Consider the following 117,091-nt stretch of genomic DNA (forward strand, 5'->3'; position numbering starts at 1 on the left):
ACACGGTTTGTTTGGGAGGCTACCTAGTACTTCTAGGGCCCCCTCCAGAAAAGTTAGAATACCAGGATGATTAAGAAAAACCCCCAAGAGCCCCAAAACAAATGAAAAATGTAGTTTGCGTGCTCTTTTTCCAAGGCAATTTTCACACTAAAAAACACAAGAAAAAACAGGAAAAATCACAGAATTTTCTCACAAATCTCTTCACTGGCCAATTCTTTAATAATTTGTAATGAACTTACTGCGGAAATTCACTTACTTCCGTGCAAAATTACGTGAAAAACATCAAGAGAAATGTCCTAAAGGGCACTGTCCGCCATCTTCTATTTGACAACTGAACCATCTTGGTGCATTTCTTCGAGCAAAGCAAGCACTTTTTCAAGACATTTTCCTGAGGATTTTTCACGGACAATATAAAAAATAAATAGTCACAAATGCTTCCAAAACTCTCCAATTTTCTTTTCTAATTCTTTAATCACCGATTTTCCACGTCATTTTCATAATTTTCCACGAATTCTAAAATGTTGCAAATGTCGCTGGTGACCCATATTTAGCCCATTTTTACTATCAAATCACGACTTTTAATCAATTCTATGTCAGTAAACTAATTCTAAAAACTATTTTCTTTATGTTTACACCAATTTTTATTGGAATTTCATTAATTGAACCTCATAAATTGGCTTTAAAAAGCAATCTCGGCGACGTTTTTTTTCAAATCCTGGCGACGACCACTACAAAAGCAGAAAAACGACTTTTTCCTTTAGTGGTGGTTCCTCTGGCTATACACCGGTGAGTCTCGGGAAATCTCCCCTAGTAGTTCATGCTTGAGATAAATTTTCTCCACCCTCTGTGCAATTCTCCATGTGTGCTCTAACTAAAACAGATAGTCTGGAAGACTTTCTATTTTATTTCGAAACGTTTCAAACGTCAATCACACAGTGTTTTACAATCAAAGAATTTGCTTTGGCTATATGGACCCGAGTGAGTCCGACAGCCTTACATAAAACAGAAGAAGAAGAAGAAAGAATTTGCTAAAGAGTGGTAAAGTTAATATTTATGCCTGATGACGAACACTTCTTCATAAGGAAGAGGAGATGAGGCACCCATTTTCTATATCAAAACCGTCTTACCGCAGGATTTTATTCCAATATTGTTGGTAAATTAAAAAATATCCTAAGTTTTTATTTTTCTATAAATCAACTTTATTCTATTTAACTATTTCTTTATTTCTATTTTTAATGATGTCTAGTTAACAATTCGACCATATTAAGAAGATTAAACGATACATTCAGAAGAGAGATCGATACCGTGTCCCTATTTCACCTGCTTTTCGACTTTTGAGAATTTGAAAATAGATCACGAGAAAATCATCTCTTGAAAAACAAAAAAAAAAATTATTTAAAATCGCTTAAAATGTCAAAATATTTTAAGAACATAAACAAATACAGTAGACTCTCTCTCAATCGGGAATATGGGGCAAAATGTCATCCGGCTTAGCGATAGAATTGAGCGTCAAAGCCTTTGTAAATTCCACAAAAAGCGGTCAATTATAAAGGATCACGATAAAATAGGAAGAACTACAGCGAATTTGAGCGAATTAGCTTCATAATTAAACGTGAAAATTGTCAAAAAAATTTGACGCCCGATTGAAAAAGAGCCGATTGAGTGAGAGTCTACTGTAGAGCTTTCGAAGAGGGAGATTTTAAGCGCCAAAAGATAGGCAAAAATGCACCGGTATAAAGCTCAGTGGGGAACTTTTGTGTCAAAATGGCGATTTCGAAACAAAATCCCCCCGTTTAGATGCTTCCTTTTGATGCATTTCTTCGAGCAAAGCAATCACTTTTTCAAGACATTTTCCCGAGGATTTTCCACGAACAATTCAAAAGATAAATAGTCACAAATGCTTCCAAAACTCATCAATTTTCTATTCCAATTTGCAAATCACCGATATTCCACGTGAGTTTCATAATTTTCTACGAATTATGAAATGCTGCAAAAGTCGCTGGGCGACCCATATTTAACTTATTTTTGCTATCAAATCACGTCTTTTAACCAATTCTTTGTCACTAAACTAATTACAAAAACTATTTTCTTTATGTTAACACTAATTTATATTGAAATTTCATTAATTAAACTTCACAAATCGACTTTAAAAAGCAATCTCGGCGACGTTTTTTTCAAATGCTGGCGACTACCACTACAAAAGCAGGAAAACGACTTTTTCCTTAAATGCTGGTTTCTCTGGCTATACTGACAGCGCCCTCTGCAAGTGCAAGAAACTGCTCGAACGCGTTCATATTTTGAATTTCAAATTGATTTTGCGTTGGTGGGAAGTGTTCATTTTTGTGAAATATGGTTTTGCTTCTCTAGCCATCGAAAATCACTGAATCAAGCCTAAGTTTTTCAGAAGCAATAGGGTAAGTGTGCCAAATTCCGGCCAGCTTGCAATTTCGGCCACTTTTTATTCTCAAATTTCCATGAATTTTTAGTTTTTACATACTCTAGAGATTATACAATGCAAAAGAATAACAAAAAATGTGGCTTCGACAAACGAGATGACGTGAAAAAGTCATTGGAAGAATTCCTGAAGGGCAAGGAACTATGAGAATGAAGGTGGCCGAAATAGGGCACCAAAGCTAAGTCTGCAAAATAAGTAAATAAGTGCGATAAACTCTCTACAAGGTTCTAAGCAACACTCCTTAAGTAAAAAGAATTAAAAAAAAAATCAATTTCTACTAAAGATATTACATTTCAAACTTTAGACTTTGGCGCTTGCATGCAACTATGCCGAAATTTAGCACACTTACCCTAATAAAGTAGCAATTTTTCTGTAAGCAAATAAATTCAAATTTCACTAGAGAATTTAAATGATGGTTATTCATAAATGAAAATTAAATTTTTAATTTTTATTGGCTGCAGGTTTTAAATATACAATAAAGTTCACATTTTTTCATTCTGTAGAAATAATATTTCTCATTTGTCTAATTGTTGTAACAAGTTTAGGATCACATCCAGCACTTAAATTCAAGTAGTTTTCCGAAGGAGCCCGCAAAAGTATTGAGACTTGTTGCATTTGTGAACCCAATTTCAATCCCAACTCATCAAGAACACTACCCAAATATTCGATATCTGTTGCAAGTTGTTTTGCTGTTGTATTGCTTAAATTTCCAATTTTATAAATATTCTCCATGTACAAAGCGCAACACTCTTCGGCTATTAGGGTTAATAGAACGTCTCCACTTGTGAGTGTCTGGGAATATTTCTCATCAGCAGTCATAAGAGACAGCCTCAATGCATCAGATGGTGAAAGGAGAAAAGGTTCCAAATGCTGGGGTAATGTCATTAAATATTGACCTACTTGTGTAATATATTCTTGAGGTGCAAAACTATAGTCAGGCAGATCAGGACTGGTGCTACTTGTCTCTGTTGGTTCAATATTCTTCAAATGTATTTCAATAGGAGCAAAAACTGATGCTAGTGTTGTGTCATGTATTTCTGTACAAATTGGCTTCACAACTTCAATCAATCCAGAAAATATTGACCAGGAATTTGAGTCATTGCCACCCAGATTTTGTCTTTCATGAATTAAATTTTTAAACTTCTTGATTTCAGTAACATCCGCCTTGCGTAAAACTTTATACTGAAATGAAGATGATTCCTGACGACATACTTGTTCATATGAAGTCAAAATTTTCGTGATAACTTCTTCTTCAAAAGTTGTAAGTTGAAGCATAAAATCACCCAAATATTCCAGAAGAGTTGTGCAAATTTGGATAAAATTCACGTTTGGGGTATTTCTAGTTGCATCTAATTGCTTTTGGGCTTTCTTGTATTTATTCAAATACTCTCTGAAGAATTGCTAAAAAAAATAAATTAGAATAAATTCTTAATTCCCTAGAAAAATCTTAAAGTCTAGATCTAGTCATATCGCTCACTCTCATAGGCAATTGTAAAAACATATTTAGCAACAAATATTATTGTGCGCTTGATAATAGTTTCGTCTTAATCTCCATTATAAAGTAGGAACCATTAGTTTATTATGGTACTCATTTCTAATGAAAGAGGCTTTAATAAACTATAGTAATTGTTTTTAAAAATAAAGTTTTTGCTTGTTTTACAACGGCATCTACATACTTTGTGTTACGGATTATCGATTATCGTAATTTAATGTTAGTCACGATCACTCAATATGCTTTCATAGCCTCAAAAATCTTATAGAGCCTCTAACGAGAAAGTTCTATATTTGCTCTATATTTGAAAATTAATTATCAAGACACTAAATATTAATTGACATTATACTAAAATTTTGTTATTTTTTAAATAATTGAAATAAATTTGAGTTTATTACACTCAGTGGTCCTATTTTATTTTCCGAACACATTATCACTATTGACGTACTATATGTCAAAATAGAAATCTCTAATGGCCAAAAAAACACGTATTCGACGTATTGATTTCACTTGAACATTTCTACATCAAAATTATTTCAATGCATTATTGGAATAAAAAATTACAAAAGGTAATAAGTAGGCTTATCAAAGGTGGTCTTATTATTTTGGCCACCACTGTATACTGTTTATTACCTAATGTATGTTTAAGAAAACAAGTGAAAAAATATATAGTGCCTCATCACAATCACATTTGACCATTTTATGTATAACTTTTCGTGAGTTTGCATAAAATTTGGCAATTAACGATGCAGATAATTCATTCAGGCAGTATCTCTGGACGATTTCCCACCTTTAACCCTTTTGTAATTTGCAATATTTAACCTAAATTATAAATTATCCAAAACACAGATTATTTCTTGGTATTTATCATCAGTCTTATAATAGGGGAAGGTTTTGCACCTTCGTAATGTTGCAGCTTCGTAAAAGTTGATTTTTTTCCAAGTTACTAAATGAATTTCATCCATGGACATATAATCTAGAAGCTAGTCCTACATCTACCATTTCCTGACAAACTTGGAAGCCTAAGCCTTTTTTCCTGGGTCCAAAAGGCAAAAATAAAAAATGGGCCTAAAATCGTAATTTTGATGTGTTTATGCATTTTTGCACACTGCAAGTGTCTTTTCGAAAAAGCAACTATTTCAAGTTATAGAAGGCTTTTATTAGGGTTAATATTTGCCGTGAAAATCTTTTGCTCGAAGGACGTCGTTTTTTTGAGTGGAGGAAAATTCATAAAAATTACCACCCTTGCAGCTCAGGAAAATTGAATTTTGCAGATTCGTAAAAACATCTGTCAAAATTATTGACCACCGAATTTGAAAATTCCTCACTGTTTTGGGTCACACACACACTGCGCATGCCGCTCGGGATATTTGACTTAACAGAGATTCCACTGAATAAATTCACAAGAAAATTTTGGGATATTAAACAATTTTCACTAAAATCTCGAAGGAAAACACGCACTTCCCCATCAAAATGAGACTTCATCAGATGTTTTTATTTCACTTCTGTCAAATTAAACATAAGCCTGAATTTGTTTATGGTAGGTGTGATTCTTTCATTGCCCATGCGGTGCGTTAGAATTTTTCATCCAATTTACTTTGTTTTCAAGCGGAATTTTTCACATTTTACTTTAAAATAATCACTGGTAATTCTAAGAATCACTGATGTTCAAAAAATGTTCTGTAAGACAGATTCGAGACGTTAGAGAAAAAACAAGGATTACAATAGATGTGATTACTACTTTCTGATTTGTGCAGTGTTGAAACTATACTGCTTATGGTAGATGTGACTCTTTAATTGCCACTTCGATGTATTTTGAGTATTTCTCATTCAATTTTCCTTGTTTTAAAGTGGAACTTCCCACATTTCACTTTAAATTGGTGGCTGGTCATTTTTGAAATTAATTACGTCCGAAATATGTTCTGTAAGACTGTTTGGAGGTGTTAGAGAAAATCTGAGAATTACATTAGGTGTGATTAAGAGAGAATCATACCTAACCAAGCTCTTAACTGACTGTCAGAATGCAGGGAAAAAATGGTTTTCCGAGTGTCAAAAAACATGTGTTAGAAAAATAGCGATGGAAGCAAGAAATTGTTTATTTTCCATCAGTGCGGGTGCAAAAGGATCACATGGATCACTTTCTCCTCCGTGGAGCACTGAAGGAGCATGGAGAGGATCATTTTGTCTTCCTATGGACAAAAATGTTCCGCGATGTACGAAAAAGTACTTTTCTGTTCGAAAAAGTCCATTGGTGCACCGAAAAGAGGGGAAAAAGTCCATCGATACCTACGATAGAAGGAAAATTTTGTCCATAGTACAAAAAATTTTACTGTGGGAGGGGAAAGTCCATCGGCCCAAGGCATTTGACACCTCAGATTTGCAGTAAATTTTTGTACAACCCCTCTGACCATTGTACTTTTTGGCCAAATTTTTGCATTGTGAGCAAACTATAAACTCAATAATTATGATTTTGGTATCAATGCACTCGTGAAGAGTCATAGTTTCATCGTGCACATTTATTTTTTCCCTCCAGGGGACCCCTCGTGATTTCGTACAAAAAAGTCCATGTACATTCCTATGGGATCAGTGTAAGTAGTGATGCCCAAATTTTTGTGTCCGGTGTAATGTTTTCGGGAAAAATGAGGTCTACAGAAGTGGAAAAAAGTGGTACGAAGCTGAGTTAATCAGAGCACATTCGTAAAAATGCCGCTACATTTTCATTTTCCTGTAGAGGAAAATCCAAGGACTTCCAGGAATTTTGTGAGGCAGAATTTTGAACCCAATAAGTAAGAGATTTTTTTGATATAGTGATATAATTGATTCGGTGTGTGTGGTATTCAGTAAAAAATCTTAAATCTTGGACTCCTTTTTTAATACGAACCTTGAAAACCTTCCCCTACATATATTTACCATTGACAACTTTAGAAATGTACAAATATACTATTTCCATCTCAAATGACATAAACTCAAAATATAACCGGTTTGCATTAAGTTGGTTACATGTTTTGACCATTTTGAAGTACTTTTTTTAAATGAAGAAACAAACTTTTGATGAATGAAAAATGATCGACTTTTGGAAAACAATTATTTTTGATATGAAATAAAATTAATTTTTTTTTGAAAACTATAGATAAGATCTATGGATTACAGGGAACTTATTTGAAAAAGTAATTTTTTATCATTTGTCTTCTCAAACATACATTAGGTAACAAAATTTTGACACCCACTGTAGGATACACTTTTTATCACTTCTCTGGTATTTGAGATATAAAATTGGAATATCTATTCTCATAGGAAAAGCAAATAAACATAATATTATACGTTTATTTTTTTTTAGTTTTAATATTTCGACGAAACTGCCACCAAGTGGTAATGCCGTTAAATCTATTTAAATCTTTATTAATTCTACTTGGAGTTGGGTTTAATTGAAACCTATGAAATAATCGTTATGATAAATCAAATATACTTACATTTAATACTGTAACAAGGGGTCCGATAGCACAATTCTGGGTAATAGATTCACATCTTTCTAAGGCATTTGAAGCCATTTTAAAAATTTTCGCATTGCTGTTACCCAAACAACGTACGGTTTCAACAGCCACAACTTGATTTTCCAATCCAAGAGTAACCAGATAGTTTGAAAGGAAGTTCTGTTCAAGTGCCCCATATTTAATGATGAAAACTTGAAAGTAATCATAAATACTCTTTGAAAGAGTTGCAAGTTTATCTTTTGGGAGCGATAATCCACTATTTTGTATATACTTTTCCATTGAAGATCCAAAAAATTGATTGGCCATTGAAAATTCAGATAGTGCTTCCAATTTTTCACTCTGTGCCTTCATTAAATTTGAAACTATAGCTTCTCGACTAGGCTGAAGAGTAGTCAGAACGTCTGAGATCAACGAGACAGTTTCTATCAGACCATCATTTGGTCCAAATACTTGTGTGCACCATTTTACTTGTTTTTGGAAATGCTCTAGAAGAAGATGATAGAATTCTCTAAGAAAACGTATATCCGTTGAATTGTCCACCAAATCTACAATCTCTTGCCACTGATTCTGAAGACGAGTCTTTTGCACGGTCCTGTAGTATTGCTTTAATTGGGTTAGACGTCCCATTTTCATAAACAATTCTACATATTTGATGGCATCAGTGGCGTTTCCAATAGAGAAACATTTAACCACTTGAGGACTTGCCAAAGCTTCCAACTTATTCTTTGCATCTTCAACATGCATTTCTCGTTCACTTTGTCCAGGTAAACCAACTTGAGCAGCCAAAGATTTTTGGAGAATATTTAGTTTTTCACAACTTCCAACTAGATCGTTACCTTCAAGTAAATCTTCCAATTCAGAAGTAAGCCTTCCCCAACCATCACATTCCTGTAAACCTCGTTTTGCTGTTTGCAGTTTTATTTTAAGTGTATCTAACCGCTCGAGACTGGACATACAGCTTCCGGTATCCTTTTGCAATTGGGCAATTTCAATCTGCATGTCATGCATCTGCTTCTGAAGTGTTAAAGCCTCACGCCTTAAATTATCCACATCCTTCATGATGTTTGGAATATTTCCGATAATTTGTTGACTGGTATCCTCAAGTACACAATTCACATCACGAACGTATATTTGGAGTTGGTCCACAAACAATGATACGAACGTCTTAATAAAATAAGAAATAGTTGTACGAAATTCTATGTAAGGTCTAAGAAAATAAATTTAAAAAAAAACGGTAACAAATCTTACTTCCTTACTGCATTCTGTCCCTTTTCCAGAGAACGTTGTATTAATGTAATCGATTGCATTAAAATTTTCTTCATCAAAAAATTCCATCTTTAGCGATTTTTTTATTTTATTACTTCAGAATAGGAATGACACGCGTCTAATGAAATCCAATATGGAAGACACCGTGAGTACATGAAAAAAATTGACGTATGTATGTCAGATGGTATGTCAAAAAACTACTAGAAAAAGTTTTTAAAAAAATCTATATGTGCAAACAAAATAATTTTCCTAACAAATAAATCAATAAAAAATAATAAATGAAATAAAAACATTCATATTTTAGGTTCGCAGCAAATTATTGCTCTCACTAGCAGCTGGAGCTGGAGTATTGGGGTTTTTGAAATTGTGAAATTAACGGTCACTTCTGAAAAGCTGTTAAAACTCTCAGATTTCAATTCAATACAGTTCATTTTCCTTTCAAATTCAATAATTTATTCCAAGTAAAGCTCATGAATCCTGAATTTGTGAGTTTTTTGCTTTGAAACTGCACAATTTCTAAAGAAGCTCATCTGAGAAATGGTGAACCGAATCCCCCAATCCTTCACAAAAAAACGTCACATATGCACCGGAATTCTAAATTTTAACAATAGAAGAAGTTCTAGAACCCTTTAAACTACTTTTAAGAACGCAATTTACAACATAAAACCTCAAATCACTTCATTCTATCAGAAAAACAAAATGAAAACAAAGAAATTCAGCAAATTTGACATTTAGGAGGTGTGAGTCTAAAACCCTTCTGCGGCGGCTCTCACAATTATATTTTTGTCAGTCGGATAAACAATGAAATATTTCCATATTAGGTGAGATTCTTAATAATCTCACCTAATATTTTTTGTTAAATCTTACTTCAAAAATGATTTTAGATGCTTTAATTGCGTGTTTAACTCCAAATATATCGCAATTGGCATATATAAATGTATTTTCACTTAAGAAATTTTATTGTTTTCGAAAGTTTTTAATTTTGATTTAATTATAGGCGCAAACTTTGCAAAATGTGTTCTCATGAAGGAGAGTTTGATAATATATGTCAAAAAACAATTCCATGTTTTATTTTGCAGCCACAATTTTGTATTTTATAATTTGAAAATTCATATTATTAGTAATATGTAACAGTTTTAAACAAATTTAATAATTCTAATGATAAAAAGTGGATTCTAATGTCCCGCTCCCCACAGCGATATCACCTATTTTATTACCAGTTCCGGATTGTAGAGTGCCACACTGCCGGATCAATTTCACGATCTCGGCATAACTCGCATTTGGATTTTTGAGATACTTCTCAACTTTTAATTTTCATATGGGCTCCATGTTTTTGCAATTACTCTGTCAAAAATCAATATTTTTTAATAAGGATATGACCAAAAGAAAGCTGGGGTGGAATGATAACTTTTGGACACTATCGAATCGATAGTAACGATAAACCTATATCCTCTTGGATGACTTTTCCCGGATGGTTGGGGCATTCATTGCGAGATTCTTAAAAGAATGAGACTGTCGATAAACGTCTATATTAGTTACAGGAAGTGCAGCTATCGTTTAAAATTTCCGGAATCGACAGTCGATAGTATCGAAAATAAGTTATAATGTCACCCCTGATTAAATTATGTTGAAACGACACCGAAGAAAGAAAACAAAATCCAGAGCCTACTACAACTGACTATGTCTGGTCAAAATTTTTCATTTACACGCTTTGCCTTAATAAAAAAATTCTTTTTCTGATAAGTAACCTAAACAATCAAAAGGATTTTCATATTTTCAGCGTCACAAAATAGCATACACACAGGCGTATTTCAAAAATTATTTGACTAATTGGTCCCCAAAAGCAGGCAAAAATACATAATTGTGTGTGCATAATCCCAAGACTCCCTGTAAAATTAACTTTGGTCAGTAAAAAATAGAAAATAATAAGCAAAAAATAAAAGGCAGTGATAATCCTAGGTCAGCTCATTAATTTGTGATTCATACATTGCAAATTCTGATTGTGGGCCAAAAGTTGATCGTTTTTCATCCGCCAAAAGTTTCATCTAAAATTTGAATAAAATGATCAAATGAGTGCAACCATTCCCTAACCAGTATAAAATAATATTAAAAAAAAAATAATATAAAATATATATACAAAGGTGCAACTACGTTTTTTCAATCCGGTTACATTTTGATGTTATGTCATTTGCGAGGCAAGTGAGAAAATCGACTTTAAAGTTTCCTCATGAAGTTTTGTTCACTTTCAAGTGAAGTTTCGCTCATCTCGAGCATAATGAGATGCGAAGTATGAGGCCTATATCTCCCATAGTTTCAGAGGAAAATTGATTTTAAAGTTCTTCAAATATTTTAATGTATTTCTCATCGAGTTTTCCTCATTTTCAAGTGAAAATTTCCGCATTACAAGCCTAAATGAGACTCTATGAGATTTCTATCTCTCGGATGACTTTCTCTTTTTGTGATTTTCAAATAGTGTAGGGAAAATTTCATGGAAATTTTCGAAATTTGCAAAATATTATGAAATTTTCATGAAAATATCTTTAAAATTTGAAATTGATTTTAGTCTGTTTGTTAGTTTTTAAATAAGACAAGTTAAACAAAAAAATCCAGAATTTCTGACAGATTTTTATGTTGTCACATTTTATTTTTTGCCGATCTCTTTTTAATTTTTAACTGATCAACTCGAGTATTTATACTGCTCATTTTTAATTTTTTATTTACCGTATTTTATTTTATATTGCTAATTTTTAAATTTTTGGTGACCACTTTTTAATTTTTTATTGGTCATTATTTCAAATACTTCTACTGATCATTTTTAATTTTTTTGTCATTTAGGTTTTATTTTTTTCTCCAAATTTTTAATTTTTTCTTAATCACTTTTAAACTTTTTACTGCCTAAATTGAATATTTTTACTGGTCATTCTTAATATTTTATTTGACTCGTTTTTAATTTTTTTCTCATCAATTTTTAATTTTTTTCTGATCATGTTTAATTTTTTACTAATCACATTTTTTTTTTTTAATTTTTACTGCCCTTTTTACTTTCTTACTACCTTTTATTTTAACTTTTTGCTGTCTTATTTAATTTTGTAATGACCATTTTTATTATTTTTTCTGACCATTTAGAATTTTTTGCTAAGCAGATTTTTATTTTCTACTGCTCGTTTATGCAATGCCGTAGAGAAATCGTATTATAATACGTTAAAATATAACAGAATTTAATTACAATGCATTGAAAATAATTTTTATTGAAAAAGACGGCGCAATTTAGCTTTGCCGCCGCCAAAAATGTTTCGACTCACACCACTCAAATTGACAAATGTCGTTAGAATTCAAAAACCAGAAGACAGAGACACAACATATCGTGTTGTCACTCTCTAGTGTACTGAGCACACATTCTTATTTCGTTACACCATGATCTATCTCTGTCTTTCAAACAACAAGTGGTTTCCACCAGAGGCTAAAAACCTTTTTTATTGAATGTGTGTTTCATATAGGTTTCATACGTGTTTCGGTGTTTCATGAAAATATTTTCATGGTCTGTGGGAACATTGTTTGTTCACTAATGCCTAGCCTATTATATATTTTATAGGCAGGGTATCCTGATAGGGTCGATTATTTTCATATTTAAAAAAAATATATATTAGCATATTTCACGGAAGCCATGGAAGAATTTAATATTTACTAGATAAATAAATAGGATTGGAGAGTGTCTGGTGCTGTGTCTTCGAAATCTTTGTATCAGCCTCATAGAACCCCCTATCGGGATTGTAAAATTCTCCACCTTACAAAACCCAGTGGTCTTTGACCACCGATGAGGACACGGAGTTAAATACACGGCCGAAAAAGTGAAGTTTTTGATAAAACTATTGGATTCAAGACTCCACTTGTGGTGCCGCTTCCGGATGAAGCTTCCCTTCGAAAGCTTCACTGCAGTTGAACGACATTTTTCCCCACGATTTACGTAAAATTTAGGATTTTGTCGAAGAAGAACGAACAATTGATTCCCGGACAGGTCCCGGAAAGCACTTTGGGACAATTTCTTAAGAAAATTTAGATTTAAACTCTAGATCTAGAGACTAATAAATATGGGAATATAATAGTAGTACTCACGGTTTCTTGCTTATTGACTGGTTCTCAAGAAAGTTCCGGGGAATGGCGGTGTTCTTCAGGAACTTCCTGACGCCACCGGCGGGAAGAAAGTCAGCTTTTTCGAAGTGTCTTCCACAGATTCTTTTGTCGTTCACTTTTGTCTCGTCCAGATGCTGCCCACTACAGTTCCTGGATGTGGCGTATCCAATCTTGACGCCTCGTGGGATCTAGTCGAAAACTAAAATTAAATAAAAAGTGGAAAACAGCGTCATTCGAGTTGCTCAGTTTTCTCCGTTTTCTCTCGATAGAATTTATGCTTGCCAGTGAAAGGAAACCCCGCACTGTCTCGTGTGGTCCAAAGGCGACACCTCTCCACCATACATCTCTCCCCAATTGAATGTTTAAAAATGTTTTTAATTGTCTTTGTAATCGCTTTTTCACCTGCACTTTTCACTTGATAATCACAATGCCCGTTCTCTAATCCGGATCGCCGTAATCCGGACGAGTTCTTGACGGTTACATTTAAAATAATTTTGAGAGCATGTATGTATGTGTGTTCAGCAATGAAAATTAATTATCCTGTGATGTTTTTGTTTAATAAATGAAGTATAATAGCATAGAATTCTCTAATTACGTCTTTTTAATCTTCTTTAAAACTTTTATACTAATTCATCTACAAAAAAATCTTGTATTATATTTTCGAGACGTTGAACAAATTCAAAAAATCCATCCGGATTACGAAGCGGACATCTGTCATTTTGTCTCCCAATCATCCGGATTACAAAGCGAGCACTGCACTCCTTCACTGAGAAAAAAAAGAGGGTGCGATTAACATTTTTTCCTCATAACATTAACACTTTTTAGGTGTAAAAATATATCAACATTTTTTAATGTTAATTTTACACCTTTTTAAGGGTAAAATGGGTAAAATTAACATGAAAAATGGATAACTATAACCCCTAATACACCTATAAAGAGTATTATTTACACCGATTTCGGATCAATACTGCAGGGTAAAATTAACATTTCCGGAATGTTATTTTAACTTTTTCGAATTTCTCTCAGTGTTGCAACCAACGAACATCCAACACCTTTTTATATGGGATTCTCATTCCAATTCCCTTCTATAGAATTCTGTGTATAGAACATATGGGTATTCTGTAAATTCTGTATTCTGTATAAATATTCTGTAAACATTCTGTAAAATAAAATCAACAATAAAAGGAATATTGAAACTTAAGAAGTTAATAAAATGACGCAAAATATTTTGTATAAACCTTTTTTCGCAAATATAAAGAAAATAAACGATGTAGGCACCCACATACAATCCCCTTATAAAGCTAAAGGGTTAATTTTACTGAGCTTCCTCAAGCTTCAACGTATTTAATTTAAAAGAACGAAGCTTTCATTCAATGTGAATAAATACCCAATAGATGGCAGTGCTGTGTACACATGCATCCATCTCATTCATACAATTCTCAAAAATGTTAATTTGTCAGAATATTTTGGTGAAGAAATTCTTGCATTTTTCGCAGGTTTATCTTGTATCCTCTCGTTCATCCCTTTTGTCGAGGTCTTCTTCTTCTTTTGCAAGTAAGTTGAGAAGAAATCATTTTATTTTTTAGTCAATTTAAAATGTAAAAAAAAACAAATATCTGTTCAGTTTCACCGGCACGACTTTTGCTATCTCACTCACACCGTGGTTGCTTTGATCCGTCGATTCGACTTCCGGACGTCGTTAGTGTTCCGTCAGTCGTCGAAGTGAGCGGTGGGATTTTTCGCGGTGTCCGGCAGAGTGTGTCCAGAGTCTCATTTTCGCGTCGACAATTTACGTGCAGTTGCAGCCCCAAGAGTGCAAATCACGTGCCAACAATGTCAAGGAGTAAGGAATTTAAGCGACTGCCCACCCATGTGGTGCCCATCCACTACGATTTGGAGCTGAAGCCGGATTTGGAAAAGTTCGTCTTTACGGGCAAGACAAATGTCAAAATTCAGGTGAGGAAAATTCCCTGACTTTGTTATCTTGCTGCACTATACATTAGTTGGCCTGTGAAGGAGGCTCTATTGAAGAGAGGGAAGGGTAATTGTGGCTGTATGAGTGGGTTTTATCTGCCTCTCAATCTGTCGGCCCATTTTTCGGGCCAATCCCGTTAGTCTTGTGCCTTTGTCCCACACCTCTCATCTCAGTCAGCTGCGACAGAGACTGTGAGATCCTCAGGCATCAGCGTCCCACCAAGTCACTCAAAGTCCCGGTGCATTTATCAATGAGGGACTTTTTAAATCTTCTATTGTTCCCACGGAGCACACTGACACACTCACGCACCGTTTCACATCCGCACCTGGAGTCGCACACTCCATGCAAAAGATGCGTATGAAAATATCTTCCGGCGGATCCATTCCATACTATTCTATGTCGATTTAGAAAAATTAGAAATATGTCAAAAGAAAATCTGGAGAATTCAGGAAAAACTAATATAGATAATACATTTCTGCAGATAACAAGCACAAATTTTCTGTGTCATTAATTAATATGGCTCCGGCACACCTTTTAGATCAGTCAAATTTCATGAAATCAAAATTCGCGTCCCTTTTTCATAAGATTTGCAAAAGTCTATGCCACTATTTGAAACTCAAAATTGGTTTGAAATAAATTTAATTTGGTGTAATGTTCTAAAAAAGAAGAGTGCGAAAGGGTAGGGTAGGATACACCGGTGGCAGTCAAAATCCCGAACGCCAAAATCTCGAAAGCCAAAATCCCGAACGCCAAAATCCCGAACGCCAAAATCCCGAAAAGGCCAAAACCCCGAATTTTCAAAATCCTGAAAGGGATGAAATTATATGGAGGAAAATGTTTAGAATAATTTCCTAAGACATAGAAGATTTCCCTTTGCCTCCAGCAAGCGCGGGTGTAATCGTGGGAGTAGCTGTGATACTTTTAAGAATTCGGGATTTTGGCCCATTCAGGATTTTGTCTTTCGGGATTTTGGCGTTCAGGATTTTGACCGGGACCCGGATAGACATATGCAAAACTTTTAAGAAAGAAAAGGGATGTTAATTTCAAATTTATGAAATTTCCCTGATATAAATGGTGTGCCGGCCGGATCCATTAGATTCATCTGCCAAGTTTTTACATTTATTTCTTTAATAATCGGGGAAATGCTGATCGACCTTCCCCCTTCAGTTGTAGGTAAATTCTATTAAAAAAAAAATTATTCCATATTCTTTATTAAAAATAAAACTTATGGCTCCGGCACACGTTTTAGATCAAGAAAATTTTATGGAATCAAAATTCGCATCCTTTTCTTTCTCACGCGCTTTGCATATGTCCATCTCAATTTTTCCCACTCCAAATTTGAGCTAAATTGAATTTGGAGTGATGTTTAAAAGAAGAGTGAGAAAAAATGAGATAGACATATGCGAAGTGTGTAAGAAAGAAAGGGATGTGAATTTCGACTTCATGAAATTTTCCTAATCTAAAAGGTGTGCCGGAACCATTACAAGCGAATTTGTAAGTTTACAGATACGATATACTAAAATTTCATCGAATTCGATTAACGAACATTGAAGAAATTATCATGGTTAAATTATTTTCGATTATGGCTTACAATTATTATCTACAATAAAATGGAAAGGTTTTGACTTTAGCTACAACATACTAAAATTCTAACGTAATTGAAAATAGGGATTTGGAGATATTCTATATGAACTTTTCAATAGTCAATTTTTGAAGTCTTGTTTTTACCGCCTCTAGAGCGGTGGCTATATGAAGTTTCGCTGTTCTGTAAAGTTATCGTATTTAACTAGAGACCTTTTCAAATCACTATTACAGAATTAAGGTCTTGCAATAAGAAACGGAGCTATAGCCGTTTATCTATTCATTTTTTGTGCACCTATACTTCAGGTCAATTAAAATTTTAAACCGATCCATGTCATAGAGCCAGAAGGGAGTTATTTATTATTGTGAAATTATTGTGAAAACAAAATTTGTGAATGTTCCAAAATTGAGGAAGGGAGGGGGCGGATGTGGCATTACCAATTTTGATAATGCACCCATTATTGAGGCCATTTACACCGCCGCGTTGGATTGAGATTGGATTGTCCCAAAATCGGTTTTTGGGACAATTCAGTCAGAATCTAATACGACAGTCTAAATGACCTCAATGAAATCGTTTAGATTGCGGCCTTAGATTAAGACTTAATTATCCGAAATCCGATTTTGGAACAGTTCAATCCCAATCTAATCCGGCGGTGTAAATAGCCTCATTATTGTCTATAGGGTGAATTAAGCTAATTCAAATCCTGCTCCAAATGGAAATTTTTCGCTACTCCAAATGGAAACGTCATTATTTTGATGATAAATAAAGTACTAAATTACTATATTTTTATATATTTTCTATACCACAGTTTCATTACTTAGTTAATTTTGCTCCAAATAAACCGAAAATCCATTCATATTCACAAATTTTAATTTGTTAATTTCTCAGAAAAATTAAAAGTGTAGATTTTCACCATCGAATTTTTCATCGATCGACCATGTTTTCCAATGAAAAACACAATGAGGTGACTTTTGTTTATTCGTTTCGTTTAACATTTATGTCATATTTCTGGATAATTTTAGTTAAAATTAGTGCTAATCTTTATTGTTAACAGTACGTGAACGTTTTCAAATGAAATGATTACTTATTTCGTGAACAAAAAGTTTTTTCTGAAGTGTCTGCAAATGCTTCAATAGGAAACCCCGGAAATATGATTTTTTTTGGAGAGATTTTCTTATTGTCTCAGATGGGAAAGGAGAAAAGACCAGGAATAAGAACAAATCCTGCACTCAGGAGCAACTCAACAAGGTTTTGGAAGCTTTTCGTCGCGGTTTCACGTATACACTGTTTGTCTCCAATTAGAAATTTTCCCTTGTCTCCATTTGGATTAATTTGTCTCCAATAGAAGCATTTTGCACTCGTGTATTTTTCTTGCATTTAAAAAGTTTTCAAATTATATCTAAAGAATTTTTACTAAACAGTAACATTCTAAAAGAGTCAAGAAGCAAATTTATGTAATTCTCTTCAGAAAAAATATGAACTTAAAGTGTTGAATCTTCAGCCAAAGTTAAAGCGTCTGGAAATGGTTTTGAATTAGGACATTTACCCTATGCAATACAATATTCCGCTCAGAAATTCGATTTTTTGCAAGCAAGATGCATTACAATTTATTCATATTCTGATATTGTTTTATTATTTTCGAAGTGTAAGTATACTTGGTGGAATTAAGTTCAAGAAGTTCATTGTATGCCATTTTTATGTTTCATATCAAAAAAGTCAGAATAATGTTTAATGATCAGAAGTGGATTCGAACCCGGGACATTTGAATCAAAGACCCATTGCGTGGCCAATTTTTCTTTTTTCCCTCAATTTGTGTGTACATTTCTTTATTTGAAAAAAAAAAGAATGCTTTGTCAAACAAGAACCAACTATGTAATTTTTTGTAATAACTTTTTTGGTTTTAAAAAATATTATACAAATATTGTTGAATATTACGTCGTAATATTTAATAATTGTAAAATCTGAATACATCTATTCGTAACTTATCACAAAGATCCATATCTATATTGCATTTGGGCTGTCATTGCCGTTTTGTTCGGGCCGTTGTTGCAAAACGGAATTTTGTTCGGATCGGGTCGAACCAATTTTATTCATTTCTTTTGTTTTAGCAGATTATTTGCCCAAGTCCAAGACGTTTTCACAATTCTAATTGTGCTCAAAGTGTAACGTAATCGTATATAAATTAGAATTCTAAACAAAAATAATACAGAGATTTCTACAAGATCAAGTATTATTTTTTTTTGTGAAAACGAGTTTCATTATGTTGATGTATTTTATGACTGAAATTCACAAATGATATACTACACATTATCAGTGAAACACGATGTTTATCCATGCAGAATATCAATGAAGTGGAGAACCATATGAGTCTGTCTCTGCTTTTTCCGAAGAGCTCATCACTCTGTCTCGAATAGAGTTCAACAACCGTTCAAAATGCTTGTGCTATAATTCACATGGGCATTGCGATAATACCTTTTTTACTCATCACAATTTTACGGAGGAACGGCGAGTTAACGGCTGCAAATGTGCTTCGAGTTTCGTGTATGAATGGGTCTCACTAACCCAGTGACTTAGTGTCTCGCTCAAGAGGTGCTTCAGTGTTACCACGAGAGTCCCGTTTGATTGCTTATACGATGCTTTTTGAACTCTTTCGCAACACACTACCCGGCTGCACAGATTGTTCCTTTTCCGAAATAACGTACAAACAGCATTTTAACCTATTTTCGTACAGTAAAAAAAATATTTTTTACATCTTTTTTTTTGAAAAATATATAATTTTAGATAGTAATTGAAGACATGTTGCAAAAGATATTTGTTTTTAAAACGATGAATAATAAAAAAATTGGGGTGACTATCCAACCTTCATGGTTGATACATGTTTCATTTATACCTTAAACATCTCTGATAGTAAAATATAAAACAGACAACAGACCAAACTATATAACTTTAAAAAAAATGGAGAATTGAAATAAAAATTATTGAAAATATTTCTTGATAAGATTTTATAGGGAGAAAAATACAAAACTATTGGGAAATAACATTTTTTTTTGTTGTGGGGTCACCGAAAATCGGAAGTCGATATCTTCTACCATTTAAACTACAGTACAGATCGGTTAACAAAAGTTGAAAAAACAACAGTTTATATACAGCTCTCTAACGAAGTTCTAAGAAAGTCAATCAATTAATGCTTCTCACAAACATTTTGTTACATTTTACGTAGGTCTAAAGCAATTCTTTTGTTTTTATAAATATGAAAAATACGTTTTTCTTTGGCTAAGTTTATAACTCCGCAACACAATTTTCATAGCCTGTATCGCCTGAATGAACTACAATCCATTTGAACCCTCAATTTCTAAAGTGATAGAATAGAACCTACTTACGCTCTATAATGCAATTAAACCGGATTTCGAATCCTTTTGAAGTCACCAGAAACCTTCCGTCATTAAAGGTCTTTGAATTGCGTGTACTTCACTGTACTGACTTTACTTAATTCCATAGACGTTGGGACTAACAACCCCTAACTGTAAAAGAAGAATTTATAGTTCGTACAAATCTGGATCGATCGAAAGCCTAGTTCACCTATGGGATGTTGTTTGGATTTATTATTGTATCAATTGCCAATATAATACACATTTTCTACAAATTAGCAATGCATTTGATGCAACCTTGGTCACTTGGGTAGAAATTGCAAATTAAGTGCCCGCGGCTCTTTGTGGCGATCATATGCTTTCCATCGAAAAGAATGGAAATTCTACACGTTTTCTGGTGTATGCGGAATGGTTTGTAATGCATTCTTTTGGTGAAATAGCATGCAAAATGAATAAAATAGAAACACTTTCGTCGACATTTGCTAGTGAGACGCACAGATCGCTATTCCATGCTGTGGCAAGTTGTTAGTGGGTGTGGAAATTACATTCTCTCAATCAACTTTCACGATCTTGCTGACAAATTCCAGCTCATGCCATATGTGGTGTGCTTTTCATCACATTTTGCAAATTGTATGTTGGAGAATTTATTTTGCAATTTACTTGTACAAAAAATGATATTGTTTTTTTTTAGCAATAAAATTGAGAATGATAGTTTTCTTTATTAAATTTTCTTATTCACTGTATGTTACGTAATTAAATACACCAAATAGATTTAGTAAATGTTCTTGTTTGTTTTTAAAATCTTCTTTATGAGAGCATTATACACAGATTGATATAATTACAAGTGACTAACAACCAATGGGAAGAAGTGCAATGAAAACATAGTCTATTATTATCTTATCAGTTGCATTGTTCTCAGAAATGATAATGGTGATATTAATAAGACTTGTGGGTTAGCTTTGACTTATTGTTGATTGCGAGGAATATGAAATATGAGAAGCTCAGAGCAAAAAAAAACGCTATTTTAATAGGGAAATGCATACGACTTAAGAGTTTTTTGCTCTGAGCCCCTCATATCATTTTCAAAATTTTCTTCTAAATGTCATGTAAAATGTTTAGTTAATTCAAGTTATATTGAATTCGAAATATTTATTTTATTAACCCTTTAACGACGAGACATTTTTTACGGATTGAAAATCAACAATAAAAATTAAACTCAGAAACAGATTCAATTATAAGTCTTATGCCCTAGGCACACTTGCGACTTAAGCTGAGAGACGACTTAGTGAAAAATGATGGAAATGTAGTTTAACCATTATTTCTAATATATTTACGCTAAGCCGTCTCTCGGCTAATTCTTAGGTCTATCAAGGCCCTTACATCTAACCTTGGAATGTCCAACAGAGTCTTAGGTGAATTTTGTGCTCCTATGAACGATAGGGACAGAAATAGCCCAAAAATTTAAGTAATTCTTCTGACAATACCAATAAATAATATTTTTCGCTTTAATGAAAAATATTACGTATGAGTATTGTAGTTTTAAATATTTACTACATAGTAAATAGCTAGAGACTTGCAAAAAATATTCTAGATTCCTTCAACTTTCTACTTTACATATGTACAGACATAAGAAAAAATAACTTTAGGTAGTCAGGTGACACCGGTGTTCATGCCCAGTTAGAACACATTTTGCAAGAAATTTGCTAAATTTTTAATAATTCCGCGAGATTTTTGATTATGAATGACTCTGAAGTCTGAAAAATTTGTCATAGGCCTTAAAATGTTCTATAAATCACTTATCTGTTATGCAGTAGGATCTCCAAAGCCAGAAGAAAGAGTTGTAGGGAAAGGGCTCGTGAAGAAACTCTCATACAGTCTTATTAAAAATCTGTATGAAGTCATATAAACAGGAGATTTCTTGGCACAATAATTTCTTTCGAATGGCTTTGCAGGAACTTAGCAAATTGCTTCCGATACTGGAGCTTCACTCCCGTACTAGTTTATCACTAAATCATTGTACTAATTTTTGGCCACAAATAATATTAATTACGAGTAAATAAATTTCGTAAGAACAATTTTCTTCAAAAGACCACTTGTTTAACTGCAATAAAATTGAAATTAATGAGCAATTTTAACATTTTAATTTGCTGAATTCAAATTAATTTGAGCAACCACATTTATGCTATTTTAACATATTTAAACAGGTATTTGTGGACCAAGTATTTGTTTATATTAATAAATAAGTGAAAATCTATCAATTTAATTGGTTTTTAATGCAACATAACGCATAGGATTAATTTATCTGAAAATTAAATTGAATTTTCAAATTGAAAAGATTCTAATGTGCTAGCACGGTTAAATCCTCTAATTCCTTATCAGGCAAGATTTTTGAGAAAATTGTTGTTTCGGATTAGATATTAAGGGAAAATAATCCATTAGATTTTGAAAAGTCAACAAAATTGTTTGTTGTTTAGATTTTTGAGGCCTTCGGTAACTCGGCTAAATCTCTAGTCTGAAGACCGTTTATCCTGCTCTAGTCCTAGTGTGTCTCATTCAGCTCGCTCCAGAAACGTGTAGCATAGGTCGTTGTCGAAAAGTCCGTCCTATCGAAGACTCCTTTCGAGTTTTCGTAACAATCTTGCTTTTGAGGGGGGGGGGGGTTGTTGGCCACTCGTCTAACCCTATCTGGAAAGACCAGATCCCATGTTCATTAGCTAAAAGTATTTTCTAAAAGCAAAGGATAATTTTCTGTTTTGAGAAATTATCCCAGACGATATCCTAGGCATAATTTCGTCCCTTTCAGGACTTGGCCATTCAAGATTTTCGCTTTCGGGATTTTGGCTTTCAGTTTTTGGCCGGCTTCCATAAATTTACATACTTTTAATCATTATAAATTTCACAAAAAAAAACTCTGAATGATAAAGAATTACGATAAAATTAAGAGAATCATAGCAAATGTGAAAATTACTTGTTTCAAAACGAAAACTTAACTCAAAGATAAAAATTGTCAAGAAGTATTTTTTTTAAATGCAGTCCGATTGATAAAGAGCCGTTTACTGTAGGATACCAACCCTTTCTTTGTAAACATCTAACTTCATTTTGAAGTAGTATCGCTCATTAGTCATAAGGTCACCGTTCTTTACCACTAATTCATCAAGATCCCTGTATGAAAATTTTGTCTTTGTAATTGCTTCTATTAACTATTCAATTGAATAATCACTGGAATGAAAAAAGAAATAGTGTCCATAGGAATAAACAAGAAAAAAAGTGAGAATATTAAGAGAAAAAAGAGCTTTATAAATTGTCGGTGATGCGAAGAGATGAAGAGTATGAGAAAAGGCAACAACCGAAAAATCTCCAAAAAAAAAAAAGCAAAGGAATACCTATACTCTTTCCAAAATAATAAAAAAAAAGAAACAAGATCCATTTGAAAACGCAATCTTCCCGGAATTTACTACTTAATTTCGTGAGTTTGTGTTTGTCGGTGATAAATTATGTAAGAAAAAAAAGTTAATTCCTTCTGAAATAATCTTTGATTACAGAGGAGTTCTTTCTTCTGCCCTGAAATATTAGCTACTGGTTTTCAGTATAATTCCCTCTGGCTTCCTTTGTAAAAAAAAAGAAATGTTATATTCAAATGCAGACTATAAGAAAGTTCTTGTGATTGAAAATTTCTCTTTCAACTTTTCTAATGCTGCCACTCTTCTTTGATGAGGAATGTTACCTTGGAAATAACCTTGATATTCAGCGGATTCTAAAGTGGCAATTAAAAAGTGTGGTTCTCACATTGTGATAGATACAGCAAAAAAAAAGTTTATATTTACAAGATTAAAGTCTTTTGCGCAATTCAACACGGGTGTCTCGCGTCGTAGCATTCATGAGTGTTATAAAATGCTTTAGATTTGTCTCGACATCTTTTCTCAATTACCTTTTCCCAGGTGAAACAGTCGACGGACAAAATTGTGCTAAATGCTCTGGATGTGGCAATAAAAAAGGCCACAGTCCAAGTTAATGGAGGCCCTGTTAAAACAGCCAAAGATATCACATTCTCCGTGGATCAGGAGACTGCTACACTTCTATTTGACTCACCACTTCCCCTTGGTGATGGTCTGCTCTATATGGAATTCTCTGGAGAGCTCAATGATAAAATGAAGGGTTTCTACCGTAGCAAGTATTTTACTCCGAGTGGAAAGGAACGCTACGCTGGAGTTACGCAGTTTGAAGCAACAGACGCTCGCAGATGTTGGCCGTGCTGGGATGAACCTGCCATCAAAGCCACTTTTGATATCACCCTCAATGTACCAGCAGACAGAGTAGCTTTGTCCAATATGCCAGTCATTAGTGAGAAGATCCAGGAAGATGGATGGAAAACTGTCAAATATCAAACGTCACCCATCATGTCCACATATTTAGTAAGTATTATGTCCAGCGCACAATAACTTTTGTTTTGTAAACATGTTTTTGACATTTCCTATGAAAGTGAATGAAATCTCGATCTAGTCATCTCGCTCACTCTCACAGGAAATTTTAAAAACATGTTTACAAACAAAAGTTATTGTGCTTTGGCCATTATACTTTCTTAAGGACATTTTCTAGTTGGTAAAATTTTTCTTTTCTCTCCACTACCTTGCTTTGTTTCACAGGTAGCCGTTGTAGTGGGTGAGTTTGATTTTGTAGAGGGTACCAGTGAAGATGGTGTCCTTGTGCGTGTCTATACTCCAGTGGGCAAGAAGGAACAGGGTCTATTTGCCCTGGAAGTAGCCACCAAAGTTTTACCATACTACAAAGACTACTTCCAAATAGCTTATCCCCTTCCAAAGATGGATCTTATTGCCATATCGGATTTCTCAGCTGGAGCCATGGAGAACTTTGGTCTGGTAACATACCGTGAGACCTTTGTTCTTGTGGATCCCCAAAATACTTCCCTTATTCGCAAACAATCCATTGCCCTAACTGTGGGACATGAAATAGCCCATCAGTGGTTTGGGAATCTCGTAACAATGGATTGGTGGACATATTTGTGGCTCAATGAGGGATATGCTTCCTTTGTGGAGTTCCTATGTGTCGATCATATCTTTCCAAAGTATGACATTTGGACACAATTTGTCACTGATATGTATACGAGAGCTCTGGAATTGGATTGTCTCAAGAATTCCCATCCAATTGAGGTGACTGTAGGACATCCCTCAGAGATTGATGAGATTTTCGATGAGATCAGTTACAACAAAGGAGCTAGTGTTATTCGTATGTTGCATCACTACATTGGAGACGATGACTTTAGGCGTGGGATGAATATCTACCTCACGAGACATCAGTATAAAAACACACGATCAGAGGATTTATGGATGGCTCTTGAAGAGGTACGTAATTTTATTTTTATATTCAATTAGGGTAAGTGTGTCAAATTCCGGCCAGCTTGCAATTCCGGCCACCTTTTTTTGTTCCTCTAATTTCCATGAATTTCAAGTTTTTACTTACTCTAAAGATTATACAATGCAAAAGAATAACAAAAAATCTAGCTTCGACAAGCGAGATGACGCGATAAAAAAACATAGGAAGAATTCCCGAAGGGCAAGGAACTATGAGAATTTAGTAGGTGGCCGAAATATGCCACCAAAGCTATGTCTACATTTTTATTAATTTTAAAATGTATTAAGAATGATTTTAGAGTAAATAAAGACAATAAATTGTCTACAAGGTTCCAAGCAACACGCTTTAAGAAAAAGGAATAAAAAAATCAATTTGTATTAAAAGTATTACATTTCAAACTTGAAACTTTGCCACTTGCATGCAACTATGCCGAAATTTGGCACACTTACCCTAACTGGTTCATGTATCATCTAAAAACCATCCCAAGTTCAAATAGAGGAAATAGAAATAAAAATTTCTATAAAAGTTAAATTACTGATACTTTAGCTGTCCATTAATCAACGAAAAGAAAGGAAAACGTTCCTCTGAAGAGTGCTGATCATGTTAATTTAAAGAAGGGGATCGATCACCAAAAGAATCTAAAAAAACAGTAATTTAACCGGTAAATCAATTCTGGTACTACACCGATTCGTTACCGAGATTTGGAAAATTATATTGAGAAAAAGAGGGTAACATTAACTCTTTTTTCGTCACAATAATTACACGTTTTCAGTTTAATTTTCATTCACAAGGGTAATTATAAGCCCTACACTGAGAAAAAACGGGGGTGCGATTAACTTTGTTTCCTCATAACTTTAACATTTTATAGGTGTAAAAATATATCAACATTTTTTAATGTTAATTTTACACCTTTTTAAGGGTAAAATTAACATGAAAAAGGGTAACTGTAACTCCTAATACACCTAAAAAGCATAATATTTACACCGATTTCGGATCAATACTGCAGGGTAATATAAACATTTCCAAAATGTTATTTTAACTTTTTCGGATTACTCTCAGTGTAATAAGTCTAAATAGGTAATATTTCCACCAATTTTGAATCATAATCGTAACTGCTTAAGGGTAAAATTTACATTACTGGAATGTAATTAAAATTTTCAGGTAGCACGGGAATATGAGCTCTCTAATAATACCTAAGGTTATTTCTACACTCAGTCCCGGGACTATGCACATTTTCAGGACCGAAAAACGCCCGACATTATGCATCAAGAAAATTTGCATACCCGCAGGGGCTTTCTTTTGAATAAATCGCCCGTAGAACGAATTTTGCGCGGAGTAAAAGTAGTTAAAAGCAAAGATTCAACTGTTTAAAAAAAATGTATCAACAAAACAGTAGGTACTTTTGACCAGAATTCTTCAATAAATCGATAGAATATTCAAAAATTTTATCTTAATAAAAGAACTTAAAGTTTTATTCTGAAAAATAAGCATAGTGTTTTCAAATTTCCCGCGTCACAAAATAGTATACATTTAGGCGTATTTAAAAAATGATTTCATAAATTCACTCCCAAAAGTAGGCAAACTTGCATAATTGTACAGTGCCCGCTTTGTAATCCGGGTGATTGGGAGACAATATGACAGATATCCGCTTCTTTAATCCGGATGGATTTTTTGAATTTGTTCAACGTGAAAAAAAAATGCATACACTTAGGGCCCAAATTATTTGGGCAGAATTCCATCTCCGCCAAGAGGTAAAATTACCTTGATATTTTACTTGAAAAAGAGCTTTCCTGGAAAGGTTATCTTGAAAGCCGTATTAACGCGACTATAAGATCATTTTTCAGCTGTACACAGAGAAAAAAGGAGTGGCAAAGCGTCTCAGACTTTGCAAAGTCTGGGACGAGATTCTGCGATTCTTTACCCCCAAAATTCAACTCACAATCGAATTTTCACGCATTCCGAGTTGCACGCATTTCGAGGTCATCTGTAAAGAATCTCAGCTACCATAAGCTTATCTGGGCTTATCACTGGTTATTTTCTATTTAAATAGTCTGAGTGGGGAAGACCAACAAAAGAAAAAATATTTCACTGAAATCGGTTAATAAACATAAGTGATAGAGTCCGGTCCATATGGGTATAGTAAGGATCTGGGTACAGTGGGTTTGGGGTAAAGACGGATGGGACCTATTATTAGAAAGATCGTGCTCTCAGATACAATATATGCTAAAATTTCATCGAAATCCCTTTATAAATACAGAAAATGCAGTCCGGTCAAGACATTTTTGATTATAGCTCGGGTCAGCGAACATCAAGGGAGGAGTGCGACCCACCGTTGGAAAGGTCTCGACTCCAGCTACAACATATTAAGATTTAAAGAAAAAGTTTCGTCTAGTTTTCAAAATATTCGAAATCGATTAATCGAAAATCGATTTTTCGATTAATCGGACCTTCGATTAAATCGGATAAAATTGGGGTGTCACAAGGGTTGTAGTGCTCCACGAGAGCTTTCCAAAAGACCAATTTTTTTGCATTCCGATAATTAGAGCCATAGATATGACCATTCAAAAATTCAATTTTTGACCCCTCTAGCTCAGGTCAGGGGGGTCGGATGGGGTGAAGTTTGGTATCGATCGAAAGCTCTTAGGCCCAGCTATAACATACTAAAATTTGAGATCGATCGATGCCATAGGGGCTGAGTTATCGAAAAATAAATTGGGGTGTTCCAAAATGTCGATAGGGGGGTGGGGGGGGGTGGATTTGACATAATCAACTTCTAGCAGCCCAATGACTTTTAACCTTTGCCGAAAACCGCTTGTCGATATCTCTTTCCGTTCTCTCTCCAGAAGTCGAAATGTAACGGACGGAACGGGACGGGACGTCCACGAAAATCGATTTTTGGCGCACATGATTTTCGTGATCTATGAGTGTCAAAATGTGTACATCCAAAATTTGGGCCCGATGTGACGAGGTCGGATTTCACCTGTGACCACAAAAGCTGAGATTGTAAAGAATCTCAGCTAAAACCACTTAAGAAAAAATATAGGGGAAACTGGGGCACCACCAAACACGGGGTACCACCAAACACAGCGATTTTTTAATCGGATATTCGACATTAGGAGAAAAGATTTATAGAAATTTATAGGCATTATAGGGATGCTTGTCCACTGAAGAAATGGCTGAGATTGTCCAAGTAATTGAGAAATAAAAATTAATGTTTGGTGCTACCCCATGTTTGGTGGTGCCCCAGTTTCCCCTACCAAATTTTTGTACGGAAAATATATGAGAATGCTCTGCCCTGTAAAGTACCACTAATTGGTTTATCTTTCTGTAACATTTTATTTTTATTCGTCTGAAAGTATGTTACCGGGGTTACCGGATTAGAGTTCAAAAGACAAGAGATATCGACTACCGGGATCGGTGACCCCCCCGGTGATATTAATATTATCTCGAGGCGTTTTCTTTCCTTTTTATCTAAGCTAGTATAGGATATAATTAACATTCTGAATCGTGCAAGGAAACTCCGATATTATTACTCTTTTTTTAAGTTGAAATCTTGAACTAATCTAGCCTAAACTCAATAATGTTTCGTTTTGCCAGGCAAGTAAAAAGCCCGTGGGCGCTGTAATGTCCACGTGGGTGAAGCAAATGGGATTTCCAGTGGTAAGTGTAAAGTCTCGTCAGGAAGGTACTAAGCGCATCTTGACGCTGCGTCAAGAGAAATTCACAGCTGATGGAAAGAAGGCTGATGGTGGCATCCTCTGGATGATCCCAATAATGGTCTCATGTGCCAAGAGGCCTCATCATGTGGCAGAGAGTTTTGTGTTGGATAAGTCTGAGACAGAAGTCACGTTGGAGGATGTAGATGCCAAAGATTGGGTTAAGGTTAATCCTGGTACAATTGGATACTATCGCACAAAGTACCCACCTGAGATGCTGGAAGCCTTTATTCCATCCATTAAGAGTATGACACTGCCACCGTTGGATCGACTGGGACTCTTGGATGACCTATTTGCCATGGTACAGGCGGGGCATACACCAACAGCAGAGGCTCTGAAATTGATGGATGCTTATCGGAATGAAGACAACTACACCGTGTGGTCGTGTATTTCAAACTGTTTGGCCAAATTGCAATTATTGCTATCGCATACAGATCTCGATGAGATGTTCAATGCTTATGGGGTAGGGGATTTTGAATTAAATGTGGAATCATAATTTAAAGATGTTGTAATGACCATTGAATAATTTTCCAGGTGAGATTATACCAACCGGTGGCTGATAAACTTGGCTGGGATGCAAAACCCGGTGAAAGTCACTTGGATACTTTACTCAGGAGTTTAGTACTCAATCGTTTAGTGGCATTTAACTGTCCAAGTGTCATGGAAGAGGCTAAGAAGCGCTTCCAACTTCATACAAGTGGCCAATGTGTTCTCCCAGCTGATCTCAGGAGTGCGTGCTACAGGGCTGTTCTTCAGGATGGTGATGCCAGTACCTATGAGGAAATGCTCAAATTGTACCGTGCAACAGATCTGCATGAGGAAAAGGACCGAATTTCTCGGGCTTTAGGTGTGGTTAAGGATGTTGACATCTTGCGGCAAGTAGTGCAGTTTGCCATGTCGGATGAAGTGAGGGCCCAGGACTCGATCTTTGTGATTGTGGCTGTGGCAATGAATCCCAAAGGTCGTGAGATGACATGGAGTTTCTTCCGTGAAAACTGGAGGGTGCTGTTGGATCAGTATGAGGGGGGCTTTCTGCTGTCGCGCCTCGTGAAGTATCTCACGGAGAACTTTGCGACGGAGGAAAAGGCCAAAGAGGTTGAGGCATTTTTCAAGGAACACCAATTTCCGGGTACTGAAAGGACTGTGTCACAGTCTGTGGAAACTATTAGGCTCAATGCCGCATGGTTGCAGAGGGATCTGGCAACAACAACGGAATTCCTCAAGAAATACTAGGAAATCGTATATATTAGCATTTTGAGAAGAAAATTTAACCACATTTTAATACTCCCGGTCTTTGGGAAACCAATTTTTTAATTATATTTTTGCAATACGTAAAACCACAGAATTGAAACCATTTTTTTTTGTTTGTTAATTTCTTAAAGAGTAGTTAGTACTGCACCCTTTCCCCCCGTTTGCTATTATAGGAAAGTACAAAATATAGAGTTGCCATAATTGTTGCTTTTTTTTGTGAAGATTTTTTTTTCTAATGAGAGTGCTTTAAAAATTCTTTCATAGATGTGAACCAGTTTAAATGTATTCAATTGGGGAATAAATGTGTATTTTCTCAAAATTGGGATAATATAAATCTTGAAAATTTATTAATAATCGAATGCGAAGCGAATTGTTAAGCTTGACGAAGTAAAATTAAGGCAATTCGATGACAAGCATAGTAGGCGTCTCCAAAATCAGGAAATTTTTCTGAGCAAATCGCAGTAATCTCGGATTCCTTTGTCGCTAAAGCCGTCATTTTTTTTTCATTTCTATTAAAAAGTTTTATTTCAAGATTACAGTAATTCATGTCGTGTAAAACTTAATTCTAATGTGGTTTCTTCTTGCGTTCAAACCTTTGCAAATTTTTCCATTATGGGGTTTTTGTAAATTTGTCCGGAGATCCTTTCCAACGCGACTTTGGCTTTTTATATGATTTCCTAAAAAGATCCCATGTCTTATGTCGGAGATGCCTCCATGTTAACGCCTTCATCCTCAATGCAGAATACCAAATTCGTCGAAGCTATGGATGCATCTTCAAGACGCCTAGAAATGTCAGAAAATTGGTAAGCTTTTCATCTCTTCTTTTGTACAAATTTAATCTGAATGCATGCACAAAACTTACCTCAGACTATTTGGAGCTTAGTAGAATTCTTAATTTCCACGCCATAATATTCTGGTCTAGAGAAAACAATTTCTGGAACTCTAAATTTCTGCAGAAAAAGTTCCAATGTTTTCTGCACGCCGCCTCAGCACGAAATAAATGAAAAAAGCTGAAATATGACGCTTGCCATGCCGGCTTGTGCAATTGTCTGAAGTTTGCCGCATATGGTAACTCCATGAAAAAACTGTTATACAAAAGCGATATATTTGATCGACATTACTTTCAAATTAAAAAGAAAACGTTGAACCGTGTGTTCAGCAGTGAAAATGAATTAATCTTGCGAAGTTTTTGTTTAATAAATGAAGTATAGTAACATAGAATTCTCTAATTAGGTATGTCTTTTTAATCTTATTTAAAACTTATATACTAATTCTACAAAAAAATCTTGTATTTCGTTTTCGAGACGTTAAACAAATTAAAAAAATCAATCCGGATTAAGCGGACATCTGTCACATTGTCTCCCAGTCATCCGTAGGGTAGAGTCAGCCCTTTTGGCCATGTATGCACTTTTGGCCACCTCTAAAGTAAAATCACATTGTAAGGCATTTATGAGTTTATTTGGAACAGGAAAATGGCTATTATTTCGTGACCTCTAATCTAACGAATAAAAAGAAAGAAATTCTCGACAAAGTAAAAAATCACTAAAAAAAAACATTGGATTCTTAAGAAACTTGTTAATGTTAAGAGAAATTGTTTTGCATTATTTCATATTTTTGATGAAAATATTTGACGTTATTTAATGAAAGTCCATTTCTTAATTAACTAAATTTTATTGTGATATCATCCTTAAGAAGATTTTCTAACAAATTAAATGAAAATCGGATGTGGCTTTAAGAGCTTACTTTTTTTCGGCTGTGTAAGTACTTTTGGCCATTCATTTTCCCAGGCATTTTACACGTGGAGCACCTCGCGGATTTCAGTAAAAACAATCGTGACTTTTGACTGATTTTTACATCAAATAGAAAATGTGCAAAAAGTCGTTTAACCCTCTAAATTGAAGTACAAAGAAGAACACAGTACAAATTTAAAAAAAGCGTTAAAGAGCCTATCTTGATGACAAATTTTGATATAACTATATTAGAAAGCGGGCACTCAATGGATCAAGTGGTAGGGCACTCGCTCTATGATGCAAGTGTCCCGGGTTCGAATCCCTTTTAGGTCACCAGGAATTTTTCTGGCATTAAAGGTGTTCGGATTGCATCCAGTGAGCTTCACTGCACTTGATTCCACGGGCATGGGACTAACAACCTCATGAAGAAATCCCCTTGCGGGAAGGCCTTGTTTCCTCATGGGATATTGTGCCAGCATTATTATTATTATTATTATTATTATATTAGAAAGCAATTTTTTCGTTCACCGCTATCCCAGTGTTGAATATCAACCTACATAGCAAAGTAGAATTACATATTTTATCGGATCAATCAACAACAGTAAAAAATCAAAATATAAAAAAAAAGAAAATAAAAGACAAATTTATCAAAATTATAAATTTATTGAAGTAATAAATTTCAATTGATAAAAGAAATTAAACTGTAACAGTGCTAGTTGATACCGCAGAAATTTTATTTGTTTCATGACTCAGCATATGAGTATCCAAGAGGATCTTTTCCATAAATGTATTAGAACAGATAGAACAATTAAAAGTCAACACTCTATGGATTGGCGAATGCCGTTCCAAAGCTGCTTTTGTATTAAAACCTTCCTTGCAAATGGAACACTTAAACGGTTTGTATTTCTTGTGAAGGACCACATGTCTCGCGAGACCAGGTTTATCGACATATCTTTTGGGACAATGAGCACACAGAAATTTTTTATCATTTGTGTGGTAAGATTTTATGTGGCGCTTATAAGCAGCTTTCTTTTTTATATTTTTGCCGCAATATGTGCACTCGTGGTATGAAACTTTTGTTCCTAAATCCTCCACATTCATGATTTTCGATTCATCAAGTTCAACGCATTTTTTACTTCGTTTATGATTTTTTAGTCCATTGTATGATAAGTAAACCTTTCCGCAAATGTCGCATTGATAAGTTTGGGCGACCACATGTATTTTAACATGATCTTTCAGGATATCTAAGTCCGTGAACTCCTCCTTGCAAATATTACAAAAAAGTAGACCTGTTTTTTAAAGAAAAATAGTTTAAAAAATCAAATCAATGAATTTAGAAAAAAAATATAATTCCTTAATTACCTGTGAGTTCTACCGGAAGACCTCGATGTTCTTTATAAATATGATTTTTGCAATATACATTTGTTGGAAATACTTTTGGACAATAAAGGCATCTTAGAGATTGATTATCATTTGAATGGACCAATTTATGGTTCTTCAGATTATACACTCTTTTGTATTTTTTGCCGCAAATTTCGCATTCAAATGATCTTTTTGTGGAGTGAGTGTATAGATGTGCATCCAAATAGTATTTGTGTCGAAAGCTCTTCGAACAAAATGAGCATTTAAATATTTTCTGGTTTTTGTATATCTTCAAATGCACTTCAAAAATATGTTTTTTCAGTGCAATTTTGCTGTAATATTTATTTTGGCAAAGAGCGCATTCGTAGGCCTTTTCTGCTGGATGTGATTTCCCGTGTTCCTTTAAATCATCTAGATTTTGGTATACTTTCTTACAGATTGTACATGTGAGGGGTGGGTCTGTAATGTAACAAAAAATATGCACAAAATTAGCCATTTGTTTTTGCTTTCTTGAAGCTCTAAACTTAATGCTCAACTCACAATAACCTTTGTTTTGTAAATATGTTTTTGAAATTTCAATGAGAGTGAGTGAGATCTAGATCTAGTCATCTTGCTCATTCTCATGGGAAATTTTGAAAACATATTTACAAACAAAAGTTATTGTGCGCTGGTCATAATGCCCAGCGCACAATAACTTTTGTTTGTAAACATGTTTTCAAAATTTTCAATAGGAATGAGGGAGATGGCTAGATCTAGATCTCACTCACTCTCATTAAAATTTCAAAAATATGTTTACTAAACAAAAGTTATTGTGCGTTGGTCATAATTTACCATCTAGACCAGGGAGTCCTCTGTGATGAATGTTTGAATGGCTGATTAAGTAGTCTTTGGTGGTAAAGTTTTTGTAACAATAAAGGCACTTTACAAGCCTTGATTGATTTGCCTTATTCTGTTGGGCTAGCCTTTCATCTTTGCTGTGTCTAGCTAAATGTTTTTCATAGTCATATTTTCTCTTGTATAATGTTCCACAAATTGGGCAATTAGAGGGCTTGAAATTTTCTCTGTGATGTAAAATAAAACAAAAAAGCTAGAATGAACCAATTGAAGTGGATAATAGATATCTTGATCTTACTTTTGGTCATGAACTCGCTGGAAATGACTTTTTACTGAAGACAAATTCGGGAATTTCAGACCACATTCGCCACATTGGTAGTGATGCCTCATCATATCACATGGTTCAGCAACAGATTGTGCATTTATTGTAACGTTCCTGGTGTTTAACAAAATGTGTAAATGTTGAATTCTAGAGATTAGTAATTTAGAAATAACTAGATCTATCACTCTACCTACAATTCAAGTATAACTGGTATAACAAGAAGAAAGTGGGAAACTTTCATGGAACTCATTTTTTTTTACAATTCTACTCATCTAGACTGATCATAGTAATCCAATTAGGATTCAATACGAATTAATGTCCTATACAGGCTCTTCCGCAAGAGAATCTTACCGTGTAATACGGGCTTTAAAATAGATGTTTAACTCAGTTCCCAAAGGTCGTGAATTTTGAAGGAAAAAGCAACTGAAGTGGTTTTTCAAAATCTAATATAGATTTTATTTCCTTTAATAAACCTACCTACCTACCATCCTAAATGAAAATTTATATTTTTGTCTTATTAAGAAGTTTTATAACAGTTAAACCATATGAATAAACCTTAGGACTATAAAGATCGTATAAGAGCCTGTACAATCCTGAGGATAAGAGATGGAAAATTAGTATGCAGCATGCAGTGTAAACTTTCGCTTATAATATCAGAGAAATTAAACGTTATGTGTAGAAGCTGTTGCTGACTATCAGAACTTAGTATCTAATCTAACTAAATTGCTCGAAAAATTCTAAAAACTGTAAGAAAGACATTCTGCATTTAGTTAATCCATTGACTAAAGTCGTTATTCTAATATTCCCAATAGTTTAAAAATATAATTATTTTTTTAATTATTCATATTGAGAAAAATTAGGTGTTTTATACAGTAGACTCTCTCAAATTCGGGCATATGGGACCAAATGTCAGCCGAATTAGACAGAAATTCGGGCGACAAACTTTTTGAAATGCAACGATTTTTTATTCATGTGCATACAGATATTGAGTTTACACAGTCATATATAACGTAAATTGCATGAAAATCCTTCAATAATGCAAAATAACATCAAAACTAAGAGAAACCATAACAAATTTGAGCATATTTGATTCATTTGATAATCATAATCAAACTTGAAAAATGACAACAAATTTTTTTCAAATGTAACCGCAGCCCGAATTAAAAAGTAGCCCGATCTTAAAAGAGCCGAATTTGCGAGAGTCTACTGCAAATGCTGACAACATAGCTTAACTGTGTTATCACACTTGCACATTAAAATTTTAATATGATTCACATTAATTGTCGCTGGTGAGAGTCCAAATGTGTAATTTGTGTATTTGAATCATTTTATATTCAAAATTTGATCTATTTGTTGATAAAAAGGTAGACTTGCCCCGCAAAATTTGATGCAAATTGATTTATAACATTAATGCGAAAAATTAATACGATTTTCTCTTTAATTTTTTAATGTGAAAAATATTTATGCTTTAGGTAAATTTAAACTTATTTTTGCAGGCCAAGTCTACTTCTTTATCAATAAATAGAAAAACCCCAAATATTAAGTGACTCAAAACACAAATAACATATTTGGATGCTCATACAAGCGACAATTAATGTGAATCACATTAAAATTTTAATGTGTAAGTGTGATAACGCCGTAACGTTGACATGTCATAAAAAAAAGATATTTTGAAAAGCCAATGTTAATTAATTGTTAGATTAACTTACTCAAGGTCCTGATTTTCCTTTTTAATGGACGAAGGCACCGAAGACGCTGAAGGCACTATATCATCCTGTTGTACACAGTACTCTTCTTTCACAATACTGTAGTCAATAAAATTATTTTCCATCTCTGTTTTGATAACTTTTTCTACTCTTTCTTTTAAATAATTATCCATTATGACGTTTAGAATATGTTTTAGGCCTTAAAATTTCGTCTGATTATTTGTACAAAATCACGCTGGTTTTGTTTATGATTTCTTTTTTTTTATTTAGTTGTCACTTGTCACTTGTTGAATTCCACACAGGAGTGAAGTTAGTCATATTCTTTTTAAAATGTGCGAAAAAAACGTCTTGAGTCTAAGAAGGTCTAGAAGCCCATTGTCTTTATGATTTCGCTTAGTATACCTGTCCTGAGATGCCTGAGATCTTGCGTCATCGTACAGCACAAGGATCACTGCTAAAGCTCATTCTTCATTCTTAATAACGTCCTGTTTCTTTTGATCTACTGCTCATACTATCTCCCTTCAGATCTGTAAGGTTTTTTCCATAACGCTTCAAAAGATTACATAGAATTTTCAACAATTCCCAATCATATTACATTTTACATTCACATTTATTGATAAAGCAGTAGGGCATGCCCTCTTATACAGGAATAGTGTACATAATAAAAGAAGAAAAACAATAAGAAAAAAACAAATGAACAACATAAAATACAACGAAAAAGAAAAGGCAGATCTTAGATACTCCCAATCAGTGACGCAAAACGACTCAAAAGCTCCCGCTTGAGAGTTCGTGGGAGTTCATTCCAAAAAATGACTCCCCCAACGAATAAAGAGCAATGCAGGATGCGACCCACCGATCTCGGAATGAGCAGACACGAAGACCTCTCGGACGGCCCGCGCTCAATCAACCCCGCAAGATATGCCGGTCGACCTGTCCATAACAGTCGACAGATAAACTCAACAGCCCGAAACTGAAAGTGGTCCAGCAATGCCCGTCCCAAAATCTTGGCGGCCCAAGAGGAGACATGATCAAGACGGCCAAGACCAAATACATACCTCGCAAGAGCATTAAATGCTCTATTCAACATTTTTAAAGTTTTGTCAGTTGCAAAAAAAAGTTCCGCTCCGTACATGAAATGTAGGGTGAAAGGAACGTCTATTGACACTTTAAGAACTCGTGTCAGCACCTATTGACACCCTACTCTGTACCATTTGGGATACGAAATTTTAACATCTCTGTTTATAGTAAAAGGTATATTACAGAAAAAACGTTATATTACTTATATTTTACAAGATATGTTCAAAAATTTTCAACATTTTGACAAAAGTGTCAATAGGGGTTCCCTGTCGAACAGACGTTCATCCGACCCTAGAACGAGCAAAGCTCTCACCAAAAGTAGGCGAGTCTCAGTAGGGGTAAAGGACTGGAGTCGACGCAAAGTCCGAAGACCATAATAAACCTTCCTACACACCTCAGAGAAATAATTATATTACATTAGTTATGATGACTATTTTGAAATAGTTAGGATGACTAAACCACATTAGTAAAAGTTCTTCTTATTTTAGTTAAATAAACTAAATATGAATAGTATAATTATGGGAACTCTACTGCAATGCCATCCTTATTCATATTCCACTTATTTTCAACGAATTACGTGTATACAAGAGGAAACTCAGAGGTTTCGCAATTCAATTCTTGGGCCTCGCAAAGCAATTTTTGTGTTTCTCGGGTTTCGAGATGCAAAAAGTATGTTTCTCGAGTTTCGCGATGAAATTCTTAAGTTTCTGGGGTTTCTCAAAGCATTTCTCGGATAATTGTCAAGGGTTTCTTAATATGAGTTATCCTTTGCATGTATAAGAACTATAGCGATACAGGGAAACTGGTGCATAATATCATGGACATCGGACACAATATTTCATTTAAAAGAATTCTGTAATCTTTCATAACCATATTTATTGTAAATTTTAGGTATACACTTTTTTGACGAAGGTTCTTCTCGTGCAGCGTAGTCTAAGTTCTGATTTTCTTTTGTAAGGTGTTTAATGATTGTATTGCTGCAGTTTATGCTAAAAAAACACCAATTTCATTTCTTAAGGGTCCAAGTTGAATGGCATTTTAAAATAAATAAATACATCAGTGGTGGACATCAGGCGGACCAAGGATCTCATTCCTTTTCATAGCACGAGGAGTCTTAATTAAAACGCTGTATTGCATGTTTGATGGATAATGTAAAGATTCCTCAAACATTCAGGATATTCCATGGTATGGACTTATTTGGTATTTTTGTGTTTTAGTCAGGTGCTTTAATTTTCTTGGAAGATAAAAACATGTTATTGAAAGACTTGTGTAGAAATATGTTATTCGCATACGGTAATTGTACCCTCAATTGCACCTATGAACTCATAAATTCAGTTATAGAAGTGAGACATTGCTATTTACGTCTTTTCCTTCCTCTGTGCTCACCTTCCAATTTTCCATCTATAGACTTAATTATAATTGTTCTGATGAATTTATTAGTAAGGTCAAAAGTCTTTAAGAAAAATTTTTTACACACTTTAAATGTCGTACCATCTATGATTAACTTGTACTGAACCAAGCTTTTACGTTTACGATCTGGAAGTTTTGCGATATCCATAAGATTGTGGATGTACTGCCTTTGTGTGAGTAAATTTCCAAATGCCCAGAATTTTTTAAATAGTTCCTGACGAATATCTTCAGATATCCTATCATGACATTTTAAACGACATTTTGTACATGGTGGCTGCAACTTCCGGCTTGGTATGAGTTTTCCTGTGCGATTTATGTATTCCAGCCCAAAATTTCTTTTCCTCTTACGATTATTGGCTGTCCACTCATCTTTTGCTGCAGGACGTTTTCGTCCTTTTCGTACTTTAAAAGCAGATTTATTCCCATGATTTGTATTTATCTCATCATTAAATTCTGCTTTTGAGGATTCACTCAATGTTAAATCATCTCTTTGATTTATTGTACAAGACTCTTCGGAGGACTGTTCATCTGTATCATTTGAATCAATTTCTTCTTTATAATTTCTAAAGTGAGCCAAAGGATCACAATCAACATTATTCGTATCAAACTCTGTGTAGCTTTCAGATTTTATTAAATGATTCTCACTGTTCCTGAAAATTAATAAAACAAACATTAGGACTTTTTAATAATAAAAAAAAACAGGGATGAAATGAAAATTTCACTTTTTTAAGACAAGTTCACTTGCTTCAACTATAGTATCTGCTTAACAATTTTTCAATATTTTTTTTTTCAAATTGCAATCGTTTTTTTCTTGCAGTATAATGCAAAATAAAGGATAATGAACTAATAAAAGCCTGAGATTTTTTATAGGTAACCCTAGAACGCTTACAATTCGGAATTCGCAGTTCTTGACTTTTTAAATAGGGGATTTCAAGATACGAGGCACCAAGAGGTGACTTGACGAATAACATCCAAGAGAAACCCTTGTCAATTGTCTGAGAAACACTTTACGAAATTGGAAACTTTATATTCGTTTTCTTCCTCCAGCATAAAACTGCTCAAATCATATCTATCTGGCAGAACTCAATCAGTTAAAATTGACGATATTATTTCGTCCCCTTTACTTCTTTCCAGGGGAATTGGTCAGGGTTCGGTACTTGGACCACTTCTTTTTTCTATATTATGTTAACGATCTCTCCTCAGCTTTAGTTAATCATAGTTTCCACTTATATGCTGACGACTTGCAAATTTATCTTTTTGAAGATATTAGGGCTCTTGAGAAATGTTTTGTTGATGCAAATAACATCCTGAATTCCGTTTCACGATGGGCGTCTTCTAACGATCTTCTTCTTAACCCGAAGAAGTCACAGGTTATGATTGTGTCAAGTAATCGGCTTCGTCCTTCCCCAATCCCCATTTTTCTCAATATGGTGAGGAAATTCCCTGCGTCCATAATGTCAGGAATCTTGGAATAATTTTCAATGATACCCTGACTTGGGATGATCACACTTCTTACATTTGTAAAAGAGTGAACTTCTCCCTTTTCACCCTTCGTAGACATCGTTTCTACACTCCTCAGAGTGTCCGGCTTTTTTTAGTGCGAGCTCTGCTCATTCCTTTATTTTCCTATGGTGCTGAACTGTTCTTTTCATGTGATAAAGCTTCTTTAAGACGTCTCCAAGTTGCATTCAACAACTGCTTACGTTATATTTTCAATCTTCGTCCTTATGATCATATCTCTCCTGTTGCTAATTCTATCTTAGGGTAATCCTTACCACGCTTTCTGGAGTCACGACCACGAGCCGTCGAATTCATTTGCCGTATTTTATTAACTTATAAACAACCTGAGTATTTAACCGAGTTTCTCGTGCCTGGCTCATCCACCAGGTCTTTCTGTCTCGTCGTGCCCAGATCGTTGAGCCGCACTCACCACAATTCACTTTTTGTATTAGGTGTATCTCTCTGGAATGAATTACCCAGAGAGGGAAAACGGCGATTGATCCAAGCCTTTGTAACGTCTTGACTGCTTTTTTTCTTGACTTTGGTTGTTTTCTTTCTCTTCTTTTCACTTCTGTTAAACTGTACTCCTTCCCTGGCTTATACAACCTGAGAAGGAGCATTTCTACCGTTTGGCTCTGGAGTAGGTTGGTCACCAACGCTGAGACGGCGGTGGACGCAAATAATTTCCTGCCTGTAATGTTGCCTCTAAAGGTGTCTACACATTGGAAGCAATTTTCGTCAAAAATTGCGTTTTTGACAGAAATTTGACGTTTCCCCCTACAACGCTGCAGGGAATTTCCTTCAAAAAAGCAATTTTTGACAAAAAAAAATTCTCTCAATGTGTAGAGGCCATAAGAAACACATAGTTTCAATAGATTATCATTAAAATAAAAATAAATAAATAAAATAAACCGGAGAAACCCAAAAACTGCATCGCGAAACCCGAGAAACCCAATTTTTGCATCGTGAAACCGTGAAAAACCAGAAATTCTTTTTAGAAAAAACAGGAATGAGAATGAGTTAACTCTTGTGAAACATGGTAATTTTGAAAATATATTTTTTTCTGTTTTTGGCGTCTTTATCGGTTAAATCACGAAACGCGAAGTTGTAATGTTCTCAAGACTTGTAGAATTTTACAAAAACTTTCTGTGGATACATTTATGATCAAATTCTGAGAATTAAAGTGAGAGATATGTTTGTGTCCATTATAATATTCAATCGATTTTTAACTAAATTGAATCTTTGACTAAAAAGTTTCCATATTTGTTGCATGCCACACTCTCTCACTCTATTTTTCTTGGTATATTTCCAGAGCAAGTTCTACGATAGTTTTTTAAATTTTCAAGTAGGGTCGGAGGAACGTCTGTTCGACAGGGGACCCCTATAGACACTTTTGTCAAAATGTTGAAAATTATTTAATGTATCTAGTAAAATATAAGTAAAATAACGTTTTATCTGTAATATACCTTTAACTATAAACAGAGATGTTCAAATTTCATATCCCAAATGGTACAGAGTAGGGTGTCAATAGGTGCTGACACGAGTTCTTAAAGTGTCAATAGACGTTCCTTTCACCCTAGTTTTATAAAAGATCTAGAATAACCGGTTAATAGGTCTCACTATTCGACTTTTTTGCAAAAATGTGATGAAATGGAATGAAAATAATTTAATTATATACAATTTTTATTTTAATTCATTTTCTTATACTATTTTATAATGATATTATTATTCTCATTTTCACAATAATTTAATTTGTTTTAGTTTGTTATTTACATCATCTTTTATTTTACGATTTTAATAATTTGTCCAAATTTCCATTTTTGTGATTTTTTAATCAAACAACGAAAACTTATTTTAATAGACGCACTTTTGTTGTTTTCTTGATATTTAATTCTTTTCTTTTACTATTTTTTTTAATTTTGTTCGCAACGCTGTCAGAATTGTACATATTATCAAAAAAGTAGTAAATAGAGGTTTCCGAGACGTTAATTGTATTTAAGAAAAAAGTTCGACAGACTTGATATTTCTCATTGTTCCTTTCAAAGTAATATTGAAAAGTGTACGTGCGCCTTGAAAGCTTAACAGTTTTACGTTTGTTATTTTTTTCCTTCTTCGTGATGAATTCAGCGAAAAAGAATTTCTTTTCAATATTACTGAGATTCCAAAATTTCTGAAAGATCACATCTCGTTCCTCTTCACTGAAGATTGACGTACAGCGCCTTCTACACTTTGTGTAGCAAGGTTCCTTTTTAGATTTCTGAGGAATTAATTTTCCAGCTCTGTTGATATAAGGAAGTCCTTTTTCTCGAGACTTCACTCTTATATTTTGAGCCCACTTTTCGGGATCTCCTTTCTTTTTGCGTCCAGGCGTTTTCGTTTTAGTGTCATTACCTAAGTCAAGAGGGAAGATTTACAATCAAATTCAATATGAAAAATTAACTATCTTTCGCACCATTTTTTGGTGAAAATACTTCGTCATCCATAATCCTACAACTGCTGTTATGTTCCGCAAGAGGGTCCAATTTATTGTATTGAGTCTCATCCACTTGCCACATATTCTCACTTTTTATCCTGCGAAAATGAAACATCAACCCATTAAGACTGGGTCAAAAATCCGCTGATTCTTTTTAATATCTTTTATAAGATATTTAGATATATTCTTATGGCGATAAATCCGAAAATAAAGAAAAACTTTGCGAAAACTATCAGATTTTTAAGTATTTCAGAGAATTTTTTCACGTTTTTGTAGTTTAGACACGATGAATTTGTTAAACTCCAGGGAGATTATAATATTACATAATAAAAAGCCAAACCTTTAGAAAGGGTTGTATAGATTCAAAAGTTATTAGTACCAATAATTTTTTTTAATTATTGCAGATACGATAGTTGATTATTCAAATAACATGTCAAAAGCGAATAGTTTTAATGGCAATAGAATCAGTCTACAAGGGGCGTATCTCTCTTACTACAAATCTAACTAAAAAATATAATTTGTGTTACATATTTTTGTAAATATTTTTAAAAAAAATATATTATTCAGAAAGACATACATTAAAAAGTCAAACAGGGAGATACGCCCCTGTAAAATGGAGTGAATATAAATGACATAATGTACATACTTTTCATGATCTCCACATTTCAAAGTATCTGTTAAATCAGACGCAGCTTCGTATTTTAATGTAGAAAAACTGGATTTAGAAAAATAAATCTTAGATATATAAAAGATATTAGAAATTTATAATTATATTATCTTACTCAGGCTCTTCTGTTATTTGGAACGTTACTGTATCTTCTTGGACACAGTATTCCTCTTTTACAATGTTGCAATCAACAAACGTGTCATCAGGTTCCTCCTTAATATATTCCTCTTTTATTACAACATCCATTTTAATGCAAAATATTCCTGGAAACTTAAAATCCTAATTTTATTAGCACAAAATCATGTAAGTTTTGTTTTCTATTTTGACGTAAAATTACACGGTATGAAGTTAGTTATGTACCTTTCAAATATTAACGTTACATTACCTCTATTATAACACGACTCAACAAAAAAAATCATAGAATTTATAATTCATTCGGATAGGTCCTCGTGCGTTTATAAAAGAAAAAAAAAACACAAGAGCTTTTCCCAAATGTATTACATAAACGCGTAATAATCCCAAAATCAGTGTTAATAGCCACATTGAATTAATCAAAATAGATTAAGTAAACAACAATTGAATATTCACTTTTGCTTGTAAACACTAAAATTCTAGAAGTGATACAAAGACGCCAATCGAAAGACCAAAAATTATTCACTAAATTTGGATTATAGTAGGGTAAATTAAGCTAATTCAAAACCTGCTCCAAATGGAAATTTTTCGCTACTCCAAATGGAAACGTCATTGTTTTCATGATAAATACAATACTAATTATATTATATTTATATATTTTCTATACCACAGTTTCATTATTTATTTAATTTTGCTCCAAATAAAGCGAAAATCCATTCATATTCACATATTTTAATTTGTTAATTTCTCAGAAAAATGAAAAGTGTACCTTTTCACCATCGAATTTTTCATCGATCGACCATGTTTTCCAATGAAAAACACAATGAGGTGACTGTTGTTTATTCGTTTTGTTTAACATTTATGTCATATTTCTGGATAATTTGGATAAAGGGTTTGTCTGAAGTGTCTGCAAATGCTTCAATAGGAAATCCCGGAAATATGATTTTTTTTTGGAGGTTTTCTTATTGTTTTAGATGGGAAAGGAGAAAAGACCAGGAATAACAACAAATCCTGCACTCAAGACGAGCAACTCAACAAGGTTTTGGAAGCCTTTCGTCGCGGTTTCACTTACACTGTTTGTCCCCAATTAGAAACTTTTCCTTGTCTCCATTTGGATTAATTTGTTTCCAATAGAAGCATTTTGCGCTCGCGTATTTTCTTGTATTTAAGAATTTTTTAAATTATATCTAAAGAATTTTCACTAAACAGTATAACATTCTAGAAGAGTCAAGGAGCAAATTTATGTAATTGTCTTCAGAAAAAATATGAACTTAATGTGTTGAATCTTCTGTCAAAGTTAAAGCGTCTGGAAATGGTTTTGAATTAGGACATTTACCCTACATTGTTACGTTTGATATCAACGTGTCAAAACATCAATCAATAGATTTTAATAAATTCCCAAAAATTACTGATCACACCATAGTCCTAGGACTAACGCAAAGGGGTGATTCCAGTCGAAAAACCAAAAATCTTTCTTGTTTGTAGAAATAAAATGAAAAATATTTCATTACATCTTTTTTTATTTGTATCTGTTGGTATCTCCAGTTAATGCAAATTTGAAACATGAATTTATTTGTCTTGACCATGATATCTCTTTAAATGCTTATCCAAGTACCACCTTTGCGTAAATTTTCCTTTACACAAGGTACAATGCAAGAGTTCCTTTTTGGTATGATTTCTGTGAGTCCTCATGTGGTCCCTGAGACGAGCAGTAGAAGTGCATTTCTTATCGCATACTTCGCAGGCGAAAAGAGGTCTGTTAACATGAACTACCTTGTGTAGTGTTAGTTGCTGCTTTTGCTTAAATCCCCTGTAACATACAGGACATCGCAAGAGATCTTTGTCATATATTTCAATTGCATGCACAACACGTTTATGTTCTGCAAGTGATTCTTTGTTAAAATAGTTCTTCTCGCAAAATTCACACTTTAAATTCGCGGACGCTTCATTTTCAGTCGTATCTTGATCGCACGTATTGTTTAAGTTACAATCTGATACATCGGCTAAAAAGAAATAAAAAAAAAACATTTAATAAAAAATAAAAATATTTCATTTAGAACACATTATTACTGTGTTATCACACTTGCACATTAAAATTTTAATATGATTCACATTAATTGTCGCTGGTGAGAGTCCAAATGCGTAATTTGTGTGTTTGAATCATTTTATATTCAAAATTTGATCTTTGTTGATAAAAAGGTAGACTTGGCCCGCAAAATTTCATATAAATTGATTTATAGCATTAATGCGAAAAATTAATGCGTTTTTCACTTTAATTTTTTAATGTGAAAAATATTTATGCCTTAGGTAAATTTAAACTTATTTTTGCAGGTCAAGTCCACTTCTTTATCAATAAATAGAAAAACCCCAAATATTAAGTGACTCAAAGACACAAATAACATAAATATTTGGACGCTCACAAGCGACAATTAATGTAAATCACATTAAAATTTTAATGTGAAGTGTGATAACGCCGTTATGTACTTTCCAAAATTTTATATTTACCTGCACTAGATGAATAGTGATGCGATCTGCTCATGTGAGTGTTTAAAACACTTGTGCTTTTGTAAGTCCTAGGACAAAAAATGCATTTGTAGGTTGGAAGGAGCATTTGGTTGGCGTGCTTTTTCTCATGACGTTCGAGAAATTTCTGTGTTTTAAATGCTCTTTTACATTTCTGGCAAATATAGTTCTTTTCTCTGCTGTGAACGTGTGCATGTATACGGAGATATGAGCGATGTGTGAATTTCTTGTCGCATTTATCACACTTGTAATAATTTTCGTTCGTGCTATGAAATGTTTCTTGATGGCGTTGGCAACTGAATTTTGATGAAAATAACTTTCCACAAACTGGACATTCTTCTTCATTATCTTCATTATCGAGTTTTCTGTAATAAATAAATGTATTCTGTGATTATATATAGTAAAATGTAACAACTTCATATATTACTTCTCGTGAATTCGTCTTATATGATTATATTTCATATGTAACCTCAAACTACCCTTCTTTTTAAAGTTTGTGCAACAGATACAACAGAAAAATCTATTCTCATGATGAGAGTGAGTTTTGATATGTTTATCTAAATGCCATTCGCTGATTATCTTTTTTTGGCAAATTGGGCATTGGTGTTTCTTATTTAGTGGAACCTTCGTACTTGGTTCTGCTTCTTTGTTCATCGGATTCTCAAATTGTATCGCTTCTTCAGATACATTCAAAGCTTTGGGGGGTTCTCTGAAAATAAATACTGTATAAGTGTCATTTGCTTAAAAGAAATCTGGAGCTTTTTTTTTAGCTTACTCTGGCTCTTTTTTAATATAAATCAAAGAGTTTTCATTCATAATGTACTCCTCTTTGACAACACAATCTATTAGTTGCTCTTCGATTTTTGTCTCCATATTTTTCAATTGGTTTGATTTTAAAAGTATTAACTCTGATACAATGGATGTTTTATTCTCAATAAAAACCACGTCTATTAAATAAAAAATAGTAATAATGCCCAGATAAGCTTATAGAGCTGAAATTTTTTTCAGGGAAACTCAGAGTGATTGTAAATATAGGATATCAGGATTTCGATTATTTTGAATTTTGAGGATATATAATTACTTTGAAAAGAACTTCTCTTTGTAGTATACAATAGAAAGGATGTATCAGAAATACAAAATTCTACAAATGTGTCGATACAAATTTATATACAATAAATTTAAACAATATATTGACTTTGTTGACTTCAAGATTGGGTGGGACTAGTTTTGACAGCTATATACATTCCACACATTCCATTCCACGGCATTTCAGCATGAAGTTGTCTTCACTTTTTACATCTTACACAAATCACAAAGATGAATTTCTTTTATAGTATGGTTTCATACAATAGTAAATGGCAAAAATGTAAAAATTGTGAAAAAATGTGCTCAAATTAATCTTATAAGTAGGAATTCTTTAAATTATTATCATTAAGAACAATTAATAAACACAGTATAACTCAAATTGAAGGCAATAGTTGATTCAATCGCGTAATATTGAAGTATACACCCAAATATGCTATGTGTTGGTACACAGTTTTTTCGGAACGAATACCATAGCCTAAACTAGACCTCAGACTTTAATTATATTTTGCATAATGATGTCTTATTAGATCCACTTTTGATAAGTCAAAACCATATTTTGATGAGAAGCATAGTTTTTAAACTACATGCCCTAACGTTTAAAAAAGTAGCACTTTTCTATACACTGAGAAAAAAACAGGGGTGCGATTAACTTTTTTTCCTCATATCTTTAACACTTTTTAGGTGTAAAAGTATATCAACATTTTATAATGTTAATTTTACACCTTTTTAAGGGTAAAAATAACAAGAAAAGGGTAACTTTAACCCCTAATACACCTAAAAAGGGTAATATTTACACAGATTTCGGATCAATACTGCAGGGTAAAATTAACATTTCCGAAATGTTATTTTAACTTTTTCGGATTTCTCTCACTCTCAGTGTAAGAATAAGCGAGATGGAGGAGTGAAACAAAAAATGGCTTCAACTCCGAAGCCCCATCGCCAGGCCCTGTTAGCATAGCAAATGTTAACAAGTCAGGACCGCACACAGAATGAATTTAACCCATTCCTTACTATGGTATTGTACATCATACGCAAATTGAGTGATTTTAGATGATTTATTTCTGAGAAATTGCTATCCGAATTGCTGTCGGGAATGGATTTTTAGTTACTTTAGTCCTTCAATTACTTGGGAAAAATAGTCCGACAGCGATGGAAATACATTTCGTTGTTCTTTTCTCGCTTCGCGGAAGGTCATGCAAAATTTTTGCTCAAAATGGCGAACGGAAAATTTGACATCCCGACAAATTTGTTAGAATTGGCGTCTTTCCTCTTTCTTGATTTGAATTCTAGTTGCCTATTTCTTTTCTTGGATAGTTACTCTATCTAAAGCAATAGAGTTTGTAATGAATTAATTCACAGAATTTAAATTCAATGACCGTTAAGACGTGTGTTTACCAGGGGCTCCTTGCGCCCCCATAATAGATAAGAAAAATTCTTTTCAAAAAAATCATCTATTAATCAGTAAGAATATAATTGCAAAATATGAACATTCTATCTCAAGTATTTCTAGTACATTGACTAAATGGGTTAATTTCTGATTTTACGGGGATTCCCCTTTTAACATTTAGCGATTTAGTCTAATAAGGTAAAGTACCCTGTCGACCACTTAACTTAAGGATAGATTTTTTGAAAAACTTATGAAAAACAGTTATAATTTGTATTTTTTGATAGGGTTTTTACCTAAAACTATAGAATAGATCTTTATCTATCTAATTGTGAACTTCCTTTAGCCATAATATAATTTAAAATTAGAAAAATAAATGTTTCAAAAATGCGAAGTGTTCCTCTATTCGACCACTTTGATATCAGAGTCAGAGTGCCTCTTCTCGACCGCTTGGGGTTCCTCTACTCGACCATCCATTTTTTTTTTCTTAAAATTAAATAAACCACAAAACTATAAAGTAATTAATTTAACTTAGGCTTTTTGTACACTTCACGGATAACACTTAAAATTAAGAATTCAATAAAATAAAATAGGAAAACACACTTTTAGGAATTGTTGCAAAATAGAATTCGCTTCTAGAGTTTATAAGTGTGTTCGGCGCAACTTTGCTTTTGGCTTTATAAATTCGAAAATATTTAGAATGGCCTTGTTTTTGTTTTTTAAGGTGGTAAAACTTCCCGGAAATACATAACGTAAATTTAAAAAGAAAATGTTTACTTCGATATCAGAGAATATTACGATCTTTCCCAAGATTTATTACAATAATTAATATGTCATTATTATTATGATACTTCTATTAAAAAATGAATGGGATGTCAATTTGTCTAATAATGAGTTTATTTTTATTATCAAGTATACATTATCCTAAAATAAAGCTTAATATTTTATTTGTAATTTTATATTTCTAAAATATTACTAATATGTGGTTGCACCGTAATCTAAAAGTTACCTTTTTTTTCGGGGGAGTACTACTAGACAAAAAGCTTTTTTTAAATCTTAAAAGACTTTTAAATAATATAGTTTAAACACTATACTATAGACTTTACACTACTAGAGTCTTAATGTTAGAAAAAACTTTTTACATTACTGTTTACTTAGACAACTCAAGTCCAAATTATGATAATAGATTATTTCATGTTTTCTTACAAATATAATACGAATTCTAGTGAAGGGCACATAGAATTTAAAAATAATTTTATAAAACAAACTCCATGGAATGATTGGAAAATTATGTCTATATTATTATAGCGTCAGTCTAATTTATTTCTATATTTAAATAAAGATCCAATATTTTATTCATATTCCTCAGGTTCCTCTTTCACAATTCCTTTTTCAACTTTTATAAAAGTTGTGTCAATCTCTTGAAAAGTAGTGGAAGCTGAAGAACCATCTTCTGTTTTAACTTCGAAGAGCTTTTCTTTATCATTTATATAGTTTCTAAAAGATTCGTCTTTTAACTGTAAACATTGTAATTCATTTTTTGTTGGTTTACGGGGTATTTCAGAAGCATGTTTTTGTATATGATGATCTAGACTCTTCTTTTGTTTGAATGACTGAGAGCAAATGGGGCATTCAAAGGATTTCTCATGAATTGCTTCATGACACCTAAGTTCACTTATGAAATTAAATTTCTTGTGACAAAAACTACAGCCGTAGGGTTTATATTTTCTGTGTCTAAGTATATGCCTCGTCATTAAGCCTTTGCTTGAAAATGCGTAGGAACATATAGCACACACATATGGTCTTGTATGAATGATCAAATGCCTTTCGAGAATACTACTTGTTCTGAAGCTCTTAATGCAAGTGGGACATTCAAAAGCTCCTCCCTCGTCTTCACTCGGTATGGGATCCGTGTGAAACTTATTTATATGCTTCTCTAATCCAAATTTGGTACTGATTTTTTTATGACAATATTCACATTGAAAAGGCCTTTTATGCGTCTCCGCATGCTTCCTTGCATCGACTAGATATTCAAACGTCTGCATGCATATTATGCATTTGATAAGATCACCTACATAAAGAAATTTATTATTATTTTATAACTTAATTATTAAAAGAAATATATATATATATATATATGATGAATTACAAAAACATTGCTTACCTGTAAGTTCAGTAGGTAGACCAGGGTGGCACATTTTAATATGCCTGGTTCGGTAATCTTTTCGGTAATATGCCTTTTTGCAATACAAACATTTCACATATTCTTCTTTTGTGGGTTTAGTATGAATCAATTTGTGATGTGTTAATATTGATAGTAATTTAAAAGAACTAGAACACATGTCGCATTTGTAAGGCCTATTAGAACTATGCGTGAGGATGTGCCTCTCAAGATGGACCTTCTTAATAAATTTCTTGGAGCAAACCATACAGTTAAATTTCCTTTTATCTAAATCGCTATTCACTTTCAAATGAAAGAGATTAATGTGTCGCAGCATAAGGCATTTATGCTGGAACGTTTTTTGACACGTTCCACATTGAAAAGGTTTTTGAATTGGATGAGTCTTTACATGTTCCTTCAGTTCGTCAAGAGTTTCGAATGCTCTACTGCACGTTTTGATTGTGCATGTAGTTGAATCACCTGAAAAAAATAAAAAAAAAGTATAATATGACAAATTTGAGACTTAATTTTAGTTTGAGACGTCATGTATAATTCCCCGACTTTTAACTCTTTCCGGACCACAACATATCCAGCGAACGAATTTCAGTAAAACTCACTTTATTGTAAGTCTTAGTGGTCAAATATGATACTTTTGTAGAGAAAGAATTTTTTCCGCCTCTGGGAAATTGGAATACTCATGGGTACTCTCTTCCCCAAAAGAACAAAAAGGATACAAACTTAAATTTTCCAAAAGCCAGTAAATATCAATTTTGTGAATAATTTTTGCGTCTCAAATGACTCCTTTACAATGTTGATCACTAAAACTAGAAGAATTATTGACCAGTATCTTGTGGGATGTCCAGGAAGTGCTAAAAAGGACACCCAACTCCTGCTTGCCAACAGATTCCTCAAAATATTTAACACAATAACACTTTAAAACACATTTCTCTCAACACTATGTTATTGCAGACATATTCAACTTTCGCAAGAGCCAAAAAAAACGCTTCATCGACAATCACAATTCATTAAAAACAGGAAAGACTTCCCCGAAAGCAATCTTCCGCGGTGCCAAATGTTAAAATCATCGGCCATATTGGCAAAAATGTCGCTCCCGCTTGGGATTTTGTTACAAGGTTGGTGTCAAAAAGCAAATGGCGGGCATTGGCGGGATAACCTTACATTTGACCTCTAGATTTTTGGGGACGAGAGTACCCAAAAACTTTGAACAAGTTTTTTGAAAATTTAAGAAAAAAATATTTTTCGAATTTATGCAATCTGTAATTGTTGGTTATCATACTTATTGGCCCCGATAGGTTTTTCCTTATTCTGGTCTAGAAATATCAAAAAAGTCACAATATCTCCAAGGAAGCAGAAAATCGAGAAATCCGCATTTTTGACCAAAAATATCTTAGCTCAGGAGTTAATTGGGATCCTGCAAAAAATATCCTATATTTGGACATCCTTATAGTTTGTAATCATCCACAAGAATCGGATTTTTACCAATTCTAAATAGTCCAAAAAAATATTTTTTCCATGGGTACCCAGTGTCCCAAAGGAGACGAAAGAGTTAACCCGAGTCGCTGAATATCTTTCAAACAGTTTCAGTTTAAAATTTCTCCCGTTTTTTTTTTTCTAAAATGCCCGAATAAGGCTCTACTATTTTATAGACCTTTCATTGCGAGCCTCTGCAATTTACTAGGTTTTTGTTGAACGTAGGGTAAAGTGTTATAATTTGGAATTAGTGTTACAAAGTTAGACAATTCGCCGGTACAAGTTGGACATAGCTTTTTTCTTGATAAATACAATACAAAATTTGTTTTTAAGCACAAGGAACCAAATTATAAAACTAAAGCATTAAAAATATACAAATAAAAATGAAGTACTAAATTTATCAAGAAAAAAAACCCTGTCCAAATTGTACCTTTGTCCAACTTGTACGACTTTACTCTAAGTGCTCAAAAAGTCGGAAACATTCCCGATGAATTTTAAGCGAATCAAAATATAATAATACCCAATGTCTGGTACTATTTGCCCCAGCATTTTTGAGAATAGTCACAAAATTACCTTTTAGAAATTGGCTCGATAAACTATTTCCTTACAAAATAGAGGAAAATTACTTTCACAGTTGTAGAGCGATAAATTTCCTATAAAACTGCGCTAATTAGAAATTTTTGAAGCGCTCGCGTAGCTTGTAAAAAAATAAAATATCCGTTTTGTGACTTTTTGCCCGTCTCCCCTGCTTTGGTAAAAAAAAATTTTATTAATAAAATTAAAATTACCTCTTAAAGGAAGACCACGGTGCTGCCTTTTCATGTGACTCTTTAAGCTGTCCAACTTTTTGAAAGTCTTACTGCAGTAAACGCAGTTAATACATTCCTCGGCGAAAGTCATGTGGACAGATTCAAAATGTTTCTTTACGTAAAGTTTATCTTTAAATGACTTATTGCAGATTTTACAAGTGTAGGGTTTTTCATTTGTATGGCTAGTCATGTGTTTTTTCAAAGTGCGATTGTTTGCTAATGTTCTAAAACAAATACTACATTCAATTCCCTTTTTTGATTTTTCGTTCTCGTGACTTTCCATATGCATTTTGTAGTATCGTTCTGTTTTAAATGATCTATCACACTTTGCACAAAATAACACCTTTACAATATTTCTGTAAAAAAAATTATAATATTAATCGAAAAGTAAATATTAAAAAAATATTTGATGTCTTACTTTTCGTGAACTTTCCTAATGTGACGTTGCAAAGTGGGTTCAGATAAACATTTCATGCCACAAGTGCTGCATTCATGAACAACTCGCATAACGTTATGAATCCTTCTCATATGAATCCTAAGACGGACATTACTTTTGAATGTTTGGTTACAAATCTTGCAAGGGTCAGAAGATTTATCAATATGATTTAATTGAATGTGAATTTTCAGTTTTTCCTTTGTAATAAATGTTTTGGTGCAGTGAGCACAGGAATATTTGATCTCATTGTGTACATCCATATGCACTCTCAACGCATAAGGTCTTGAGAAAGTCTTGTTGCAAATCAGGCAAATATGCTGTTTCTTTTCCGATTTCACTTCTGGAGCAACTTCTAGAATCTCAAATTTAATCATGTTCTGTTGATTGTCTTCATCAGCTTCATCAGCTATGTCCCTGCAATGTAATGTTTTGACGTGTGAAAAAAGGATTAGCAATAAAATTAGTATAACTCAGAAAATATACTCACGTAGGCTCCTCTTTTATATAAGAAGATGTTCCTTCGTTAATAGAATATTCCTCCTTCACAAAATGTTCCAAATACACTTTGTCTTCTTCCTTTTTGATTTCCATTGCTTTTGTGAAATATTTTTAACTTAATGAAAAAGATGCTAAATAGGACGGGGGAGCATGTACGTGTATGAAATGTCAAAATCACGTGTTGTCAAACAAATCAGGGTTGGACTCAGGATGAATGAATAAAATCTTAACCCATAGTTAATCATTGTACTGTACCAGAACACACATCATTTTAACGGTTTTTAATTTGAAAAAAATCTAAAAATAGACTCCAAAGCTTTTCAGATGATTTAAATTATTTTAATCAAGATCAATTTGGTTTTACCCCTGGTTGCTTTCTTTGGAAAACGTTTATGACATATAGAGTGCTTCCTATTTCTTATGCTTTTAAATACAGAACGCTCTGAAATTTCTTCATAAGAGGTGGTTTCCTTCATTTCAGATGTATTCGTCTCCTTAGATATGGTTCAAGAGTGGAAGTCCCCTATCCACGAACTGAATGGTTTAAGAGGACTTTTACATATCTCGGACCAACTCTCTACAATTCCCTTCCAGTATTTATGAAGAGACGTTCAATTAATAGATAGCTTTCTTGGTAGACTGTCTTCTCTTATGGAGAGAATGTCGATCTTCACGCAACTGAGTTCCTAACTTTAGGAGAATCTAACTCGTGTCTGATAGTTTGTTGCGGACTGGTGCGGTGGCTAGTGTAGCATTTCTTGCTCTCATATGTTTTACTATTTTTGTGGTTTCATAATAAGCGTTTCTGCTGCTTTGAGGGATTTACTTTTTGGCCTTCTGACTTTTTCCTTTACCCACGTTTTGTACAGGAAAGCGCTTCCACGATTCTACTGTTGAATTTACTTAAGTTTTATTCGGGGCAACTGATGGATTTTATAGTGCTGTTATGCATGTCCACCGTCCCAGGATTTCTCATACGCTTTACTTTAGTCATTTCTAAATTTTTCTACTTCAACATGCCTGCCTCAAGGCGTCTACACATTAGGAGCAATTTTCGTCAAAAATTGCGTTCTTGACAGAAATTTGACGTTTCCCTCTACAACGCTGCAGGGAATTTCCTTCAAAAAAGCAATTTTTGACAAAAATGTCTCCCAATGTGTAGAGGCCATTATGATTTCGCTGCCTTTTCCCTCTACCCCGTTGGGTCCCTGTCCCTCTCTCCGTCTCACTATCTCACCCCCCCCCCCCTAACGGAGGTCTGCGCGTTTCATCTGAATAATCGTGAAGCACATAAAAAATTGAATGTGTGCTTTAAGGGCGCTACACTAAACCATGTAGAGCACCCAAAATATCTTGGCGTCACCCTGGATCGCACACTCAAATATATAAGCTTCATCTGGAAAAGACAGCCAAGAAAACACGTATGAGATGGGCCGGCCGCTCCTCTCACTTGGACCCGGGATCACCCTTGTGCTGGGCCTTGGGCTGTTTGGCGGCGGGGATACATTCGGACCCTCTGTGTGTACCTCTCTTCGTCCTGCTTCCCGAACCCGGTCTTCCATATCAATCCCGCATTCACATCTTAATCTCCTTTCCAGTGACAGCAACACGTGCCTCATCGGGCAAGCTGTCGCTTTCTCCCTCAATCTGCTTGTTCTTCACATTCCGACGCCACGAGATATTGGAAACTCTATTAATCTATTATTTAAAAATGTTTGTAAATCAATTTTATTGTATACACACAACATTTTCTGGCATATATGATCTGATTCAGGGTTTCTGCCGTTTACCTGATGAGATCGGTACTGGTAATTGGGCGGCAGACGCAACTAAGCAAGATTTGAGGAGAAATATATAATTGAAATGAATTGAATTGAAAGCCAGTTCCCGTGTGGATATTATTCAGAAGCTGGCTGGCACGACTTGGGTGGCTGATGCCCAATCCCTACGAACTGCCACGCTTACAATTGTTTATTCTGCAGCAGAACATTGCGCTCCAGTCTGGCACAACAGCGCACATGCACATAAGGTAGATACACAGCTGAACAATGCTATGCACCTTATTACAGGAACTGTAAAATCTACACAATTGCCGTGGTTGCCAGTACAATCCAATATTGTACCATCAAAGTTAAGACATGAGGCGGCTGCAGTAAGGGAGTTTACAAACTGTAGGGAACACGCAAATTTCCTGCTGCACACTGAGCTCCGGAATTTGCCAAGCCGCAGACTGAAGTCGAGGAGGCCACCCTGGATCGTCGATCCTTTTATCACGGGTGTGGACTTCTGCCTGGAGCAGAGATGGAAGGAGATCTGGATTAACGCTGTACCAATAAATGGTCACTTGATTCAGGATCCGACGTCTCGGGTTCCGGGCTTCGACTTGCGCCGTCGAGAATGGGCAATGTTGAATAGATTTCGCACTACACAAGGAAGATGTGCCTACCTGCTTCACAAATGGGGAATGACTGATTCCCCCGAATGTGACTGCGGTAGTGTACAAACGACGAATCACATCGTGAACGAATGTCCCAGAAGAGGCTTTGTGGGTGGACTTAGTCTGGACCGCTTCCCTAGGGGCCCATGACTACCTACAAAATCCATATTTAAGTCTGACAACTCAGGAAGGCTTATTGTTTCTGTTTTGTAATTTGTCTTATATTATAAATGTATTTGTTGTTTTGTTTTGTCATACGAAAGAGGAAGACCCCTACTCCCCTTATTCTTTTCCTTCTATTCCACATCATCATCACACACATCATCATCATCATTTGAACTAGATAGATAGATTAGATAGATTCATTCTGGGGGCAGCAAGCGGCTTCCATCCATACACGTCCAGCTCCAGTCTCAGCTACAGCCGCTCCATCTTCTTCGTGTATTATGTCCTCGCCAACTCGCCAGCTGCATCCAGGCCTCCGTTAGGGCCCCTTATGCATTCCCTTTATGGTTGTCCCTTACGGGTTGTGTGTATTGAGCCAGCCAGTCCTTCGGATAAATTCCATTAGACAAGCCGGCTTTAATTTTGGTAGATCATTCCAGTCAAGCACCACATTTCCAAGTAGCGCTCGTCTGGTGTTGTAAAGGCTGGGACAGTCACATACATAATGTAGGACCGTTTCCTCAGCGTTGTCACAACGTTGTTTATTTGAACTAGATTTATAAATATTTGTTATCATTTCGTTTTCTCATTGGTATGGCATTTTCCTTGCGTCAACACGAGCTGAACTCGACGGCAATACTACGTGCTAGAATGAGCCTTGTTGCTGTTCTACCTTTAACTACCTACTGACCTGTCTCCTGTCTTCCTTTCGAATATAAGTCTGTTTTTTGCGCTTTTTTTAATTTTTCGGGAAATTGTCTTTTTTGTAACTTGGCTTATACAGTTTGTGAACCAATAGTTTTTTCCGTTTACCTGAGGAGACCTGTCGCGGAGTCGTTCGATAGGCGCAGTGCAGATTATTAAAATAAAATTGAATTGAATTAATTGAAGTAGCTGATAGCTGAGATTCTTTATAAAGTATGATTCATTTTTCATTTCAATTTTTTGCATAAAATTTATTCAGATACCGTTACTTGAAAACATATCTTATAAAAGAAAGTGATTAAGATAAATATTAATTTTAGGTATTTAAAATCGAAAAAATATAATGAATAAAAGAAATGTAGAACATGTTCTAATATTAAGATGCCAACTTTAAATTATAAAAAGGCAATAATCAAGATAAGATATAAAAATACATAATAGAACTTCTTAATTACCCCTTATATGTTTTATACAAGTTATGATTCCTCTTTAGTAGAACGCATTACATTGTTTGATTGTGTTGTATGTAGATAGTGGCCAGCCATATTTCTATGCGCCATATTCGGCTACTTAGCGGCTACCATCCATGATTTTTCTTTACAAGCTGAACCCCAGAAATTCTAAAGTCTTGTTCTTCAATTTAACATTAATTTTTTGTCCTTAATTAATTCTCTTTCTTTTTATATCATAGTTATGAAAGGGATGACATTATTTTTACGATTTTACGATAACAAAAATATTGTTTATTCGTTTTCTTCTTTAACAATGCCCTTTTCAACTTTTATGAAAATTGTTTCAATCTTTTGATGGGTTGCGAAAGCTGAAGAATCATCTTCTGCCTTAGCACTCAAGAGCTTTTCTTGATCTGCAATGTGGCCTTTGAATTCCTCATCTTTCAATTCGTAGTTTTGTATTTCATTATTTGATGGTTTAAGTAGATTTGTAGAAGTGTGCTTTATTAATATATGTTGCTTGAGATTTTTTTTTAGTTTAAATTTTCGACGACAAATGGAGCATACAAAAGATTTATTATGAATTACTTTATGTTTCTTAAGCTCACTTATGAAATCAAATTTTTTGTGGCAAAGACTACAGCCATAGGGTTTGTATTTTCGATGTGTGATTACATGCTTATTCAATAGAATTTTACTTGAAAATGAATATGAACATATAGCACACATAAATGGTCTTTTATGAATGATCAAATGACTTTCAAGAATTCTACTCGTTGTAAACTTCTTAACACAAGTGGGACATTCAAAAGTCCCTTCTTCGTCTTCGCTTGGTAATACATCCGTATGTAATTTATTTATATGTGTCTCTAATCCAAATTCACTTCTGATTTTCAAGAGACAAAATTCACATTCCAAAAGTTTTTTGTGAGTCTGAGAATGCTTTCTTACATCAACTAGATTTTTGAAGGTCTGCATACAAATTGAGCACTTGATAACATCACCTATATGAAGATATAATTATTATTTTTTTAAATATGAAGAATTATAACTTGAAGAATACTTACCTGTAAGTTCAGTAGGTAGACCAGGGTGGCAAATTTTAATATGCTGAGCGCAATAATCTTTTCGACAATACTCCTTATTGCAATAGAGACATTTTACGTATTCTTCTTTTGTGGGCTTTGAATGCATAAATTTATGACGAGCCAAGAAGCGGGAATGTTTAAAAGAACTGGAACATTGGTCACATTTATATCGTCTCTCGATACTATGCTTGTCCATGTGCTTTTTAAGAAGATCCTTTTCAATAAATCTCTTGCAGCAAATGCTACAGGCGAATTTTCTTATATCATTATTTTTATTGTCTTTCGTATAAGACAAATTAATGTGTCTCAGCAAAGTGTATTGATGCTGAAACGACATTTGACACGTCCCACATTGAAAGGGTTTTTCAATTGAATGGGTCTTTACATGTTCCTTCAATTCGTCAAGAGTATCAAATACCCTACTGCACTTCTTGATAGTGCATGTAGTTGAATCACCTGATAAAGATAAAATAAATATTAAAGGACTTCTTGAAGACACTGTAAATATTTCTTCTATTTTTAAGTCGTGTGAAAACCAATGTAAGGGGGAAGTGGGGCACCTTTGAAATTGGAATTTTCCCCCTATGTTAAAAACTGTGTGTTCCGGATAGGAACATGCCTTTTCTTCAATATATGAGAAATTGTATGTAAATTCCCACGAGCTAAAATGATAAAGTTTAGGTTTAGATTTTTTGCATTATATTTGATCCAAATTAGAAATTATCCATCTCATCAAGCAGATAACTAATCCAAATATGCTTCAAGATAGTTTCATCCTTTAAAGATCATTAGTTTACTTAATAATCATGCCAATCCTTGGGCATAACATTCAGATACAGAATTTCTCATTAAATACTAAATTACATATTTTTAGGGATAGTTTTTTATCATAAATATCCGTAATTTATCATTCATATATGCAAGATCAGTTTTCTACACTATCAAACTATAATTATACTTGATATCGTTAGTCCAATCCTTATACTAGTGTATGAAAAAAACCATATGAATTCTTTATCATGTCTCATAGCATTTTCAATTCAAGATTAAAAATGCACTTTTAATCCGAATTTCAGATGGAAATTACCATCAATAGAATCGTACTAAAGCCAATTATCACTTTCTAAAGGATTCATCCTTCAAATCAATATATTTCAGGGTATATTTAAGAAATTCACTTTTATATGAGAATTCATCCAGTGAATGGCCGACCTACTTAACGTGCGTCATTGGGTGAAGAAGACAAACAAGAAAAATGCAATTCTGCATATCAGACATAAGGGAAAGGCTCATAATTTGGTCCAGTTTTCTATTTTGGACACTTTGCGGATAAAATTGGACACTAAAAATAAATTGAATAAAATTATGGATTTTTATTCCAATATTTGATGAATAATTAATTCTATCTAAATATTTGTTCTGTTTGGAAGATTTTAACACTAAATACGTTAAATTCTGAATATGATTTGAGTTGAAATTGCTTTGTTGAAAATTCAGTTTGCTTACGAAAAATATGACAGAACTTTGTGTTTACTTCAGTCTTATTTAGCTGTGGTGAAGTACTAACAATGTTTCTTCGCATTTTTTGAGTGATATTATTTAATATTGTGTTGATTCACGTTACTGATGATTTGTACATTTGACCTGAAGTGAGATTTGCCTTGTGAATTAGATTTTTCGTGTGAAAAATGGGAAATTTTTTAAAGACATTTACCAGTGAGGTGATGAATCTTATTTTGGACAGGTGTTTTTCTCACGAAATTTCGAGAAGTTTTAGCTTTTGTGATGACTAGATTGGACAAATGCCTGGAGAAACAAAGGAGCTTCATCTCTACGAAAGAGATGTAGCGAGAAATGCATTGAAAGGCTCCCGGAAAGGCCAGGGAATGAGCGAATCCGCACGTACTTGGAGTACCGAAGATAACTCATTTTAATGAATGATATGGAGAGTTTCCGGGCTTCTTGTGACATTCTACGTTTCCCTTACATGAACAGGAAGAGGACTTGGTTAGATTGGTTCATGAAATGAAGAACAATGGGCATCCTGTTGAGGCGGATTAACTGTCCAAATTTACAGCTAAGTTGTCCAAAATAAGAGCCAAATTCACCTCTACATATCAATTCATTTTTAAAAGTATTAAAACTAATTTCAGTAAAAATAAGACGATAAATAGCTTGCCAAGTTTCTAAACAACCCTTCTGGAAAGAGAGTAACAAAAAAAGTCAGTAGGTATCGAAAATATCGCACTTCAAACTTGGAACATCGATGCTTATAAGCAGACTGGTCAAAATTATGAGCCCTTACCCTATATTCAAATATAGGGACTTAGCAATTTTCATCTATATTGTAAACAATGCTCAATAGTGGGAGACCACAAATTTGTATAAAAACCCAACATTTTTGTAAATAAATTCAGATTTCGCATTACCAGGAAACCAAGCGTTTCTTTTCGGCATTTAATTGCCTTTGTCTCGACTGCGATTTCTCAGGACCACTTTGGCCAAGTCGAGCGGCACTCCAGTGCCTTCCACTTCAGCTGCCAAAGAGTCTGACTTTGTCTTTAGCGACATCTAAAGTGCCTTTCTCTCAGCAGCCAGACACTCGGCTCCGTTGCCTGGACTGAGCGGCTTTACATAAAGCCTATAAGGACCCAAAGTGGCAACAACTTCTGGCTTTGTTCGTCGGCATTAGAATTGCCTACTTTCAGCAGCCAGAAGAGGCTCCGCTGCCTACCACTGCGACTTTAAATAGCCTATCTTAAGTGGCAGCTCGGACTTTGAGGAATTGAAGATATTTCCTCCCTGAGGCATTCGTGCCCGGTGCACAGACCAAGTCTCTGTTTTACGCTCTGGAGGCATCAGATTAGTCTGGTCGCCAACACTGAGGGGCATTCCTGCCTGTATCCCAGTGGCATTCAATTGCCGTTACCAAGGGCTGTCTTTCAAAGACGCCGAGTGACACCCAAAGGGTAGAAAAGCTTCAAGGAATCAACAGTCCATAGAGCAGGGAATTTCTTGGCGAGATTTGAGAAATCTTCCTCCTGTATATTGGCTCCTGTAGCCTATTTGGAGCCAACACTGTGTCATAACATAATGTAATTTAGCTTCTCAATCTGTTTGTGCAGCTAAATTATATCACAATAAGACTTAATTTTATTTAAAAATACGCGTAAAATTCCAATTTCAAAGGTTCTCCCTAATTGTCTAGGTAACAGAATAGTGTTTTTGTTTTTATCATCCCCAACTTTCATAAGAACTTTTCAGAGATCTGACACTCTTACATTATAATTGTTCCTATTTTCGTTCCTATTTTTCAGAAACAACTTTTTGAGACATATCTCAAAATTATAAAATCTAAACAATATCAAATACCTTCATTCTTAGGTATGTTTTAGAAACTATCGCAGAGAACATTTCACTTATAACTTGCAAAAATATTTTATCATTCCTTTTTGATATTCTCGATTTAGAAAATTCCGCACTTAATTCATGAGTGTCAAATCGCATTATCAAAGTTCTTATAACTCGAAGAAACGTTTAAATTTGTATCTGATTTAAATGATTAAAGATGTAGATTCTAGATATACTAAACTTAATAATATATAATTACCTCTTAAAGGAAGGCCACGGTGCAGCCTTTTGTTGTGAGTCCTCAGACCTCCAATTTTCATGAACGTTTTACTACAGTATACACATTTAAGAGGATCCTCGGTAAAAGTCACATGGACAGAATTCATATGACTTTTTAAGAAAAATTTATCTCTAAATGATTTGTTGCAAATTTTGCAAATGAAGGGTTTTTCGTTTGTATGAGTAGGCTTGTGTCTTCTCAAAGTGCGTTTGCTTGCTAATATCCTGAAGCAAATATTACACTCAAATCCCTTTTTTGATTTTACGTGATTTTCCATATGCACTTTGTAGTTGTATTCTCTTTTAAATGGTTTATTACACTTTGAGCAAAACAACACCTTCACAATATTTCTGTAAAAAAAGCAATGATGCATTTTTAAAATAAATATTAATAAAATTGACTATTGTGAAAATGATATGTATTTTCTGATTGCTTACTTTTCGTGAGCTCTTCTGATATGAAGCTGCAAGGCTTGTTCAGAAAAAAATTTCTTGCCGCAGGTACTGCATTCATGTGTAACTCGCCTTACGTTGTGAATATCTCTCATATGAATCTTAAGACGGACATTACTCTTAAATATTTGTTTGCAAATCTTGCAAGGGTCAGAACGTTTATCAACGTGGTTTAATTGAATGTGAGTTTTTAGTTTTTCCTTTGTAATAAATGTTTTGGGACAGTGAGCACAGGAATATTTGATATCATTGTGTACATCCATATGATTTCTCAATCCATCACTTCTTGAGAAAGTCTTGTTGCAAATCAGGCAAGTATGCTTTTTCTTTTTCGATTTAACTTCTGGATCAACTTCTAGAATCTCAAATTTAATCATGTTCCGTTTATTTTCTTCATCTTCAGTGTTCCTGCAATGTAATTTTTTGACGTGAGGAAAATAGTTTCAGCAATAAAATTAATATAACTCTGGAACTATACTCACGCAGGTTCTTTTTTTATGTAAGAAGATGTTCCTTCACTAATAGAATATTCCTCCTTCACAAAATGTTCCATTAAAACTATATCCTCTTCTTTTTTATCTTCCATTGTTGTTGTAAAATGTTCTGAAATTGTAAACGATGTGAAATGTCAGAAAAGCACGTGTTGTCAAACAAGTCAGGGCTGAACTCAAAATTATTTTTTTTTTACTTTCAGATTTTATTTTTTAATCTTTCCATATGTATCCTTTTTCTTCAACACTTTTGAGGACAATATATTAAATATCATAATACTTTCCACTTAAAAAAAATAAAATTCAGTTATTTCTTTTTTTCGCAGTACGAAAATACACTTAGTTTTTCAAGTTATTAAACTTACTTTAAAAATATGTAAATGTATGGACTGCTGTGAAAAAAAGTAATTGAACTTGTTGGCTTCATTGATACAAAAGCCTCAAAATATTCCTCTTTTTAATAGCATTTAATTCTATTCTTGCGTGGATTTTATCTTAGTACTTACCAATATGTTTTTTTACAGCCCAGTAAGTAACACTTTAAGGATGAGTGAGACATCACGACACCAATGTCACAAAAACAAAACCATTTTTTTTTTATTTTACAGTTATTTTGACCTCATCTATACTACACACGGCTCCTCGTTATCCGGCACTTCGTTATCCGGGTGACAGCTGCCAAATACTGGCGGTTGATGTATTAAAAATTATTTTTACTGAACATGAAGTTTCTCCAGTGTGAATTAAAGTATTATTATCATTGTATCGAAGTTTTTAATACATAATATAATTGTGATAAAAAATGAAACATAAGTACACTATGAAGAAAATTGTTCTTTGTCAGACAGAAAATAAATTCACACAGCACAAAATATAAAACCGTTGATCATTCAAAAAACCTAAATGTCATTTTGTCCCCCAGTTAGCCGGATAACGAAGAGCCCTGAAAAGTGTTGCAGTATACTCTCTACTGTCTCTCTCTCAATCGCGCATATGGAGCAAAATATCATCCAAATTATCGAGAGATTTTCGAGACTGAACGAGAGTCTACTGTAGTCTTTTGTATCTTTTCGATTTTTGTCCCATTGTTGAAAGCTCGGCTAAGACAAACCATAACAAAGAATAATTAAGCATCTCGACGGAATAGTTATTTTTTCATTTTTTTCTCCTAATCACTAAGGCTGGTATGCACAGTAACAGCTGATTAATTAGGTTTACAGTAGAGTCTCGCTATAGGCCATCGCTCTATAGTCCACAATTTATCGACCGTTGATTTCAAAACACTGATTTTAAGTTAGGTTATGTTTTTTAGTATGCGACATGCATAATTATTTTAATATTTTTGGCAAACTTTATTAATCAGTCGTGATAATTGTGATCCACAATGAAGAGAGCAAGGACAAGTACCACAATCGCAAAGAGAGTGGAAGCCGTCGAGCAATTTCAATACTAAAAATCGTTGATAATTTTAAAAAATTACATGGACTATAGTGCGACCCAAGTGTCAAATTTGAAACCAAATATGGACTATAGCGAGACTCTACTGTATTTATTAATTAATCAGAAAACCTATTTACAAACACAGAAAATGACATCCCGAAAGATCTGTTAATAAATTAGTTGGTTTCCCCTATCCACCGCCCGAGGGCAGGGCTAACGCTGAGAAAAACTTGAGAGGTCTTTCAATTTAAAGAATTCTGTACATTTTAAAGCATTCAAGAGATTATTTTTTACTTTTATTTAAGGTCTTTTTACTCTGAGATGTTCAAAATCTTAGTAATGATGTATGAACATTTATTTTCTTTGTGAATTTCGCAAAGAAAATGTTATTAATTTGTAGAAGAATATGTGTATACGTTTTTTGTAACATATGACCGCTCTAGAATTTTTTCCATTAATATTTGAAAAAAAATCAATGAATAGTCAGATAGCAAGATCAGAATAAACGCAGAATTTGAAAATATTGATAAATTAATTGAAGGAATTGTTAAATCTTTGGTAGATAAAAATCAGTGCTTAATGCTCGAAAAAAAAGAAAAAAAACGAGGCGAAAATTTATAAAAATTTACAGTAAATATAACATATAAGAATAATCCGACCATTATTTCTCAAATGAAGTCTATGTGTCAACTAAATCTTTAAAAACAAAAACTGTTAAAATCAAAACCTCTTTGTAATATGCAAAATTAATTGCCATTGCCCCCTTTTCCTCACAGTCCCAGGTTATTCTCACTTGATTATAAAAAAAAATGAAAATTTTTAAAGTTTCTCATCAAAAATGTTTTACTTGATTTTAGGGTGATCACATGAAAAACTGTATAAGACCACATAAATCGTAATTTACTTACTTAAATCGTAATTAAGCTTTCAACGGCCATTTTAATAAGTAAGTTATTTATAAATAAGTAAGCTGATTACTGTGCATAGGTTTTCTTATTTATTAACGAATTAATAAATCAACTGGTTACTGTGCGTACCCACCCTAATTTCGATAGAGAACAGACAAATATTATTAACCCTTTAACGACGAGACAGTTTTCGTGGATCGAAAATCAGCAATAAAAATGAAATCAATGAATTAAACCAGTAAAAGGTCCTATATCTGGCATTAGAAAAGCCAACAGTCTGATTTGGTGAATTTTTTGTCTCTATGAATGATAGGGACAAAGATAGCCTAAAAATTTAAGTATTTTTTCTGACAATACTAATGAATGATAATTTTCAATCTATTGAAAAATATTATGTTTGAGTATTGTAGTTTCTTTTCCCAAAACGGTTTTCCTTAAAAAAAAATTGGAAGTATTAAAAATATTTAAAATTAATTTTCATTATGAGAATTTAAAAATTCGTTATTTTTTAGTTCAAAAATTTACTATGTAGCAAATAGCTGGAGACTTCCAAAAAAATATCCTAGATTCCTTCAACCTTCTATTTTGCAATTGCGTACAAACATAAGGAAAAAATTACTTTATGTAGGCAGGAAAAATTATTTTCTTTATGGGACACCGGTGTTAAAATCGTCCTTAAAGAGTTAATCGATTTGAGAGCGTCGAGAGCCTCGTAATGGGAGGATTGGTCAATCCATAGAGAGATTGGCCAGGAGCACCAATTTAGTTCTAACCACTAACTCTAAATATGCGTGGAGGTTTTTTCCTTGCTCCCAGGTACAGTTTTCCCATGAATCAAGACCTTGGAGCCTAATTCATGACTTGCAAAAGTTACTTCTAAGGCACTTCTACAATTTGTAAGCCTTCAATTCTAAAATTTTCTTAATCAGCTTTCAATAGTTGCACCTTTTTTTTAAATTTAAACTCCTAAATTCTAGACACATTAGATTGTGGGGTTCTTTAGCAGACACCGGATTGGGGCTGTTACTTACTTAGGTGGTTGCAACGTCCGTTTAAGGAACCTGGTTTTTCGCACTAACCTCCTTCAGTCCTGGTGACTCTCCGTCAGCTCGCTCCAGAAACGTGGGACAGTAGCTGTCGAAACGTCCGTCGTATTGGAGGCTATTTGCGAGTTTTGGTAACAATATTGATTTTACGGGGAGTAGTTGTTAACCCCTCGCCCAATCCTCTCTAGAAGGACCAGATTTCTTGTTCGTTAGCCTCAGGTTCGAGACTTCCTGCTGGAGTTGGTTAAGCAATCTTCTATCACTCACCTGAGTGTATTGGGGAGGGGACTGGTCTACCAGGCATCTAGCCCGCTTGGAGGTGAACATAGGAATTGAAGGGAAGAAAGAAACTATGTGTCGTATTAACCTCCCCTATTCAAATCCGCTTGGGGTTATTACAGAATCCATGAAATGGCCTATTTTACTGTAAGAAGGACCTTTGCACAAGACAATATACTTTTTACACACGCCTACTCTTTATGATGAAATCACAATGCGAATCTAGTATGGCTGAACACCATGAAGATTTTTTCGATTTTTTCTCAAGATAATCGCGATATATTGCTGAGTTCAAAAAATATCGATCAAAAAATATCGTCGCTCAGTCAGGGGTTGTCAAAGTAAGTCCGCGGGCCGTTTTGAGTATGGAAGCAGCACCTAAAATTATCAAATACTTCGGAAGAACCACTGATTTCCGGGGAAAAACTCTCTGGGAGCTCGTGGGGAGCCTGAAGAATTTCGGTGTTGGTCGAGTTGTGACGAGAAGTATGTTTGAGCGATATCCTGAGCCGTGTTTCTATCGGATTCTTAAAGTCGAGGCACTTCCAAAAAGTGAGGTTAGTACAATTGTTTTGGATTTTAGAAAAGATTTTTGAGATTAATGTGTTTGAATTGGTTTTCAGGATCCTCTGCAAGATAGGAAAGTGAAAGTTTGGGTGGAGAAAACACACAGAGGAAAGGTGATGGCTAAACCAATAGAAATAATGGGAACATCTTACAAGGCGGACTATAAACTCATCCCAAAGCACGAAGAAGCAGAATATTGCCGGAAAAGTTCTCCCAGGCAAGAGAAGATTCTGCCAAGATTCATTGATGCGCCTCCTTTACTTCGTGAATATTTGAAAGAGGAAACAGGACAAGAAAATCCACAGATACCGCTCATAATCAATAAATATGGATACAAAAATTACCGCTTAGTAGAGGAAGGAGAGACACCCAATGTAGAACTGAAAATGGGATTGGGAACACCAGTGAATCCTCGATTATATCCATCAAGAGATGTTGAAAGTAAATAGGTATTTATTTGAGTTTTTACCTTACAAACTAAAATGCTTTTAAGCATTACACGTCTGTCTCCGACATCCCGTGACCAGGATGATTACCCCTGGGTCACGTGGAGTCAAAGAGTATGAGAGAATATTATGGTTAGTAATGTCTTGTTTGGCAGAAGACATCCACTGGATTAGTAGTAAATAAATAATTCTAAAAAATATAACTTCTCAATAATTCAATGAGGAGTGCTTAGAATCTCCTGGTAACTTGATTGATCCAGTCTAGGTAGTATGATACTTTAACATAAACTCCGGGCACGTTGACTTGACCACAACCGATTCCCCAGGATACTATTCCGGCTAGTTGCCAGGATCCATTTTTCTCACACACCAAGGGACCTCCTCCATCTCCCTTGCACGCATCTTTGCCTTCCTCTCCTCCGGCACACAGGAATCCCGGATGGAGACGGTAGTTGTAGCCCAAGCGAGTATTTCTCAATTGCTGTTGGCACTGAAGTTCACTGATAACAGGAACATCCACTTCCTTTAAGATATTTTGGTACTTTCCGAATTCCCCAAAAGCATCTTTGCCCCATCCAGTTGTCCAGCAGCGACTGCCTGTGTAGTCAGAGAATCTGTCCGGGAGACAAGCTGGTGAGATATGAGGCGACTGTGCAAAGTCCACAGGATGGTTCATTCGCAAAACGGCAATGTCGTTATCTAGAGTTCCTGCATAGTATTCAGGGTGCACCTGGACAGCTATAATGTCTCGTTCAATGTAAGGATAGAATTCCACATCGTGATTTACATCCCATTCTCCAAGGCGAACTCGCAGATCAAATCCGTTGTACCTATGGTAATAAAAAATGGATTAGTTTAGCTATTTATCATTAGAGAAAATTCTCAAAAATTAAGGTAATAGGGTAACAGCGTTATCACACTTGCACATTAAAATTTTAATGTGATTCACATTAATTGTCTCTTGTGAGCGTCCAAATATGTTATTTGTGTCTTTGAGTCACTTAATATTTGAGGTTTTTCTATTTATTGATAAAGAAGTGGACTTGGTCTGCAAAAATAAGTTTAAATTTACCTAAAGCATAAATATTTTTCACATTAAAAAATTAAAAAGAAAATCGCATTAATTTTTCGCATTATTGCTATAAATCAATTTATATCAAATTTTGCGGGCCAAGTCTACCTTTTTATCAACAAATGGATCAAATTTTGAATATAAAATGATTAAACACACAAATTACACATTTGGACTCTCACCAGCGACAATTAATGTGAATCATATTAAAATTTTAATGTGCAAGTGTGATAGCACAGTAAGTGTGTCAAATTCCGGCCAGCTTGCAATTTCGGCCACCTTTTTTGTTCCTCGAATTTCCGTGAACTTTTAGATTTTACATACTCTAAAGATTATACAATGCAAAAGAATAACAAAAAATGTAGCTTCGACAAACGAGATGACGTGAAAAAGATATTAGAAGAATTCCTGAAGCGCAAGGAACTACGAGAAAGAAGGTGGCCGAAATAGGGCACCAAAGCTATGTCTATATTTTTATTCATTTTAAAATGTATTAAGAATGATTTTAGAGTAAATAAAGACGGTAAACTCTTTACAAGGTTCCAAGCAACACTCTTACAAAAGAAAGAATAAAAAAAAATCAATTTGTATTTAAAATATTACATTTCAAACTTGAAACTTTGACGCTTGCGTGCAACTATGCCGAAATTTGGCACACTTATAAATAATTTTTCAAGAAAAATATCCAAATAAACATCATTAAAATAATTAGGTAGATATGTAATTGGGCCTATAAATTGGGATAAAAGTTTGTAAGAGCTTTCGCGAGGTTTGATTTTTTAATTAAAAAATCGATTTATAAAAAACTGAAAGAAAGTTTTAAGGAAATAATAGGGGGAGATTGGGGCAAAAAGTCACAAAACGGATATTTTTTTTTCAAGCTACTCGAGCGCTTCAAAAATTTCTAATTAGCGCAGTTTTATAGGAAATTTACTGCTCTACAACTTTGTGAAAGTAATTTTCCTCTATTTTGTAAGGAAATACGTTTATCGAGACGATTTCTAAAAGGTATTTTTGTGACCATTCTCAAAAATGCTGGGGCAAATAATACCAGACATTGGGTATCATATTTTAATTCGCTTCATTACAGGCTTCCGTAAATTTGAAAAAATACCTAGAGGACATATTTTCATAGAAAATTTATTCATCTACACCTTTGTAAAACACCGTTTTCTCTGCGAGAAAAGTGAGAAAACGAGAAAAGCGCTTTTCAAGCTATTTTAGAAAAAAAAAACACACAAAAGACTGGAAATCGTTTGACCAATGCAAACAACAAGCGGCGAGACATTGTAATAACGTTTCTTTTCGCCGTGAAACATCAGAAATTGCTTCGCTTTTTTGTTACTTTTTGCTCTATTGCTTTTGTTACTTTTTACCCCAAGTGGCCATTTTTAATAAAAGGATTTCTGGAGAAAAAGAACTTTTGTGAAATTCTAAAATAGATAGCGGATTCGTATTAAAAAAATCCAAATAATTTAGAAAAGGGACAGATAATCCTAACCGGCTTATGTAGGTGAGATTCTTAATGTGAGCTAACTAGGAATGTATGCAAATTCGATTTAGAGCTGAAATTGGGGGACGCCATTCAGTTATTTTGAATCAAATTCGTGAAATTATACAAATGTTGTATTTAAACCAAAATATCAAAGTTTTGGATGGAGTGACAGAAAAGTGATATATGGGTGAAATGTAGACCAGAATCTTCTCTATAATTTTGCCATAGAACTTGATCTCATCGATTAATCAGAAGCCGAGATAATCGAGGTTATTTGTTTCTGAACTCGTTTTTTCGACCAGAGTGCCCCAAGTGTTCATTTGGTGAACTTCAACTACATCAAAGGATTGTTGTATTTTGTGAGACTTTCCATTTAAAACCCTATTTTAAGTGTCTTGGTGGAGTAGAGGGCAGTCAAATTGGCATCTGAGTGATTTCAAAGCGTAATTATGGGAAAATCAATTTTTTCACACTTAAACGACAAAATCGGACAGATAGCGCAGTCTGATCAGAAAATAATGTATGGATGAAATGTAGAGACAAATGTCCTCTACAATTATGTCGAAGTAATCATCAAAATCGGTTTAGCGACAGTCCAGGTAATTGAGGTTATGTGATATTGAAATTGGTTTTTCGACTGTGGCGCTCCTGGTGTTGGTCCCACGAAGTTTAAATGTTCTAGAAAGTTGTAGTATTTGGTGAGATCTTTCGTTTAAGCCTTCACTCATCAAAATCGGTCAAATAGAACCGGAGATATGATTTTTTGAATTTCGTGAACTTTGACCCCTAATATCTCCGGTTCTATTGAAACCACTGCGCACTTACGCACCATTTTGGAAACGTCCTAGACTGGACTACAACATACTAAAATTTCATTAACTTGCACAATGCCGTTTTTGAGAAAAATTACTTTGAATTTCGATGAATTTTGACGCTATCGCAGCGCCACTTGTGGTGAATTTTTGAACTTCCGTCTGAAAGTGCTCATCGAGGCGAAACCAAAAACTCAAAACTTAGCTCAAAATGTTAATTAGAACCGGAGATAGAGGCCGGTCAATATTCAAACTTTGACCCCTTATAGCTCGGGTCAGGGGTTATGGATCGACTTAAGTATTTTTTTGTTTGATAGGTATAATCAAGGGCTACAACATACTAAAATTTCAGTCCGATGCACAAAGGAATTTTTGAGTTATTTAATTTAGAAAATTGAAAAATAAAATCTTTTTAAAAATAGCGCCCCTAGCGGTGGTTTTATGAACTTGCGATGTTAGAAGCGAAAGTGGCATTTCACGAAAGCTTTCCAAAAAGCCATCACTTTTTAAATTCTGACAATTAGAACCGAAGTTATGGCCATTTTTAGAATTTTTTAAAAAAATTATGGGGGTCAGCCTTTATAGATTTGGGTTGCTTTTATAGTTAGGAGTTGCCAGATAGAAAAGTAGCGTAGAAGTGTCAGTTTTTAGAGGGAATTCTGCTGCAAAGGACGCTAAGAGATAGATTGCAGAAATTGAGAGATTTTGTAAGTAAAATTAGAAGAAAAATATGTTACAAGAGGAATTTATTTATAGGATAGGAAATAGAGACAAAGATTTCTGAAGGACGAACATGAGTAGGATTGATCTTTGAAAAGTTGATGAAAAGAATTGCCTGTAAGTAGAAAATCCAGGAAATATTGTAATAGAAGTTTGAGGGATCTCTATTTATAGGGCAATTAGGATAAAAAAAAGTGAGCAGGAATTAAGGGAGATTTAAGAGAGCACCTTTGACCGCTCAGGTAAAGAATGAAAAAGATAGGTTAGATGTTCAATAGCTGATCACCCCTTTTCCAGATTTTAAATCCCGTTCCGATTCTTTTTGATCGCCCTTTGATACGGTATTATTTGAAGAATAAAGAATATTTCCGATGGAAGAATTTGTCAAGTATACATAGCTTTCTTGATAGAATTCGCACACTAAAAGAGTTTAAACTGAAAATCCCGACCATTTGTTTTAAATTTACCAAGTAACTTACGTTTTTACGCAATGTGCTGCCGTAAGAATATGTTGATGATCAATCAGGGTACCACCGCAAACGTATACAGATTCTTTAGGATCCTTTTTGAGGATAGCCACTTGCCACGGGTATTCACCGAATTCACTGTCTCCGTCCACATAAACAGGATTTTTGATACGTCCATTGATGCCTTGAGCATTCCTAGCTCCACATTGACCAAACGGTCCTCGAATTGGTGCCTGGGGTCTTACTGGTCTTCTGCAGCAAACACTTCTCGGACCACATTGCTGTTGCAGTAACTGTTGCTGCGGTGGGCGGTAGAAAGCTTGTCGCTGTTGAAGATAAAGAAGAGAATTGGGGTAATTTCATTAGCATAGCTCGATAGGAGATAATGTGCACAAAACATAAATTTCCTCTCTCAGACTCTCGAAGTTGATTATGTGTCTACCTTTTCCGTGTTAAGAGATCTTTCTTCAGGGGTATCTTTGTCTTCGACTGAACGTTTCCGACGACTGGTTGGAAAGGCCACATTCTTTGATCCCCGGGCATTCCCAGGTGCCTGAGCTGGGATAGGATGTGTTGGGGTTTGATAATTGTACTCATTAGCGTATCCAGCACGGAATTCCCTTGTATCGGGGGTTTGGAAGTTGTTCTGATTTTGTGGATAGACGTTTTGGTAGTTGTATTGAGCTAGTTTCAACTGTTGTTGGTTAGCACTTCCATTTGCACTGCGTCCATCGAAAAGGAAGGGATTGTAGTCGAGGTCGGGACCAGAGTCACGGAAGTAGCTGGGTCCAGACGCGAAGCCGTATCCTCCGCCAGAGGGACCATAATATGAGGGTCCTGGGTGGTAGTTTGGAGGTGGGGAATCGTAATATGGACCTGAATCGTGATAATGGTGAGGATGGTAGATTTCTGGTGGGGCGGGGTAGTGTGTATGGTGATGGTAGTGCTGGGAGTGAAGTGCCTGCTTGATACCGTGCTTCTTGTTGTGGAAGAAATGTCCCACCTTATGTAGAATATTTTCATTGGGGGTCACGTGAACATTGACCAGAGGCTTAAGCACCTTTTCACCATACTCATCCTTGGTGACTTGGAAGGATACGAGTGGATTGACGTTGACAAGACCGAGGTTGAGACCGTTGGGACTGATGGAACCAAAGTATGGATTGGGTGCTGGGTAGGGTCCATAGGGGTTCAATGGGTAGCCATGGGTTGGATATGGTAGACCAAAGGAAACCCCAAATGTTGGTTCCACCTTCTTCTTGAGCCCATTAGCGCCGTTGAAACCCAAAAGACGCTAAAACAATACAATGTTTTTGTTTTTTTTTAATTAAAAGTTCCTGAATGACCCTAAGCTCCATTATGTGTGATTATGATGCTGTGAGTCTAGGGGTCAATTTCAGTCAGTCCTTTCGTGTCAAAGGCTATTAATTTTGCTCACTGGTATTGTTTTAGTGTGCTTTTGGCTTCAGTCATTATCCTTGCTCTCTTGCTTTCCAATTGGTCATTGTCTTAATATTTTCCCCTACAACTTTTGATGCGTCAGTCATGTAAGTCTGTAATTTGTTCTGTAACGAACTTGTATTAATGTGCAATGTGGAATTCAAGAGAGTACTTTGAGAGGAAGTTTAGTATATTGGATTTAAGGCTGTATTTACCATGGATATGTGTGAATTAGGCTATAGCTGTTAAAATAAATATTAAAAAATAGATTAAAAAAAATTACCGGTTCGATGTTGGCTTTGTTGTCTCCTTCGGTTTGTTTCTCAGACACATCTCGTTTGCTAATCTTCTTAGTTTCAGCTTCAGCTTCTTTAGCATCTTCAACGTTTGTTTCTTCCTTATTTGTATCTTCTTTTGCATCATCAGCCTTTTTGGGTACCCTTACCACTGTCATTGTGCCATTTCCATCAGTAATGACTGCTTCGTCGGACAAAGCTTCGATATCTGAAGCTAAGTTCCTTGGGTCCAAAGGAAGAATTAGATCATCTTTACGTCCAATCACTTCGTTAGCCGGACACTGGTCAAATGGTACACAAACGCAGTCAAAATTTTCCTGTCGAGCCGTGTTATAGCCCTGATATTGAGCTGATTGTGATAGGTACTGCTGCGACTGGGCATAGTTTCCTTGAAGTCCAGAATTGAATCCAGAATTAAGTCCAGAATTGAGACCGGAATTAAGTCCAGAATTGAGACCGGAATTAAGTCCTGAATTGAGACCGGAATTAAATCCAGAATTGACACCGGAATTGAAGCCTCCGTTGTAGCCATATTCCTTTTTGTAGTAGTCTTGAGGCGACTGAAAGCTTCCAGATGATTGACTACCAAAAGTACCAGATCCAGATGATGATCCATAAACTGAGTTTGCCGATCCAAAAGTTTGTGGACCAGGATTTCTGATATTTTCACTGACTGGTCGAATGTCTCCGTATGAAGGTCCAAAGCCCCCACTTACAGGTGTGAATCCGTTTGAAGCTGAAGTAGCAAGCTGAGAGGAGTGCGAAAATTCATTGCCAACAATCGTATTGCTACTTGGAACAGGTACTGGTACTGGCACTGGTACTGTGATCTTTTCTCCAATTCCACCATCAGCATGATGATAATGATGATGAACATGTTGTTGAACATTGGATGAATCAGCAGTGTGGGTTGAACCACCTGGTGCATTTGTCAGAATTGAAGGCTTGTCCTTGCCGAAAGGTGATCCATCCTGAAATGGAAAAGTGAATAATTTAGTTTTGTCGAGGTGTCGCTTAGAAAATCAAATAATAATTGAAATGAAAATTTAGCAAATACGTAAAGATCAGGGTTCTCATTTCTTTTGGATTTGTTGAAAATTGGTCAAGGAATTACCTGAATATGTTCGTAGTGAATTTTTTCTCCGTGCTGATAGTGAATTTTTTCTCCATGGAGAGGACTCTCAAAATCATAAGGTCCTGAAGATTCACCCTCGTAAATTGGGCCTGGTGGTTTGGGCGAATAGATAATTTGGGAACTTCCAACATTTCCTGGTGGACTGGAATAAATAGGTCCAGGTCCTGATACAAAAGATCCAGGATAGGGTTTCCCTGGTGGTCCGTAACCAGGAGGTTTACCAGGTGCATAGCCCACTTTCCTCGGTGGTGGCATAGGTTTGGGAGGACCATAGGGTCCCCCAGGAGGTCCTCCACCTGGTCCCCTAATAGGTCCAGGTCGAGGTTTGTAGTGTACAGAGGGTTGTGGACGTCCTACTGGACGAATTGCAACTGGTTGAGCATAAATAAGGTCTTCAGGATGCAAGTAAGGTCTTTTGCCTTCTACATCTTCGAAATCACACTGCATTAGGCCCAAACTGCATAGTTTGTCTTTAATGATGTTACGAGCTTCAACATCATCTCCATTCTGTATGGCTTCTTTAACACTTGGATCGCTGTAGACTTCATCATAACTTGAAATATTCAAATTGAAAGGACTGGGGATCAAATGAAGAATGTTTTATAAAGGCTATTTTCTACTTACCCATCAAGATTCCTTCCTTGTCTTGTTGATGAGAGAATTGAATCTACTAATTCGTCTACAAGTGTCTCATTGTCTACTGATGAAGATCGCTTAATTGGGGTTTTTTGTTCACCAATGAGCAAATCTACTTTATCAGTCTTCTGGTCATCCTTGGATGTACTCCAAGCCCATTGTCCCTCATTGGCCCATGAGTTTGGTGCCAATGTGAGACACCCAAGTATTGCAATGCAGAGGAGTTTCCCCATGTCTATGTGTCTGCATTTGAAAGAAACAAAAAGAATGCAAAATGGTAAGATGATGGTGTAAAACACCTTTTTCAGATCTTGTTGTCTGTAACTTTCCGTTGATGGGTGCAAAAGTGAAATTTTCACCAAGTATTTTTGCATATTATTTCCTCTGTGGGTGGGAAATAATACTTGGTATTTGTGTACCAAGAGAGCAAACATGAAGACACAGAGGAAGAAGAATCAGTAAGAAGTGAGAGTCAGCGTGTGAATATTTATGAATTTGGAACTCGTTCAATTGGACTATTTGCAATCGTAGTGCAAATTTCAGTCGATCGTGCCTTTATTATAGGCGCACTTCAGTTCAAACTCGTTTTATGACTAAACGATGATCTAAGAGATGCTCATTTTCGGTTTACTTTTACTTTCTTTCGATAGTCACCTTCAAACTTTCTTCATCGTTATTGAGTCATAGTTGCTGGAGTGTTATTGCCATTCAAGTAAAACAAACATGTTTATTGAGTCTTTTATGATATTTTCAACCATAATTTAGGTTTCTTTATGTGATTGACAATTTTTTTTCTGAAATGAAATTCAGTCTAGAAAATTGGAATTTTAGTAGTAAAGTATAATCCCAGGAATTTAGTTTTAATAATTACAAAAAAATTTTATATTTGTATGCCTTCTAAGTTTTAAATTTTATCGAATAAAAGGTAACAAACATTTAAAAAAAAATATATATAAAACTAAAACTGAAATGTAGCACTCATTAATGCGATGCATAAATTGCTATTTAACCCTTTTTGGACGATTGGAACACCGGTGTCCCATAAAGAAAATAATTTTTCTTGACTACTTAAAGTTATTTTTTTTCTTATATCTGTACATAATCGTAAAGTAGAAGGTTCAAGGAATGTAGAATATTTTTTGCAAATCTCTAGCTAGTTGCTATGTAGTAAATAACTAAGCTCAAAAATGGCGAATTTTTAAATTCTCAAATTCATAATTGATTTTATTTATTTTTTATACTTCCAATTTTTTTTAAGCAAAACCCTTTTGGAAATAAAAACTACAATACTCATACGTAATATTTTTCATTAAAGCGAAAAATACTATTCATTGGTATTGTCAGGAAAATTACTTGAATTTTTGGGCTATTTTTGTCCCTATCGTTCATAGAAGCACAAAATACACCGAATCAGACTCTGTTGGACTTTCCAAGGTTAGATTTAAGACTTATCATTGATTATGTTTCTCAGTTTAATTTTTATTATTGATTTTCAGTCAGTAAAAAGTGTCTCGTCGTTTAAGGGTTAAAAAGTTTTTTTTTTTTAAATCACAAATGGTATACATTTTTATTTTCTTTTAGTTTTTCTCTTTTTTGAGAATTAACAATTACTGATCATTTTTTTAAAACAAGCTTCCGTATTACGTCTATGCATTTTTAAGGTATTTAAGCGCCACTGAATAAACATTCTGTTGTGACTTTCTTCATTTCACTTTCGACGAAAAGAGATCTGACGAAAAGAGATCGCAAAAACGACGTTATTTTTTTACAAAAAAAAATTTGTTGCTCAACACTGATATCACTTGTACAGAAGGGGACTTATAAGTTCACGTAAAGTGTTGACAATGATCGAAGGAAATGATCTTGGCTATTTGTTCCTTTCACTTGTGAGGTGAAGTGTGAAGAAGATTCAGTGCTGAACACTTAGATCTTCCTCTTGAGAGTACGGAATGAGATCATTGGTATTGAAATAATGGGAGAGAAAGTGCCAATTTCCTGTTCAACAGTCCAGAACCAAGTATTTAGTTTTAGACAAACCTTTAGTTCCTCAGAATATTTCTGAAGATCAAAGATGGTATATTCCTCTGAGCACAAATTTCACTTTCACACTCAAGACAAAGAAGATGAATGGTGTATAAGTAATCCCAGGAAGATATAAGAGATGGTTCACTCGCGATCACTAACCAAAAATTCCGTTCGAGTCTCAAATCTTGAGACAACTAAAGCGAAATTTCACTTGCCGGTCGAATTTATACAGAATCCCACCAACACTTTTCTCTTCGTTGTGTCTCTCTTCGACTTTTGTGGACGAATCACAAAACACTTTCCCTTATTCCGCGACGGACGTGCCGAAAGATTTCTTTAGAAGTCGATGCCAGGGCAACTGAACACATTCTGCCATTGCATCTTATACCGTAAGGGGATTTTTATATTAAAAGAAAACCATTAGGATCCCTTCCAAAATGATTTTCCCGCTTTTTCGCGCCTTCATTGTGTTTGTCTAGGACCGCGAGGGGTTTTCCCGGATTTTGCTGAGTGAGCAAATGTTATGTAAACGCAACCTAAAGGCGTTGAACTGAAGAATAGATTGGTGTGATTTTGAATTCCTCAGAAGTGCACGGCATATAGTAACTTTGGGATACCCCACAATTGCACAATTGTACGTTCATTCATGGTTTTCGCAGTGGCTGCCAGGCCAAGGTTGAGCAAATACCCAAACTCAGACTTTGACGCCAACCGAATTCAAAGAAAGTTAATCATCTCATGGTATATTATTAATGCCATCTATAAATTTTACAGCCTCATCTAAAAGAATTTATTAGCTTTTTTTATATTCTAAAAGTGCAATGCACTCTTTCTGCTTCGATCCATCATGCGCCAGAAATCTCACTGGAATTCATCGAGTTTAATGTCTTATGATGCGTCTGAAATGTATATTACAAGAATGATCTTTCGTGACTTTCAATTGTCTTATGTAAGATAATTTGGTGGCTAAAGAAAAGATTGTGTGGTGTCTTGTGTTGAAAAAGGGATTCCCGAAGGTTTTTTTTGTAACACCAATGTTTTAACAACATATCCACTCTTGATTGTCTGCAATTCACATTATTTAGTTGCAATAACGAAAATAAAATTGAAACAGAGCCGTACCAGGTACGTCTGATTTGTGTAATACCTATTTTACATTTTTTTTAATGGAGTGTTGGTAGGTGAATAAAGAAAACACTGGCTTTGTTGCGTAGTGGTCCCGGGTTCGATTCCTATACTGTGCAGTGAGCGAAATTCAAATAGGGACGGACCTATATGTGGGTGGTGTGTAAGTCGGATCAACCTAATATTTTTTTGTATAATATAGGCCTATCCAACAATACTTTTTATGGTATTGACCTACGTGCACTTGCGTTCGTGAGTGCACGCCAGCCAAAATATGAAATTTTTAAGTGATTTAAAGCGAAATTCAAATTAGGGACGATGCCAATTTTTTAAATAAAAATGAAAAAACCAGATCAATGAGAATAATTTCAATATTTTGTATTTAATCCCTTTTAATCACAGATTTTCTATTGGATTTATATCCGGTGAAATGGCTGGCCAATCCAAAACTTCCAATTCTTTTTCTTGAAACCAGTTCATTACAAATCTTGCCTTGTGAATAGCCGCATTATCTTGCTGGAATATGACGTCATCACTGGGTTGGGCTTCGCAAAATGGAACCAGAACATCTTCGAGCAATTCGCGATACCTTTCAGATGTCATTTTCGTACTTATCCAGCAAATTGGTGTCTTCCCATAAAATGAAAAAGCGGCCCAAATCATAACAGTTCCACCCCCGAAGTTTCGGCTCATCGTAGTATTTTTTTCCTTCCGCAAGTCATGCCAATAATACTTAAAGCCGTCTGTCCCATCCAGGGTTAAACTTCTTTTCATCGGAAAAAATCACTTTGTTCCAATTTTTTCCCATGGAGACATGGGCGTACCCAGCTAAGGGCAGGGGGGGGGGCAGCTGCCCCCCCCTAGAAGCGTAAAAAAATTCAAAAACAAGTCAAAAGCAAAAAATATATTTATTCAGCAAAAAAAATTAATTTGACCAGTAAAAAAATCCAAATCTTTCCAAAAATGGGCCTAATTTTTTAATTCATAAAGATCGAAACTTTCATGAAAATTGTATTGCTTTTTAAAGTTGTAAATTTAGTCACTTCTCAAATTTGATGTTTTACTGCTCATTTGTAGAGGGTCAATACAAAAATGAACTTATAAAAACTCAAAAACTATTAAAAACTCAATTGGGGGGGGGGGCAGGACAAGGCGCTTGTCCGTACTGTACTAGATTCAAGAATTAAAAAAAGTGTAAAAATGAACAAATATTTCGTAACTATTTTTGATTTATTTTTCTAACGTAATTTCAGTAATAAATTTATTCAGTAATATATTTTTTGAAAAAAAGGAAGTTGTCACGTAATCTTTTTCACATATTTTAGGGATATTTAAGAATTTAAAACGAAAGCCTAAAAATCCACAGAGAAAGTAAAAATATAGCGTTAGAATATGTTTTAGAAAAGTCGTCCTTGAGTCTTCTAAAAATCGTATTGTTTGGCACTAACGGTTGACCATATGAGAAGAAAGCAAATTTCTTAAAATTATTCTACAGAATATTTTTAATAATCTTCTTCTTAATAACATATACACATTGGGAACTGTTTTCGCCAAAAATTGTATTTTTGACAGAATTGTGACTTTTCCATCTAGAGAAGTGCAGAAAATTTCCTTCTAAATAGCATTTGTTTTTTTTTTTTGAAAATTACTCCGAATGTGTAGAGGCCTTAAGATTAAGATGTCTTGTGATGGACTTGTGATGGACCTCTAATTTCCTCGGGCGATATGTTTAAAAAAAAGCATCCAGGATTCCGAAAGTTTATTTGAAGCCGTCAAATGGAGCAGTCAGACGTAAAATTTAAGAATAATATAATTAAAGCTGTGGTCGTATATTGACTTTGAACTTTGATCTGTTGAGGGGCTATGCGGGTCAAAAAGGCTGAAAACAGCATATTTTCTAACTTTTTTTCTCAACATAATAAAAATTTTATTTAATTCAAGCTCCTAAGTATATAAAATCATAACATTTTACATCATGTTTCGTTTTATAGAATAAGTTATGATCAAGTAAACATAAAATCCTAATAGGAAATATTAACGTTTTTAATATTAGAAAACATATATAGCTCAATGGCTGAATTTTGATTTTTTTTAATTAACCCATTCAGTCAATGTACCATAAATACTTGAGATAGAATATTCATATTTTGAGATTAGTTTCCTACAGATTAGTAGATGAATTTTTTGAAAAGAATTTTTTTTATCTATTATGGGGGCGCGGGGAGCCCCTGTCAAATACACGCCTTAACGGTCGCTGAATTTAAATTCTTTGCATTAATTCATTACAAACTCTATTGATTTAGATAGAATAACTATCTAAGAAAACAAATTAGCAACTAGAATTCAAATCAGGAAAGAGGAAGGAGGTCAATTTTAACAAATTCGACGGGATGTCGAATTTTCCGTCCGCCATTTTGAGCAAAACTTTTGCATGACCTTCCGCGAAGCAAGAAAACAATAACAAAATGTATTTTCATCTCTGTCGGACTATTTTTCCCAAGTAATTGAAGTACTTAAGTTACTAAAAATCCATTCCCGACAGCAATTCGGATAAAAATTGCGCAGGAATAAATCATCTAAAATCACTCAATTTGCGTATGATGTATAATACCATGGTGAGCAATTCGTTAAAATGCAGAAAATATAGTTTAAATCTTGTTCTTTTTATGACTAAGAACTTGAATTAATTTTTTTTATTATGCTGGAAAAGAAGTTAAAAAAAAATCTGTTTTAAGTAAATTTTCGTTAAATAGAAATGTCAAATTTCAGAAGCATATCATTAATTCTCTAAAGACTGATAGTTCTTTTTGCCTTGAAGGGCTTCACAAAACGAAATGTTAAGACCAATGTTCCATATTAAGTTTAAAAAAATATAAGCTCCAAAACACTATTTAATGTTTTTGTATAGGGTAAGTGTGCCAAATTTCGGCATAGTTGCATAAAAGCGACAAAGTCTCAAGTTTGAAATGTAATATTTTTTAATAAAAATAGAATATTTTTGTTATTCTTTTTTTACACAGAGTTTATCATCTTTATTTTCTCTAAAATCATTCTAAATACATTTTGAAATGAATAAATGAATAAAAATGTAGACATAGAATTGGAGGCCTATTTCGGCCACCTTCATTCTCATAGTTCCTTGCCCTTCCAGAATTCTTTCAATGTCTTTTTCAGATCATCTTGCTCGTCGAAGCGACATTTTTTGTTATTTTTTGGATTGTACAATCTTAATAGTACGTAAAAACTAAAAATTCATGGAAATTCGAGGAACAAAAAATATGGCCGAAATTGCAAGCTGGCCGCAATTTGGCACACTTACCCTATGTTTATTATTATCACAAATGAATAAAGATAGGTGTAATAGTAAAAATGCACTGTGTTCTATGGATCGGAAAGGGCTTTATCAGATGTTTCACGGGTAGTTGATTCTATATAGATTAAATATGAACTAACGGAATGCATCGAATGCATCCTTGCTGTAGTTATTTGGTAAAAAGTTGCGAATAATTTCCAAAAATTAATTTTATTTTTGGCCAATAATATGGGAGACAATGCACTGGTCCGAGGAACACTGATGATCGTTCCTTAACCAATACCTACAAATTGGGCATAGACTAATCTCTCGTGAAAAGTAGGACCAGTTTGTATATATAGATACTTTTTATCTCATTTTATTTTTTATGTTTTTTTTTTTTTCAAAATAAAAATTATATACCCCCCCCCCGGCCAACAAAATTTGAGACTCAGCCCCCCCCCTAACTAAAATCCTGGGTACGCCCTTGCATGGAGATGTATTTTTCCGCAAACGACAAACGGGCTTCAATATGGCGACTTTTAAGTGGCGGCTTCTTCAGTAATTTGGTCCATTTCAAGTGATTCGATCCCCTTAGAACTTGTTGAATACGACGTTTAGTGACTGGTACTTTGGTATCCTCCTTTATTTTCGTAGCAGTATAATTTCCAGTTGCCGCCAGTCGAAGAATTCTTGAATGGTCTTTTCTTGTGAGTTTCGTATTGCCTTTCGAATGACCATAATTCGAACCGCAGGTATTCTTACCTTTTAGGTATTGCCAAATATAGTTTTTAGATCGTCCCAACTTCTTCCCAATTGCAGCAAAAGATTGCCCAAGATCTTTGTAGTCCCTAATTTGGCATTTTTCGTTCTCCGTGAGTGCAGCCTCTTCCCATATTTAAGACTTTTGTTTTTTTAACTTCACTACTATGATTACACTTTGCCAGCATAGGCCACAACACTCACTACTAAATTTCCTTATTCAGGGGTGCCACCTCGAGCATCATCAACATAAAATAATTACCGTCCCTAATTTGAATTTCGCTTTAAATCACTTAAAAATTTCATATTTTGGCTGGCGTGCACTCACGAACGCAAGTGCACGTGGGTCAATACTATAAAAAGTATTGTTGGATAGGCCTATATTCAGGGGCATGACGTTTCCTGTTTCCCATATGTTTCTAACGTGCCGAAAAAACTTTTGAGTTTATTAGCTATTTTCTGTCATTGTAGAATGAATTAGCAAATAAAACAAATACAAAATAAAAGCCAATTTAATATAAAATAGGCAACTGAAAACCCCAAATTGGCAACCTACGTAGTTTTGGAGATATCTCGTGAAATGTGCACGAAAACAGGAAAAAATTTGCACTAAAACCGGTCGCTTTTTTCAAAGCTAATGTCACCCCCCTGCCTATATTATACAAAAAAATATTAGGTTGATCCGACTTACACACCACCCACATATAGGTCCGTCCCTATTTGAATTTCGCTTACTGTAGGATCCCTTTTTAGTTTTATTGATCATAAGTTCGACTCTTTTAGCACATAAAGTCTCCAATCATGATTACTGTGAGAGTGCTTTTGAGAGACTTCAACTGGAAATTTATTTACATGTATTCGCAAATGTATTGACTCAAATACTCAAGAGTTCCATGACCCAGATTGTTTTGGATTTTCCAGAGGAGATTTTCTATGCAATTGAAGCCTCAAATTGCATGTGAATATTATAAAATATCTTTGCACTTTAATTGATTGATATTGCAGCTAGTTGGTTAAATTTCCTGGTATTTTCCCAAGGAAGTTGGACAAAAAGGAGGTGATAATTCAGTTGTGCATACCTTCGAGACGCCTCAGTTTCACTTTCATTTTCAAGTGTCAGTGAATTTGTTGGCGATGATTGCCTATAGTGAGCCGCATAAAAACGAAGAAATTATGCAAGCATTTCGTGCGTTTGTGGACACAGTTAAAAGAAATGAGCAAAAAGTCGCACATTATTGTTGATATTTGGATCCGTAAAGTGTTTTATATTATGTACCTCGTTTTTTTTTCTTTTAAATGATGACTCACGTTTTGTAATCTTTTGATTGTAGATGTTACAGACCTCTACCACTGTTGTTTCTTTCTTTTTTCCCAATCGATGGATAGAGATGGATGAAGAAAATATGAGTTCTGGAGATTTTTTTTGTATATAATGCTGTAGCATAATCTTCCAGTTCCGGCTCCGGGAGAAAGTCAGACCAATAAATTGTTTTATTCTGCTGCACTTGGATGATTTTGCGCAATTTAATCATTTAAAAAAAGTAAATGGGCATCAAATTCCCAGTATCATTTTCGCTACTTTGTTTAATTAAAAATTAGACAATAGACAAAAAAATAGACAAAAAAATAAAAATTAGAAACAGTTCAATTTAGTTTTTAAGATCTCTTTTCTTTTTTTTCAAAGAATATCGAACATCGAACACCACTAAATATTAAAACACATTTTTATATGGGCTGTTAAAATCTTTCTTTTTATTTTTGCAACTCTTTACAAAAGTTGCAAATCAAACTGCAGTATTTTTTCTGTATTTTTCGATAATTTTGTCACTCTTCAGCAGTTTTCATCACTTTGCAAGATAAGAATTTGTTGGGCCAAAGTTTTCGGTTGATTTCAAAAGCTGAGCTTTGCCGCTTAGTAGGCGACATACGAGTATGTTGACGCGAACGGATAGTACGGGTACCCCACCTGAGTTCAGGTGAACAAAGCACAGACTTAGCCAATATGTTCAAACACTAACGAACTTGGTAACTTACGCTGTAGGCGACGGGGGCAGCTGCATAAGTTAGGGGCACAACTGGAGCTACGGCGGCGACGTGAGCGGCATGAGCAGTGCTGGCAGGAGCTTCAGGAGCTGGAGCAAGCCTGGCCACAGCAGCTGGACCCGCAACAAGAGCTGGAGCAGCACTCACGCAAGCCAAAACGGCCAACAAAACAACCTAAGCATAAGATTACACAGAAAACAATTAGGGATGATATTCGATCTTCACGAAAATTCTTGAGAAGTAATAATTACAAATTTCAGCATCTTTGTTAAAGAGAGCACTTGGGAAGAAGCACACGCTACGAAATCGTAAGAAACTATGAACAGTTCTGCTAGTCACGCAAGGACTTTTATAATCGGGAGTCCGCCCAGACACCTCCATCTCATCCAGATCCATTTGTGTCGCCAATCAATACAAGTGCAAGTGATCTCATTTGTGGCAATTCTTGTCCAGATCCAGTACAGATGATTCTATTTGTCTCTTTTGCTTTCCATCTTCGCGTCCTATTCTTGTCTTTGCGGAAGGCTGTTGCCAATTGCACGTCGTCGATGATAAAATACTTGACATGGTAGCATTTGTTTTTTTTGTTATATATGAGCCAAGTATGTAAATTCACATATTACTGGTACAGACATAATGTATTAATATTTTAAAAATAATGCGGGTGCTAGAAATATGCCCCTCAGTTTCAGGAATGTCTCTATACATAATGCTCATACTAAGCTTAATATAGTTTTAGTAAAGAATTTGCAGTTTATGAGCGTTGTACCAGAACAGAGGTAGAAATACAGGTTTTTTAACCAAAATAAAAAATCTTGTCGATATCTTCTATCAAGAAATACATCAACGAGAGTGGTTTGACCTTTGACCTTGAAATAAAACTAGAAGAATTAATGAAGATTTAAATAGAAAAAAAATCATCATCATCATTTTCAACTGCTTATCCTTATTGGGGTCACGGGCCTATGACACCCAGTTTAGCAGCCTATGCCTGTCGATCCTCCGCCACTTCAGGAAGATGTTCGGGTTCGATCTCAAGGCGCTCCAAGGCAAGATTCTAAATTTGACTCAGAAACCTTGTCCTTGTGCTCTGAGGTCGACCCCTTCGCACAATGGCTTCTATAGCTTTTCTAGGATTTTTTTTAGAAAAAAAAATTTGAATAGAAATATCTTCAAATTAGATTTAAAACTCAAATATTTGTAGATAAATTATTTAAGGTAAGTGTGCTAAATTTCGGCATATTTGCATGCAAGCGCCAAAGTCTCAAGTTTTGAATGTAATATTTTTATTACAAATTGATTTTTTTCATTACTTCTTCTTAATGAGTGTTGCTAAGACAGTTTATTGTCTTTATTTTCCCTAAAATCATTCTTAAAATACATTTTAAAATAAATAAAAATGTAGAATGGCTTTGGTGGCCTATTTCGGCCACCTTCATTCTCATAGTTCTTTGCCCTTCCGGAATTCATCCAAAGTCTTTTTCACGTCATCTCATTCATCGATCCGACATTTTTTGTTATTTATTGCATTGTATAATCTCTAAGAATATGCAAAAATTAAAAATTCATGGAAATTCAATGAATAAAAAAGTGGCCGAAATTCCAAGCTGGCCGGAATTTGGTATACTTTCCCTATGGGTACTTTACTGACTTTACTGATTTATTTATTACCGATGAAACCAGGTTGAAAATCGATTGAGCACTAAAGCCTTTAGTGATAGAACTTTGATCTTCACAGATTCAAAGTGTCGCTTTTTCTAGGTCATTAGTATAAAATAGACGATATATTTGTCTTGTCTATTCCTAGAACACTTTCAGAAAGAAAAGAAACTGCAGGATACTAAAGAAAAGGGATGAGGGAAAAAGAATAAATAAAAGGTCTCGGGGATGATTGAGGATCGGAAGTTAATATTTTTGCCGTTTGAACACCGCACCGGTATAGTAGGTTGAAAAAATAATACTTCTTCCTCTTAAGTTTAGAACAGTAAAAATATTAAATTGGCCAAATATCTCAATTTTTCAAAACGTTGAAATATTTTTTTCTCTTGATCAATTATGAAAATTGATGAACAGTTTAATGTCTATGAAAAAAATATGATCACTTGTTTTTCTTTTTTTATTAAACTTATAAAAGTTCTTATAATTTTTTGATGTTTCCGGGTTTAGTATCAATTTAAATTGAATCCATAGAACTCTTCAAAATTTGCTCTAAATTGAGTGATCATACAAGCGATTTTGGATTAAAAATTTATTATCGATGAATTAACAATTTATTACTGGTTTCTAACGGAGTGAAATATGTACAGATTTTTTCCGGAATTTCAAGACCTTTCATAATTTTCTCTATCGGATAAGAAACATGCTTTTTAGAAACTTTTACGAAACTGTTTATGAGAATCATTTAATTTCACATACTGGTAGAACTAAATCGATCATCAAGGATCATTTGAAAAGTATAAGTTTTTTGAACTAAAATAAATGAATGAAAAAAATGAAAATTCATCTTTGGTGTTCACTCTGATTAGAGAAATATGTTGTGAGTAATAAGTTTATGATAAAACATGTTCTGTTATGATAAATGTGTATTCAAAGTTTGACATTTGGTCTATCCTTTGCAAATCGATCAAATTTGCATCAATATGATCCTTTTATTTTTGCCTTGAGCCTTTGAGCCTTTTTGAAAGGCGTTGCACAAATGAGAATAAAAATTAAATTTGGTCATAATGAAAAAAAAAAATAAAATAAAAACAGTAAAAACATCATGAGAGTTTTATCAGAGCAAGAATAAATGTTTTACTCGCAAACATCTTAGGAAGATTTGGATTTTTTATTGATTAAACTTCATATTTTATTGCTAATTTGTTTTCTTTTTTTTATTTTCTCGTCAAATTCCAATTAAGGGTACACTGAGAGAAATCCGAAAAAGTTAAAATAACATCCCGGTAATGTTAATTTTACCCTGCATTATTGATCCGAAATCGGTGTAAATATTACACTTTTTAGGTGTATTAATGATTAAATTAACCCTTTTTCACGTTAATTTTACACTTAAAAAGGTGTAAAATTTGCGTTACAAAATGTTGATATATTTTACACCTAAAAAGTGTTAAAGTTACGAGGAAAAAAAGTTAATCGCACCCCCTTTTTTTCTCAGTGGTAGGGAACAGGGAGGATGCAACAAATGTGATGATTTTAATTATCAATAAGCTGACTTATTGTGGAAACTACCCTATAAAGACACTAAGTCGTTATCTCTAATTGTTTCCTCTTTAACTCTACACTGAGAAAAAAGGGGGTGCGATTAACTTTTCTTCCTCGGAAATTTAACACTTTTTAGGTGTAAAAATATATCAACATTTTTTAATGTTAATTTTACGCCTTTTTAAGGGTAAAATTAACATGAAAAAGGGTAATTTTAACCACCAATACACCTAAAAAGGGTAATATTTACACCGATTTTGGATCAATACTGCAGGGTAAAATTAACATTTCCGGAATGTTATTTTAACTTTTTTGGATTTCTCTCAGTGTATGGTTATGGCTAGACGTCAGAGAAAGCAGAAAATCAAAAAACTGGCTATTTTAAATTGTTTAATTCACGTAGATATATCGAAAAAAACTTGTAAGGGTTTTGAGAGGGCAGTGGTCAGTGAAATTTTCAGTGGTCAAACAATTGAGAGTTTTTATATATTGCTCACTGTGTAGAGTTCTAGTAAAAAATTATTTTAACACCCTTAGTTCAACCTAAGATAGCCCAAGATTTTTAATACTGTTGATACTCTTGATACTCTTTAAGTTAGTAATTGATTCTGATTGTTTTATGTCTAACTTCGACAAAAAATATACAATTAAATAACTTATAAATGCAAACTTTTTTGCATAATTAAAATTTTTCAAAAATAAGCTTCCTTGAAAGGTGAAACCATATAGTGTTGTAACTCAAATCGTAAAGTGAGCTCTCTGACACCTTAAGACCAAGTTTCAATAAGCATTAATTGCAAAAATGCACTTTATACCACCGTAAAATTGTAAATAAATTTACTCTTTAAAGTTATTATTAACATATCATATTCAACGTGTTAATTATTACTTAATTTCTGTGGCGATTACAGTGGTTATTATGATTATGGAAATTATGGTAAATTATCATATATTGCAGAAGATTTTTAATTCAATTATGTTGTAATAATTGAGTCTGCGAATTTCTCTTCTGTAAAAATAAAAACTAAACAGAGGAGTGATTTACTATGCGTTTTCAAGTGACACATTTAGAGCGCTTCCGAAGTTGAGACTGTAATAAATTTGCAAATGAATATTCAAATTATATATAATTAAATCAGAAATCTTGATTTTATTTACACATTGAAACATTTTTCAGTCTATTAGTATTGTCGCGACGCGTGGGTGATAGAAGTTTTTTATTGTGTCTGTATTCTTATAAGATCACACTTTTCAAGCTGCTCGTTGCAGACTTTACATTGTTCACTGTGCTTGGGAATTTGTAATTAGAGAAATAAGAACTAACAATTTCCAAAATTATAAAATTAAATTTTTTTTAATGTATTAGTGATGGAATTTGTGTCTTTGTTCTGCAAAATAAACGTTCTGTTAATGCCTATTTATAGGAAATCAAAGTTATTTATGTAAATTTTGCTTTTATCTATAATATTTTAATTAAAAATGTAATAAATTTTAAAATATGTATTTCTTTAAAATCAATTCTTTTAAAGAGGGTGATTTTAATGTATAATAATATCTAACGATAATTTTCAAGCAATTGACTTGACACGCCCTCTCCTTCTACAGTATCTGTTTCAGTCAGTACCAGTTTTAGTACAGTGGGACCTCGATAGAGTCAACCCCCAATAGAGTCAATCTTCAATAGAGTCAACAGCTAGTTTTTTACTCTACGGACTCCGATAGAGTCAACTTTTTCATTATTATTGAACTAATAATATTGAGTGATTTTTTCGAAATTAAAATCAGTGTTTTGTTGTATCAATGCAACGTTTTTAAAACAAGAAAAACAATATTATAATAAAATTCGTATATTAACCGTGTAATCAATTTTCTACAAAATAATTTTCTTTCCGTGATTTTAATCGTTTTGACCGATCGAAAGTTCTCTTGCCTATTCTCTCTTGTCTTAAGATTTTTGATGAAGTCCTATGATCCCGTATGACGTGTTTTCCTGTAATCAAAACAAAAGAACGATTTTGATGGTGTAAGGGAGAGTAGGGAAGAAATGAGGGTCATATTAATAATCCCCAAGTTGACTTATTAGGGGGTCATCTGAAGACTCCAAGTAGATATCTCCAACCATTTAGTGCCCATTTTTTCAGAATATGAAGAAAATGAGAAAAATTGGTTTTATTGCTATTTTTATGAAGTTTAGAGCCATAGTTATGTCATAACGAAAATCAATCATAACTATTAATTTCTTCTTTCATAGAATAAAAGTTTAAAATAAAATTCTAATTAATAACGTTAATTGCATCAGCTAAACATTTTACTTGACACTTTGTCCCAAACCTCCCCGATGTGGGGCAGTATGGGACGCAAAAGGGGATGTTTGGGATGCGTTTTTTCTCGCATAATTTGTATTACTGGAACACGTTAATTAATTTTAACTACCAGATTAAAAATATTTCTGATAGAAATAAAAAAGTTTCATCTTTTATTTACACTTAGAAATTAATATCAATTTTATTTGTACAGTAGAGTCATTTATTGTCAATCAATTATTTAAAGTATTTTCTTCTTATTTTCCATATACCTTTCTTTTCTTTTTTTTTATTCTAAATATTCCAATCATGATTATCAAATTCCTCGGGCGAGTAGATTTTCTTGAAACTCTTAGTTTTGAACTAATTAATGGATTCCTGTTTGATTTTACGACAACTGCATTGTACTTGTTTTCTCATTATTTCTCTGAATTAGCTCTCGCCTTGCCTTTTCTGGAGAACTTGTGAAAATTGTAGAGGATATTGTTCGAGAAATTTTCGAGAAAACAGTTTTTAACGAGATTGGGCAAAGATCAAATATCCTCTGAGAAGAAATTATTGATTCCCATGACCTTGATGGTTTAATTGTCCCTGTAGTTAGAGAAACCTGTTCCACTGATAAACTTTGCACAAGAAGGAGATTTCCAGTAGAAACTGGGCATTACTCTTCATTTTAACAATAAAAAATTGCATACCACATACAATCTTGTCGAAAATCAACGTCCCATTCATCCCCTTTCAGGTGTCCCAAACATCCCCGCGGGTAGTTTTGGTATTTAAAACCTTTATGTAAAAAACAAGAGCGTATAATCTCTGAAACTTTTATAAAAATATGTTCCCAGATTACACTGCAACCTAATGAGATAAAAAAGTTTTGATTATATATCGCTGATATAAAATACAAAGAGGAAAACTGAGACGTCAAAATATACGATTTTTATCAATTTTTAAAAAAGTGTTCATAGAATTAAAACAATCAAACTGAGGATATCCATTCTTTTAGTTAAGATACATCTTAATATTGCCTACGATTGAGTAGCGGTTAAATCTCATTTTATTTCAAAAATCAATGAAAAATCGCCTTGTCCCACACTACCCCTGTCCCAAATCTCCCCGGTCTCCCCTACTTACTAATAATGAAAACATTCTGTAAAATCATTCCTTAATCTCCAACTTTTGCCCAAACATACGACTTTTTTTGGACTTGAGGGTGTAAAATTTATGGGTTTATTAAATAAAATATTGTACTATCGTGTTAAATTTATCAATTATCTTGTACAAACATAAAATAATACCCATTTATATCAAAATTTCACATTTTATTTGGTTTTTTCGGACTCCGTTAGAGTCACCGAATCCAATGGAGTCAACAGGCCTGGAAATAATTAGTTGACTTTATCGAGGTCCCACTGTATTTTCATATGTACACGTAAGCAATATACAAGGTCGTAGTGTTACATATTAAGAAGCTTTTGAATATATGTATCAAGTTAAATTGATTTTATTACTTGAAATAACTTCGATAAATTTAAAACTTTCAAAGAACTAGGATAACCTCAGGTAAACTTATGGTGTCGTAGATTCAGGGGACTTTGCATGCACCCCTGCTTTTTGCAAGCTTTGCTTTAATTCTTAGACTTAAGGATGGTTTAAAAATCAATGGCACTCACAGTTTTAATTAACTAAAGGAAGAAAGAATTCCGCCCATCCTAATTCTTCTAATTATATTTATACTTCTAATTATTTTGGAATTCTATATTTTATAAAATATAATTTCTAATATTTAATTCTGTTCTAATTCCGTGATATTCAATTTATCAATATACACTCCTATAATTAATTAATACGGCAAGTCTTAATAGATCAGCTGTTGTTTGTGATCTATTACCATATATTGCTTAATGAATGATCTCGATCTTGTCTTCATCAATCCCGTGATTAGTAACGTGACTAACATTTTTTTATTTATAAAATATATGCCGTGGTATATTACAGGAGCGCAATATACTTTTTTGGAAGTATCACAAGCAAAAGTAGCAAATTGCAATAAATTAGTTGGATACCAAGGAAAAGCTGCAAAAAAAATCACTCATAAAATTTGCATAACACAAACTGAGTACATTATAGCAGAAATCTTGTTTGTAATTATGAGTAGATTTATGGAAAAAATGTTGCATTTTTGTGAATGTTCGAGAGACAGAAATATTAACCATTGTATTAAAAATTATTTTTACGCACAGATTGTCTGAAAGTAGTTCAGTTACAAAATTCTTCAAACGGTTGCATTTAATTTTAGCTTTGTAAGAAAAAAAACTAAAGAAGATCGAGAAAAAACTATCACGAAATAATAGGCCAAAGACAAAGTCCTCTATACATTCGTCTCGAACTTGATCTTTTTCTTTCTGAGTCTTTAATCCACCAACAACGAAACAATAAACTAAAGATTTGCATTAGAGGGCATTAGATATAGAGGGGTCCAATTGAATTTACTTTAAATTAAAATTTGATTTCAGTTTCAATTTTTGATTTCTTTTGCGAATAATTTGCACTTCAACCGGTATAGCCTCTAACAAGTTATTTTTTTTTAAAGAGTGGACTGTTGTTGGTTTATTCACGCAAATGTGTTTATAGGAATGCTATTGCGTGACATATAACTTAGGCTCGACTTTTCCAATAAAGTATTATAGTGCCAAAAGTGTTGGTGTGGCGGATATGTTGGATGAAGCTCGACGTCAATTGAACGCTCTGTCTGAAAACTAATCCCCAAGAAGGTACACCTGAGCAACTTACCACACTTCCAAGGTCACCGCGTGACAAGATTCTTGTGGTTACAATAAATAACAAGAAGCACTTTACCATTGCTGTCCAGACACTTTGTGGAAGAATTCCTGGTGGCCGGGCAACTACAAGTTTCCAATTCAATTCTTCAGTCCATTCTGGTTTATTGAGCTTGAGTTTTACTTCACCCCAATTCACACATTAAAACACTGATTTTTTTTGCCTTTGGATAATAAATATTACTAATAGAGGAGGAATAAAAAAATTGCCATACTTGTTTGAATGATGAAATAAATTACAGCTATAGAAACAAGTGTTAGCATTAATTTCAACAAGTTAATTTGCAAAAATCGCTTACAATTTTAAGACCATACTTCATTTGATGAAATGACTTTAACCCATAAAGTCAGCAATCTAGATTTTATTGTGGGTGACTATACTCTTAATCCCCCACAATATCAACTTTACATTTCGACGCTCTATATCCGTGATCTATCTTTAATAATCCAAATTTATTCTCAAGATTTTTTTTTTTGCTATTGAATATGTTAATTTTTTCATTTACTTATACGTTGTACATTATTGCAAAAATATTTTCATACCGTTGAATATCTCCAATACCCATGCTGTTATGACTTGTCGTTTTTATATACAACTTTTATATACCTCATGCTTACAAGAACTTTTCATATACAATGCCCAAACGTACATTTTACTGCTCGAACACTACAGAGAAAGTGCAGTATACATGTTTTTGATACCACGAAAATTTCTTATATTCATTTTTTTTAATATATTTTTTTTAAATATGATTTCCATTTAATGTCCAACGCACAATACCTTTGTTTGTAAACATGTTTTCAAAATTTCCTATGAAAGTGAATGAAATATACATCTAGTCATCTCGCTCTCTCTCCCTGGAAATTTTGGAAACATGTTTACAAACAAAACTTATTGTGCGTTGGCCATAATGTTCAGTGTTTGTTTATTTGTCCTGCCAATCCTTTGAAGAACTAGAGCCCAAATGGTTAAGCATATGCATTGAAAAAATATTTCGTGAAATTGTAAATGTTTGTGAATTTCTATTGGGGATTTACGAAATGCTCGTAAATCATATAACCTACAAACAAGTTCGTAAAAGTTTGTGCTTTTTCACTAACATTGTTCATAACATTCACTTAACGAGCATTTTTTTATTCTTTTACAAACATTTATTCGTATATTTTTGTTTGTTAGGCAAAAATTTACTAACAAATGACAAAATTTTACGATTTTTTGTGTTTTCGAACATTTACGAACAAATGTTTGTAAACGTACAAAAAAATGCTCCCTAAATGATCATTTTACGAACAATGTATGCGAAAAAAGTTCAAACTTTTACGAACTTGTTTGTGGGTTATACGATTTACAAAAATTTCGTAAGTCCCGTAGTTATTCATAAACTCTGAAAAAAATATCTCGCTAACAATCTCGTAAAAAAATTGTAAAATAAGTCGATATGGAAAAGTAACAAGTTGTTTGGCTACCCCTGTCGCCATAGAGATTCTCGTAAAATCTTTTCATTTTCAACAATATATCTTGTTAAAACCGAATACAGCAATATTAATTAACAAAATTCTTCTAAAAGTTTTCTCAAAATCTCGTTTTCATGGGAATTTCTCAATAGATGGCGTTGCTAAATGATCATTTTACGAACAATGTATGCGAAAAAAGTTCAAACTTTTACGAACTTGTTTGTGGGTTATACGATTTACAAAAATTTCGTAAGTCCCGTAGTTATTCATAAACTCTGAAAAAAATATCTCGCTAACAATCTCGTAAAAAAATTGTAAAATAAGTCGATATGGAAAAGTAACAACAAAATATATCGTTTTCTTTTTCATTTTTTACTCTTTCTCTTAAAATGGTCTTGGAATATTTTCTGTGAAATTGTTCATAAATTTGGTGGAAATAATAATCATGATTTTTATGCTTTATGTTATAGGGTAGAGTCAGCCCTTTTCGCCATGTAAGCACTTTTTGGCCACCTAAGATAAAACAACCAATTTAAGGAATTTATTAATAAATAGTACTTCTACACTCATAATATGCTCTAACCTACTATATTTTAATGGGTTATCACGTCTCTTAATTATTTAAAGTTCATTTTATTTAAAATAAGTGGCGATAAGTACTGAAACAAGAACAATTGGTGAAAATGAAAATTTTTCAATGAGACTCACTAAAATTCTCGAAAAGTATCCTAGATATTTAGATAGATGTTGATTCAAAGTATCGTTATACAATAATTCTGACAAAAATTTGACACCCAAGCAGGCCATAAAAGCTTAAGGGTGGCGAAAAGTACTGACTCTACCCTATATAGAAATTCTACGCCGGTATGCTGTCTGCAGGAAATGGTTAAATGGGGCTTTAGAGACCATTTCCGACTACAAAATCGTCATTTTTTTTTAGAATAAAAAAAAAGAATACTGACACAACTTTTACAAGAATTTGTATATTATTAGTAAAAAAATGTGGAGTATCTGATATCAACAAGATATCTTGTTGAAAATGAAAATATTTTGCAAAAATCCCTATGGCGACAGGGGTAGGGAAACATCTCGTTACACTTTTCTATATGGGGCAACGAAATTTTACAAAACTTTTACGAGCGATTTTTATCAGAGAACATTTAAGAACAATTTTAGGAAATATTTTTTTTCTGTGTAGATAGTAAATTATAGGTTTCAACGGGGTTCTCTACACTTTAACTATTCGAACTCCAATAAAAAGAAGTTTCCACAATCGATTTTTTTTTCAACTTCTCACCATCCTGGCTGCCAATCGGTAAGAGATATTGACTTCGGGTCTTCGGGGATCCCCCACAACTCAACATTTTCTACCGAACTAACTTACTCAAATTACCCCCTCCCCACCCCTTCTATCCTCTCCAGAAACATGTTTGTTTTTTACTTTGCTCAAAATTGGCCTTGGCGATTTCGTTCACTTTTGGAAATGTGTTTGAGGTAGTTCAGCTGAACATTTTGTCCTTCGACACCTATCACTGGAAAAATCGCCATTTTCAATTATTCAAGGTGAAGGTTCAACCGCCCTGGAGGTCCTAATTTTCAACAGATTTGGTTAAATTTGGATTTTTGAAAGGTCTTGTAATTCTGACCCCGACTGCATTGGTCACAATCAGTGATCGATCGGGAAAGTAACCGATAAGTGCGAAAAAGAATATAAGGCTGAGCTCCTTCTCGGGAGTTCCAGCAGTTCGCAAAGCCTCGGACGCTTTGCCACCCCTTTATTATTAAATTCGTTTTTTTATTATATATTACTATTTTATTTATTTTTTTTATGATAACGTATTATTATTATGTACAAATCAGTTGTGAAACGGTAAACATAAACATACTACTTTTGGGGTATAGCATAAAAAGTAAAAATTTGGAGCATTTCGCAAAGTTTCAATGCATTGCCCACAACCTGAAAGTTAAATACCAATTATGCCCCAGTTCATTTCTAAAAAAAGTTTTTAAGGGAAGTATAATGCACGTATAATTTTTAAAATCTTGTGTGCTTAAACTCTGTTTTACACAGAATATATTGCGCGTCCTATCACTGTAATAATCTAGTACATTAAACATCAAGTATAGAGGACATAAATATAATATCTTCTAAACCATTTAGAAGTTGCATAAACTATCCGTAAAGCAACTGCCTTATTGTTTTTTTTTAACGTAATATCAGTAAAATACGTAAATATTCATAACAGGAACCATAAAATATTCACGAATTATTGTCAATCTTCATGATTAACCAACTACTCATGTGACCCATATGATTCACAGCGAAATTGCATCAAGTTTGTGAAATTTCGCATTATAATATACTTTGCGTTGATATATTGTCCGAATTAAATTTCTCTTATGTATTCTTTTTTTTGTCAAGGAATTTCCATTTTAATGAATTATATTTTCACTTTTTCATAGTTATTGTTCGAGCTTTTCAGAAAGACATGATTTTTTAAAATATCCTACCAAAGATCTTGTGAGCAAGTTTTGAGGTGATTTATCAATAGATTTAAACCATTTTCAATATAGATAAATGTTAACCCTTTAAAGACGAGACAGTTTTCGCGGACCGAAAATCAGCAATAAAAATTAAACCAATGAACAAAACCAGTAAAAGGTCTTATATCTGGCCTTTGAAAAGCCAACAGAGTCTGATTTGGTGCATTTTTTGTCTCTATGAACGATAGGGACAAAAATAGCCTAAAAATTTAAGTAATTTTTTTGACAATATTAATGAATAATAATTTTCAATCTAATGAAAAATATTATGTTTGAGTATTGTAGTTTTTTCCCCAAAAAGGTTTTGCTTAAAAAATTGGAAGTATAAAAAATATTTAAAATTAATTTTCATTATGAGAATTTAAAAATTTGTCATTTTTGAGCTTACAAATTTACTATATAGCAAATAGCTGGAGTCTTCCAAAAAATATCCTAGATCCCTTCAACCTTCTACTTTGCAATTACGTACAAACATTAAGAAAAAATAACTTTGCGTAGGCAGGAAAAATTATTTTCTTTATGGGACACCGGTGTTCCAATCGTCCTTAAAGGGTTAAAAGAAACGATGCAATGAGACATTTTTTTTGAAAATACTGGATCAAAATAAATCACAGAACAGTTACGCTCAAGCACTACAATAAATTACCGTACTTTATATCCAGCGATAACGAAAAGCTAAAAAAGGCTTTTAATTTGATCTTGCATTTAACTCTTTCGTCTCTTTTGAGACTCTGAGTACCCAAAGCAGCATATGAATATTCAGTGAAAAACAATGTTTTTTAATTATTCAGAACTGATATAAATCCGATCCTTGTGGATGATTACAAACTATAAGGATGTCCAAATGTAAGATATTTTTTGTAGGACCTCAATTAATTCCTGAGCTTAGATATTTTTAATTAAAAAATGGTGAAATTGGCTTGCAGCATATGCTGCGGTCCGGAAAGAGTTAAACATCCTTATTGGTAGATGTTTGAGTGGTATATTTGAGCGAATAGATTTGGATCAATTTTAGAGATCTGAAGAGTCTCTGATTTGAAGAGGAATAAGAAAAAAATTGTTTTTGTTTTTCTATTGGTCGTTCAATAATTTATTGTGCAACATCATCTAATCTTTCACACTTATGAGGGTTGGAATTGCTTTGTCGGAATGAAGTGTGAACAATAGAGAGCGGCAGATGAACGCGTCATCAGTCGATGGGGAGGACGATATGGGCCATCGTGTTTCGGGAATTACCATCCGTAGCGGAGGGCAGGGGCAGCGTACACATGGGGCTCGTAGTGGTGAGCGTAGGTGAGGGGAGCGTTGTAGGCGAGGGGAGCGGTGTAACCGACGGGAGCAGTGTAGGTCTTGAGCACAGGGGTGTCCTCGTGGTAGGTTTTCACAATGGGAGCACCTTCAACGACGGTCTTTTCGTATCCGTGAGCGAGCACGGGACGAACGATGTGTTCCTTGTTGTGGACAATGGTGGAGCTCTGGTGGGACACGGCAGTTGGGATGCTCTCAACAACATCGGCCACCTTCTTCACAACAGGGGTGTCGACAACGTGCACCTGGGGCTCAACCTCAACGTATGTACGACGTTCCAGCTCAGGTTTCACCACAGTAGCGTGCAGGGGTTCGGCATAGTGGACGGTCTTGTGGAGGATGGGGGCAGCATAGTGGGAGACTCCGGATGGGGCAGCGACGGCAACGGCCAAGATAGCAGACAACACCACCTAGAATGGTCACACAGTTATATTAAATTCCAATCCTTGCACTGAATTCCTCAAGATCCTTAAAAGTCGTTTTTGGTACAGTGTCCAAAACTTTGTCCCAACTATAAGGAAAAGCTCAGGATAATGTCCCAAAATTTGTCACAATTTGTCACAAACTCACCAATTTGAACATTTTGATTTTTTGATTGTTTTAAAGAGGTCTGTGTTGAATTTCTATATATGAGATCGAACTCAACTGTTTGACTGATGACTCTGCTACATTTGCCGTGTGCTTTTATACCCAAAAATTTTTGTCCAAGACATTCAACTGACGTTGGCAGTGGATTTTCCTCTACAGTCTCTTACAGCCCTCACCTCCCACCTCTGGGTAACCAGCCTACCGGGTCCCCATACCAGTCACACAGCCGAAAAAAGTAACGTGGAAAAAGAAGGTGCACGAAGAACCAGAGCAGCAACTTACACAGAGTCCCAGGGTGACCATGAAAAGCATCGAGCACAGAGTTTCCTCACTTGACTCTTTCACCTCTTCATTGCACGTTTCAGCCCAGCTCTAACTATCAATTTAAGAATTCACCAATTAATCCCTCAAAATTTGGCCTCAACACATTAGATGAAATTCTCCAACACGTTCTTGAAGTTTCTTGGCAAATTCTCATTGATTGCCATCAATCATAGACATACATTTACATCATCAGCTTCCTAGGTCCAATACCAAAATTTGTCTCTGCAAACACACCATAAAAAAGACACGTAAATCTGCAAGATCACATTGAGCCAGAGGCTGAGAGTTTGCAAATTCTCACAGAGCGAGTGACATTTTAAGGTAGTTGGATTGGGTGGATTTTTTAATGAAAAAAAAAGATTGACACAATGCTCTTGAGCTAAAATTTTAAAGGAAAGTATAATAACAAAATATGAAAATTAGATACATTTTTTGTAAGATTACTATTGGTTTGATTATAATATGTATTCATATTATAAGCATTTTAAAAGTATAGCTTTGGCACATAATACGCATTTTAAGCAGTTTGAGAAACAAAAAAAATCTAATTTCATTTTTAAACTTAAATTAACACTTTAAAAAAAATATATGTGTAAATCATATCAGTGAGTGATAATCTCAGATTATGGTACTTGAGATTCTTTAGAAAGTCCACTAATAATTAATGCAACTTAGAATGTGCATGTTCTGGTTCATAGTGTCAGGAAGGTGAAAATGCAAAAGATATTTCTTTGGAAATGTTGTGTCCAGTGCGACATCAATAGTGTAAGCGAGCAAACTCAAATCATAACCATTTTATATTTTGCATTAAAATATTTATACAATCGCAAAAAGTTACATTATTCTCATAAAACTGCTGTGATTCTAAACAAAGTCTTGTTTTATATTGGCTATAGGGGAGGCTGGGGCAAAAAGTCACAAAACAGATATTTTATTTTTTTTTACAAACCAACCGAGCGCCTCATAAATTTCTAATTAACACAGTTTTATAGAAAATTTATCCCTCTACAACTTTGTTAAAGTCATTTTCCTCTATTTTGTAAGGAAATACATTTATAAAGCCGATTTCTTAAAAGTAATTTTGTGACAATTCTCAAAAATGCTGGGGCAAATAGTACCGGCAGTACCGGGCATGGAATATTACAGTAGACTCTCTCAAATTCGGGCATTTGGAACCGAAATGTCACCCGAATTAGAGAGAAATTTGGCCGACAAACTTTTTGAAATACAACGATTTTTTGTTCATCTGCGTACACAGTTTGAGTTCACATACTCACATATATTGTAAATTTCATTAAAATCTCTTAATAACACAGAATTATATCAAAACTCAGACAAACCATGGAAAATTTGAGCATATTGGGTTCATTTGATAATCATAATCATACTTGAAAAATGTCAACAAACTTTTTTCGAATTTAACTGCCGCCCGAATTAAAAAGTTGATTCGCTTTATAATACCTTTGTAAAACACCGTTTTCTCCTCCGAACGAAAATCGCTTTTCAAGGTATTTTAGAAAAAAAAACACACACACAAGAGACTGCAAATCGTTTACAATAAGCGGCGACACATAGCAAAGACGATTCTTTTAGCCGTGCGACATCAGAAAGTGCTTCGGTTTTTGTTACTTTTTGCCCCATACACTTTATTACTTTTTATCCCAAGTGGTCATTTTTAATAAAAGGATTTCTGGATATAATAATAGGGGAGACCGGGGTACCTATAGCCAGGGGTAAAAGTAGACAGTGGATTTCTCTCGTTTTTCTTAAAATGTACATCGAGCAAAGTATTTTATAATGAAAGTAGGAACACATCCCCATATTCCCAGAAATATTTATAAGTATGATCCTGTTATCCTACAATTTAGAAGCATTTTTATAAAATGGGTATAAAATTGTAGATTTGATGTTACAGTTTTTGGACCAGCATTTGGTTTTCTGAGTTTCTATTCAAGATTTCATAGTTTTACCTCGTTTCTGGTTTAATAAACCTAATTAAAAAATATTTTTCACTTGGATAATAATTATCCATTTTTTTTATATAAGATGATAAGGACTGAAACAGTCCTCGGGGCAGATGTAGTCACTCTTCCGTGGCGGGCTAAAACTATCAATGATTTTTCACTAATCCATGGATAATTGTTAGATGAAAAAGTACTATTGATATTCCAAGCAATATTGCCATTTGTATGAGGAACTTGAGAAATAGATTTTTTCAGAATGTTTGCATTAATTTTGCCTCAATTACAAAAACGTCATAAAAAAGTTGGCTAAAGCCCTTTTCTTTAGGTTTAAGTAACATATTTAGCATCAGTGGGCTTCAGTGTATCAAGTGAAACAATATTTGGTATCTCCAGTTTAAAATTTCATCTGGGAAACTAGTGGCAATTAGTACCCCAAAAGTGGCTATTTCTACCCAGGCCGGGGCAAGTGTAACCAATGTGTCATACTTTTTTCATTATCCTCTCTGGAAAAAGTCAAGGATTTTAGAGCTTTGAACTACACTGTTTCATATAGCCAATATCCTAATGCTACTTATGAAACATAAAAATATTAGACAAACCTTATCATTTTTTCACAAGTCACTCGCGAAAAAAAAGCTTCATTTGCTGGCTAATTCTACCCCTGTCTCCCCTATTTGGAAAATGCTAAAACGTATAGCAGCTTCGTATTCAAAGAATCCAAATCATTTAGGAAATATTCACTAGTGCATTAATTTTTGAAAATAAATAGGTAAAAATTAATATCTACTGTAAGGAAAATATTTTAAGAACAGGGCTAAAAATTTCAATATTTTTTATTTTCTAAATTCCTCGTTAGAATTCTAAAAAACTTACGACATTGAAGAAGGTCTATGGAGGCTATCTATGGAAAAAAATTACGCCGCTATCTTTTTTATCTTGGAAGATATTGAATTTTGAATTTTTCGATTTGTGACTTTTTACCCCATGTCTCCCCTAATGTTTAAATTTAATTATATTAAGGTATATAAAATGGGGATCTCGGTTAAAATCCAGAAAATCAGGAAATCATATTCCGAAAGCCACAATTCCGAAAGTCGAAATTCCGAAAGCCAAAATCCAGAATCCCAGAGTGTCATGGCTACTCGTACGATTGCGCCCACGCTTGCTTGAGGCAAAGGGAAATTTTCTTTGTTTGGGAAATTATTCCAAACATTATCCTCCATATACTATCGTCTCTTTCAGAATCTAGTAGAAGCAGTTATACAGAAAATCCGGACAGTTGGAAAGATCTTTTCTTGCGGTTATTAAATCGACCACTCAGAATATAAGCCGAACAACTCGTTTTTTTTTTTTACAAAAATCGTTTTATTCGCTTTTTGGATACTTCTTTATACCCATTACCTTCCCTGTGAATATTATACTTGAAAGATAATTATTTTCAAGGTTATAGAGATTTTCAATCTCAAAAATCGTATACTCTGCATGTAAAATCTCAGCTTTAAATCGCTCTCCTGTAAAATTTGCCTACTGCAAGCTATTCGTTTCTTATTCTGAGCGATCGAAATATATTCAAATTGACTCAAATAGCTAAATGAATACTTTCGTCTTTTGCATTTGCCGAAAAGACAAGAAGGTATGATCTTATTTTTAGTGAAAATATGATCTTACAAAGTGTAACACCGGTTCCACTATGTCGAGTTTTACAAAGGGTTTTATACTTCGTAAAAAGGTGTTATAAGTAAGGATTCTTACAGCATCCACACTAGAATAATTTATGTACATATTAACATATTTTTCTACACAATTAGGCAATTTGTTTCAATACGGACATTATTTTCTTATTAATGACTTTTCCTGGTAAAAGCGTTTCTACAGAGCCCTTAACCTTAGTCGTTTATTATTTTATTTTCATTGAAAAACTGAACATTTCATGAAAATAAATCCGAAAGGTTCAGAAACGATAAGCGGTTTGCCCCATTTGAAAATTTAACTCGGTCAAGTAAAAAATAAATTCAAACATCTATAATTTTCATTATACAAGTTCAAGATCATTTTGGTTTTATCTTTCATCTCGTCTAAAAAAATAGGAAATAACACGTTTCCATTTCTTTATTCTAATTAGTATCTATATTTGTTCGAAATTAAAGAAGAATTTGAAAATTAATTTACACAAATTCCACAAAAATTTGACTAATTCTTTATTATGATTGCTTTTTCGTGTGTGAGATGATCTTTAATTATTCCACGAGGACAAACTATAATGAGCCAAAAATCTGCCCAATTCCCATGAATTCTTTGAGCTCTTATTGGTCTGCAAATTCACGTTTTTGCTGCTGTCGCACTATATTTGCATAAATTTTGAAATATTTATATAAAAATTCCTGAGTGACTCGCACGGTGATCTTCACATGATTTTGTGTTGCAATGATCATATAACATTGTTATGTGTGCAAAATCTTCAGTGTTTATTTGCGAGGATGGAGGAAATTATCGATATCAAGGTGCGATCATTGATCTTTCTCTGTTCGCATACTTGGCATACGCTCTTTTCCCATTCCATCTGACCTCATATGGAGATCAACAGTGAGAGATAAGGATGAAAAAAAAAATTACCTAATACAAAATTTCAAGATCATTGTTTTCTATCAAGATTGATGGGATGAGAAGAGTGTAAAAACGTTTAGTGGCAGTTATGCGATTGAAATTGTTGATGTCTGATTGAATTCTTTGCGGTCGATCGAGAGTGAAAACGATACTTTCGGTTTCACTGTTTCTTCTTCAGCTCGTGTGCCGATTATTTACGTCACATGCATGATCAGACGGAAAAATATTTTGCAAAAAAAAAAGAAACGATGAAATAAAAAGAAGACATTTTGCTAAAAATATATAAGAACGGTTTCCGTCGCTGATCTTGACTTTCAGGTTTCGCGCCTTTTGATACCAATCCCGCCAAGAAAACAGTAAAATAAGCAACAAGATTTATTTTTTGCAATCACGGAACTATTTGGATTGTCTTTTGATCACAAAATTGCTATCATTAAAGCACATGGTATGTAATGTATCTAAAACAGCTTTATTTAATCTCAAAAGCTATTAAGCAGTAATATACAGATTTTTCCAAGTGATCGTGTTCAGACGACCTAAATTATCTTTCATATCAATAAATGTTATTTCCAGTTCGAATCATTGTATTTGGATTGTGATTTTCTTGTGTATAGCTATACAGCCACCCAACATTGTCTTCCGCATGTTTATTGTCGAACACGTAATCACTTAATATAAACTTATCGCAGTGAGTGATCGACCTTCAGAAACATTTTAAACGGAACTAATTTATACATTTTCCCATTGATTGGAAGAATTTTATTTATAACACATTTAGGCAATTTATTATACACGAATTATATAAAACTAATCAAGAATGAGATCAATGTTCAATCATGGAATTTATGTTTCGAATGTGCTAAAAATTTAATTTTGGCTGATTTTATGACCCATTAGACAAAATAATGCCTTTTTTGGACGATTGATAAAAAAAAAACCATTAATTGAAAATCATTTTGTATATAGCATATATGCAGGCGATTTTTTGTCTAAGAAGCTATACGTGTGATAATATGAACTTAAATAAAAAGCTACTATTAGTGCTTCCAATGTCTTTCTTTCATTAAACATGATATCACACAGGTTTATGACGTAAATCCTACCGTTGGATACACACCCACAAAACCAACAATTCACTTTGTAAAGGTCAATAAATTACTGCGTGTTTTTACGAACGGTGACGGTTTTTTTTGCTCTCTGCGAGATGAACTTCAGCCAAGAATACCTTCAAAAAATGATCTCTCCGTTGCCACTGAAAATCCCAGCTATTGCAATTTGACCTTTGACAAATTAAGTAGATTTTTTTTTTAATTTCTCAACTATTTTCAACTATTATTCAATATTCAAAATATTTGCATAACATGTTATGAAGTGCTTTCCATTAATCCTTTTTAAAAGGAAAGTAAATGTAGCGAAATGAAAAATATATTTTTTCATATTGTCTATTTAATCCAAACAGAATACAATATACAAGATATTTCTATTCCTCTTAGAATTGCAGAAACTTCCCAATACATATTTTACTTAAATATTAAAAATATGGATCACTTAGTATTCTCTTATTATGCTTTTGTTTAGATCATCTAAATTTTTTAGCAAGGGTTAGGAAGTAGGAAGAATTACCCATAAATGCCAGACACTTTAAGAAGAATATCAAAGTTAGTTTTTCAAGCGCTTTTGAAAAATAATTTTTATCTCAGTTTGATTTTTTCGGAAGTTGGAAGATTTTTTCTTATCAAAAACTGAATTACAGTTAACTCTCGTTAGGGGGAAGTCGGGCACCTTTGAAATTGGGATTTTTCACCTATTTTTGAATAAAATTGAGCCTTATCGTGATATAATTTAGGTGCACAAAAAGATTGAGAAGCTAAATTTTATCACGATAAGACTCAATTTTGTTTAAAAATAGGTGAAAAATTCCAATTTCAAAGATGCCCCACTTTCAAAGGTGCCCCACTTCCCCCTATAGAAGAAAAATCTCAATTTCAAATGTGCCTCACTTCTCTCCAATTCGGCTTTCTTAAGATCAAGTTACTTTTTAATTTGGGCGGCTAAAAAAAGTTTGTTAACAGTTTTCCGGTTTGGTTGTGATTATCGATTAAAGCAATTTTTTATCGAATTATCGATAATAGAATAAAGCAATTGAATACAAATAATCGAATAAAGCTGTGATTTGTCTTAGTTGTATTATTTTTTTTCTTAATTATTGAAAGTTTTTTGTGAAATTGATAATAATAATAAGCGTGTAAATATGATGGGAGTGTGCAGATGGACAAAAATCAAACTTGAAACAGTTTCACGCCCGAGCTTTCCCTATAATTTGGGTAAAATTTTAGTGTGAAATACCCGAGTTTAAGAGGATGCGTACTATAATGCTGAAAGATGAATTTCTCATGAACTATTAAAAAAAGTTGTTAGTAAAATATTGCTTCATTTCTAGCATTATGGCATTTACCGACCAAACGGTGAAAAATAGCGCTAGGATTTTATAAACAGCTCTCAATCAGATAACGCTTTTATAATTGAAATTAACTACAAAGTTTTCAGGCTCATGACTGTATTAGGAAAAAGTGGTTGAAAATCAATAAGAAAAAATAAATTAATATTTTTTTTTGATAAACATATTCTTCCATTGTAGTCATTTCATCCACTTCCTACTTATTTTTCGAATCTACTTTTTTTTTTGAGTTTTTCCAATATCAACAGTTAACTTGCTTTTAACTGCATATTTCTTAACCTATTCGATAATTAGTGGATATCTTTGAAAAATCTTTAAGTTATAGACTGAACCGATTCAATTGATTTAGGGCAAATATTCCAAATTTCGGCATAGTTGCCTCCAATCGCCAAAGTCTTAAGTTTGGAATGTAATATTAGGTTATTATTATTAATCGTATCGAGATATATTCATTACAAAGGTAATCATTTTTACAATGTCCATATCCCGTGTTAGAAGAACCTGCTAGTCCGTTTGTAGACTCGCCCAGGAGCGCCTTCCCCGTATTGTGGATGCTTCTTCTATGCTCCCGGAATTGTTGGGCGTAGGCGGTGCATTATATTACGTTATTAACATATGAAAATTGTCTAAATTAGACATTCAGATCTTTGCACCGGGCGGGACTCGAACTCACAACAGTAAGTCGAGCCAGGGAATCGATCCGCCCAAGAGCCAACGGTCTTGCCTATTGCGCCACTGATTCCCATAATATACCTTAAATAATACTTTAACCCATAATATACCTTAAAAGGGTAATATATTATTTACACCGTTTTCGGATCAATACTGCAAGGTAAAATCAACATTTCCGGAATGTTATTTAGACTTTTTCGGATTTCTCTCAGTCAGTGAAGTTACTTTTTAATTTGGGCAGCTAAAAAAAAATTGTTAACAGTTTTCCGGTTTGGTTGTGATTGTCGATTAAAGCAATTTTTTATCGAATTATCGATAATCGAATAAAGCAATGGAATACAAATAATAGAATAAAGCTGTGATTTTTCTTAGTTGTGTTATTTTTTTCTTAATTATTGAAAGTTTTGATGTTGATAATAATTATGAGCTTGTAAATTTGATGTAAGTATGCAGATGGACAAAAATCAAACTTGACACAGTTTCACCCCCGAGCTTTCTCTATAATTTCGGTAAAATCTTGGTATGAAATACCCGAGTTTAAGAGGATATATTATAATGCTAAAAGATGAAATTCTCATGAACTATTCAAAAAAGTTGTTAGTAAAATATTGCTTTATTTCTAGCATTATGGTATTTACCGATTAAACGTTGAAAAATAGCGATAGGATTTTATAAATAGCTCTCAATCAAATAACGCTTTTATAATTGAAATTAACTACAAAGTTTTCAGGCTCATGACTGTATTAGGAAAAGGTGGTTGAAAATCAATAAGAAAAATTAAATTAATTTGTTTTTTTTTTTTGATAAACATATTCTTCCATTGTAGTCATTTTATCCATTCCCTATTTATTATTCAAATCTACTTTTTTTAGTTTTTACGGTTTTTCCAATATCAACAGTTAACCAGCTTTTAACTGCATATTTCTTAACCTATTCGATTTAGTGGATTTCTTTGAAAAATCTTTGAGTTATAGACTGAACCGGTTCAATTGATTTAGGGTAAATGTTCCAAATTTCGGCATAGTTGCCTCCAATCGCCAAAGTCTTAAGTTTGGAATGTAATATTTTTAATACAAATCGGATCTTTTATTGCTTCATTTTAAGGAGTGTTGCTTGGAACCTTGTAGAGAGTTTATAACCTTTATTTTCTCTAAAATTATAGAGTACTTAATATATTTTAAAATGAATAAAAATGAATAAATGAGGGACATATTGACGATCCTTGGGTCGACTTATGGGGGGTTCCCCGAAGGTCCCAAGTCTCTATCTCTAACCGTTTGACCTCTATAGAGCTGATGACAGCCGGACGGACTAACAGCGTGACATTTCTCAGAAATCGTCTGAAATATGAAGATTTGTTGAGAAAAGTGGTCTCCGGGGGGTGGAAGGTGGAAATTTGGGGGGTGAAAAAATCTAGGGATTATATTATATACTCTCTCCGTAAAGTTCGAGCAGTGAAATCTCATGTACCATAAACGTATCACAGCATTATCTATATTAATATTTTTTTGTAATTTGTAATTGATATAACCGATATAACCGATTTAAATAAAAAAAAACTAAGATTGTAATGAATCTCAGCTAATAACACGCAATGTAAACTATACATAAGAAAATTCTAAAAGTGAAATATGATACTGCAAAAGTATTTGGTAGTATAATGATCATGTCATCATCACGATCAAATGTATGTGTTTTTCCTTTTTCTTTGTCAGTGAGACAGTCACCTGGGAAGCAATAAGCTTACTCAGGCATCATGTCTCTATTCTGTTCGTTCTTCAGTAAAATTTCAATGTTTATGTCAGTCTATCGAGGAAACCACATTAACCATCGAACAATCGCAGAATTGGCCTCTGGGGTTACCACTTCATTGTCTCAACGTATCTGCACAACCTTGAAAAGGTATTCATCACGGCAATTATTTTCATTTATTATTCTCGCACCATAATCTCATTACAAGAAGCATGCAAGTAAAAACTTCAACACTTGTGCTTTTTGCTTAGACAGCTTCAATTGGCGCGAAGGAGATGAAGTGCCATATAAGAAAAAGAATTTGTAGAAGCTTCACATGCGATCGAGCTTGTTAGTTGATCGTGACACAAATTCTTATGTATTTTTTTTTCTTGCAGGCAAAAGAGCAAAATTAATGTTCTTTGCACATAATTCACCATCATGAAGTGTAATATTAGGAAAGAATTATTATTTGTTTACTTTGTGAGATAAACAATAAATTTTAAAGCTCTTTATTTCAATCATCGAGATAAATGGAACGATGGTTTGGACTCTAAAGATATTTTTTGTTGTGAAATTTTGTGGATATGCTGAAAATATTAGCATTTGCAAATTCTTATTACATAATGTACATACTTTGTTTTGTTTAATCTTGAGTAAAATGACTTTTTGCCTATCAATTACCCGTATCACGTATTAGCACATTAATGATGATGATATATCATTTATTAAAGCCATTTATATTCATATATGTCAACAAGATATCATGTTGCAGAATAATACAAAGCATTCTACAATGTTTTTAGTTTCGACCATTTGTGTATACACAATTAGAGGATGTAAAGAAATGAATCTTTGGTCTGATTAGCTGTTCCTCAATGGATTTGTGTTGACTAAAGTTTTAGTCCTAGAGGGTTTTCTTCAAGGTATACAAAGTTCTTCAAGTTCTTAGAGCTTTTCCGCTTTTTTTCAACACTTTATTAATTCGGTGACATTAACTCTGCCTCCTGATCTAAACCCTAATCTCAAATTGATCTTAGTATAAATTACATTTCGAGAGCAGAAAGATCAAGATAATACCCACACTCTGTCACCCACGTGACAAAAAGAAGTTGTCTAATTTCAATTTTCTTCCCAAAGACAATAATGGATAAAAGTTGTAAGAAGGTGGAACAATTCATGTGGTTACTGTAAATCTCGATTAGAGGCTATCCACTGTGGAATAATGCATTAAATCAGAGCAATGAAATATTTATAATCCTATTATGGAGTAATTTCTTTTAATCGCACCGCTTAAAAAATTACCATTTGTGATGTCTTGATATTATCCTGAATAGAAAAAAAATGTATAATTGTAACAAGGTCTCAAGAAATTAACTTGTAATTTGTCCCACAAAAGTCCCTTGGAATTTTAAATTTCGCAACGGTTATAAAGCATTTGAGTATATTCATAATTTAAAGCTTAGATGATAATACTTGGATGGATTAGGGTGTTAAATGACATTTATGAGACCACTTGTCTGGACAGAAAAAAAACTCCAAAGATTAATGGTATTTTAAGTGGTTGTAATTATTCAAAAGGCACTTGTCTCGATGGGCTTTAAAGTGTGAAGAACACATTAGGGGAGAGTGAGGCAGTTAAGAGTTTCATCAGTATGATAAATGGATGTTTATGGATTTGGCTTTACATTTTCAAATAACCGAAATACAAGTGTAATAAATAAGAAATTACTTTACATATAGTTCATATTTATTTGGCAAAATAAATCGTGAACTGTGTAAATGAGAACTGCCCCACCCTCCCAAATATAGAAATTTGACATGCTGAGATATACAAAAGGCACCATTTGGATCTGGTGCAAACCATTTACAGAATTCATGGAAATGTGGCATAAAATTTTCCACATTTAATTATATTATCCAACTAGATGCTTTTTTCTCACATAACAACTACATACTTATATGAGTGTATCTAGCTGGAAAAGTGTGATAAAAATCCTATTTCAATTTTGCTGCAAAACCGAGAGCGTCTTGGAGTTGGACTGACCTACATACCATTTTCGAATGAGAAAATTAAAGCAAAAGTCTCCGATGTGGGGAAAGACATGTGAATTGGTTGTGTGCAATTTTAATTGCCACTCTTTTGCACTCTAGCAGGAGAGAACATATAATCTAGAATAATTGTAACGCATTTCCATCAAATCAATAACAACAAAAAAAAGACACATTCAATAAAGTTTAGAAGAACTTCTCTCTTGTACAAATCCGTCATCGAGTTTCTTTGAATTGGCTACCACAGGTATTTAAAAATTGTGCAATCTGCTTAAGTGGTTTTAAGTACAGGAATTAACTAAAAGGTTGTTGTCCGGTGATTTGATGTTCTACAATTATGCGTGTAGCTTCATAAGCTTTATGTACAGGTATAAAGTTAAAAATTTTAATCTACAATTTTTTTTTACAACGTAGGGTAAATGTCCTAATTTAAAACAATTTCCAGACGCTTTAACTTTGACAGAAGATTCAACACATTAAGTTCATATTTTTTCTGGAGAGAATTACATAAATTTGCTCCTTGACTCTTCTAGAATGTTACAGTTTAGTGAAAATTCTTTACATATAAATTGAAAACTTCTTAAATACCAGAAAAATACGTGAGTGTAAAATGCTTCTATTGGAAACAAATTAATCCAAATGGAGACAAGGGAAAGTTTCTAATTGGAGACAAACAGTGTAAGTGATATCGCGAGGAAAGGCTTCCAAAACTGTATTAAGTTGCTCTTGAGTACATAATTTGCTCTTATTCCTAGTCTTTTCTCCTTTCCCATCTAAAACAATAGGAAAATCTCTCCAAAAAATCATATTTCCAGGGTTTCCTAATGAAGCATTTGCAGACACTTCAGAAAAAAACCTTTTTGTTCACGAAATAGGTAATTATTTCTTTTGAAAACTTTACGTACCGTTAGCAATAAAGACAAGCACTTAATTTAACTAAAATTAGCTAGAAATATGACATAAATGTTAAACAAAATGAATAAACAACAGTCACCTTATTGCGTTTTTCATTGGAAAACATGGTCAATCGATGAAAAATTCGGTGGTGAAAAGGTACACTTTTAATTTTTCTGAGAAAATAACAAATCAAAATTTGTGAATATGAATGGATATTCGCTTTATTTGGAGCAAAATTAACTAAATAATGAAACTATGGCATATAAAATATATAAATATAGTAATTTAGTACTGTATTTATCATGAAAACAGTGACGATTCCATTTGGAGTAGCGAAAAATTTCCATTTGGAGCAGGTTTTGATTTAGCTTAATTTACCCTACACAATTAATGTAGAAGCAGAAGGTATTTCATCTTAATTAACATATAGATTAAGAATAAGATAACATTTTCGCACTATTATGATTATCTTAAAAACATAATTTCAAAGTAACATTTTTATTTTTCTGAGAATTGCGTAAATTGAAAAAGATGAATGTTCCAATGTCATTGAAATATTTTAAAGGTAATTTATCTGTAATATTCAAGAACAATTCTGATGTCTTTGAATTTCAATAAAACAGTAAATTTTTGTATGAATGTTTTAAAGTTTAACATGGAAGCATAACATGAAGTAACTATATAGGAGCATTTATGTTTATTATGCATGCGTTTGCCGAATAAAGTGTAAACTGTGAGAATGCAGAAGGTATTTTCACTGATTTTCCTTACCTCTCGGTCGTTTGCTGAAAAGTGGAGGCTGCAGAAATATAAAAAAACAAGATCGAGAAACACGTCTAAATTATGTAACTTTGATATGTTACAAGTCACAAATAAGAATATTATACAGAGACGTTTAGAGACATAATATTTTTATGGAATCTCTCTCTTATGTTGCGAAAGTACCACATGCAATGTAATGCTGTTTTGTGAGGCAGAAAAAGGGGACAAAATTGTCCAATTGGACAAAATATATACACATTTTCTTGCAAGAGAACCGATTTTATTTTAACTTTTTTTTTCTTCTCCGGTAACATTCATTCTAATACATTGTACAATCGATGCAATTTATGGAACATTTTTCAGTCCATATCTAGACTCTCCTTAACTCTCTTTGTTTTTTTTATATCTTCTTGTTTCATTAAAAAATGGCAATATTTACAACGATTTCATTTGTAACTCATTCATTTCGTTGTGAAGAAAGTTTAACTGGGGAATTAAATCCCCAGAAAACTCTTATAAAGTGTTTCACCCGTCAATGTGTCTGGATGTTTGTTTGAACAAAAAATGAGCGTTTTCACAATATTACAAAATAAATTATGATATCTCAAGAGGTTTTTTCTGTGCTTTTCTTTAAGTGGTGTGCGCCTCCAGTCCATGAGCTATTTAATGGTAGTACCCGTGGGCAACGGCGAGGGGAGCGGCATGGGCAGCATATGTCACAGCTGGGGCGTGGTAGGCTGTAAAATATCATTTTTCATCATTCAATGGAGTTTTTTTTTTTAGACCAAGGGCCTTCATGGTCTTGACTCTTGACCTACCTGAGCTGTACACTGGAGCATGAGCCACGGCCAATGGGGCGTGATGCGCAACAACAGCGGGAGCAGCATAAGCAACAGGAGCCTTAACAGAGACCTAAAAGGATTAATATCAACTCTCAGTTGACTTCGTCAACTTCCGAAGAACCTTATATACTTTGATACCCATTTTAATGTAGCTTAACAAATCCTTTTCCCACAATTTAACTTCTCTTTCAATTTTCTTTGGTTATACCTGCTAGTTTAATTTGAATATAACAGGAAGTTAATTTGTTATTAATTTGCAACCCATATTAGTTCAATTCTCACGATTTTCATGATATTTTAAAGTATTTAATTTTTTTCTAATTGATCTTGTAAAGAATTTTTTACAGATAATATTCTCTTTGCCGGAAAACTTACAGTAATTAATAGAGAATTTCACGCTTTAAAAAAGAATTATATGTTCATTTCTGGAGTGATTTTTTGTCTCTCCTCTTGCATTAAAACTCATTAATTAGCATTATAAGCCCAAAGAATGAATTTCCAATAACTTTTCTGGTCAATCTAGAGTGATTTTAACGAAAGACATCAACAGTTTAAGCGACGAACCCGGAATCAACTCACCTTGTATGTGTTGGCGTAGGATGTGGCAAGTGGGACAGCAGCCTTAACGAGAGGTGCGTGGTAGGCAACAGGAGCGGCGGCTACGGTCTTAACGACAGGGGCTGTGTATGCCACGGGGGCAGCGGCAACGGTCTTGACAACGGCGGGTGCGTGGTAGGCAAGGGGAGCATGATAAGCGGCAACGGCAGGGGCGGCAGCATAGTGGGCTCCAACTCCATAATGAGCTCCGTAGTGGGCTCCATAAGCATATGGAGCAGCGTATGAAGCAGCATATGGATATCCGGCGTATCCTGCCGATGCGACGGCGAGGAGGAGGGAAAGAGCCAAGAACTGTTGTCGAAGAAAGGAAACAATTATTGCACTGTTTAACTATATTAAACGCTACCAATCCATGTTGCTTTTTAGTTAACAGACTCTATAAAAATTCTTTTAAAATATTTTGAAAATTTTCTTGACTCAAAACTTCTAAATTTTAGGAATATTTTTATTTTAATGTGATAAAAATTAACTTTGAAAAATAGACATCAACCCACTGTCTATGACACTGATACTTTTTTATTACATGATCATCTAGTAATTTATTATTGTTAACACCAAACAAAACGACTTGTTTTTTTTTAAGAAAAGAATATCACGCACAACTTAAAATAATTATTACACATTTTATTTTATTTTAATTTTCTAGTTAATTAGATTTTAGTAAATGGTTTATTAAAGATGAAATGTGACAAGACGAAACATTTTTAACAAACTCTAATCAAAAACAGAGATATCCTAAATTGTGATAAATAAATATTCCTCTTTGAACAACACGAATTCTCAATAGATTCACAGAAAAAAATAACCAAAAATAATCACTCACCGACTTGAACATTTTGACTTGAATTTGTTGGTTTAAGCGATAAAGGTTAAAATAAACCGTGAAGCTTTTGGTGTGCTTTATCTAATTCACACTATTCGAATGATGCAGCATGGATTGATCGTGGGATATTTATACGAATGTACAATAGATATTCTGGGGGGCCAAATGGGGGAGCACGAGAAGGGATCCCTTCCCACGAGTTTTCTGTACAAAGCTCAGCAGAGCGGGAGAGGCTTGCCATTAGAAAAGCGACCTCGTACCACCAAATTGCACCTCATAGCAACAATTTTCCTCTCCTTCATATATTGTGGTGTGGATTTTCCCTCCCTCCCAATAAATTTTCACGTGAGATAATATATAGATGAGAAAAGAAATTGTTGAAATCCTCCAAGTCTGCAAATGCCTCTTTTGCATGGAAATTTCATTTGACATCGTCATTTAGTGTCTACTGAGAAATTCCTTCACCTTGCTTCACATTTCTCTTGGGGGACAAAGAGACATTATATTGCTATACCAATCGCACTTGAGTCACGTCTATCTGAGTGCGTTATTCCTCCATGGATTGTGATCCATTGTAGAAATTGTAACATGCAAGGTGGATATACTTGATGACATTTTTACTCCCTCACACGTTACTATATAATTATATATTTCATGAAAGGTCATTTTTTAGCATTTTATTTGGGTTGCAATTAAATGTCTAACTCCGGTAGGATTACTTTTACTTAGTAAGATGAGATTGCGTAACAGAAATCTCGCCTTGTGGCTGGGCCGGTAATATGGGTCGATACAGTCTTTCTTTACGTTATGTTGCTCTTAAAGCCGAAGATTAGGGAAAGGATATAGAACAGACCAATAGACCACCAAGATTAAACTATATGCTCAAGAACAATAATCTTAGAAAAATCTATATACATTTAAGTTCATTTCAGAATAAAACAAGAATGAATATTCCTTGATCCTTTTATAACATAAATTAAACTTCTTTACTGCCAGTTTTTTTTTGTACTGCTCGAACTCAAAGAGACAAAAGCATAGAGGAAGGTTGTTAGCTTCTAAACGCGCCAGCCTTACAAAATTGCCCTTTTTCTTTTTCACAAACGCAAAATTCTATTCTGTTAACTATTAGGGACATATAGTCTGTTTTCAAACAAGAAGTGACATTCATTATTTAAGAATTATATCTAGACGAATTCGAAAAATGGAACATTCGACGTAGTGATTCCAACAACGGTTAACCGGTTTCGAAAAACCGGTTAACCGCCCTATTTTGGAGACGGTTTCAAAACCGGTTTTTAGAGATGGAACCGGTTTAAAACCGTCTCTTTACAAAAGTTTAAAAATTTCTCTTAAGCAGTTAAGTTTAAAAAAAAAAGAAAATCAAGATAAACTGCAAAATATTTCCTTTGCTTTAGAAAGGAACCTGAAGTGCAGAATGATTCTAAATGTAATTTGTAGTATGGTATAGTATGTTAATAATATATGAAGGATAGTAGTAATGTGAAATTAGTTCCGGACTTCTTCACTTGAAAATATTTTATCTTTTAAACTTTACTTAAATATTTACAAGACTAAAAAATCAATTGTATACTGAAAAAAACTTAAACTATTTAGTACAATCTTGTAAAGTAAAATATTGTTTCATGTGCAAAAGTAACAAGATGTTTACCTATCCCTGTCTTCATAGTGATTTTTATTAAATTTTGGTGTATTTTACTATTTTACTATATATTTTACTAGACCCAAATTCACCAAGCTTGTTACATATTCTTATAAAATTTTTGTCAAAATCTTTTATTTGTTAGTTTCTCAACCGATGGAATAAAACACAACAAAGGTTTTCTTTTATTTATTTATTTTTTTTTCAAAATGCCTACGGAATTTTTTCTATGAAGTCATTTGTGAATTTTGTGTAAAGTATAATCATGATTTTCATGATATATAATACCAAAAATTAAGCATCGGTATGTTTTCTGTAGAGAA

General features: G+C 33.9%; 12 protein-coding genes across 20 annotated transcripts; 2 read left to right on the top strand and 10 right to left on the bottom strand.

Moving 5' to 3' along the window:
- Nucleotides 1-2,882: 2,882 nt before the first annotated feature.
- Nucleotides 2,883-9,447, bottom strand: LOC129801308 (conserved oligomeric Golgi complex subunit 7). The gene is made up of 3 exons (XM_055846204.1): nucleotides 8,687-9,447; nucleotides 7,418-8,602; nucleotides 2,883-3,856 (listed from the first exon to the last, which is right to left on the bottom strand). Exons 1-3 carry the CDS (start codon nucleotides 8,771-8,773, stop codon nucleotides 2,948-2,950), a joined length of 2,181 nt encoding a protein of 726 aa, XP_055702179.1. The 5' UTR covers nucleotides 8,774-9,447; the 3' UTR covers nucleotides 2,883-2,947.
- Nucleotides 9,448-14,240: 4,793 nt separating this feature from the next.
- LOC129801307 (puromycin-sensitive aminopeptidase) lies at nucleotides 14,241-30,431 on the top strand. Its single transcript, XM_055846203.1, has 6 exons — nucleotides 14,241-14,389; nucleotides 14,460-14,791; nucleotides 23,699-24,172; nucleotides 24,404-25,120; nucleotides 28,728-29,309; nucleotides 29,381-30,431. The coding sequence occupies exons 1-6, from the start codon at nucleotides 14,281-14,283 to the stop codon at nucleotides 30,077-30,079; spliced, it is 2,913 nt and encodes a 970-aa protein (XP_055702178.1). The 5' UTR covers nucleotides 14,241-14,280; the 3' UTR covers nucleotides 30,080-30,431.
- A 2,039-nt stretch (nucleotides 30,432-32,470) lies between these two features.
- On the bottom strand, nucleotides 32,471-36,340 carry LOC129801314 (gastrula zinc finger protein XlCGF26.1-like). The gene is made up of 5 exons (XM_055846212.1): nucleotides 36,055-36,340; nucleotides 34,322-34,459; nucleotides 34,021-34,250; nucleotides 33,190-33,648; nucleotides 32,471-33,116 (listed from the first exon to the last, which is right to left on the bottom strand). Exons 1-5 carry the CDS (start codon nucleotides 36,222-36,224, stop codon nucleotides 32,524-32,526), a joined length of 1,590 nt encoding a protein of 529 aa, XP_055702187.1. The 5' UTR covers nucleotides 36,225-36,340; the 3' UTR covers nucleotides 32,471-32,523.
- Nucleotides 36,341-37,984: 1,644 nt separating this feature from the next.
- LOC129801317 (uncharacterized) lies at nucleotides 37,985-43,626 on the bottom strand. Of its 2 annotated transcripts, XM_055846220.1 has the most exons (4): nucleotides 43,294-43,607; nucleotides 43,158-43,226; nucleotides 42,491-42,609; nucleotides 40,587-42,429 (listed from the first exon to the last, which is right to left on the bottom strand). In XM_055846220.1, the coding sequence occupies exons 1-4, from the start codon at nucleotides 43,422-43,424 to the stop codon at nucleotides 41,888-41,890; spliced, it is 861 nt and encodes a 286-aa protein (XP_055702195.1). In that variant the 5' UTR covers nucleotides 43,425-43,607; the 3' UTR covers nucleotides 40,587-41,887. The 2 variants fall into 2 exon arrangements, with proteins under 2 accessions (XP_055702193.1, XP_055702195.1); XM_055846218.1 differs by lacking the exons at nucleotides 40,587-42,429; nucleotides 42,491-42,609 and adding an exon at nucleotides 37,985-39,188 and having other exon boundaries at nucleotides 43,294-43,626.
- A 1,186-nt stretch (nucleotides 43,627-44,812) lies between these two features.
- On the bottom strand, nucleotides 44,813-47,084 carry LOC129801316 (zinc finger protein 39-like). 2 transcript variants are annotated; one of them, XM_055846217.1, is made up of 5 exons: nucleotides 46,915-47,084; nucleotides 46,609-46,780; nucleotides 46,261-46,542; nucleotides 45,816-46,198; nucleotides 44,813-45,313 (listed from the first exon to the last, which is right to left on the bottom strand). In XM_055846217.1, the coding sequence occupies exons 2-5, from the start codon at nucleotides 46,704-46,706 to the stop codon at nucleotides 44,880-44,882; spliced, it is 1,197 nt and encodes a 398-aa protein (XP_055702192.1). In that variant the 5' UTR covers nucleotides 46,707-46,780; nucleotides 46,915-47,084; the 3' UTR covers nucleotides 44,813-44,879. The 2 variants fall into 2 exon arrangements, with proteins under 2 accessions (XP_055702192.1, XP_055702191.1); XM_055846216.1 differs by having other exon boundaries at nucleotides 46,609-47,084.
- A 2,098-nt stretch (nucleotides 47,085-49,182) lies between these two features.
- LOC129801310 (oocyte zinc finger protein XlCOF6-like) lies at nucleotides 49,183-53,877 on the bottom strand. Its single transcript, XM_055846209.1, has 5 exons — nucleotides 53,688-53,877; nucleotides 53,183-53,614; nucleotides 52,744-53,120; nucleotides 50,468-50,944; nucleotides 49,183-50,374 (listed from the first exon to the last, which is right to left on the bottom strand). The coding sequence occupies exons 1-5, from the start codon at nucleotides 53,789-53,791 to the stop codon at nucleotides 49,656-49,658; spliced, it is 2,109 nt and encodes a 702-aa protein (XP_055702184.1). The 5' UTR covers nucleotides 53,792-53,877; the 3' UTR covers nucleotides 49,183-49,655.
- A 3,318-nt stretch (nucleotides 53,878-57,195) lies between these two features.
- On the bottom strand, nucleotides 57,196-67,065 carry LOC129801309 (oocyte zinc finger protein XlCOF6-like). 4 transcript variants are annotated; one of them, XM_055846207.1, is made up of 7 exons: nucleotides 66,781-67,065; nucleotides 66,499-66,697; nucleotides 63,111-63,231; nucleotides 62,614-63,036; nucleotides 62,156-62,526; nucleotides 58,525-59,001; nucleotides 57,196-58,461 (listed from the first exon to the last, which is right to left on the bottom strand). In XM_055846207.1, the coding sequence occupies exons 3-7, from the start codon at nucleotides 63,212-63,214 to the stop codon at nucleotides 57,749-57,751; spliced, it is 2,088 nt and encodes a 695-aa protein (XP_055702182.1). In that variant the 5' UTR covers nucleotides 63,215-63,231; nucleotides 66,499-66,697; nucleotides 66,781-67,065; the 3' UTR covers nucleotides 57,196-57,748. The 4 variants fall into 4 exon arrangements, with proteins under 4 accessions (XP_055702182.1, XP_055702180.1, XP_055702183.1 ...); XM_055846205.1 differs by lacking the exon at nucleotides 66,499-66,697; XM_055846208.1 differs by lacking the exon at nucleotides 66,781-67,065 and having other exon boundaries at nucleotides 66,547-66,764.
- A 41-nt stretch (nucleotides 67,066-67,106) lies between these two features.
- Nucleotides 67,107-67,981, top strand: LOC129801318 (28S ribosomal protein S34, mitochondrial). Its single transcript, XM_055846221.1, has 2 exons — nucleotides 67,107-67,349; nucleotides 67,416-67,981. Exons 1-2 carry the CDS (start codon nucleotides 67,158-67,160, stop codon nucleotides 67,806-67,808), a joined length of 585 nt encoding a protein of 194 aa, XP_055702196.1. The 5' UTR covers nucleotides 67,107-67,157; the 3' UTR covers nucleotides 67,809-67,981.
- Nucleotides 67,795-78,280, bottom strand: LOC129801305 (serine protease filzig). 3 transcript variants are annotated; one of them, XM_055846198.1, is made up of 7 exons: nucleotides 77,916-78,280; nucleotides 75,867-76,121; nucleotides 75,222-75,819; nucleotides 74,095-75,078; nucleotides 72,814-73,665; nucleotides 72,384-72,697; nucleotides 67,795-68,635 (listed from the first exon to the last, which is right to left on the bottom strand). In XM_055846198.1, exons 2-7 carry the CDS (start codon nucleotides 76,109-76,111, stop codon nucleotides 68,035-68,037), a joined length of 3,594 nt encoding a protein of 1,197 aa, XP_055702173.1. In that variant the 5' UTR covers nucleotides 76,112-76,121; nucleotides 77,916-78,280; the 3' UTR covers nucleotides 67,795-68,034. The 3 variants fall into 3 exon arrangements, with proteins under 3 accessions (XP_055702173.1, XP_055702175.1, XP_055702174.1); XM_055846200.1 differs by lacking the exons at nucleotides 72,814-73,665; nucleotides 77,916-78,280 and having other exon boundaries at nucleotides 75,222-75,795; nucleotides 75,867-76,624; XM_055846199.1 differs by lacking the exons at nucleotides 72,814-73,665; nucleotides 77,916-78,280 and having other exon boundaries at nucleotides 75,867-76,624.
- A 6,524-nt stretch (nucleotides 78,281-84,804) lies between these two features.
- Nucleotides 84,805-85,458, bottom strand: LOC129801326 (uncharacterized). Its single transcript, XM_055846238.1, has 3 exons — nucleotides 85,377-85,458; nucleotides 85,117-85,299; nucleotides 84,805-85,048 (listed from the first exon to the last, which is right to left on the bottom strand). The coding sequence occupies exons 1-3, from the start codon at nucleotides 85,386-85,388 to the stop codon at nucleotides 84,995-84,997; spliced, it is 249 nt and encodes an 82-aa protein (XP_055702213.1). The 5' UTR covers nucleotides 85,389-85,458; the 3' UTR covers nucleotides 84,805-84,994.
- A 13,067-nt stretch (nucleotides 85,459-98,525) lies between these two features.
- On the bottom strand, nucleotides 98,526-105,388 carry LOC129801322 (larval/pupal cuticle protein H1C). The gene is made up of 3 exons (XM_055846235.1): nucleotides 105,357-105,388; nucleotides 99,344-99,907; nucleotides 98,526-99,183 (listed from the first exon to the last, which is right to left on the bottom strand). The coding sequence occupies exons 2-3, from the start codon at nucleotides 99,353-99,355 to the stop codon at nucleotides 98,698-98,700; spliced, it is 498 nt and encodes a 165-aa protein (XP_055702210.1). The 5' UTR covers nucleotides 99,356-99,907; nucleotides 105,357-105,388; the 3' UTR covers nucleotides 98,526-98,697.
- A 7,695-nt stretch (nucleotides 105,389-113,083) lies between these two features.
- Nucleotides 113,084-115,212, bottom strand: LOC129801321 (cuticle protein 12.5-like). Of its 2 annotated transcripts, none has more exons than XM_055846234.1 (4): nucleotides 115,109-115,212; nucleotides 114,247-114,576; nucleotides 113,644-113,725; nucleotides 113,084-113,562 (listed from the first exon to the last, which is right to left on the bottom strand). In XM_055846234.1, exons 1-4 carry the CDS (start codon nucleotides 115,118-115,120, stop codon nucleotides 113,489-113,491), a joined length of 498 nt encoding a protein of 165 aa, XP_055702209.1. In that variant the 5' UTR covers nucleotides 115,121-115,212; the 3' UTR covers nucleotides 113,084-113,488. The 2 variants fall into 2 exon arrangements, with proteins under 2 accessions (XP_055702209.1, XP_055702208.1); XM_055846233.1 differs by having other exon boundaries at nucleotides 113,644-113,737.
- Nucleotides 115,213-117,091: the final 1,879 nt, after the last annotated feature.

This window comes from Phlebotomus papatasi, chromosome 2, assembly GCF_024763615.1.
Source record: "Phlebotomus papatasi isolate M1 chromosome 2, Ppap_2.1, whole genome shotgun sequence".
Classification (NCBI taxonomy): domain Eukaryota; kingdom Metazoa; phylum Arthropoda; class Insecta; order Diptera; family Psychodidae; genus Phlebotomus; species Phlebotomus papatasi.

Bases quoted from the DNA above. Each gene is read 5' to 3' on its own strand.
- LOC129801308 (XM_055846204.1), bottom strand. From the start codon at position 8,773: ATGGAATTTTTTGATGAAGAAAATTTTAATGCAATCGATTACATTAAT. The intron at 8,603-8,686 runs GTAAGATTTGTT...TATTTTATTAAG, and splicing joins GGACAGAATGCAGTAAGGAA to ACGTTCGTATCATTGTTTGT. The intron at 3,857-7,417 runs GTAAGTATATTT...TATTTTTTTTAG, and splicing joins CCCTTGTTACAGTATTAAAT to CAATTCTTCAGAGAGTATTT.
- LOC129801307 (XM_055846203.1), top strand. From the start codon at position 14,281: ATGTTAATTTGTCAGAATATTTTGGTGAAGAAATTCTTGCATTTTTCG. The intron at 24,173-24,403 runs GTAAGTATTATG...TTTGTTTCACAG, and splicing joins CCATCATGTCCACATATTTA to GTAGCCGTTGTAGTGGGTGA. The intron at 29,310-29,380 runs GTAGGGGATTTT...ATAATTTTCCAG, and splicing joins AGATGTTCAATGCTTATGGG to GTGAGATTATACCAACCGGT.
- LOC129801314 (XM_055846212.1), bottom strand. From the start codon at position 36,224: ATGGATAATTATTTAAAAGAAAGAGTAGAAAAAGTTATCAAAACAGAG. The intron at 34,251-34,321 runs GTAAGATCAAGA...TTTACATCACAG, and splicing joins CAGCGAGTTCATGACCAAAA to AGAAAATTTCAAGCCCTCTA. The intron at 33,117-33,189 runs GTAATTAAGGAA...TTTAAAAAACAG, and splicing joins TCTTCCGGTAGAACTCACAG to GTCTACTTTTTTGTAATATT.
- LOC129801317 (XM_055846218.1), bottom strand. From the start codon at position 43,424: ATGGATGTTGTAATAAAAGAGGAATATATTAAGGAGGAACCTGATGAC. The intron at 43,227-43,293 runs GTAAGATAATAT...TTCTAAATCCAG, and splicing joins CAAATAACAGAAGAGCCTGA to TTTTTCTACATTAAAATACG. The intron at 39,189-43,157 runs GTATGTACATTA...ATTAATTTTCAG, and splicing joins AAATGTGGAGATCATGAAAA to GAACAGTGAGAATCATTTAA.
- LOC129801316 (XM_055846217.1), bottom strand. From the start codon at position 46,706: ATGGAGACAAAAATCGAAGAGCAACTAATAGATTGTGTTGTCAAAGAG. The intron at 46,199-46,260 runs GTAATATATGAA...TATTTATTACAG, and splicing joins ATAAGACGAATTCACGAGAA to AAAACTCGATAATGAAGATA. The intron at 45,314-45,815 runs GTAAATATAAAA...ATTTCTTTTTAG, and splicing joins TCACTATTCATCTAGTGCAG to CCGATGTATCAGATTGTAAC.
- LOC129801310 (XM_055846209.1), bottom strand. From the start codon at position 53,791: ATGGAAATCAAAAAGGAAGAAGACAAAGTGTATTTGGAACATTTTGTG. The intron at 53,615-53,687 runs GTGAGTATATTT...ATTACATTGCAG, and splicing joins TATATAAAAGAGGAGCCTAC to GGACATAGCTGATGAAGCTG. The intron at 50,375-50,467 runs GTAAGCAATGTT...TTCTTTATGTAG, and splicing joins TCTACCTACTGAACTTACAG to GTGATCTTATCAAATGCATA.
- LOC129801309 (XM_055846205.1), bottom strand. From the start codon at position 66,817: ATGCCTGGTAGACCAGTCCCCTCCCCAATACACTCAG. The intron at 63,232-66,780 runs GTGAGTGATAGA...TTACAATTTCAG, and splicing joins CCCCTCCCCAATACACTCAG to AACATTTTACAACAACAATG. The intron at 62,527-62,613 runs GTAAGCAATCAG...CTTTTTTTACAG, and splicing joins ATCAGAAGAGCTCACGAAAA to AAATATTGTGAAGGTGTTGT.
- LOC129801318 (XM_055846221.1), top strand. From the start codon at position 67,158: ATGGAAGCAGCACCTAAAATTATCAAATACTTCGGAAGAACCACTGAT. The intron at 67,350-67,415 runs GTTAGTACAATT...ATTGGTTTTCAG, and splicing joins AGGCACTTCCAAAAAGTGAG to GATCCTCTGCAAGATAGGAA.
- LOC129801305 (XM_055846198.1), bottom strand. From the start codon at position 76,111: ATGGGGAAACTCCTCTGCATTGCAATACTTGGGTGTCTCACATTGGCA. The intron at 75,079-75,221 runs GTAATTCCTTGA...TTTCCATTTCAG, and splicing joins TTCACTACGAACATATTCAG to GATGGATCACCTTTCGGCAA. The intron at 68,636-72,383 runs GTAAGTTACTTG...TTATTACCATAG, and splicing joins GCAGCACATTGCGTAAAAAC to GTACAACGGATTTGATCTGC.
- LOC129801326 (XM_055846238.1), bottom strand. The intron at 85,049-85,116 runs GTAAGTTACCAA...ACCTGAACTCAG, and splicing joins CTGCCCCCGTCGCCTACAGC to GTGGGGTACCCGTACTATCC.
- LOC129801321 (XM_055846233.1), bottom strand. The intron at 113,738-114,246 runs GTGAGTTGATTC...TAATCCTTTTAG, and splicing joins CCTACGCCAACACATACAAG to GTCTCTGTTAAGGCTCCTGT. The intron at 113,563-113,643 runs GTAGGTCAAGAG...GATATTTTACAG, and splicing joins TGCTCCAGTGTACAGCTCAG to CCTACCACGCCCCAGCTGTG.